General features: G+C 45.1%; 2 protein-coding genes and 1 long non-coding RNA gene across 10 annotated transcripts; 1 reads left to right on the plus strand and 2 right to left on the minus strand.

Annotated features, from left to right (window-relative positions):
- Positions 1-1,502: 1,502 nt before the first annotated feature.
- Positions 1,503-71,196, minus strand: LOC147111775 (four and a half LIM domains protein 2). 8 transcript variants are annotated; one of them, XM_085998985.1, is made up of 8 exons: positions 71,077-71,196; positions 69,444-69,602; positions 69,095-69,283; positions 49,647-49,828; positions 31,683-31,857; positions 21,886-22,055; positions 13,046-13,232; positions 1,503-2,310 (listed from the first exon to the last, which is right to left on the minus strand). In XM_085998985.1, the coding sequence occupies exons 4-8, from the start codon at positions 49,800-49,802 to the stop codon at positions 2,159-2,161; spliced, it is 840 nt and encodes a 279-aa protein (XP_085855111.1). In that variant the 5' UTR covers positions 49,803-49,828; positions 69,095-69,283; positions 69,444-69,602; positions 71,077-71,196; the 3' UTR covers positions 1,503-2,158. The 8 variants fall into 8 exon arrangements, with proteins under 8 accessions (XP_085855111.1, XP_085855109.1, XP_085855107.1 ...); XM_085998983.1 differs by having other exon boundaries at positions 69,185-69,287; XM_085998981.1 differs by having other exon boundaries at positions 69,095-69,287.
- Positions 49,824-52,371, plus strand: LOC147111776 (uncharacterized). Its single transcript, XR_015079745.1, has 2 exons — positions 49,824-50,089; positions 52,018-52,371. It is a non-coding gene; the product is annotated as an uncharacterized LOC147111776 (long non-coding RNA).
- Positions 71,197-127,782: 56,586 nt separating the features above from the next.
- Positions 127,783-133,178, minus strand: dph3 (diphthamide biosynthesis 3). The gene is made up of 3 exons (XM_085998990.1): positions 132,821-133,178; positions 131,431-131,505; positions 127,783-129,092 (listed from the first exon to the last, which is right to left on the minus strand). Exons 1-3 carry the CDS (start codon positions 132,926-132,928, stop codon positions 129,024-129,026), a joined length of 252 nt encoding a protein of 83 aa, XP_085855116.1. The 5' UTR covers positions 132,929-133,178; the 3' UTR covers positions 127,783-129,023.
- Positions 133,179-144,179: the final 11,001 nt, after the last annotated feature.

Consider the following 144,179-nt stretch of genomic DNA (forward strand, 5'->3'; position numbering starts at 1 on the left):
GGGTGATTGGGCAGATGCATGGCAGATGCAGTATAATGTGGATAAATGTGAGGTTATCCACTTTGGTGGCAAAAACAGGAAGGCAGATTATTATCTGAATGGTAATAGATTGGGAGAAGGGGAAGTGCAATGAGACCTGGGTGTCCTTGTGCACCAGTCGCTGAAGGTAAGCATGCAGGTGCAGCAGGCGGTTAAGAAGGCAAATGGTATGTTGGCCTTCATAGCGAGAGGATTCGAGTACAGGAGCAAGGATGTCTTGCTGCAGTTGTACAGGGCCCTGGTGAGACCACACCTTGAGTATTGTGTGCAGTTTTGGTCGCCTTATCTGAGGAAGGATGTTCTTGCCATGGAGGGAGTGCAGCGAAGATTCACCAGACTGATACCTGGGATGGCAGGAATGACGTATGAGGAGAGATTGGGTCGATTGGGCTTATATTCGCTGGAGTTTAGAAGAATGGAGAGGGGATCTCATTGACACTTATAAAATTCTAACAGGACTAGACAGACTAGATGCAGGAAGGAAGTTCCCGATGGTTGGGGGTGGGAGGGGAGTCCAGAACCAGGGGTCATAGTCTAAAGATAAGCCATTTAGGACAGAGATGAGGAGGAATTTCTTCACCCAGAGAGTGGTGAACATGTGGAATTCTCTACCACAGAAGGCAGTTGAGGCCAATTCATTAAATATATTCAAGAAGGAGTTAGATATATTTCTTAAGGCTAAAGGGATCAAGGGATATGGGGAAAAAGCAGGGACAGGGTACTGAATTTGGATGATAAGCATGATCTCATTAAATGGTGGAGCAGGCTCGAGGGACTCCTGCTCCTATCTTCTATGTTTCTATGTATGTGCGCATGCACATTGCCCACCATATTGGAAGCTTTTCCGCCTGTTTTACGTGCCAACTAATTGCTAGACCTTGGTTCCTTTTAATTTAATAGGCACACGTGCTATCATGGAAGTCAGTCTCCCTCTTCCCGTGCTATCACTCCCTACTCTTCAAAGGGCATTTTTCAACATATTAATCAAAAAGAGGAAGGGTCTCAAGGAATCTTATTGGAGTTCTGAACAGAAGAAAGGTGAATCCAGATAAAGGTAATAATTTATCTGAAGTAGCTGCTGCACTGAGGGGAATTGGTTGCAACTGGGTCTTTCTAAAAATACCTTGAATAGTACACAGAACATAATACACAGCACTGCTCCAAAGGGGATAATATTCTACAAGAACTAAATTAAACCGTCCACTACACAAAAGGTTCCATATTTAAAGTCATTTTAAACAAATTTGGGACATTTAAGAATAATGGGGAAGTCAATAGTGACCTTTTTATAAAAAAGAATTAACATTTCATCCATTATGTGCCATAGTGTAATTGTTGTGTATTATTCTTTAATTATTGTACAACTGAATCAATGGCATGAGAAACCTAGAGTCAGGTGTCTGGGTTCAGATGCTGCGGTTATCGATACTTCCATCACAAATTCAGGCTATTGGAGAAGTACAGATGCATATTTCTTCACTTTATTGATGCACTTAATACATTGAAATACTTAGTGGCTGAGAAAAATATTGAAATGCACAGAGACGCCTTCAATCAATATCCACTATTCACCTATATATTCATGCAGTATAATAAAAATGTTACTTTCAAATATGTTTTTACTAGATGTGAATGCATACAGCAGGCCAAAGTCAGCTTCGTATCAGATTCTGCACATGGACCTTTGTTACCTCTGCCGGGCTGCTCAATTGCTAAACTTTTAAATCTGTACCACATTACTTCTATAGTTAAAAAAAAAAACCTCCAATATTCTTCCACCAACAATAAAGTTCATGCTTTATTGAAATAATGTAGACCACTAGGTTTTGGTATTTGAATGTGATCATATTATAGGTATATTTAGTTTGGTTGTTCACGTTGGTGCATGCTTACTAGATTAAAATACTAAATTTTCACTTGAAAACATCCCAGTGCATTCATGCAAACCCTCTGTGAATTCGCGAACATTTTGTAAACTGTTTTTTACCAAATTGTCTAAATTATCAAGCTCAGTCACAATTGTGGACAATTCACGCAACAGTAGGTGATAGCCAAGTTGGTTTGCTTTAAAACAGCTGCAGTCAAAGTTGTGATAAAATCTGTTGCTGACCGATTTGCTTCACAGATCCTTTCCACACTCAGGGCAAAGGATGTCATCTCGCTCTGTGAGGAAACCATGTCCTACCAGTGAGAGAGAGCATTTTTTGCAGTTGAAGCAATCATTATGCCACTGACGTTCCTCAAATGAGATGTACTTGGTTCCTCCAAGACCTGAAAAAAATTCATTGCAAAAGGAAGGTAAACTGATAGGTTAGGTTTAGCTATATTATATAGAGGGTGATATTATATGGAACAGATTGCCCAAGGAAGCAGTGGAGGGAGATGGTACTAGGAAACTGCATAGATATTTGACAAAAATGCAATTTAGGGCCATTCTGTTCTGCTTTTATCAGAAAGTTCATACCTTTAGCCCCAATTCCATGACCCTCCCAGGTTACTTGTTCAGGCTAAACCATACAATGCACAACCTCCATATGCTGCTCAACTTTGAACTGAGCTTCAATCCAAAATTTCCTCCATTACCCAACCATCTATTTCCATTTTCACCATATCACCTGCCTCACCCCCATCATCACTGAATCTCCCATCCACACCTTTGTCATCTCCAGGCTTAACGGTTCCAATGCCCTCCTAACCAGCCTGCACAAACTTCGGAGCGGCTGCAGGGCATTCTGGAGGGGCAGGGTGAACAGCCAGTTGTCGTGGTGCATATAGGTACCAACGATATTGGTAAAAAACGGGATAAGGTCCTAAAAGCTGAATATAGGGAGTTAGGAGGTAAATTAAAAAATAGGATCTCAAAGGTAGTAATCTCAGGATTGCTACCAGTGCCATGTCCTAGTCAGAGTAGAAATAGAAGGATATTTCAGATGAATACGTGGCTAGAGGAATAGTGCAAGGGGGAAGGATTCAAATTTCTGGGACATTGGAACTGGTTCTGGGGGAGGTGGGACCAGTACAAACTGGACAGTTTACACCTGGACAGGACCGGGACTGATGTCCTAGGGGGAGTGTTTGCTAGTACTGTTGGGGAGGGTTTAAACTAAAATGGCAGGGGGTTGGGAACCTGTGCAGGGAGATAGAGGAAAGGGAAGCAAGGATAGAAGCAAAAGACAGGAAGGAGAAAAGCAAAAGTGGCAGTCAGAGAAATCAAGGGTGTAAATCAAACATGGCCACCATAATTAATAATTCTAAAAGGTCTAAGAGTGTTAAAAAAAACAAGCTTGAAGGCTTTGTGTCTTAATGCGAGGAGCATTTGTAATAAGGTGGATGAATTGGCTGCACAAATAGATGTAAACGGATATTATTTAATTGGGATTATGGAGACATGGCTCCAGGGTGACCAAGGCTGGGAATTCAACATCCAGGGGTATTCAATATTCAGGAAAGACAGGTAAAAAGGAAAAGGAGGTGGGGTAGCATTGATGGTTAAAGAGGAGATTATAACATCATAGTAAGAAAGGATATTAGCTTTGATAATGTGGAATCTGTATGGGTAGAGCTGAGAACTACCAAGGGGCAGAAAACGTTAGTGGGAGTTGTATACAGACCCCCAAACAGTAATGCTGAGGTTGGGGATGGCATTAAACAGGAAATTAGAGATGCATGCAATAAGGGCACAGCAGTTATCATTGGTGACTTTAATCTACATATAGATTGGGCTAACCAAATTAGTAACAATACTGTGGAGGAGGAATTCCTAGAGTGTATACAGGATGGTTTCCTGGACCAATATGTCGAGGAACCAACTAGAGATCAGGCCATCTTAGACTGGGTATTATGTAATGAGTAAGGATTAATTAGCAATCTTGTACGAGGCCCCTTGGGGCAGAGCGATCATAATATGATAGAATTCTTCATAAAGATGGAGACTGAAGTAGTTGACTCAGAAACTAGGGTCCTCAATTTAAATAAAGGAAACTATGATGGTATGAGGCGCGAGTTGGCTAGGATGGATTGGGGAATGTTACTTAAAGGGTTGACGGTGGATTGGCAATGGCAAACATTTAAAGATGACATGGATGAACTACAGAATTTGTTCATCCCTGTTTGGCATAAAAATAAAACAAAAAAGGTGACTCAACCGTGGCTAACAAGGGAAATTAGGGATAGCATAAGATCCAAGGAGAGGACATATAAATTGGCCAGAAAAAGCAGCAAACCTGAGGATTGGGAGCAGTTTAGGATTCAGCAAAGGAGGACAAAGGGATTAATTAAGAGGGGGAAAATAGAGTATGAGAGTAAGCTTTCAGGGAAACTGACTAAAAGCTTCTATAGATATGTGAAGAGAAAAAGATTGGTGAAGTCAAGAGTAGGTCCATTGCAGTCAGAATCAGGGGAATTTATAATGGGGAACAAAGAAATGGCAGGCCAATTAAATGCATGCTTTGGTTCTGTCATCACAAAGGAGGACACAAATAACCTCCCAGAGATGTCGGGAACATAGGGTCTAATGAGAGGGGGGAACTGAATGAAATCAGTATTTGTAGGGAAATGGTGTTAGGGAAATTGATGGGATTGAAGGCCGATAAATCCCCAGGGCCTGATAATCTACATCCTAGGGTACTTAAGGAAGTGGCCCGAGAAATAGTAGATGCATTGCTGGTAATCTTTCAAAATTCTATAGACTCTGGAACAGTACCCATGGATTGGACGGTAGCTAATATAACCCCACTATTTAAAAAAGGTGGTAGAGAGAAAATGGGGAATTATAGACCGGTAAGCCTGACATCGGTAATGGGGAAGATGCTAGAGTCCATTATAAAAGATGTAATAGCAGAGCACTTGGAAAACAGTGACAGGATCGGAGAAAGTCAACGTGGATTTACAAAAGGTAAATCATGCTTGACTAACCTACTGGAATTTTTTGAGGATGTAACTAGTAGAATAGATAAGGGAGAACCAGTGGATGTGATGTATTTGGACTTTCAGAAGGCTTTCGATAAGGTCCCGTGACGTAAGAAAACTACTAGGCACTTGGCCTAAGTATTAAACAAGGCTTTAATCAACTGTTTTTCAACATGGATATCTAGTTGTGTCCTTCACTAGTTCCTGTTCAAGAATGTCCTGAGCAAGCTGGGCCCATGCCCGAGTATTTATACTCTCCCTGGACAGCGCCACCAGCAGGCCGCCCAGTATCATTTCATAAGTCATTTCCACATGAATGACAAGATTCATGTCATTCTTCCCGCCTGAAAGATTGGAAGTCCGGCGGCTTCCTTCTACCGAATTAATCGGTCTAAGAATAGACGCAGTCATTTGGATCTCCGTTGGAGGCCAGAAGGCACGTCTCCTCGGACCATGTTTTGGTCCCTGTGTCGCTTGGTTCGTACCGGCGGGCTGGCAGAGTCCGTGTCGCCTTGATCGACCTGAGGGGGATTGGGGAGATCGTGGCTCCGGGTGCGGGCCCCCACAGGTGCAGAGCTGGCTTCACCCTGCTCGGTAGTCGGTGACTGACCGGCGTCCTGTCTTCGGGTGGCCATCTTGTGGGGAGCGCTCTGTTCCCCGGGTTGATCCAGCGGAATAGCTGGCAGATCCCTTGACGTCCCGGGTAGGGCATCATCCTCAGAGGAGCGCAGGGTATCGGCGTCATTAATGCGGATCCCACTATCGATTGGGTCCATCGGACCGGTTGGGCAGGGAGCCAGATCCCGAAGTGACACTGTGGATTCCCGGCCATCAGGGTACCGCATGTATGCGTACGTGGGATTGACATCTGTCAGTTCCACTTCGTCGATGAGGGGATCACTCTTAGAGGATCGGACAAATCTTTGGAGCAGCACGGGGCCAGGAGCTGCCAACCATGATGGTAGGGACGTCCCATGATTGGAGCGACGCTGGAACTTGAAGAATCGTTCGTGAGGAGTAGCGTTGGTGGGTGTAGAAAGAAGAGACCTGGTGGAATGCAACGCGTCAGGGAGCATAGTTTCCCACTGCTGGTCTGATAGGTTGTGTGACCTCAGTGCAAGACGAACAGCGTTCCAAACGATGGCGTTGTATCTCTCAACCTGTCCGTTTCCAATAGGATGATACGGTGTCGTTTTACTTGTGGCGATTCCCCATTGGGAAATATAACTTTTGGGTTCGCTTGACATGAAGGAGGGACCCCGATCAGAGTGGATGAAATTGGCCATACCGCAAAGGTCAAAGACCTGATCGAGCATTTGATCACTGTGGAAGTAAGCATATTGGGACAGGGGAAAGCAAAGGGAAAGCGTGAATATTCATCCAGCATAGTAAGCAAGTAGGTGTTTCGCGTTGAGGAAGGCAATGGCCCTTTAAAGTCAATGCTGAGTCGCTGTGTAGCGTGTATGAGCGAGCCAACCGACGGACGGAAGAATTGTGGTTTTAATTCTGCACAAATTCTACACATGGATCATGTTCTTTTCACATCTTCCGTAGAAAATGGGAGATTTTTAGATTGCACAAAGTGTAACATACGGGTACCGCCAGGATGGCACAAGTCAGTATGAAGATCCATAAGAGTCAAAGTTGACATGGAAGAGCAGAATGCACACGTGAGGGTATCCGGGGCCACATTCTCTTTGCCGGGTCAATAATGTATGGTGTAGCCAAAGGCGGCTAATTCCATCCTCCAGAGCTGTATTTTGTTATTCTTGACCTTTATGCTGGATAACCAGAAACGCACTAAGGTCACAGAGCGCTGATCAGTTATGAGCATGAAATAGCGATGAGCGAGAAAATGACTCCATTTACGTACTGCTTCGATGATAGCCGTAGCCTCCTTCTCGACAGGAGGATAATGGAGCTCGCTACCCTGCAAAGTTCTGGACAGAAATGCAACAGGTCGACCGCCTTGATTCAAGGTAGCCGTGATCGCCACGTCCGATGCATCGCACTCGACCACGAAAGGGAGACTTTCATCGATGGAATGAAGCTTTTTCTAGTTGTTGCTTGAGGAGGTCGAAAGCTGAAATAGCCATCGCGTCCAACGGAAATGACTTTGCGTGAAGCAGGGGCTGGATCTTGTCGGAAAAGTGGGATATCCACGTCGCATAATAGGCAAACATGCCGAGGGCCCGACGAAGAGAGCCGAGATTCGTAGGAGGAGGGAGCTCCTGAAGTGGATGAAGTCGCTCCGGATCCAGTTTGATGACATCATTGCCCACCCAATAGCCAAGGATGTTGACTGATGGTACTGATTTCACAGATTTGGACTCATTTAAGGTTAAGTTGTGACGACAGAGAACGTCAAGAAATTTCTGGAGGTTGGCATCATGCTCCTTCTGGTCATGACCAGGAATGGTGATATTATCCAGATATGGAAAAGTGTCCGTTAAGTTCTCCTGTTTGACTAGGCTGTCCATTGCCCGTTGAAAGATGGCCACCCCATTGGTTACCCCAAATGGAAGGCGACAAAACTGATAAAACTGACCATTGGCCTCAAAGGCCGTATACTTTTTGTCAGAGTACTTTAACGGTACTTGATGGTATGCGCTCTTTAAGTCAAACGTTCAAAATACCCTGTAGTTGGCAAGGTTATTGACCATGTCATCGATGCGTGGTAGTGGGTAGACATCCAGGTCAGTATATTGGTTAATAATTTGCGAGTAATCGATGCAAAGACGTTACTTGTGTTGCTTCAGAGGATTTTTAACAACGATGACTTGAGCCCGCCAGGAAGATGAACATGGCTCAATGATACCGTCAGCTAGAAGGTGAGAGATTTCTTCCTCGATAAAGGATAGATCATCTTGGCTGAAACGTCATGATTTAGTGACTATGGGCTTACATCGGGGGGGAAAGATTGGCAAACAAGGAGGGCTCGTCGAGCGAAGCCGCCGAAAGCGCACAAAATGGTACTTTGGAAATAGTAAGCTCCGGCTTTGGCCCTCCAAACTCAAATGTGAGTCTTTTGTGTTGTTTCTGGAAATCCTGTCCCAGGAGCACATCACTGCATAGGTTTTTGAGCACCCCGAGCCGGGTGGAAAAATAAGTGCGGCCATTGAGAATAAGGTCAACAAGACAAAAGCCGGAAGAGTTGGTGATCAGTTTCATCAGAGCCATTACAGTTTCCCTGTCCGAGGGGTAAATACGCAGTTGTAACTGACTGACAGCCCGCTCACTGATGAAGCTGTCAGAGCTACATGAGTCGATTAATGCGCTCAAAATGTGTCCATTTACTGAAACCCTCGTGGCTGCATGGGACAGGCTTTGGGGAAAAACAGCTGGAACACTAGTAGTGGCTCTTGGGGGAGGAGCAGTTTTATAGATAGCAGCTGTAACACTAGTAGTGGCTCTTGGGGGGGGGAGGAGCAGTTTTATAGATAGCAGCTGCAACACTAGTAGAGGCTCTTGACCGGCATACTTTAGAAAAGTGACCTTTCTTACTGCAATGATTGCAGGTTGCATTACGAGCAGGACCAAATTTCCTATAATGGAATGCACCTCCACAGAAGAAACACTTCTTTTTAGATTGCGAAGATGCCGCTAGGGTAGGATCGTCATCAGTGAGGGCTTCCGCCTGAGGCTTACCGGGTGAGTCACTAAAAGTGGTAGCAGCAGTCCGTGCATATGGTAAAAAGTAGGCATCTGACTTTTTTTGAGCAAAGTCCAGAGAATATGCCTGGTTATAAGCAGCTTGTAACCCGAGAGTTTTATTCTCCAACAGACGCTGGCGTATGAGGGGAGAAGCAATAACATTAATAAAAGAGTCACAAATTAATTCCTCCCGGTACTGCTCAGCTGAGACAGCTTTAAGGTTACAATCTTTGCTGAGCCTGCGAAGCTCTTGAAGGAATTCATCAAGTGATACCCTGGGTTGTTGTTGAGTTGTGGCCAGTAGGTGCCGAGCAAAAATTTTGTTTGGGGCCTTAACATATAGTTGCTGTAGTGTTTGGATAGTGGAGTCATAGTCTACACAGTCTTCGATAAAGTCAAACACATGAGGGGATACATAATTGGCAAGCATTTTAACTTATTAGGAACATTCTCACCACACTCCTCGAGGAAGTTGCTGAAAGTATGATGGCTGTGTTTCCATACCTTAGCAGCTGTAAGTGAATTCAGGTCCAGGTCGAGACGGGCAGGTCTGAGTAGTTTCTCCATGATGGATTGATTACTACGTCCGAGTTCCCTTCTACAGTTTGAATCGTAGCTGTCTGTTCCCAAATCACTCAGAGCGTGGAGCGGGTTGCAGTTGATTAAATTGACGTAAGAAAACTACTAGGCACTTGGTCTGAGTATTAAACAAGGCTTTAATCAACTGTTTTTCAACATGGAAATCTAGTTGTGTCCTTCACTAGTTCCTATTAAAGAATGTCCTGAGCAAGCTGGGCCTATGCCCGAGTATTTATACTCTCCCTGGACAGTGCCACCAGCAGGCCGCCCAGTATCATTTCATAAGTTATTTCCACATGAATGACAAGATTCATGTCATCCCACATAAGAGATTAGCGTGCAAAGTTAAAGCACATGGGATTGGGGGTAAGGTACTGACTTGGATAGAGAACTGATTGGCAGACAGGAAGTAAAGAGTTGGAATAAACGGGTCTTTTTCCGAGTGGCAGGCAGTGACTAGCAGGGATCAGTGCTAGGACCCCAGTTATTCACAATATATATTAATGATCTAGACGAGGGAACTAGATGTAATATCTCCAAGTTTGCAGATGACACAAAGCTGGGTGGGCGTGTGTGCTGTGAGGAGGATGCAGAGAAACTCCAGTATGATTTGGACAGGTTGGGTGATTGGGCAGATGCATGGCAGATGCAGTATAATGTGGGTAAATGTGAGGTTATCTACTTTGGTGGCAAAAACAGGAAGGCAGATTATTATCTGAATGGTAATAGATTGAGAAAAGGGGAAATGCAACGAGACCTGGGTGTCCTTGTGCACCAGTCACTGAAGGCAAGCATGCAGGTGCAGCAGGTGGTTAAGAAGGCAAATAGTATGTTGGCCTTCATAGCGAGAGGATTTGAGTACAGGAGCAAGGATGTCTTGCTGCAGTTGTACAGGGCCTTGGTGAGACCACACGTTGAGTATTGTGTGCAGTTTTGGTCGCCTTATCTGAGGAAGGATGTTCTTGCCATGGAGGGAGTGCAGCGAAGATTTACCAGACTGATACCTGGGATGACAGGAATGACGTATGAAGAGAGATTGGGTCGATTGGGCTTGTATTCGCTAGAGTTTAGAAGAATGAGAGGGGACCTCATTGAAACTTATAAAATTCTAACAGGACTAGACAGACTAGATGCAGGAAACCCCCCCCCCCCCCAACCCCCCGTCTCTGCACCTGCTTAATATCTGTTACATTTCCAGCTTTTTCCAGTTCTGATGAAGGGTCCCAGACCTGAAACGTTAACCCTGTTTCTCTCTCCATGGATGCTGCCTGGCCTGCTGAGTATTTCCAGCATTTTCTGTTGTTATTTCAGATTTCCAGCATCCGCAGTATTTTGCTATTATAGATGCAGGAAGGATGTTCCCGATGGCGGGGGAGTCCAGAACCAGGGGTCACAGTCTAAGGATAAGGGGTAAGCCATTTAGGGCAGAAATGAGGAGGAATTTCTTCACCCAGAGAGTGGTGAACCTGTGGAATTCTCTACCACAGAAGGCAGTTGAGGCCAATTCATTAAATATATTCAAGAAGGAGTTGGATATATTTCTTAAGGCGAAAGGGATCAAGGGATATGGGGAGAAGGCAGGGACAGGGTGACATGAATCTTGTCATTCATGTGGAAATGACTTATGTAATAATACTGAGCGGCCTGCTGGTGGCGCTGTCCAGGGAGAGTATAAATACTCGGGCATGGGCCCAGCTTGCTCAGGACATTCTTTAACAGGAACTAGTGAAGGACACAACTAGATTTCCATGTTGAAAAACAGTTGATTAAAGCCTTGTTTAATACTTAGACCAAGTGCCTAGTAGTTTTCTTACGTCACAGGTTACTGAATTTGGATGATCAGCCATGATCTCATTAAATGGCAGAACAGGCTCGAGGGGCTGAATAGCCTACTCCTGCTCCTATCTTCTATGTTTCTATATTTCAACTCACCCACAATGTTGCCCACATCCAATTCTGTACTAAATCCTGCTCATCCATCACCCCACTAGTTCACTGGTCACCTTCCATGACTGTTGAGCATCACATGGAGTTTCTGGTTTGCTTTTTCCCAATTCGACCCCTTTCATTTCGTTTTGTTATTTTAATTTTTTGAAAAATTACAGGACAGATAAAGGAGATGCAGTGGCTGCAGTTTATATGGATTTTCAAAAAGCATTGAATAAGGTATCATGTAAAAGACTTATGGCAAAGATAATGGAATGGAAATTGCGGTGAGTGGTCTTCTACAAATCTCGGGCTGTTTATATATATAAATATATGATCTGGGCTTAGGAATCAAGAGAACAATATTGAAATAAGCTGCTGACATCAAATTGGGGAGAGGGGGTAGGAAATTTGAATGACTGCAAGAGGACATTGTGGGAATATAGACAGATAGGTGGCAGATGCTATTCAAATACAGAAAAATATCAAGTAATATATTTTGGAAGTAAGAGCATGGAAATAAAATACACCTTAAATGGTAGGATTGTAAATGGGTTAGAGGAGTATCCCCTGCAGTTCCTCTATCTATGCTCTCATTTTTTCAAAGAATTCTATAAGCAAAATTGATTGGGCCTCTAATTTTAGAAACTCCAATTTGCCAAGACAAGAAAGGACTGAGGCCCTTGGTTTAAAACATCATAGAGAAAAAAGTTATATATATTAACAATCGGTGACATTGGGAGTAATTCTAACCCACAACAAAGAAGGGATGGTTTGGATCGGGTGGGATGTTAAAATGTAAAATATTTAAAAGCTGAACCCAAACCACCTCGAACCTGCCTACCTCTGGTTTTAATGGAGGCGGGACGGGGTGGGGGGGCAACCAACCCACTCCCAGGAGGCACGTCACTCATTTAAATATTTTAATGAGGCTGCGTGTCTCAGATTTTATGTCTTTTCCAGCTTTAACGTTGGCTGGCTGGGTTTCCTGGGCCTTGGGAAACCAGGCAGCCAAAGGGAGGCGAGGACTGCTGCATGGAAGAAGTAAATGCTTTTCCAGCACTGTTTGTGGGCCAAGAACAGCAGGAGTGGTTCCCCCCGGCCCCCCAAGCAAACCTGTTTCCCACTCCACACGATTGGACCCCCAGCCCGCAATCACTGCCCCACCCCTGCGATCACCGCCCCCCCACCCGCAATCACTGGAACCTTCTCATTCAGCACAATCAGTTGATAATCACGTCTTTTCAACAATAAAGTGCTTTAGTTGGAATGGTGGCAGTGGCACTACAATCAGCCTCAACACATTTGGGTGAAGGAGTCAGAGTCCCTACTTCTGATTTATGTCCATTCACCTCTGCTGCAAGTGCATGTGTGGATGCCTGATGGCAACAAGTGCTCAGATGTGATGCTTTCACAGTCAAACAGCCTGCTGATTCTCATCAACAAAGCTCACATGAATTATGATACTTGGTTAGCTGTGAGAGGATAACCTTCACTAACGGTATCTTACCTCAGCAAGGAATGGCACACTTTCAAAAAGAGAAAATTAAACACAAAAAAGGAGAAAGTGCAGCATGCAAACTAAACAATGGGGGTAATTTACACTTTCATCACCTGAGCAGTAACCTAACAAAGCAGATCGCAAACGCATTGTAGAACCACTTTGATATTTATCCCATTGCTTTCAATGGGATGAAAATTGGGCAAGGGGGGGGGGGGGCGGGGGAGGGGAGTTCTACGACAAGCAGACGATCTACTCCGTTGAATTACTGCCCAGGTAGTGAAGGTGACAATTACTCCTCGTGCATTACAGGATTCAGATTAGTCTAAATATTTTTCTGTACCAGATGTCAAATGAACATGTCTTAGTGGGTGACCAGCACAAAGATGTTGCTGATAATTTCCTCCTTTCACAATCACGTCATACTGAAGAACTTACCAGTAATTGCATTGGAACAACCGGCACATTTTTTGGCATAGAGGCTACTGAAGCAATCCAGGCAGTAGGCAAATTCATCCCGTGAGGTGAAACGTTGTCCAGTCAGTGGCTTTTTACAACCTGTACAGAGAAAACACTCTTTGTGCCAGGGTTGATCATGGTAAGTGACTCCTCCAGTAGTAATTGCCTGGTTAGGAAGATAAAATATAGGCAACTATTAGTTACTTTATCTTCAACAGGTAATCATTGATAACACTGTAGCAGATCTTTAGTTAAAATATTGAACATACAATGGAGAGAGGAGAAATCAGATATTTATTTTGTTGCATAAGTGAGAATTTGTTCATTACATACATAGGATATACGACACAGAAACAGGCCATTCGGCCCAATCAGTCCATGCCGGCATTTATGCTCCACTCGTGCCTCCTCCTGTCTTTCCTCATCTAAATCTGTCAACATAACCCTCTATTCCCTTCTCCCTCATGTGCTTATCTAGCCTCCCCTTAAATGCATCTATACTATTCGCTTCAACCACTCCCTGTGGCAGCGAGTTCCTCATTCTCACCACTCTCTGGGTAAAGAAGTTTCTTCTGAATTCCCTATTTGATTTCTTGGTGACTATCTTATATTGATGGCCTCTAGTTTTGCTCTTCCCCAGTGGAAGTGGAAACATTCTCTCTGTATTTACTCTATCAAAACCTTTCAGAAATTTAAAGACCTCTATTAGGTCACCCCTGAGCCTTCTCTTTTCAAAAGAAAAAAGACCCAGCCTGTTCATCCTTTCCTGATAGGTATAATTGCATTTCTGGTATCATCCTTGTAAACCTTTTTTGTACCCTCTCCAGTGCCTCTATATCCTTTTTAAAATATGGCGACCAGAACTGTATGCAGTACTCCAAGTGTGGTCTAACCAAGGTTCGATACAAGTTTAGCATAACTTCTCTACTGTTCAATTCTATCCCTCTAGAAATAAACCCTAGTGCTTGGTTTGCTATTTTTATGACATTATTAACCTGCGTCGCTACTTTTAGTGATTTGTGTATTTGTACTCCAAGATCCCTTTGCTATTCTACCCCACTTAGATTCTTATTTTCCAAGTAATATGTGACCTCCTTATTTTTCTTACCAAAATATAATACCCCATATTTACCTGTGTTGAAATTCATTTGCCAATTAAATGTCCATTCTGCAAGTTTATCAATATCATCTTGTAATTTGTTGCAGTCCTCCTGTAACACCGTTATGGTAAACTTGACTGAATCTCCATTTGACTGAATTGAAAAGTGACCAAATTTCACCATCATGTTTCGCGAGGACAAAGTCTGGTTGCTGTGAGAACTTCGCAAAATAAACTGTTTGACTTGTAAGCTGTAAAAGCTGCCAATTGTCTTTCAACAGATAATCATAAACAGATATGGAAAACAAGCATATTGGAGTTCTGTGGGAACAGACTATTGACTGTGAAATCAGTGCAATAACAGAAACATCTTCAGACTATGGAATGTACCGAGCCTTGAAGGCCCACAGTTGCCTAACGGACTAGTGATAAGAGGGGCTGGGAAACAACTGCCGACCATTATGCCATATAGTTAGGGACACGTATGCAGTGGGAGGGTTGCCAAATTTGGGAGTATAAAAGGTACTGTTTCAAAACATTCAGCATGGCAGTTGGGGCTATAGTTGATGGTGACCTGGTCAGTTGCCAGTTAAAGTTAGTCACACGTCTAATCATTGTTCAATTGACCTCTCATCTGGTGAATAGTAACGTATGTGGTTTTGCTTATAATCACCTGAGCTTAAAGTAAATGATTTTCGATGCTGGCTTGTGATAAGTACATGAATTGAGTACAGTTTGTATTCTGGTAAGTACTTGTAACCTCTTGTTGATTTATAAGTAAAAGAAGTTTCACAGATTCATTGGGTTTTGTGTTGTCTGTTCCATGAGTCTGAACTTTATAAACTGTCAGACAATCAGAACGTCTTACACTCCTCAGTATTGACTATCCCCCCTAATTTGATGTCATCTGCAAATTTAGAAATTGTATTTTTGATTCCATAGTCTAAATTGTTAATATAAATTGTGAACAACTTTAGTCCCAGCACTGATCCTTGTGGGCTCTCACTTTCCACCTTCTGCCACTCTGAATAGCTATCCTTTGCTGTCTTAAAGCCAGCTAGCTATCCATTCTGCTAATTGTCCCCTGACTACACATTCTCTGACCTTATTCATTAGACTATTATGTGGTACCTTATTGAAGGCCTTTTGGAAATCTAGATAAATTACACCTGCAGCATTACCCTTGTCGGCTCCCTCTGTTACCTCTTCAAAGAATTCAATGAGGTTGGTCAAGTAAGACTTTCCCTTTTGAAATCCATGCTGACTATTCATTATTATATTTTTCATTTCTAGATGTTTTTTCTATTATTTTTGCTTTAGTAGCGATTCCATTATTTTTCCTACCACTGATGTTAAGCTATTGTTCCCTGGACATGTTCTACCTCCCTTCTTAAATATAAGTATTATGTTAGCTATTCATCAGTCCTCTGGCGCTACACCTTTTTCTAATGAATTATTAAATATGTGTAGAAATGCCTCTGCTATCTCTTCCCTAGATTATTTTAAAATGCGCAGGTGTAATTCGTTCGGACCAGGGGTTTTATCCTCTTTTGAGTTTGATTAGTTTATTTAATATATCCCCTCTTTTTATTTTAAATGCGGTCATATCATTTCCAATCTCATCTTCCGATGTCATGCCCATCTGATCTGTTTCCCTGGTAAATACTGAATCAAAGAAATGATTTAATATTTCTGCCATTTCGCTATCACTGCCTGTGATTTTATCCTGTCCAACCCTTAATGGCCCTATTCCCATCCCAACTTTCCATTTTTTATCTATATGCCTGTAGAAAATTTTACTATTTTGTTTTATGTTCCTTGATAATTTAATTTCATAGTTGCTCTTTGCCTTCCTAATTGTTTTTTGACTTCTCTCCTAATCTCTTTGTATTCTCCTTTGTCATGCTCTCCCCTGCTGTCTATGTATTTAGTGTCTCTTTCCTTACCCTTACGCCGTTACTTATCCATGGTGTCTCATTAGTGTTTAGCTTGTTCTTGTTTTTTAGCAGAATATATTTTTCTTGGACTCTGTTAAACACCGTTTTAAATGTTTCCCATTGCTGTTCTACATCATTTTTTGCCAATATTGTTATCCATTTTATTTTCCCAAGTTCTATTCTCAGCCCCTCAAAATCGGCTTTTCTTCAATCTATTACCCTGGTCTTCGTCATTCGTATGTCCTTCTCAATTATTATCTTAAAGCATTTTATATTATGGTCACTATTGCCTACATGTTCCCCTACTTTTACTACGCTTATCTGCTCTGGTTCACTTCCTATTACTTGATCCAGTAGCGAATCCACCCTAGTTGGGCTTCTTATATATTGGGTTAGAAAGGAGTCCTGTACACATTGTAGGAGCTCCATTCCCTTATCCCCTTTACCTACCTCTTCTGGCCAATTAATTTTGGGATAGTTGAAATCCCCCATGATTATTATTCTATGTTTTTTTTAACTCATTTCCCTAATTTGTTTGCACATTTCTTCCACTACCTTCCTTCCACTATTAGGTGGTCTGTAATAAGTACAGCTACCCTACCTCTCCTTTTTTCCTCTCTATCTTTTCTAAATATGTTGTACCCTGCAATGTTTAATTCGCAGTCCTGATTTTTCTGTAGCCATGTCTCAGTAATCCCTATTATATCCAGTTCCCCTGTTTTATTATAGACACTATGTGCATTGCTTTACAGAGAGTTTAACATATTTTTAATAGCAGTTCCTCTCACTTTATTTTTAACCATCTTTTTACACTCCTGTTCTATAACTCTATTTATTCCCTGGTCATCTATATCCTCCCTTAATTTAGTCTTACCTATGCTCTCCTTTCCTGTTTAATTTATATTTAGGCTGGTTTCATTTCTTATAGATCCCTTGTTATGAATGCTTTGTGCATTCAGATAAAGAGCCTTTAATTTAAACTTTTTACCATTATTCCCTGATGCACTATTACCGTTAAGCTCACTGTCCATTCCTGTCACATTCTGCTTATCTTTATCCAAATTGCTACATTGCTCCATTGCCTTGACTTTTCTCTTTAGATTCTAAATTTCCCCTCACCTGACCACCTCATTTTAGTTTAAAGCCCTATATAGAACCCTAGTTATTTGTTTCACCAGGCCACTGATCCGAGCCTGGTTTAAGTGGAGCCCGTCCCAACAAAACAGCACCCTCTTTCCCCAGTACTGGTGCCAGTGCCCCATGAATCGAAACCCCTTCCTCCTACACTACTCTTTAAGCCACGCATTTAACTCTCTGATCTGCTTGTCCCTATGCCAATTTGCACGTGGTTCAGGTAACAATCCAAATATTATTACTGTTGAGGTTCTGCATTTTAATTTGGACCCTAGCTCCTCAAACTCTCTCAGCAGAACCTCATGTAACAGAGGAAAAGAAAACTGAAATGAATTTAAAATTTACCTTTGTTTGTGGAAACAGTAATGACAGACTTTTACGATGTCATAACAACACTGGTAAAATTATTCAACATGCTATTTCACTGCAATGAAATAGTAAAAATGTGATACAATGACTTTAAATATTAGCAAATTCTCTCATAGCGTTACAACTACGGCTCAAGTTTTCATAGAAGAAAAAGAGTAGGAGATTCAACTCTACTGCATCATTGTTGGCTATGGCAGCTCTATTGCTTTAATCCCAATTACAAACTCTTTCTCCATATCCCTCAATACCTGTAAGTATCTATCACTCTTTTCATCACCATCACCTACATCGATGGCCTTCTGGGACAATGAGGTAACTTTCACTTTGGGCACGGTCAGAAAACAGCCATCTGCCGATTGGTTATGGAAAGGAAAATCAGGTGGAGTATAGAACAGGTGGCCAATCTGAAACTGCCAGTATTCTGCCCTTCCGAAAGTGAAAATTAGCCCCAGTGAATGTTACAAATGTGAGAAGAATTTTTTTCTGGATTTACTTAATCAACTAACTTCAAAAATCTAAGATTGCATCCATTTGTTTTGGATTCACCAGTCATTCCCTATCTACCAATATCAATTCCCTTCATTATTTTTAACGTATCACTCAGTTCACTCCTTAATCTCCTCATCATTTAGGAGTATAACTCACATTTTCATAGTCTATGGTCAGGGCTTCATCCTATAATTTACCTCCTGTAAATCATTAAGAGCAGAATATCCTTCTTAAAGTGGGGTACCAAAAACTGAACACAACTTCCTTGCATCTCTTGTGATGACATCTAGCATAGTGTACTTTAAAAAAAAAAAAGATTGTACACCTCTGAGCTGGCTTTGAATGGTTTGTGTAGCAAACTCTAATACCCTTACACTTCCTCTCTTAGATTGTATTTCTTTCTGATATTCTTACCTCACACTTTTCTGCATTAAACTGCATCTACCATTGTTTCACCCATTCACTTAATCCACCATTGCCATTTTCTGTTTTCTTCACAATTCACCATACATCTTAACTTAGGATCATCTGTCATTTTATACACCCTCCACTATTCACAAATCTAGGTAATCTATTCCCAACCAGCTTCATAGCCATGCCACAAGGTCAATTCCGTGCACCTCAATTTTAGTTAGGAAAACCTTGTGCAGAATATTATCAAATGCTTTCTAAAATTCTGCATATTTGATATCCAAGACCCTCCTCTAAACACCCTTCAGTGACAATCAAAGTACTTAAAGGTTAGTTAGACATGGCTGACCTTTTACAAAATCATCCTGATTCTCCCTAATCAATTTATACTTTTCCGAATCACCAAGGCTTCTTCAACAGCACCTCCCAAACCGATGACCTCTACCACCTAGACGGACAAGGGCAGCAGGCACATGGGAACACCATCACCAAGTCACACACCATCCTGACTTGGAAATATATCGCCATTCCTTCATAGTCGCTGGTCAAAATCATGGAACTCCCTCCCTAACCGCACTGTGGGAGTACCTTCACCATAGGGACTACAGCGGTTCAAGAAGGCAGCTCACCACCACCTTCTCAAGGGCAGTTAGGGATGGGCAATAATGCTGGCCTTGTCAGCGATGCCCACATCCCATGAACGAATGAAAAAAAGTGCTCTGATAATGGAGTATTCTTGTTACTGACCTTAAGCTCACTAGATTAATTACTCGGTTTGTTCCTTTTCAGAAGAAGTGTCCCTTCAACATTCTAAAGGCCACATAAATGCTATCAGTAACTGTCTACCTAAATTTGCTGGTTAACACTGACCTTGCGGACTAACCAATTGGTCAGCATTGGTCAAGTGGCAACATCCAACCCTGTGATAAAGACATTGGTAAGCATTGGCCGGATGGTTACACTTCATTAATAAATTTAACATTTTAAGATCAGCATAAGAGAATATTAAAATCCAACATTTAATAATAACAATGCCGTTAAGACAGTCAAAGGTTGCACTCTTGCTCAGGATGGGGATATCAAATCACACTAAGGTGATGATCATTTTTTCTGCTGATTAGGCTCTGGTGGATCCATATTTCGAAAGTTTCTCTTTACAAGCACTCTCTTTTTATGCTCGGAGCCAATCTTGCTTTATGCCTTTTCAGTTTATGCTATTCTGTACTGTGCACTCAGACAAAGCTGATTCACTTCCTTCACCTCTACATATGTTGCCCTCATGCTCTTTTAGCTGATTTCATATTTCCCTCTCTAGTTTTATAGGAACATAAGAACAGGAATAAGCCATTTAGCCCCTTAAGCCTGTGCCTCCATTCAATGAGATCATGGCTGATCTATGACCTAACTCCATATACCTACCTTTGCCCCGTATCCCTTAATGCCTTTGGTTAACAAAAATAACCTTCCCTCCTTGCTGAATGTGTTAACTGACGCTGGGCTATGATCTCTTGGGTGGCAAGTGCCAGCCAGTCCCTTGCCCAAGTAGCCATCTTCATATGTCAGCCTAGACAGTGAATGTTGGCAGACTATTTGAAGGTCCCAACCTCAATTTGCTGAGTTAGCTGATCACGACTGGGTTGATAGTAGGGTTGCTACAATTAGCTTTAGTGCCCTTGGCTAGAGAGAGGAAATCAGCCAGGGTTCCTGCTCTTACTCTGGAAAGTTCATATACGTGTACATTGGGTGAGGAGGGGATTGGTCTTGACCTGCATTGCTCCATATAATGGAATAACCTGGCACATTCACTGTCTAGACTCACACATGAAGGCTGCCAGAGGTCAGTGTTGGGAGCATTGCTTTTCTCAATATATGTCAAAGATCTGGACTTGGGTATAGGGGGCACAATACCAACATTTTCAGATGACCAAAAATAGGGAGCATGGTTAACTGTGAAGAGAAATTGTGGCTCACCTAAGATTGAATTTCAGTCAACCAGTCATGGCAGCACAGAGGCAATGGAGGGGTCGAGAGAGGTGGTGGAGAGGTAGAGCTGGGTGTCATCAACATAAATGTGGAAGCTGATGCCCATGTCTGCAGATGATGTCGCAAAGGGGCAGCATGTAAATAAGGAAGAAGAGGGGCCCAAGGATAGACTCCAGGGGTAACAGTGTAGGGGTGGGAAGAGAAGTCATTGCTGGAAATCATCTCGCTACAATTGGATATGTATGATTGGAACAAGGCAAGGACAGTCCCACTGAACTTGACAATGGAGGAGCGCCATTGGAGGAGGATGGTGTGGTCGATCATGCCAGAGGCTGCAAAGAGGTTGCGGCGGACAAGGAGGGATAATGCACAACAGTCACAGAGAGAATGCTGTTCATGACTTTGGTTAGGGCCGTTTCAGTGCTGTGGGAGGAACGGAAATTTAATTGCAGAAATTCTAATAGGGAGTTATGGGAAAGATGGCCACAAATTTGAGAGGTGACAACATGTTTAAGGACTTTGGAGAGCAAAGGAAGATTGGAGTTGGGGTGCTAGTTTTCAAGGGCAAAGGGGTCAAGGGTGGATTTTTGAGAAGGTGTGTGAAGGTGGATTTGAAAGAGGGGGACAGTACCTGAGAAGTAGGAACCATTTATAACTTACAGCTAGCATGGGGGCCAGGAAGCTAAGTTGGGTGGCCAACAGTTTAGTGGGAATGGGGTCAAGGAAACAGGAACTGGGCCACATGGACAAGATGAGCTCAGAGAGGGCATGGGGGAGATGGGAAAGAAACTAAGAATGATGTGGTTCTTGGCTAGGGTAAGGGGGAACTGAGGGAGGAAGCAGTAGTGGTAGCGGAATAGATAGTCCCTAGCTTGGTGGCAAAGAAGTCCATGGGCTTGTTGGAGGTGAGGGTGGATAAGACAGTAGAGAGGGTTTTAAGAAGATGGTTGGTATCTATTGCATTGTTGTTGTTTTTCCTTCCAAGTTGTTCATTCTAATTTCCTATCTTTGAGTGCCAGCAGTTATCTGCTGCCTTGGCTAAGTAACAATTCTTCACTAGTAAAACCGAATAGTGAATGCCCGTGGGCTCTTCAACAATCGGTTTCATGAATTCCAAACTCAATTTTATCTTCTCTCAACATTTACATGCAGATTACGAGTAAGGATTTCTAACCAACAATCAGAAATGGGAAATCCTGGAAGATTTTTGTCTTCCCTAGGTTCAGCGGTGCTGAAGTCAATTCTGGTGTCCCCAGTCCCACTCCACAGTATTTAACTAACTTAACACAATGAAACCCTGAACTGTCCTGCTTTGAATGGCCCAGTGCCTCATCACACAATTGGTTTAGAGCCATTGGAAGAATGACCTCCCGCAGAGCTTGTCATAAGTGGCTCACCTTCTTGCATTGCACACAGTGCATGGCAAATTGCTTTTCATAACAAGGCACACAGTAGTTCTCATTGTCCTTGGGGATGAAACTCTTTGTGCCCATTGGCTGTTGGCAGCGGTGACAGATGAAACAAGTCTCATGCCAGCTGTTGCCCTTGTACTCCATCTTGCGAGTGCCTACATTTTAGTAAGAGATGCAAAGGAAAGTTAAAATCCAGATGCTACCTCTTCTATTCCTACCAAATCATTAAAAAAAAGTAAAGAATATGCAATAGTTCCTCCTGTAGCAGCCCGGTGGAGCGTGTTATACAAGGCATTATTATTCGATCTTGTCAGCTGAAGCTGAAACGAGCTAATGACCTGCAACACAATACAATTAAAACATGTCTACTAAATTACATTTTCTCAGAATATAAGTGTCAGCTAAAGACATTAAACCATGAAAAAATAATTCTCCTCCTGCCATCTGTTTGCAAGATATCAAAGTTTACCGAGCAAAGATCAACTTTAACAACACTTGTTTTGTGCAGTCATGTTGCTGACCTCAGCTCATTGTTCCTGGTTCACTGACAGTCACAAAGCCAGAACACTGGGGAAAGCACTGTCTATCAGTGCATTTCTCAAATTAGTCTCTGTTGCACACATCTTCTTCCAAAAAAGTGACATTTGGTGCACAGCTTTTCTCAGCAGTGGCTTTCTTCAGCTGTTACCTGCACATGTGTGTGTGTTTGTATATGTGTGGCTGGGGGAGGGGGGATGAGGTTACTTGTGGAATGGCAACTTTGAGTTTATGGCATTGAGCATTCCTGTAAAGCACAGATTATTATTTTTTTTTTTAATGAGAAATCTCAGTCCCAGTGATCTCTCCATTACAGCAATGAGACTAAAATCTTCAACCTCCTCTGTGATCATTCATCACAGCATAACAATCATTTTTGACAGCTAACAGTCAGGCCAAATGGTCATCACCTTTGTAGAATAGTTGGATATAGCATGCAGGATGCAATGGTTGCGGCAGATGGTCATCACCTATCTGAGGTGGTTGAAGATGCATTTAACAATCATATTAAACAGTTAAAATGAAATGTGTGCTATGTAAATGACACTTTACTGTCGCAGCCCATTTGATGCCAGTTGAAAGGATGATCACCATATATTAAGTTTAATAGTAGCTCCGAGTATTCAGCTTAGCAATATTCAGTTTAGCAATAATGGCACAATATTATTATTCTTCTTAGGCAGTCCCTCGGAACCGAGGATGACTTGCTTCCACATTAAAAATGTTGCCATATATGTGTCTTGACAAAGGCAGAATTAGTCAACACTGATACAGTGAATTACATCAGACAACAGTAAAGACTGATAAGCTAGAGAATGAATGAAAACATTTTCTACCAGTGTCTGAAGAAGAAAGAACTTTCATTTATATAGTGCTTTTCACAACATCACAAAACCAATGATGACTTTTTGACGTGCAGTCAATGTTGTGACGCAGCAATGATATAATCTGTTTTTGGTGGTGTTGGTTGAGAGATAAACATTGGTCAGGGCACCAGGAGAATTGCCCCGCTCCTCTTTGAATAGCGCCGTGAGATCTTTCACATCCACTTGAGAGGGCAGACAGGGCAGCAGTTTAACATCTCATCCCAAGGTGGCAGTACCTCTGACAGTGCAGCACTCCCTTAGTACTGTCAGCCTAGATTATGTGTTTGGGTCTGTGGAAGTAGGTGCTTGAACCCATGATCTTCTGATTTGGAGGCAAGAGTACTATCACTGAGCCAAGGGTGACACTTGAAACAGTGAGTCATCTTGATGGTACAGTGGCTACAGTTTTGTGAGTAGAACATTAACCAATTACCCATATAGTACATAGGAACGTGTAATATAAAGCTTAGTAATAATTACATCCTGAGGATATTGCTATAGACTTTAAGTTACTTCTGCTACCCTGCTGACACTGGTGCAGACAATACTGAAAACTATTTTTTCATGACAGTCCTTCAGCCAAATATGTGTGTGGTGTTTTTAGCGCAACAGTTTACAGAGAAAGAAAACCCCATTGATTTCTGTTGTCATTCTTCAATATCGGGAGCTTCTTGGTCTCTTTTGTGGCCTTTGAGGTTTGTGCAAATCAGTATGGAGTCACAAGGAAACCACTGTATACAGAACTGTCAGTTTTTTTCTTATATAGGGCAGCCCACCTAGCAACACAGCTTCTAACTCTTAAATTCATTGGTCCCATAAATTGGGATCAAGCTCATTGCTGGCCTCCAGCGCTGACCCTGCCAAAGTGTGTGGGGTCAGTTGGAGGGCAGCTAAATTGCATGGGGCAGGTGGGCGGGTGCAAGTGCCACTATGGGCGCATCTTCAGTGCCCACCTGCTTTATGTAGCTGAAAAATCCAATGCCTATCAGCATGGACCATCCCCCATCCCCACTGGAGGCTCGTACACCTTATCTCACTCGGCATACCAGCCTCCAGCACTGTGTCGGGTCCCAACTGAACCAGACAAGTGATGACTCCTGGAGTACGGAGTTCCTGATGTCATTTGCCTAGTAAAGAGTGAGAGGAAGTTCCACCTCTTATGAGGCATGTCAGCATGGAAATGGCAGAACCCCACCACAACTCTGTCCCTGTTAGTTGTGGCGAGCTACAGTGAGAGATTAGCGGAAAGCCCACAGATATTTGGGGTCATTATATGTTTAGATAACTGTAGTTGCATCATTAACCACACCAGGGGACTTGAATCCACAACCACAGAGATTTACATATAGCAGAGATTGAAGCACTTACTGAATTTTACTCATATCATGGAGCAGCTCAGGAACTCATATTACAATAAGAAATCTGTTGTGTATGTACCTTTAAGAGAATAACTGGTCTCAGACTGCAGTACCGGCAGTGACCACCCCTGTATAAAAGGCGCTAGTGAGCCTCTGTTGTTTTCAGTTTCACTATTGACTTCCATCAGTAAAGACATGTTTTGTTCAACTCCTGCTGTCCGTGTCTCAATCATTCACGGACGTAATACTGGTGACGAGCAGATACGAACCTACCTACAGTCTGCACCACCTCCTGGGATCCATTCCTACAGCGAAGTGAGCAGAGGTCGAGGCCAGAAAGAAAAGAAAGTAAGAGGCAGTAGAAACGGGCGTCGACCGTGGGCATCCGCCCCTGTGTTTGCGGAGTTGAAGATTGCTGGAGAAGCTGTCGGAAGCGGGGCCTGGTTCCTGTCGACGGTGCTTCAGCTAATCGGGCTGGTGGCAGGTAGTGCACTGATCCTTCCTGGGCTGCGGCGGTCGCGAACTCGAGCGGGTGGTTTGCAACGGGGCCGAGCAGCGTTGTCGGGAAGAAGAGAGAGAGAGGGTGGAGCACACAGGGCGCGGCCGGTGCTACGAAGCCGGGCTGCGTATAGACCCGTGAAGAGGGAGGCAAGAGTCCCACAGGGTTGTTCCACGACGGGAAAATAATAAAAAGAAGAAATATTAAACGCGCAAGAAACCGCGAGGAGCTGCAGGTTGCAATGAGAACCACGGAAAGCAGCGCTAACAACAGCGGGGAAGGCGGCAAAGCGCGGGAGGCGCCATCTTAATCAGCGGGGAAGAAGGCAAAGCGCGGGAGGCGCCATTTTAGATTTGCAAGATGCCGAAGACTGGCTGTATCACTGCTTTTGATAATACAATAAAGGACTGGACCACGTATGTGGAAAGAGTCGAGGTATATTTCGAGGCAAACGAAATAGCGGAGGGGAAAAAGGCATCGATATTGCTAAACTTAATGGGCGCTAGAACGTATGGCCTATTGCGGGACCTGATTACTCCAGCCAAACCGAAGGCGAAGAGTTTTAACGAAATTGTTGCTGTCCTACAGGAACACCTAAACCCTGCACCGCTGTTGATAGCAGAAAGATTTAAATTCCACAGGAGAACTCAGCATAAAGTTAAGAGCAATGCTGAGTACCTTACGGAACTACGCAAGCTATCAAAGCACTGCCAGTTCGGAGCAGGACTGGCAGATACTCTACGGGACAAATTTGTCTGTGGACTCCTGAGTGAAGGAACACAGAAGAAGTTACTCTCAGAGAAAGAGCTGACGCTAGATAAGGCTTTCAGCGTGGCAGTATCGTATGAAGCAGCAGCCAGGGGAGCTGCAAAAATTCAACAAAAACCACAGGAATATGGCACCCACGAAATGACACGGGGATTTGCAAAATGTTACCGCTGCGGCAGAACTAACCATGACCAGAAGGACTGCTGGTCCAAAGACAAAATATGCAGGCAATGCGGGAAGATGGGACACATTGCACGAGTTTGCAGGTCTGGGAAGAAGACCAGCGACAACAAAAAGGCTACTAAGGAACCGTACAAGAAAGTACAAAAGATGACGGACAGTAGTTCCGAAGACCAGATGAGCGATAGTGAATCCGGGAACAGGAGACTAAGCTGTCTCAAACTTCACAATGTAATCGCAAAAGAGGATCACCGAACCATTTGGGTCACCCTCACGATAGCAGGGTCCCAAGTTAAAAATGGAATTGGATACAGGATCAGCGCTAACCGTCATGAATCAACGAGACTACGAGCGGCTATTTTCACACATACCCTTGAGAGAGACATCCATCGTCTTGACGACGTATACGGGGCAAAAAGTATACCCCAGAGGAAAAATAAGGGTGCCTGTCGAATACAACGGCAAGAAAATACGGAAATTGTATCTCTACATACTGCCAAATGGTGGACCACCGTTATTGGGACGGGAATGGATCAGGAAGATAAACTTAGATTGGCACTCCATTCATGCAATGACGGTGGACGGTAAAAAAGATGAAGACGTCACTACTGGACGATTGTCAACAATCTTAGCTAACGCCAAAGAGGTATTTCAACAAGAACTGGGCACGCTTAAAGGCGTAACCGCCTCGATAAAAATAGAAAAGAATGCAGTTCCCAAGTTTTTCAAAGCAAGACCATATGCAATTCGCCCAGCCGTCGAGGCAGAGCTGGAGAATCTGGAGAAGGCAGGCGTGTTGTCTAAGGTCGACTGGAGCGAGTGGGCGACACCCATCGTTCCTGTCATGAAGAAAATGTTAAGCAATAAGTCCGGGGAGCCAAGGAAGATTCGCATCTGTGGGGATTTCAAGGTGACGGTGAACCCAGTCCTTCACACAGTACAATATCCTCTTCCAAGGATAGAAGACATCTTCGCCTCACTGTCTGGAGGGAAGCGTTTTACAAAAATTGACCTAGCACAAGCATATTTGCAGATGGAGGTTGAAGAGTCCTCTAGGAAGTACCTCACGATAAACACTCACAAAGGTCTTTACCAGTATCATCGATTGGTATTCGGAGTAGCATCGGCTCCGGCGATATGGCAAAGAGCGATGGAACAAGTCCTGCAAGGGATTCCGGGGACTCAGTGTTACTTGGACGACATCCTTGTGACAGGTGAAGATGACAGTGAACACCTTAACAACCTAGAACAGGTGCTCACTAGACTACGGGAACATGGGCTGCGAGCCAACCGCCCCAAGTGCGAATTTTTTAAGAAACAGATATCATATTGTGGCCACGTGATTGATGAAGAGGGGTTACATAAGTCCCCTGACAAAATTGAAGCGGTTGTTAAGGCCCCAGCGCCTGAAAATGTGTCGCAACTGAGGTCATTCCTCGGATTGGTGAATTACTACCATAAGTTTTTGCCGAATTTGTCGACAATTCTGCACCCACTGAACGCCCTGCTACGAACGGGGGTAGCATGGAAATGGAGCGATGATTGTAAGCGGGCCTTTCAGAAGAGTAAGGACTTAATCGCTTCAAGGGAAGTATTGGCTCACTACAACCCAGCACTGCCGATCAGACTGGCGTGTGATGCGTCTCCCTACTGCATTGGGGCGGTACTGTCACATAAATTCCTTGATGGTTTAGAGAGGCCGATAGCTTTTGCGTCACGCTCGTTAACTTCTGCCGAGCGTAACTACGCCCAGATTGACAGAGAGGCCCTCAGCCTAGTGTGGGGGGTGAAGAAGTTCAATCACTACCTGCACGGTCAAAAATTTACTCTACTAACCGATCATCAACCTCTTGTCTCCATTTTCAACCCTCAGAAGGGCGTACCGATAATGACAGCACAACGGCTGCAGAGGTGGTCCTTTTTCCTAGGGGTACACCAATATGACATCGAGTACAAAGGAACTAAACAGCATGGAAATGCTGATGGATTGTCACGCCTACCGTTGCCGACGGTGGAAGAAGAAGACCTTGCAGTGGATCCAATGGAGTTATTCCACTCGACCACAGTCGAATGTCTCCCTGTGACGAATGTAAACATAGAAAAGGAAACACGGAATGACCCGACACTATCACGGGTCTATGATTTAACGGTGAAGGGATGGCCAGCACATGGCGAACCACTGCTGCCAGCATTCTCGCCGAGAAGAGAACAGCTGTCAGTGTGCAGAGGAACCTTGATGTGTGGATCCAGAGTAGTAATTCCACCTAAGTTGACGGGTAGAGTGCTCAATGAGCTTCATGAGGGTCATCTGGGTGGGGTAAAAATGAAGAACTTAGCCAGAGCATTTGTGTGGTGGCCGGGAATCGATAGAGAAATCGAAGAGGTGACCAAGAGCTGTGCAGGATGCCAGAAGGTCCAAAACGCCCCACCACAAGCTCCTCTGCATCCATGGGAGTGGCCCTCATCTCCATGGCAAAGGGTGCACATTGATTTTGCTGGTCCCTTCATGGACTCGATGTTTTTAATTGCGGTGGATGCACATTCAAAGTGGCCAGAGGTAATAAAAATGTCCTCAACCACCACGGAAAAAACTATCACAGTTTTACGAACCATATTCGCCAGGAATGGGCTGCCTGAACAGATTTGCTCTGACAATGGACCACAGTTTGTGTCTGAAGAGTTCCGGAGGTTCTTAAAGAACAATGGTGTTAAGCATTACACATCTGCCCCATATCATCCAGCCACTAATGGATTGGCCGAGAGGTTTGTCCAAACATTCAAGAAGGCTATCAAGGCAATGTGTAATGAAGATATACCCCTACAACACAAGGTGGACAACTTCTTGTTTGCCTACCGGAATGCGACACATGCGGTTACCAACCAAACTCCAGCCATGATGTTCTTCAATCGAAGACTACGATGCCGCTTGGATTTGGTTAAGCCAAACGTCCGAAGAGATGTGGAGAACAGGCAGTTTCAGAATATGAATGAAAGGCCGACCAGGAGTTTTAAGATAGGTCAACCAGTTTTGGCCCGGGACTACCGCACTGAGAAATGGCAGCCAGGAATGATTTGTACACGACAAAGACCTCTCATGTATACCGTGGACATTGGGGAGAGCATTGTAAGATGCCATGCTGACCAGATTCTAGAGTCACTGGAAAACATCAACTCCACACCACGATCTGATACACCTGGTAATGAAATCGACGTTCCAATTGCAGCTACCGCAGAACCGGTAATATTGGAAGATGAACCAAACAATGACATTGATCCCGACTCAACATTACCAGAAGAACCTGATACCCCAAAGAGGCGTTATCCAGACAGAATCAGGAAGCCTCCTCAAAGACTGAACTTATAATTGCTTAAACTTAACCAATGTATCTAGCAACCGTAATTGTGATTGTAATTAGTTATCATTTAGTTGTTAAATGAATGTTATGTACTGTTTATCTAAAAGGGGAGGAATTGTTGTGTATGTACCTTTAAGAGAATAACTGGTCTCCGACTGCAGTACTGGCAGTGACCACCCCTGTATAAAAGGCGCTAGTGAGCCTCTGTTGTTTTCAGTTTCACTATTGACTTCCATCAGTAAAGACTTGTTTTGTTCAACTCCTGCTGTCCGTGTCTCAATCATTCACGGACGTAATAAAATCAGCCAAATTCACCCACTTGAGTTTCTTTGAAAAAACATATTCACCAAAGCAAAAGCAAATGCATCATATTTTCTTAGGTAATTGGAAGAAGGATAGCAAGCTACAGATAATTAGAAGATAAATTTTAACAATGTTCAATTTGCTGCCACTTCCACAATGCTTCAAAAATAATATAGATAATCATAATTTAGCATTACACTTTTAACTCCATTGTCCTCAGACTGAGAATACCAGTTTCTAGTTAAGTGACTTTTATTTATGTCTCTTTTAGGTACAATAGTGTTAGATGCCTCGGCATGTTGTGCTAATGTTAGTTGAAGGCTCTAATTGGTGTTAATAGGGTTGGAAGTGAGGTTAAATTTTGGTTCTAAGTTTGAATGAAATCACAAAATCTCAGCCTATTCCCTCTCCCTTTACTTGGAAACAGTTGTTACTTACATAATTCTTAACAATCTTCAATAGCAGCCATATTTCATGGTTGCCATCGATGGCCCAGCATGGTAATTGTTAGACTCTGAACCAACCAACTGTCAAACTTAAACAAAAACAGAAAATGCTAGAAACGCTCAGCAGGTCAGTCAGCATCAGTGGAGAGAACAAATCAGTTAACGTTTTAGGTGTGGACCCTTCATCAGAACTGATCCACGGATGCTGACTGATCATCTAAATGTTTCTGTTTTCGTTTCAAATTTCCAAAGGCTGATTTTCACTTTCAGTGATGGTGGAAAATGTGCAGTAGCAGATCGGCCGACTGTTAAACAACCCACCCAATTTTCCTTTCCATTGAAGTCAGTATTACCCATGGCCAATCCTGTTTTCCGTCACAACTGAAAGTTAAAATCAGCCATCCAGTATCAGCCAACTGTCACCCTCGCCTCCACCAATAAGATGGGCTTGTCCAGTTCTTGGCCTTACCACTAGGTGGCGCACCCTATGGCAAGGGAATGTCTCAAGGAGAAGGGAAAAAACTATCAGGATCTGTTCTGTCGAGCTCTGTAGAAACCACGAGCAGCACTGGTGGTGGCCCAGGCATTAGTCTACAGCTCAGACCTTCCCAACTGAAGGTAGGACTGTGGTGTGATGCAGCAATGAGGAAAGCAAAGTGAAAGAACATTTTTACTGTACCTACTGGAATGAAGAATCAATCTTCTAACAGAAAATGGGCCAAAAATTGCAGTCAGAGGAGTACCTCCAGAGTACGCCTCCGACCCGCGAAAGTATTACACACCTACCTGCTGACGGCGAGGCTGCGAAAACTTGCGGTCTGAGGCTGCGAGGCGGAGGGCAGCGTAATGGCCCACAGATCCCAGGGACGCAGGTGGTGCGGAAGCATACCTGGGACCACATGGGTCTGGTCCTCCAAACACAAAGCAGAATTCGATTTGAGTAATTTCTGAAGGAAATCCCATAATGAGATGTAATGGAATCCCGAAATCAGATCTAATTACAATTTACAGAATTGAAATTAAATTCGTAAGTAGCTTCATTCCACCAATCTCACCAAAAATGTAATTTTTTGATAATTTTAGACATCATCAAAACTCTAATCCAGAAACTCATTTGATTCAGTGTATGTGTGTAATTTACAATATGAAAATGTTTTAATCACGCCTGCTTGCATCAACCGTAACATTTCTGTGTACAATTGCTGGCCAGTCGGTGGAACTCTGTGCCAGTAATTGGTTTTTCGTGGCCCGCGCAGATGGCCTGTCAACGCGTACATTGACGGACCGCAAGTTCTGGATTTCACGCATGCGCAAGTGCATGTGGAAATCCCGAACTTGCGGTGGATTTCAAAGGAGGTATGACGGTGTACTCTGAGAGTACGCTGCCATACCAACCCCAAAATCCGGACCATCGAATCAGATTGACTCTTTATGATTCAAGGGTTAATATATGTAAATTTTGTTCTAACCTGGAATTATTGTCTTCTTGCAGTCCTGACACTTGGAGGAGTACTCATTTGAATAACAGTCTGTACAGAGCAATTGGTCGTCCTTGGCAGCGAAAGGCTTATCCACCAGTGATTGTTTGCACTGGAAGCAATGGAAGCAGGCTTCATGCCAGTGGCGGTCCTTATAGGACAAGTCCTGTCAGAATCAAAAGTTACAATAAAAATGCAAAGCTGAAGCATCTCAAATTGCAGATTAAATATCACCCAGTTTATATTCGAGTTGATGTTCCTTGCTGCTTCCATTGGGGTAGGAGAGTACTTGATGTGTTCTGTAGATAACACAGATGTTTCTGGTTTACATTTTTGTTTGACGATTAAAAGCATGAGCTGTACAAAAATGATCTTGCACATATGCACAGGAAGTGCTGCACTAATAACTTAAAAATGTAGAAGTACAATAACTCCAGTGGAGACTTATCTCTGTGGAAAATGTGAGCAGAAGCTACCAACTTCATTATAAAGCACGATCAATCTACTGAAAAGTTAGGCTAGAAAGTAATTTTTTTTTAAGGCTGGTCCCTTTTATTGCAATTGTTTGCAGTTACAGCACAGGCTTAGTACATGTAGTTCAGTCTACATAATACAGAGATGGAGTGATAGGTAGTGAGCATTAAAAGTGGATGGCCCAGGAGACTGCTCTGTTGAATTTGCTCAGTGGGATGCACTGCCAAGTTACAGTTGTATGAACATACAAAAAAAAGGACATGAAAAGACCAGCTGGTCCATCAAGCCTGTCCTATGTGGTGCAACCTGGACACACCATTAAACCCAGCTCACCACCTTTCCCTCCACCATACCAAGTAATCTCCTGAGAGAGGCAGAAAAGCAGAGAAATAAAACCTTTGGCCAATAACTCTGAAGTTCTTCTGTGACCCCCCAGAAGCAATCAAGCAAACTCCAACAGACCACGGTGACGGGTCCCACTATCCCCATTAAACCACCTACTTTCTATAACTCAAGTGTCTTCCACTCACAGGAACTCGTCCAGCTCCATTTTGCGCTCTTGCAGCAAATCACTCACTGCTTGCACTGGTAACTTAATCCACAGGTCGCTGACTCTCTGTGAAAAGAACTTCCTGGCATCTAACCTAACTCTATGGCTTACAGATAGTATATTGCACAAACAGAGCCAAATGTGACATTTTTGTCTCAAAGTTATTGGCACAAAAGGGAAACATGCATTGTTACCCTGATGGCTTAAATAAATACTGTGAATAAAATCAAACAAAATCAATGGAAACTAATACTGGCATCATCTGCCAAATGTGAAATATAATTTGTGCTATTGCTTGTCTGGGTGAAAATGTACCTTTCATGTCTTGGTGTGTTTCCTGGAAACATATAAATTAATGTTAAAAAAATAGGTTTAAAAACATAGCTGAATTTTTTTCCTTTCCACAAGTTTTATAGTAAGTGACATTTGGCTATTTTCCTACTAATTAAAAATTGGTGACAGTTTTTGATATTCAAATCACTATGCTTGGAAAACTATTCAGGGAATACTCCAGAAATGGCAGATACTTTGATAAAGATATTGTTCAGTGCAAACTCAGCAAGTGTAAAATAAACATGTTGAGAAGAAGTAACCCCAAAGGTTTTGTGGGAAAATACACCACATGGTGTGGCACTGAACTATACTGATCCCTCGTTTTTAACCAGTCCTGACCAGAGCGACTGAGTGAGTGGTAAAATTAGCTTCAACCTTCCTAAACTCGGGAGGGAAAAGTCAGCAAGTGTTTATTTACTATCCAATGACTGTCCTGCTAAAGATGAGAATGAGTGATCATCAGTTGAGTACAGGGCTGGCCTGGACTGTGATGTATTCTGTGGTAAACCAGACTGCCCGAACTCACTATTCCAACTCATATAGGACGGGAATGGTAGCATAGTGGTTATGTTACTGGACTAGTAATCCCGAGGCCTGAACATGAGTTCAAATCTCAACACACCAGCTGGGGAATTTAAATTCAATGAATTAAATAAATCTGGAATAAAAAGCTTGTATCAGTAATGGTGACCATGAACCTATTGGATTGTTGTAAAAACCCATCTGGTTCACTAATGTCCTTTAGGGAAGGAAATCTGCTGTCCTTACCTGGTCTGGCCTATATGTGACTCCAGACCCACAGCAATGTGGTTGACGCTTAACTGCCCTCTGAAATGGTCTAACAAGTCACTCAATTATAACAAACCTCTGCAGAAAATAAAAACGGATGGACCACCTGGCAGCGACCTCAGCACTAACTCCTGACACGACAATGGCCCACTCAGCCAAGTCGACCTTGCAAAGGCGTCCCCACTAACATCTGGAGATGTGTGTAAAAATTGGGAGAGCTGTCCCACAGACTAGTCAAGCAACAGCCTGACATAGTCATACTCACAGAATCATACCTTTCAGCCAATGTACAAGACTTCACCATCCTGAGTATTTTTTTTTATTCGTTCCTGGGATTCGGGCGTCACTGGCAAGGCCAGCATTTATTGCCCATTCCTAGATGCCCTTGAGAAGGTGGTGGTGACCTGCCTTCTTGAACCACTGCAGTCTGTGTGGTGAAGGTACTCCCACAGTGCTGTTAGGTAGGGAGTTCCGGGATTTTGACCCAGCGACGATAAAGGATCAGCGGTATACTTCTAAGTCAGGATGGTGTGTGACTTGGAGGGGAACTTGGAGGTGGTGGTGTTCCCATGCGCTTGCTGCCCTTATCCTTCTAGGCGGTAGAGGCTGTGGGTTTGGGAGGTGCTGCCGAAGAAGCCTTGGTGAGTTGTTGCAGTGCATCTTGTAGATGGTACACACTGTAGCCACGGTACATTGGTGGTGGAGGGAGTGAATGTTTAAGGTGGTGGATGGGGTGCCAATCAAGCGGACTGCTTTATCCTGGATGGTGTTGAGCTTCTTGAGTATTAGCTGTCACTTATCAGCCCAAGCCTGAATGTCGTCCAGGTCTTGCTGCATGCGGGCATGGACTACTTCATTATCTGAGGAGTTGCGAATGGAACTGAATACTGTGCAATCATCAGCGAATATCCTCACTTCTGACCTTATGATGGAGGAAGGTCATTGATGAAGCAGCTGAAGATGGTTGGGCCTAGGACACTGCCCTGAGGAACTCCTGCGGCGATGTCCTGGGGCTGAGATGATTGACCTCCAACAGCCACATCCAGTTCCTAGGTATGACTCCAACCAGTGGAGAGTTTTCTCCCTGATTCCCATTGACTTAAATTTTACTAGGGCTCCTTGAGGCCACACTTGGTCAAATGCTGCCTTGATGTCAAGGGCAGTCACTCTCACCTCTGGAATTCAGCTCCTTTGTCCATGTTTGGACCAAGGCTGTAATGAGGCCTGGAGCTGAGTGTTTCTGGGCGAACCCAAACTGAGCTTCGGTGAGCAGGTAATTGGTGAGTAAGTGCCGCTTGATAGCACTGTCAATGACACCTATCATCACTTTGCTGATGATTGAGAGTAGACTGATGCAGTGGCTGGATTGGATTTGTCTTGCTTTTTATGGACAGGACATACCTGGGCAGTTTTCCACATTGTCAGGTAGATGCCAGTGTTGTAGCTGTACTGGAACAGCTTGGCTAGAGCTGTGGTTAGTTCTGGAGCACAAGTCTTCAGCACGATAGCCGGAATGTGGTTGGGGCCCATAGCCTTTGCTGTATCCAGTGCATTCAGCTGTTTCTTGATATCACGTGGAGTGAATCAAATTGGCTGAAGATTGGCTTCTGCGGTGGTGGGGACATCAGGAAGAGGCCGATATGAATCATCCACTCGGCACTTCTGACTGAAGATGGTTGTAAACGCTTCAGCCTTGTCTTTTGCACTCGTGTGCTGGGCTCCGCCATCATTGAGGATGGGGATATTCATGGAGCCTCCTCCTCCTGTTAGTTGTTTAATTGTCCAGCACCATTCACGACTGGATGTGGCAGGGCTGCAGAGCTTTGATCTGTTCAGTTGATTGTGGGATGGCTTAGCTTTGTCAATAGCATGCTGCTTTTGCTGTTAAGCATGCATGTAGTCTTGTGTTGCAGCTTCTCCAGGTTGGCACCTCATTTCTAGGTATGCCTGGAGCTGCTCCTGGCATGCTCTTCTGCACTCCTCATTGAACCAGGGTTGGTCCCCTGGCTTGATGGTAATGGTAGAGTGAGGGATATGCTGGGCCAGGAGGTTACAGATTGTGGTGGAATACAATTCTGCTGCTGCTGATGCCCGCAGTGCCTTTTGGATGCCCAGTTTTGAGCTGCTAGATCTGTTCTGAATCTATCCTATTTGGCACGGTGGTAGTGCCACACAACACGATGGAGGGTGTCCTCAGTGTGAAGACGGGACTTCCTCTCCACAAGGACTGTGTGGTGGTTACTGCTACCAATACTGTCATGAACAGAAGCATCTGCGACAGGTAGATTGGTGAGGACGAGGTCAAGTAGGTTTTTACCTCATGTTGGTTCTCTCACCACCTGCCACAGGCCCAGTCTGGCAGCTATGTCCTTCAGCACTCAGTCAGCTCGGTCAGCAGTGGTGCTACTGAGCCACTCTTGGTGATGGACATTGAAGTCTCCCACCCAGAATACATTCTGTGCCCTTGCTACTCTCAGTGCTTCTTCCAAGTGGTGTTCAACAAGGAAGAGTAATGATTCATCAGCTGAAGGAGGTTGGTAGGTGGTAATCAGCAGGAGGTATTCTTGCCCATGCTTGACCTGAAGCCATGAGACTTCATAGAGTCCAGAGTCAATGTTGAGGACTCACAGGGCCACTCCCTCCCGACTGTAAAACACTGTACTGCCACCTCTGGTGGGTCTGTCCTGGAGGTGGGAAAGGCACAGTATTCAGTTCCATTTGCAACTCCCAGATAATGAAGCAGTCCATGTTGTTATGTTCATTAATAACTAGTCGTTTTTATTAAGAACAGCTAGCTTTTGCTAGACACTTTATTGAGCACATGTGGACTAGGTACAGTATCTGTAGAGGCCTCCATCTTGACTGCTGCCTTGTGGGTAGCCTAGTGCATCCTGGGTAGCCCACTCTTATATACATACAGCACTACCTAGTGTACCATTCCAGAATGACAGGTTACTGATCATTACACATGTCCACATGCATCAAGACCTGGACGACATTCATGCTTGGGCTGATAAGTGGCAAATAACATTCGCGCCATACAAGTGCCAGGCAATGATTATCTCCAAGAGAGAATCTAACCATCGCCCCTTGACATTCAATGGCATTACCGGCTGAATCCCCCACCATCAACATCCTGGGGGTCACCACTAACCAGAAACTTAACTGGACCAGCCACATAAATACTGTGGCCACAAGAGCAGGTCAGAGGCTGGGTATTCTGTGGCAAGTGTCTCACCTCCCGACTCCCCAAAGCCTTTCTACCATCTACAAGGCACAAGTCAGGAGTGTGATGGAATACTCTCCACTTGCCTGGATGAGTGCAGCTCCAACAACACTCAAGAAGCTCGACACCATCCAGGACAAAGCAGCCCACTTGATTGGCACCCCATCCACCACCTTAAATATTCACTCCCTTTACCACCGGCATACCGTGGCTGCAGTGTGTACCATCTACAAGATGCACTGCAGCAACTCGCCAAGGCTTCTTCGACAGCAGCTCCCAAATCCACGACCTTTAATTTAATTCTTTTTTAAAAATTCATTGATGGGATGTGGGCGTCACTGGCTAGGCCTGCATTTAGTGCCCATCCCTAATTGCCCTTGAGAAGATGGTGGTGAGCCACCTTCTTGAACCGCTGCAGTCCATATGGTGTAGGTACACCCACAATGCTGTTAGGAAGGGAGTTCCAGGATTTTGGCCCAGCGACAGTGAAGGAACGGCGATACAGGTCCAAGTCAGGATGGTGTGTGGCTTGGAGGGGAACTTGTAGGTGGTGATGTTCCCATGCATCTGCTGCCCTTGTCCTTCTAAGTGGTAGAGGTCGCGGGTTTGGAAGGTGCTGTTGAAGGAGCTTTGGCGAGTTGCTGCAGTTCATCTTGTAGATGGTACATACTGCAGCCACAGTGCGCCGGTCTTGGAGGGAGTGAATGTTGAAGGTGGTGGATGGGGTGCCAATCAAGCGGGCTGCTTTATCCTGAATGGTGTCAAGCTTCTTGAGTGTTGTTGGAGCTGCACTCATCCAGGCAAATGGAGAGTATTCCATCACACTCCTGACTTGTGCCTTGTAGATGGTGGAAAGGCTTTGGGGAGTCAGGAGGTGAGACACTCGCCGTAGAATTCCCAGCCTCTGGCCTGCTCTTGTAGACACAGTATTTATATGGCTGATCCAGTTCAGTTTCTGATCAATGGTAACCCCCAGGATGTTGATAGTGGGGGATTCAGCGATGGTAATGCCATTGAATGTCAAGGGGAGATGGTTAGAGTCTCGCTTGTTGGAGATGGTCATTGCCTGGCACTTGTGTGGTGTGAATGTTACTTGCCACTTGTCAGCGCAAGTCTGAATGTTGCCCAGGTCTTGCTGCATATGGACACGGACTGCGTCAGTATCTGACGAGTCTCGAATGATGCTGAACAGTGTGCAATCATCAGCGAACATCCCCGCTTCTGACCTTATGATGGAGGGAAGGTCATTGATGAAACAGTTGAAGATGGTTGGGCCTAGGACACTGCCCTGACGAACTCCTGCAGTGATGTCATGTGATTGAGATGAATGACCTCCAACAACCACAGCAACTTCCTTTGTGCTAGGTATGATTCCAACCAATGGAGAGTTTTCCCCTTGATTCCCATTGACTTCAGTTTTGCTAGGGCTCCTTGATGCCACACTCGATCAAATGCTGCCTTGATGTCAAGGGCAGTCACTCTCACCTCACCTCTTGAGTTCAGCTCTTTTGTCCATGTTTGGACCAAGGCTGTAATGAGGTCAGGAGCTGAGTGGCCCTGGCAGAACCCAAACTGGGCGTCAGTTAGCAGGTTATTGCTGAGTAAGTGCCGCTTGATAGCACTGTCGACGACACCTTCCATCACTTTGCTGATGATTGAGAGTAGACTGATGGGACGGTAATTGGCCGGGTCGGATTTGTCCTGCTTTTTGTAGACAGGACATACTTGGGCAATTTTCCACATTGCCGGGTAGATGCCAGTGTTGTAGCTGTACTGGAACAGCTTGGCTAGGGGCGCAGCTAGTTCTGGAGCACAAGTCTTCAGTACTATTGCCGGAATGTTGTCAGGGCCCATAGCCTTTGCAGTATCCAGTGTCTTCAGCCGTTTCTTGACATCACGTGGAGTGAATTGAATGGGCTGAAGACTGGCATCTGTGATGCTGGGGACCTCAGGAGGAGGCCGAGATGGATCATCCACTCGGCACTTCTGGCTGAAGATAGTTGCAAATGCTTCAGCCTTGTCTTTTGCACTCACGTGCTGGGCTCCACCATCATTGAGGATGGGGATATTTTTGGAGCCTCCTCCTCCTGTTAACTGTTTAATTGTCCACCACCACTCACAACTGGATGTGGCAGGACTGCAGAGCTTTGATTTGATCCGATGGTTGTGAGATCGCTTAGCTCTGTCTATCGCATGTTGCTTCCGTTGTTTGGCATGCAAGTAGTCCTGTGTTGTAGCCACACCAAGTTGACACCTCATTTTTCGGTATCCCTGGTGCTGTTCCCGGCATGCTCTCCTGCACTCTTCGTTAAACCAGGGTTGATCTCCCAGCTTGATGGTAATAGTAGAGTGAGAGATATGCCGGGCCATGAGGTTACAGATTGTGGTTGAATACAATTCTGCTGCTGCTGATGGCCCACAGCGCCTCATGGATGCCCAGTTTTGAGTTGCCAGATCTGTTCGAAATCTGCCCCATTTAGTCAAAATCCTGGAACTCCCTCCCTTACAGCATTGTAGGAGTACCTTCACCACATGGACTGCAGCGGTTCAAGAAGGCGGCTTACCACCACCTTTATCACCTAGAAGGACAAGGACAGCAGGCGCATGGGAACACCACCACCCCCAAGTTCCCCTCCAAGTTATGCACCATCCTGACTTATATCGCTGATCCTTCATCGTCGCTGGGTCAAAATCCTGGAACTCCCTCTCTTACAGCATTGTAGGAGTACCTTCACCACACGGACTGCAGCGGTTCAAGAAGGCGGCTCACCACCACCTTCTCAAGAGCAATTAGGGATGGGCAATAAATGCTGGCCTGCCAGTGATGCCCACATCCCAGGAACGGATTTTTTTTTAAATGATGGACGACTACTTGGGCAAAATACCAGATTGCAGCCGTCACATGATGAAATGTGAGTTGTCATTTTAAAAATGACGTAGCAAAGAGAGAAAACCAGAGGGGAAAATTCGAAGAGAAAATGAAAATTGTACAAAAGACATTGTGCTACTGCATAAATTGTGTCAATATGGCTCTAACTGATTACCCATTTTAATTTTTTTAATTTAATAACTTACTGTATTATAGGAAACAGAAAGTGGAGGTGAGTAAGTTAGAAACAGTTACCAAATCTCGGTTTAGATAAAATTAGAAAAATATCCAAACTCCAAATCAGGAACTGCTTTATTGTGTAGACTTAACTAACTAATGAAAATATATAAAAACAACCACATTTCCACAATATAACGTCCCAAGGCAAAGTACCCAGGTGAATTTCTTGGGCCAAACATATCGATAATTGCACACCAATAGCTCAGTAGGCAATGTACTGACCGCATGGTGTGGTACTGAGCTCTACAAACTAGGAAAGTCCCAGGTTCAACCTTTGATCTGAGCTGAGTTAACTGTACTCATCTGGAACAATGATGGGGTTGCAGTGTCCCTAGACTAGGAAAAGGAGAACAAAAAGCAGAATGTTCCTGTTTTTCATTGTTATCTAGTGAGCATTTGTTGAAAGGTGTTTGTGTGTGTGCATCTGTGTGCATGCGTGTGTGCACCCATGAATGTATGTATGCGTATGTTTTTGTGTGTGCGTGCATGCATATGTGTGTGTGTGTGCGCGAATATGTGGCCATCATTGGGCTTGGTGACACTCACTCACTAAAGAGTAGCTGCTGAGGCAAGGCACTGGAGGGTTGTGGCGGGCTATGGAATTACACCCAATCAGAAATAACCACTTTCAGAAGAACAGGAGAGTAATTTAGGAAAAAAGATGAGAAAGATAAATTTTTCTGGTTAATATATAGTCGAAAGTTTATACAAAACATGGCCATCCTGTGATATGACAAATATCTCTAGAGATTCGTTCAGCCTCACATTGTCAAATCAACATCTGGCCATGATATACCCTCCATGTGTCCTCGTTGCAGTTTTATTTAGAAGTGGGTAGTGCTATTATTCAGCATTACTTCTTTCCAAACTCTAAAGGAACCAATTGGTCTGTATTCAGGGAAACAAACATATACAGGAACCTGCTGATAAATGTGTCACTCCTGCAGTCACTCTGATAAAGATTTAAAATTTCTCTAAAGTCTGTCACATGCCTCCTGTGGCTTGTCTCAGCCAGCCAAGATGCATTGTTTATGACAATATGTCAAAGAGTTATATTTGCTGAAAAGTTTATGATAAATGATGGACTGATGCCAAAATAATCCTAACAACACATGTTGCAATTGCCTTTTATTTCATCATCTCAAGTCTAAGGCCACATTTTGCAACCAATCTTAAAGGATGACATGAATATGCCTCAGCATGGTTAACTCTTGAAGCAGCACCATTAAAGAAGTATCCTATCTGAGTTAAGTCAATTAATACTATGAATTAAAATGATCTATATCAGCATTTAACATGGAAAATAACAAGTACAACCACCATGCAATAAAATGAATATATTATGAAAACTGCAAAGGATGCTTAGCACTCAGCAAGCTAGAGTGCTGTCTTTGCTTAGCCACAAATATTTGCTGCACTTTTGAGCTCCAAATCAATCAGAAAAGATTTTTTAAACCTAATAAATGATTCTTTTCAGTGGAAGAAACAAAAATTAGAGAAGATAAAATGTTGTTTTATAATAGCATCTGATTCTTAAATCACTAAAAAATGTTAATTGTTAAGTATTATATATTTGTAGTAATAAGAAAATGGACCCCATGGCTGGTGGACAGCTTTCTTCCACATTCCCAGGTTTTAAATTCTTTGGAAGGCAATTCATTTAAATACTATTCAGTAGTTAAAAGTATTTTTTACCAATACAAGAATCAAAGAAAATGCAGTACTTCAACTATCAATAGAAAAATAATTTCCTTTCGCTAGTTAGGAGACACAAACCAGCCTGTCTGACATTTGCACTCAGGATTCCTCTAGCAAGTGAATCTTGCAAGCACACATCCTGGGGCGCTTCATGTTAGGTATGTCATTATGCACATTGCATACATGCATTATCACACAACATGCATACGACAGTGCAACATGCATAGGGCATCATGCAACATGCATAGGTCATCACACAATGTGCATATGTCCTCACGCAACACGCATAGGTCATCACGCAATGTGCATAGGTCATCACGAAACGGGCATACGTCATCACGCAACGTGAACCAGAAGCAAGGAAGATTCTAGTTTTTGAAAGTGAAAAATAGGAAAAAATTGATTTTTACATATTTATTAACCCAGGAAAATCCAGGAATTTATCAGTGGAAATTGGTTATTTAAAAAAACCCAATTTAAATGGTGCTATTCATGTGTGAGCCGAGACAGTGTCTGTTCTACCATGGAGGACATCACAGTGAAGCCAGTGCCCACAGCAGGAATCTTCCTCCTTGGCCCACAAAACTCTGGCCTGCTGCTGGCCTGTGCGAGGCCTCCTTCCCCCACCTCCCCCCGCCCCCCCCCCCCCGACCACCCACGCCATCAAGTTTTTGGAGAGAATTCTGAGGCCCAGGCTCCGGAAAGCTTTATCACTAAGTGAGGAAATTGAAATATCCACACTGTCGTCCAGAATTAGAAGAGGGGAAGGTGTGAGCAAGATGCAGGGCCAGGCTGCAGAGGTAAGGGAGGAGCAAGGCCATAATGGAATTTTATAGACAAAAATGAGGATTTTGAAATCAATGGCTTGGGCCATGGGCAGGACATGGAGGTTGGCAGGACAAGGATAACAGGTAAGCTGTTCTGACGGAAGGTCCTTGACCTGAAACGTTAACTCTGTTTCTCTCTCCACAGATGCTGCCTGGCCTGCTGAGTATTTCCTGCATTTTCTGTTTTTATTACAGGTAAGTGGGACTTAGTGCAGGATAGGATTCAGGAGGCCAGGTTCTGGTTGAACTCAAGCTTGTGTAGGATGGAGCTTGGGAGGCTGGCAAGGAGCGCACTGCAGAAATCTACTTGGAGGCGAAAAAGTCATGGAAGGGGAGAAAATTGCAAGCAAATAAACAATGTCAGTGATCTGAGACCTCGCATGTGGTTCATCAACACACCAGTCACTGAGTAATAATAAGCAAGCTTATATCTATGGCTTCCCAAGCACATTGAGTTCCTGTGATGAAATATTCCATTCATCACTGCCTGTGACTGTGGTCGGTTTCAGTGTCATTTCCCTTCCCCCAGTCCTCATTGTATTGTTAATTGGAATGTGCTGTGTGCGTAGGGCTCCGCCCATACCTGGCCCCTTTTGTAAGCTAGCTCAGTCTGGCCTCAGTCTCCAGAAGGAAGATACCTCTCTCTCTTACGTGTTACTTTCTAAGTTAATAAAAGCCTTGTTTTGTTTCGCTAACATCGAGTCTCGGAATTATTGAGGCACATCAATTTTATTAACTTATTTTTCAACACTATGGATCAACTCCTGAAACCCGAACGTTTGGATTTGGATCAACATGCTCCGGACGCATCAGCACGCTTCGGACACTGGTTTTAGTGTATGGAATTCTTCCTGGACAATTCCGCAGCCGTCAAAGACGCTACGGACGCTGCGAGGATGAGACTCGGAATTCTGCGGAATTGGGTAAGCCACCGGGTTTACCCCCTCATCCAAGACGCCGATACGTACCTGGCCGCCTGCGACATCTTAAAGGCGCATTACCAGCAGCCTACGAATGAGGTGTATGCTAGGCATCTGCTCGCTACTCGCGCACAGCGACCTGGGGAATCGGTGGAGGAGTTCCTAAGCACCCTGAAAATGCTTGGCAAAGACTGCAAGTGCCGAGATGTAAAAGCCGCAGTGTACACTGACGAGCTTGTTCGCGATGCCTTTATCACAGGCCTCAGCTCCACTTACATCCGACAAAGACTGCTGGAAAAAACGGGGTTGGACCTGAAACAGGCTGCGGACACCGCGCGATCCCTGGATGTGGCCCAGAGAAACTCGGACGCCTACTCTTCAGCCCGCGCCGTCCACGCCACCACGTGTGCACCGAGGGCGCCGCCATCTTGGAAGGCATCTTCCCCGCCCGGCAGCCCGACACCGGCGGGGCCCCGCTCTACCCCCAGAAGCCCTACGACAGCCGCGATGCGTCAGGGACCCAACTGCTACTTCTGCGGGCAGCCAAAACACACCAGAAACCTGTGCCCGGCGAAAGGCACCACCTGCTTTAAGTGCGGTAAGAAGGGGCACTTCGGGAAGGTGTGCAGAGGGAACCCCGCCGGAAAACCAACCGCCGGAAAACCCGCCACCGCCGCGTGTGCGCCGTGGGAGCGGCCATCTTGGACGCCATCTTGCCTGACCTCATGGGGTCCGCCAACTTATGAGCAGACAGCGTGGACGCCATCTTGTATCGATCAGGGCCCTACAGTGGCATCGGTCACAGTGGACCAGACCAGGCCGCACCCGCTATCCAAATCAATGGTGGACATCGAGGTAAACGGGTGCCGGGTTAAATGTTTAATTGACAGTGGAAGCACGGAGAGTTTTATCCACCCTGAACTGGCACAGCAACTCTCCCTAAAGGTGGTCCCTGTTCAGGGTACCATCTCTATGGCTGATAAAACCCAGACATCGACCATTCTGGGTTACTGCACGGTACAATTGGGCGTTAACGGAACTGTATACGATAATTTTAAAGTATTAATCATGAAGAACCTATGTGCGAGCGTGATCTTGGGCCTGGATTTCCAGTGCAACCACCAAAGCATCACGCTCAAGTACGGTGGATCCCAGCCGCCCCTCACAGTGTGCGGTCTGGCTACCCTGAAGGTAAAGCCGCCTTCGCTATTCGCGAACCTTACCCCTAACTGCCAGCCAATAGCGACCAAAAGCAGGAGGTACAGCTGGGAGGACAGGCGGTTTATCGCGACTGAGGTAGACAGGCTCCTGAAAGAGCGCATTATTGAACGCAGCAACAGCCCGTGGCGCGCCCAAGTGGTAGTGGTAAGGGGTAGCGAGAAGAAACGGATGGTGATCGACTATAGCCAAATGATCAACAGGTACACCCAACTAGACGCCTACCCGCTACCCCGCATATCAGAAATGGTGAACCAAATCGCCCAATACCAGGTGTTCTCCACCATCGACCTCAAGTCAGCGTACCACCAGCTCCCTATCAGACCAGAGGACCGCCCGTACACTGCCTTCGAGGCGAACGGACGCCTCTACCAATTCCTCAGAGTCCCCTTTGGGGTGACGAATGGGGTCTCGGTTTTTCAGAGGGAGATGGACCGCATGGTCGATGACCACCACTTGCAGGCAACCTTCCCCTACCTCGACAACGTCACCATCTGCGGCCACAATCAGCAGGATCACGACTTGAACCTCGAGAGGTTCCTGGAAACCGCACAAAAACTCAACCTCACCTACAACGAGGACAAGTGCGTTTTCAACACCACGCGCCTCTGCATACTAGGCAGCGTGGTGGAGAATGGGGAAATTGGACCAGACCCCGACCGATTGCGCCCCCTACGGGAGCTGCCCCTGCCCAACACTCCCAAAGCCCTGAAAAGGTGCCTGGGGTTATTTTCTTATTATTCCCAATGGGTCCCCAACTACTCCGACAAAGCCCGCCCCCTCTTGAAAGCATCCTCTTTCCCGCTCTCTGCTGAGGCCCACGCCGCCTTCAAAAGCATTAAGCAGGATATTGAGCGGGCCACGCTACAGGCAGTGGACGAGAACACTCCATTTCAAGTGGAAAGTGATGCGTCTGACTTCGCCTTGGCGGCCACCCTCAACCAGGCGGGGCGGCCCGTAGCTTTCTTCTCGAGGACCCTCCAAGGGCCCGAGATCAGACACTCCTCTGTGGAAAAGGAGGCCCAAGCCATCGTGGAGGCAGTGCGCCACTGGCGCCACTACCTAGCCGGCAAACGCTTCACCCTACTTACCGACCAGCGGTCGGTAGCGTTTATGTTCAATAATAAACAGAGGGGGAAGATTAAAAATGATAAGATTCTTAGGTGGCGGATCGAGCTCTCCACCTTCGAGTACGACATCATTTACCGGCCAGGGGCCCTTAACGAATCCCCTGACGCCCTCTCACGAGGGATGTGTGCCAGCGCCACCGGGGATCGGCTACAGACCCTCCACAACGACCTATGCCACCCAGGGGTCACGCGGCTGTTCCACTTCATAAAGTCACGTAACTTACCCTACTCGATTGAGGAAGTTCGGTCTCTGACCAGGAACTGCCGCACTTGCGCTGAGTGCAAGCCTCGGTTCTACCGCCCAGATAGAGCCCACTTAATCAAAGCTACACGGCCCTTTGAGCGGCTCAGCTTAGATTTCAAGGGCCCCCTCCCGTCCGTCGACCGCAATGTTTACTTCCTGAACATTGTGGACGAATACTCCCGGTTCCCATTCGCCTTCCCCTGCCCAGACATGACCAGCGCCACGGTCATTAAATGCCTCAACAGCCTGTTCTGCCTGTTCGGTATGCCGAGCTACATCCATACGGATAGGGGGGCGTCCTTCATGAGTGAAGAGCTACGCCAGTACATGCTGTCCAAGGGGATCGCCACGAGCCGTACCACCAGCTACAACCCCCGGGGTAACGGCCAAGTGGAGCGAGAGAACGGGACAGTATGGAAAGCAGTCACTCTAGCTCTAAGGACCAAGGGCCTCCCTATCTCCCGCTGGCAGGAAGTCCTCTCGGATGTGCTCCATTCGATACGGTCGCTATTGTGTACGGCCACTAATGCCACGCCTCATGAACGAATGTTTGTCTTTCCCCGGAAATCCACCTCAGGCATATCCATGCCGTCATGGCTCTCCACCCCAGGTCCGGTACTCGTGCGAAGGCATGTGAGGGGCCACAAGACGGACCCTCTCGTGGAGCCAGTACACCTACTCCACGCCAACCCCCAATACGCATATGTCCGGCACGCCGACGGAAGGGAGGACACCGTGTCCATAAAAGACGTCGCCCCAGCCGGCATCGACAACAACCACGGCAATAGCAGCAACAACGATCACAGCAACTCTTACCCACCCACTACTCTTTCATCACCCCCAGGAAGAACATCGACCAACGGCACCCCCACCAACTACCCCTTCAACAACCCTGGCGGCACCCCCGGCAGAGACCCAGGAGACTACCGGGGACACCCAGCCGACACCCGCGGCACCACAACAGCCACGTCGGTCGCAGAGGACTATCAAACCCCCGAACAGACTAAATCTATAGAAGGGGTGAATGTGATGAAATATTCCATTCATCACTGCCTGTGACTGTGGTCGGTTTCAGTGTCATTTCCCTTCCCCCAGTCCTCATTGTATTGTTAATTGGAATGTGCTGGAATGTGCTGTGTGCGTAGGGCTCCGCCCATACCTGGCCCCTTTTGTAAGCTAGCTCAGTCTGGCCTCAGTCTCCAGAAGGAAGATACCTCTCTCTCTTACGTGTTACTTTCTAAGTTAATAAAAGCCTTGTTTTGTTTCGCTAACATCGAGTCTCGGAATTATTGAGGCACATCAGTTCCCTAACTTCATCAGGCCTGTCATTGAAATTGCTGAGCAGGTTTGGTTTTTCTTCACAGAAAGAGAATGTCAGTGAATGAGTCATTTGGGTCTAATTTTGTGTACATCCTGGGGGTCGTTTTTAACTTCACCGCCTGGGTGGTAAACTGATGGAACAGAGTGTATGCCCTTTGTAGAACCTGCCCAGTCTTCATTCCATTGACTGGAGCAAAATATCAGGCAGGTTCTGCAATGGGCAAGTGATCTGCTCCACCAGGTTACCACCCAGGCAGTGACATTGAACCCCCTCCCCCCCCATACTCCCATATCTGGTTTGCAAACAATGTTGACAAGTAGGCCTGGGGATTGCTTAGTGCCCCCTCCCATCAGCCTGTTAACGGTGCAGGGTCCAAGGAGCGAAGGACATGTAAAGAACATGGCATGGGAAGACCCAATTGAGGAAAGGAGAAAAAAAACTTGAAAAGAACAATACAGCACCCACAGTGGCTCAATGAGTAGCTGAAACATACAGACCCGAAAGTTTCAGGTTTCATCCCCAGTCTGTTTTGAGTTAACTGATCTAAGTTGATACACTTGTTGAGGGATTAGAATTGGCCAAAGTGCTGCTAGGTTCAGGATAAGATATCCAGCCAGTGTGCCTGCTACTGATTGATATTCAGTGAGCCCTGCTGGAAGTGCACTTGTGAGTATTGAATGGTGATACAATTGATGTTGATGTGTTTGACAAGGACTGCCGACACTCACTGTTAATGCTCACATACGTGAGTCTTAACAGTCAGTGTCTGGCCCCCACGGAGTTGTACCCCAATAAGGAGTCAATACTTTCATGGGGTGCGGGGGAGAGAAAGTTGGCTGAGAAAATTGGTGAGATAAAAAGAGCAACTGTTACCTGACAATGGAAGCTCGCAACTTAAATACAGTTGAAATTGTGATGTGCGCCGTGCAGAAATGAATGTACTGCAGATACGAACAACATAGCTTCGAGTGTTGGAATACTAATGCACAGTGTCACAAACTAGATTGATTGTTGGTTCAATCCCCACTCCAGTAATTTTCCAAATGTGCTAAGCTGGGGGGAATGGAATGGAGACTGTGGCAGCCTCCTGTGGCATGAAGGGAAAGCCAGAAAAGAGAGTTAGACCAGGGTGGTGCACAGCACCTCCTGACATAGGAACATAACAATTGCTAAATGACAAAAGACCAAGGTCCATATAGATCACCTTCTACCATCCTGGTAGTTGCATGGTACAACAATAATAGAGTTGTTGATGATTCATTGCAATCAATCTCTGTCAATTAGCCCACAACAGACCCAGACATGATGTGAGGAAAACCCCAGTAGTGACGAGCTTTGGAAACCAAAGGTCCAAAGTTACCTGTTCCTCCCAAGTATGCTACACTTACCACATGTCATGTCTCAAATTACTCATATACAGTACTGACAGCTACTATTAAGTGTTCAGTAGCAGTGGTCTCTGGAGCAGCTCATGCATCTGTACTGTCAGCAGCAGCACAAGAAAGCCAAATGAGTCTGAAGACAGTGGCTAATTTAAAAAGAAAGAACATTACAAAAGAAAGTTTGAAAAAGCTGCAAGATACAGCCTACTCTTGATCATTTGAACTAGTGGTTTGCTCTAAAAATCGGAATTATCCAATAATTTGAATTAAGCAGCGTAAACAACAGAGCAAAGTGAGAATTTAGTATGCAAAAGATTTGAATGGACAGATAGCTTGAATTAAGCAACTTCAAATTAAGAGGAATATACTGTAGTTGTGAAGATGTACACCAGTGCTTCACAAGTTAGGTATCTGACTTCCACAGGTAAGAAATTCCAGTCTCGCCTGCAATATGTCTTGTCGATTTCTCCCCCCCCCCGGCAGAGGGGACATTAGTAAAATAGACAGTAATTCCTGTTGTTCTTAATTAAATTTAAAAAGGCTGGCATTGAGTACACCATAGTAATTAAAAAGCTAACTCGCACTGAATTAATATTATTAGCATTTTCTGTATGACACTGTTCATTAACCCAACCCAGTGTACAGAACTAGACAGTACTGTTAAAACAGCAGACCACAATATTTGCATTGTGTGGCAGTTACACTTCAGTGAATGAAGATGACAGATCATATACCTTATTGTCGCACGCAATTGGTTTCTTGCATTCCTCACAGGTATTAGAATAAAGGCTTTCATAGCACTTCACACAATAGGGGTTCTCCTCTCTAAGGATGTATTTCTTCCCAAAGAGGGACTCCTTGCAGTAGTGGCAGTCAAAGCGTTCTGTCATTGTGCTTTTTAGAAAGCTCCAAGCACCTAAAATTCAAAACAAGAGCAGGAAATTGAAACAGTCCTGATTATCTCAATGCATTTCAGCACATCTACATTTGACTCAGTTCAGTCATAACAAGAATAAAAGCATTTACAGATCAGCAGCACTCAGTGTGACATCAGAAATGTAAATTGTGACAGATTGTCGCAGTCACTCACTGTTCCGATGGTCAGACACAAACTAAGGTGTTAGATCACCAGCCCCTAGAATTCATACAGTTTGAACTGCTGCATGCCTAGTATCTGGTGAGTGTTGTGTTGAAGCAATTGAGTGGCTGGCTGCCTAATAAAATCCCTGTGTCATTTTACCATATAAGGGTATAAAAGCTAGGAAATCATTCTCTCTCAGAGCCTAGCTACAGCTGGCAGCTGACCCTCCTTCTCCATAGGTTTACTGTTTTTCCACATTGCCTTCTCTCTAATATTTCCTAATGAGTAAGTCCCCAGGCTCATTTTAACTAGCACAGAAACAGAGTATGCCTCCACAAGGGGCTTGTAAACAAATCCCTAGATAATTTATTAAAATAGACGAAGATATCATAAACCGTTTTGACTTAAATGAATTTCATGTTCAGTGTGTACAAATAAGTCATCTTGTTCTGTATGTAGTCATTCAACCTTATACATCACTATAATGTTGTAGCACTGGGATTAAATTAAAATGCAGGACTTTGAGAAATTCTTTTTTTTACTTTCTGTGTGGATAGATAATTAAATAAATCAATATACATCTACATGTAGGGTTATTGTTATTACCCTTTTCCAGAGTTAATCCTACTGTCTAATTATTGTAGTCCACTAAAGCACTCGCAATATTACATGAGGTGCAAGACCCTGCTACTTAATCTAATTCCTAGATTGTTCGATCTTTACATTGGGATCAATCTGTATTTGTACTGTTAGATTTGTTGTTCGGATTGAATGGGGAATGTGAGAGCATGAGTATCTAACAAAAAATGACTCTGATACAGTGTGTGCGTACAAATATTCATTTATTATCCCATAAGGGCTTGAGTCCAGTTCAAAATGACTTTAATTATAACCACTAAAGGAGCAGATTCACAGGACTGTGTCCCAAATGAGGTAACCATTCATCCCTCCTACATTTGCAGTATTGTATGAACTAACCCAATCTGTAGTAGCCTTAACTTTGTGCCACTAATGGTATTCATAAAGGATGAGTTGCTTCTGGTAATGATCTGGATGGCAATGCAGGGTTTTCCTTTCAACTAGTGATAATAACCTTATTAACATTTTGGGACCCCATAGAGGAATCTACCATTATCGGTTCTTCAGCTGCTGTACCAAGCTTGCTTAAGGAGAATATTAATTCATAATTTGAGGCCTTCTACATTCAGGTACCTGCTAGATCAAGCAGGGTTAATATATTAAGCGCCTTCAACTCAATTACTGGATAGAGCTTTCCTTCCAGTCCAACTTTTGGTACCTTCAGGCTCTTTGAGTGGGCGGAAGTTCTCACTGGAACCTCTGCCACCAAGGATGTCTATTCCCATTTGTTACACCAGTGGCCAGGTCATATCTAACATGTTTTTTTGATATATACGTACCAGTATTGAGGCCCAATTAATACCGGTAAGATCATCTTCAATCCTCTAGGCTAACTTGCTGTTCCAGACACCATCTCTGTTGAATGGTCATCAGTGTGTTGCTAAAAACGAGTTGGTGGCCTGGTGCCGAGGCCCACCTGGTGTCTCTTCATAATGACCTTAGGAAGGGAACCAGCAACCCAAAACTGACAAAAGATCAGTACAAAAACAGTCACGGGTTGGATTGTGTACTGTTTGAATTCTATGAAAGGGTTTGTTTCTTGGTCGAAAATTGCTTGCGTTATTAGTCTGCTGTGCTTTTGTGTTTCTTTATATTTTCTTCTGGTTTTATTTTGTAGGGTTTTTTTCTTTTATGGTGGAGGTTTTATACTTTTGTTTTTGCACTTGGGCTTAGGCAGGTCTTGTTTCCTCTGATAACTGTACCCTTCCTCCCCCACAATCATAAAATTAGCTATCAGTTGGTGGCACAATATTGCACAAGTCTCTTGTCAGTCCTAATAACAGAAGTAAATACATTGCACAACAGCCACAAGCTGTTATCAGAGCAGGAAATGATGACAATGCATTGCAAAGCTGTAAGATGTATTTTCTTATTTTAATTTTCAGAGCTCAGAATAATAATTACAGCCTGTTAGAAGACAACTGTAGCGCTCTGGACAGCTTATATGCCTTGCGGTGGCAGTGTCTATTGGAAGTATTGCAGAACTGCAGATTGTGAAACATTGACAGCTGACTGACTTTCTGGTGGAATATTTGAATATGCAATGAAATTGCAAACGAGCATGCATAACTGATAAACGGTATCATAAACTCCAATGACTTTCCAATAATGATGGAGTTGATATTATACATGGTTCCAGATCTAAAAACTATGGGAGAATTTTCCAGTGGTTAACCAGTGCAGGGATCTCTGAAATTATCATTGTCAATCATCCACAATTAAAGGCACAGTGGTAGGAATTATTGCATAAAGTGCCACCATAGAAAGAGGAGTAGTCCATTCAGCCCCTCAAGCCTGTTCTGCTATTCAGTTAGATCATGGCCAATCTGTACCTCAATTCCATTTACCCACCTTTGATCCATACCCCTTGATACCCTTACATAACAAAAATCTATTGATCTTGGTCTAGGAAATTTAAATTGATCTATCATCCACAACCTTTTGGGGGAGAGAGTTCCAGATTCCCACTACCCTTTGTGTGAAAAAGTGCTTCCTGATTTCACTCCTAAATGGACTGCTATAATTTTAAGAATATGACCCCTCGTTCTGGATTCCATCACCAGAGGAAATTATTTCTCTGTATCTGCCTGATCAAATCCCTTTATCATTTTAAACACCACAGTTTGATCACCCCTCAAACTTCTAAACTCAAAAGAATACAAGTCACTTTACACAACCTGTCCTCATAATGTATCCTTTAAGCTCCCGGCATCATTCTGGTGAATCTGTGCTGTATTCCCCTCAAGGTCAATATAGCCTTCCTGAGGTGTCGTGCCCAAAACTGAACGCAGTGCTTCAGATAGGGTCTGACCATAGCTCTGTACAACTGAAGCATAACTTTGTACTTCAGCCTCTTTGAGTTAAAGGCCAACATTCCATTAGTCTTTTGATTACGTTTTGTATTGTGCACTAGCTTTTAGTGATTTGTGTACTTGGACAACAAAATCTCTTTGTTCCTCCACAGTGCCTAGTCTCTCACCGTTAAGAAAATATTTCACTTTGTCTTTCTCGGCTCCAAAGTGGATGACCTCAAATTTCCCCAAATTGAAATCCATCTGCCACAGTTTTGCCCAATCACTTAACCTGTCTATGTTCCTTTCTAACTTCCTGCTCCTATTTGCATAACTTACTGTGCCTGCTAACTTGGATATACAGCTCTCTTTTCCTTTATCTATTGATATATAGTGAAACGCTGAGGCCCCAGTACAAATCCCTCAAAACACCACTTGTCACATCCTTCCAATCAGAATGCATTCCCTTTATTCCTACTCTCTGTCTCCTATCTCCCACCCAATTACTGACCCAAGTCACAAAGTTACCTTCAATTCCATGCACTTTTATTTTGCTAATAATCTCTTGTGCGGAACCTTGTTAAATGTCTTCTGGAAGCCCATATAGAAAACATTCATATCATACACAAGCAGTACAGTGATGATTTTCACACACATTACCTCAGTGCATCATGTACTTCTAAGCAAACAAACATGTTTTCCTAAAACATGGTGCCCCTTTAAACCTAAAGGTGACCTTAAAATTGGATGTATTTTTAATGTAAAATACTTACCCCTTTTAGTTAGTTAAAAATAAATCTAATTATGCAGTGCCTTTTACATCCTCAGAATGTCCCAAAGTACTTTACAACCAATGGGTTACATCTGAAATACAATCACTGTTATAATATAGACCATAATATTGTTATTATGCAGCCAAGTCCCGCTGACAGTAGATGACTCTAATCTGTCTTTGGTGATGTTGGTATCAGGGGAACTTATTGTGATTCTTCAAAAAGTGTCATGGGATCATTTATGTGTTCTTTAACAGGCAGGCATGGCCTTGATTTAATGGCTAATCGGAAAGGCAACACCTCCAAACATGCAGCATTCCCTCAGTACTGCACTAAAGTGTCAGCCGAAGTCATGTGTGTTATGTTCATTAATAACTAGTTGTTTTTATTAAGAACAGCTAGCTTTTGCTAGATACTTTATTGAGCACATGTGGACTAGGTACAGTATCTGTAGAGGCCTCCATCTTGACTGCTGCCTTGTGGGTAGCCTAGTGCATCATGGGTAGCCCACTCTTATATACTTACAGCACCACCTAGTGTACCATTCCAGAATGACAGGTTACTGATCATTACATCCCCCTTTCTTTGAGGTTAAACAAAATCAGTATCAATCAATATCAATCAATAACAACATAAACATCTTTAACAGTCAATACATTTTCAATGTAGTTTTCTTTGTACTCAAAGATTAAGTCTATCAGGCTTTTTTACTTCACGTGTGGATCTTCTCAGCACAGGTAAGTCTGATGTGTTTTCATGAGAGCCTGTATGTGTATTTGTGTTAGATTGTTCTGGTGGTGAGTGACAAGATTCAGCTGCGGCATTGTCATCGATTTGCTCTTCGATAGTCTCGTGTTTTTAGGAGGGAACGGTGGTTCCTCCTGAGAATCTGTCCTTCCTCAGTTCTAACAGTGTATGACCTTGGTCCTACTTCCTCAAGAACTATAGCTTTCCTGTTCCATGCATCTGGATCCTCAATCCTGACAACATCATCCCTTGCCAATGGTTTCAGAGTTTTGGATGACTTGTCATAGTATGATTTCTGTTTCAGCTTTAACAGTTGAAGTCTCTGTCTCAGTTCCTTACTCTGCTTTTCTTTTGCACAGCAGGGTAGCGTGGTACGCAACTTGCGACCCATTAGGAGTTCAGCAGGTGAAGAACCAGAGTCTAAAGGTGAGGCTCGGTAGCTCAGCAGGGCGAGATAAGGATCAGACTTGCTTTCTGTCGCTTTCTTCAGTAGCTGCTTGAGAACTTGAACACCTTTCTCTGCCTTACCATGCGACTGAGCATACAAAGGACTGGATGTGATGTGTTGAAAGTCATAATGTGCTGCAAACTTGCCACTCCTTACAGTTGAAGCACGGACTATTGTCGCTAACGGCAATCCTGGGAATTCCATGTCTGGCGAAGATGGATTTCACATGCATTATGACACTGCTTGCTGTGGTGCTTGAGAGCAACGCCATCTCAGGATAGTTAGAATAGTAGTCAATCACTATTAGATAGTCTTTACCATTTAAATGAAAAAGGTCCATACCAACCTTTTGCCATGGTGCTGTTGGTATGTCAGCTACTATCATTGGTTCCTTTGCTTGTTTGTTTTGGTGTTTCTGACATGTCTCACATTTGCCTATCATGTTCTCAATGTCCTTATTTATGCCAGGCCAATAAACAGTGTCTCTTGCTCTCCTTTTGCATTTTTCAATTCCGAGGTGTCCCTCATGAATCCTTTTGAGCATGTCTTGATGTAGAGCCTGTGGAATGACTATTCTGTTCTGTTTTAGTAATAGTCCACTTGCGACACTCAATTCTGACCTTATGTGAAAATATTTTGGACAGGAACCTTTTGGCCAACCATGATGAATGTTCTCTATTACTGTTTGTAATACTGTATCTTTTACTGTTTCTTCTGCTATTTGCTTTGATTTTGTGTCTGACACGGGCAGCGCAGCAGTGACCATACTCACATGAACATCCACGTCTTATTCAGTAGAGCTCATGACTCATTGTGGGTGCTTGGGGTAGTGCATCTGCTAACACTATGTGTTTTGGACCAATGGACTATTTTATGTGCAGATAGCACCCTCTGGTGGTGGTTATGTGTTAGCAGTGTGTTTGTATGAAACAGAGGTCATTTGACCTTTGTTCCTTTCATCCTGTGAGAGGTCATTTGACCTTTGTTCCTTTCATCCTGTGAGAGGTCATTTGACCTTTGTACCTTTCTTCCTGTGAGAGGTCATTTGACCTTCGTACCTTTCTTCCTGTGAGAGGTCATTTGACCTTCGTACCTTTCTTCCTGTGTAACCCAGGAAGTAGAATCCCAGGAAGTAGAATTCCAGGAAGAACCTGGCAGTAATGGAGGATTCCATAAGGGTTTCACAATCCAATGTAATCTGATTTCATATGTTAGGCCAAGCGCAATATCTGTGAGTATCTTTGTTTGTTAGCATAATAGCAACGTTGTCAGAGTAGTATTTTGATAACACTATGTTTATAAAAGGTTAATATTTGATAGTTACAGAAGTGAGTCCAAAGGTTAGTTAGTTATACAATTAGTCTATTCTACTGTTGTAAATATGTTTGGCCTAGAAATTCAGTTGGGCGCGCCAGCCGTTAGCGCCTTAGGAGGAGTAGATCTCGAGCGCTAGGCGCTTAGCCCCCGGGCGCAGCGCGATCTGTGCCTCGCCCCAACTTCAGTAGACATTTAGCGCCGGCGCAAAGTCTTAGCGCGCGCCCTGCTGCGCGCGCAGATCATGACGTCATTTCGTCGTGCAACGCCCTTTGTGCGCCCGGAACCGGAACTTCACTCGCGCCGCCCCATTGTGCGCCGGGCGGCCCTAACAACTGTGAAGTGGAATGGTACACAGCCGAGGCGGGCCGCGGGGAGCGCAAATTAAAGGGCACTTACCCTGCACTATAAAGGCCAGCCATTTTGCAGCATTCACTCTTGTGCAACGGTTTTTTGGAGAGAGACCAAGGAGGAGAGCTTACTGCTTTGGCCCAACACTAGGACAGGTATTTTTGGCTCAGGCCAGAGCTTAGCAATTATCTTTGCCTTCATTGAGATCTCAGTGTTTGCCAGCATATAATGGGGGCTGCATTGGGTGCCAACGCTGAGTTTCAGCCTTATGCCGAAAGGGCTTACAGACGCCGTGAGAGAGTGGCAGCCCTGGCTAGACGCAGGGGGGCAACAGGCGTCGCCAAGTGAGACCTTACCCACCCAGGGTATACCGCCAGCAGTCCTCCTATCTGACCATGTCTGCCGCGCAGTGTGTTAGGAGGCTGCGATTCAGAAGGGAGGTGGTTGCAGACATCTGCCAGCTGCTGCACAGAGATCTGCGTCCACAGCTGATGCGCAGGACGTCTCTGTCGGTGGCAGTGAAGGTGACGGTGGCTCTCAACTTCTATGCCACCGGCTCCTTCCAATCCGCTGCTGGGGACATCGCTAACATCTCCCAGTTCGCCGTGCATTGCTGCATCCGCCAGGTGACCAATGCCCTTTTCAGAAGGAGACGTCAATTCATCTCCTTCCCCATGACCCTGGAGAAGCAGCAGCAGCGTGCAGTGGGATTCGCAAGAATAGCGGGCTTCCCCATGGTGCAGGGTGCCATTGACTGCACGTATGTGGCTTTGCGGGCACCTCTGGAGCATGCCGAGGATTACCGCAACCGGAAGGGCTACCATTCCCTCAACGTACAGCTGGTGTGTGACCACAGGCAGCGCATCCTAGCTGTCAATGCCCGCTTTCCAGGCAGCAGCCACGATGCCTTTATCCTGCGACAGACAACTGTGGCTGACATGTTCCAGGCACAGCCTCAGCCAAGAGGATGGCTTATCGGGGACAAAGGCTATCCTTTGTGTACCTGGCTCATGACCCCGCTCTGCGCGCCCAGGACCCCTGCTGAAGAGGCATACAACGAGAGCCATCAGGCGACTAGGAACATCATAGAACAAACAATCGGCGTCCTCAAGCAACGGTTCCGCTGTCTGGATCGCTCCGGGGGAGCCCTCCAGTATTCGCAGGAGCGAGTCTCCCAATTCGTCGTCGTTTGCTGCATGCTGCACAACCTGGCTATCCGCAGGACTCAGGCACTGCCACCTCACGTTGGACCACCACCTCAGGAGGAGGAGGAGGAGGAGGACGAGGAGTACCAGCCCAGGAGGGAGGCAGAAGGTCCAAAGGCCGCCCGTCGGCGGCTTATTGACCATCACTTCTAGGCCCCCTGTCGGGGAATGGCTTGTGCCAATGAAAGAACATGATTGCAGCCGCTCCGCAAGCCGTCAGCCGGTTAAGGCAACAAACACTTCAAAGATCAAACATGGACAATGTGAATAAATAAAATGGTTTATTGTACAAACTCAGGGCCCTTCCCACATGAAAACCAAAAACAGACGAAACCCCCAAAAAACACTCACACACATGACTCACTCCCACAACCTGGGGAGCATTAACAAAAGATGTAAACAAAAATGGCCTTCATCCTCGGCCTTCACAAAACACACATTCCAGAAAACACAACATTTGGACACACCCTCTACTTAGTGGCCCGCGAGGGCGATGCCTTCTGCAAACTTTGGCGGCCCCTGCATGCCCTGCGGCTCCTCCTCAAAGTGAGGCCATTGGCTGCTGCAAGGCTGGGGGCAGGCTCCTGAGGGGCACATGTCGTGATGGCAGATGCCCTTGGGGGTCGGCGTAGACGAGGTCTGGCCGTCGAGGGGCCGGCTGGTGAATGCTGCAGCTGTGGCTGGCCAGCATCAGTCGCTGCAGCAGCTCCTGGCAGCTCCACTGGGGGAGTGGCAGTGGCGGCTGGAGGAATGGGGGCAAGCTGGTGGATGGCAGGCGCTCGCTGGTCGCCTGAGACACTGGCACTCAGCCGGGCCAGCACTGCAGCATGCGCACCAATCTGCCGAGGGACAGACCGCTGTGCTGCTGCAGCGCGCCGGGTGCCCTGGCAATGCCTGGCTGACACAGCGAGTGTGGCAGCAGTGAGTGCCCGTGTTGACCTGTTCAGTGACCGCATCAGAGCACCCAGTGACTGCACGGCACCACTGATCACCTGGCCACTCGCTGCCTGAGCTGCCCCGAATTCTGCCCGACTCGTGGCCTGTGAGGCCCCGAACTCGGTCACACTCCGAGACAGGGACTCGATGGCCTCAGGCAACCATGCCACTACCCCCATGAGCTCCGTGTGCCAGCGCTCCGAGTCCGCGGACAAGTCCTCGAGGCGGCGCATCTCCTCGGCGTTGGCTGTCTCCGGACTGGAGGCTGGACTCTCCCTCTGGGGAGAAGGCCGCCGAGCTGGCCAACCCTTCCTGTGTTGCTGGACGCCGCTGGGCCCAGCAATTGGACTCCCCTCTGACCCTTCCCCCCTCTGGGGAGAAGGCCGCTGAGCTTCCACCCCCCTCCCGCGTTTCTGCAGGCCGCTGGTCCCAGGAGCTACCCTCCCCTCCGACACTTCCCCCACGCTCCCCTCCAGGGAAGACGTGTCCCCTACATTGGCATGGGTTGCCGCAGCTGAGGGTTCCCCTGATGGGCCGCCTTCCTCTTGCTCCTCCTCCTCCTCCTCTTCTGAGGGGCTGTCACTGGCAACTTCAGGGACCTCCTCCTCACCATCTGAAAGCAGGAAGGCACAAGAGTAGCTTTAGAGTGAGGAGAGGGCGTCAGCGAGGGATGCATGAGTGGTGGCATTCAGCGCATTGGTCGGACAGTGGCAAAGGATGTAGATCTGATGCGCAAGTGGGACGAGAGAGGTCCAAAAGGTGATGTCCTTACCATTGGTGCCCAGAACAGGGTCGGCATCTCCAGATGCAACGGGGCCAATCACCCGGGCACCCATGATGCGCTCCACGCGATGTTGCAGCTCAGTGAGTGGCTGGATCTGGGGTCCGCCTCCCCCGGTCGCAGTCCGGCTCCTCTTATTATTGGCCAGCTTGGCCTGCAAGAGAAAGGACGGCCTCTAAGTACAGTGTGTAGCCCTGATCTTGTGTGCACTGCCTCCCATGGTCGAATAGCCTGGCCAGTGTGTAGCCCTGATCTTGTGTGCACTGCCTCCCATGGTCGAATAGCCTGGCCAGTGTGTTAAGTGCAGAATGTGCAATTGATGTTCATGAGTGTCCCATAGCTGCTGCATGAGGGCTGGCCATTAGGGCTTTCAGGTCCCTTTGCCCATAATGTGAGGTGCACATGCAAGGATGAGGAGGACATTGGAAAGGGTACTCACCCTGACAATCCTGGCGAGGTCATTTAGCTTTTTGCAGCATTGGACACCGCTCCTGGGGACCTCGCTGTTGGATGACACCTTGGTGGCGACATGCCTCCAGGCTCTCCGGTAGACGCGGGCCGGCGGCTTCCTGCCATTGTCCGGAAACAAAATATGGCGTCTCTTCTCCACAGCACCAACCAGCACCCTCAGATCAAGCTCTGAGAAGCGCTGCGCTCGTTCACGGGCCTTCTCCATGGTTTCAGGCGCTATTTGGGTCCAGCAGCAGTGTTCAGGCCTAGCTGCAGGGCTCCACTATCCAGGGCGTGGCAGCAGACCAAGTCGACCCTTCCCCCTTAAGAGCTGTCCGGCGCCAGGGTGTCTGCTGTCAATCAAGAAATGGCCGCACCTGCGCTGCGCCCGGCCTCGGCGCTCTCGCTCAGCACCTCCGGCTTAGCGCCTAAAGAGAGGCGTGCATCGCCAGTTTTAGCGCTCGAGCAAACTCGGAGAAGTGGCCTCGAATTTGCGCCGGGCGCAAACTTTAGCGGCCGCCCGACTTTACCGCCCCAAAAGTGGCTATAATGAATTTCTAGGCCGTTTATATCTTATGTAATATCGAATGTATAGTACTCAGTTTATGTACAATATGGCTAGCTGTGAAGAGCGGAGCAGGAGGAACCCAGTGTAAGCCTTAACCTCGTAGAGCACATCTACCTCACATCAACATGTCAGAAGATAATAACGAAAATGCTTTGCAGCGAGGAGAAGACCTTAAACAGGCAGACAAAACTGTAGAAGGTGACAATCGGTCTATAAGCTCCGGTTATGTCAGATTGCAAGCTGGTTCACGGTCATCAGGTGGTCCTAGAATAAGCGTAACTATCGCCAGAGCACGGGCTAAGCTAGTGGCAGCTCAAGCCAGAGCTGCGCATGTGAACAGTGAAATAGAGATAAAAGTAAGATAGGCCCGTCGCCAAGCTGAACAGGCCCGATCCCAAGCCGAACAGGCCCGTCTCCAAGCTGAATCACAAGCCGAACAGGCCCGACTCCAAGCCAAACAGGCCCGATTCCAAGCCGAACAGGCCCGTCACCAAGTTGAACGCCAGGCTGAACAGGCCCGTCACCAAGTTGAACGCCAGGCTGAACAGGCCCGTCACCAAGTTGAACGCCAGGCTGAACAGGCCCACCTCCAAGCCACATTAGACGCTCTGCAACAACAAAAAGAGATAGATGCTGCATTAGCTGAGACACAAGTATTCGAGGCAATTTTGGAGGGAGCTGATCCCGAGACAGCTTACAAACCTTTAATTCCCGTTTCGTGGCAGAGTCCACGACAGCGCACCATAGATTACGTGAGCAACCATGCCGACAAACAGTTTACAGGAGAAAGGGATGAAGGCCCGCACATCTCTACAGACGCAAGCACTTCATATAACATGCCACAAGTTGCCAATCAAGGTCAAAGCAGACGGCGTGCCTCAAGCCGCAGAGTCTCCCCCAGCAGAACGGAAGACACGGTGCAGAGGAATAGGACGCCGAATAGAGAAAGTCAGAGGCAAATCCCCTCTCGGTTCCTTGAGACCCCCAACAGAGCCCCTAGCCAAGGCAACCCTGGCCCAGGTCCCAGCACCTACGACCTCGCCAAATACCTTGCACGCACCCAGCTGCTGACTTCGGGGTTAATTAAGTTTGATGACAGGCCGGAGAATTTTCGGGCTTGGAAGTCCTGCTTCCACTATGCCATATCGGGCTTAGACCTGTCGGCAGGAGAAGAGCTCGGCCTCCTTATCAAATGGCTCGGCCCAGAGTCCGCCGGACAGGCCTGCAGGATAAAAGCAGCCAATGTGGGACAGCTGCCAGAGGGGTTGAAGAAGGCTTGGGCGAGGCTGGAAGAAAGCTACGGCTCGCCCGAAGCCATTGAAAGGGCTCTCTTTGACAGGTTGGAGAACTTTCCGAGGTTGACGAGTAAGGAACCCCAGAAGCTCCGCGACCTTGGAGATCTGCTGTCGGAACTCGAAGCCGCAAAGCGGGACGGCTACCTACCCGGCCTATCGTACTTAGACACTTCCAGAGGGGTAAGTCCCATCATTGAGAAGCTTCCATTTAACCTGCAGGAGAAGTGGATAACGTTTGGATCAAAGTTCAAGCTAAAGCACAACGTGGCGTTCCCACCATTCTATGCGTTCGTTAAATTCATCCGTAAAGAAGCCAAAGCCAGGAACGACCCCAGCTTCAACTTCTTCTCCTCCCACCCAGCGCTTGCCAGAAGAGACAAGTTCGACAGACATGGAAGGACACCAATATCTGTCCACAAAATGCAAGTGTCCTCAACTGAGAACACAACGATTCAGAAGAAACCTGAGGATATGAGCAAACAATGCCCTATCCACAACAAGCCCCATCCTTTAAAGAAGTGCAGAGGCTTCAGGGAGATGTCCCTGGAAGATCGGAAACAATATCTTAAAGAGAACTCTATATGTTTCAAGTGCTGCTCTTCCACGAGCCATCTCGCCAACAACTGCAAGATAGATGTAAAATGTACTGAATGTGAAAGTGATCAGCACGTTTCAGCACTACACCCAGGCCCAGCTCCTTGGAAGTCAGAGACGCCTCCTCCCACTTCAGAGCACGGCGGGGAGAGAGAGGGAGCTGCTGGTCCGGAGATTACATCCAGGTGCACCGAGGTGTGTGGAGAAGGAGTGAGCGCAAGAGCATGCTCCAAGATATGCCTCGTTAATGTGTACCCTGCAGGATGTCGTCAGGAATCTGAAAAGGGGTATGCCTATAATCGTCTTAACTCACTCCGTCGCACACTAGAGAAGAAGCCAGAGATGAAAGCACACTTCCTAGAATTTGTCAAGAAAATGCTTGTCAATGATCATGCAGAGATAGCTCCTCCACTCCAGGAAGGCCAAGAGTGTTGGTACCTCCCTTCCTTCGGAGTCTATCACCCCAAAAAGCCGGAACAGATCCACGTGGTGTTTGACTCCAGTGCACCATATCAGGGAGTCTCTCTCAACGACGTACTCCTCACAGGGCCCGATCTTAACAACAGCCTCTTGGGAGTGCTCATGAGATTCAGGAAAGAGCCCGTCGCCATCACTGCCGATATCCAGCACATGTTTCATTGCTTTGTGGTGAGAGAAGACCACAGAGACTTCCTCCGCTTCCTGTGGTATCACAACAACGACCCCAATAGAGACATTGTGGACTACAGAATGCGTGTCCATGTCTTTGGGAATAGCCCATCCCCTGCTGTCGCCATATACGGACTAAGGAGGGCTGCCAAGGAAGATGACGACTTTGGTAGTGATGTGAGAGGGTTCATCGAACGAGAGTTCTATGTCGACGATGCACTGAAGTCATTCCCGACCGAAGCAGAGGCCATCAGTACCCTCGGACGAGCCCAGGAACTACTTGCACTATCCAACCTCAGGCTGCATAAGATAGCCTCTAACAGACCAGCAGTGATGGAGGCATTCCCCCCTGAAGATCGTGCTAAGGACGTCAAAGATCTAGACCTCTTCATTGATGACCTCCCCCTACAGCGTAGCCTAGGGGTGTCATGGAACATAGCAACAGACACGTTCACGTTCCAAGTCTTAGACGTCAAGAAAACCTTCACACGTAGAGGAGTGCTCTCTACAGCCAACAGCCTATACGACCCTCTCGGCTTCTTAGCCCCTGTCACCATACAAGGCAGGCTGCTCCTCAGGGAACTCTCCACGCGCTGAAGAGTGGGATTCACCTCTCCCTGAAGAGATGGAAGCAGAGTGGGACAGATGGAGAGACTCACTCCAAGACTTACATGAGATCCGAATACCTCGCTGCTATTCATCTTTCTCTCCCTTAAATGCCCAATTCAAAGAGCTTTGCGTCTTTGCAGACGCATCCGCTAAGGTCATTGCAAGCGTGGCTTATCTGAAGGTCACCACTCAAGAAGGATGAAGCAAAATCGGCTTCGTCTTTGATAGAGGCAAGTTGGTGCCCCAGCCAGACCTCACCATACCCAGATTGGAACTGTGCGTAGCAGAACGCAACCTACCCCCTCACAGAAGTCTACGGAAGCTGCATCCTATCATCGACACCGATGGACCGTCTCTGAGGTGGTTCTTCTTTTGTCGCCAGAGGACTCCAGTGACAAGTAGAGTTTGGACTATGTGGAGTCATTAACGACCCCAGACGGGGAGTGTTTTGGACTGATGGACTATTTTATGTGCAGATAGCACCCCCTGGTGGTGGTTATGTGTTAGCAGTGTGTTTGTATGAAACAGAGGTCATTTGACCTTTGTTCTTTCTTCCTGTGTGAGGTCATTTGACCTTTGTTCCTTTCTTCCTGTGAGAGGTCATTTGACCTTCGTACCTTTCTTCCTGTGTAACCCAGGAAGTAGAATCCCAGGAAGTAGAATTCCAGGAAGAACCTGGCAGTAATGGAGGATTCCATAAGGGTTTCACAATCCAATGTAATCTGATTTCATATGTTTGGCCAAGCGCAATATCTGTGAGTATCTTTGTTTGTTAGCATAATAGCAACGTTGTCAGAGTAGTATTTTGATAACACTATGTTTATAAAAGGTTAATATTTGATAGTTACAGAAGTGAGTCCAAAGGTTAGTTAGTTATACAATTAGTCTATTCTGCTGTTGTAAATATGTTTATATCTTATGTAATATCGAATGTATAGTACTCAGTTTATGTACAAAACATACTTTATCTTTGTTTACAGTTTCACAAATTTGTTCAAGTAAAGGCTTCAAACAGCAAACGGCTTCACGAAGAATTATTTTGAATAAGTGTTTAACTTGCTGGATAACTAGATAGGAGCACGTCTAGCACGGCCAGTACACTATGTATTTGCCTGGTGTGTAGATCAGTTGAAAGTCATATCTTTGCAGCTTCATCATGAGTCGTTGAATCCTTGGAGACATCTCATTCAGGTTCTTTTTTATGATGGCAACCAGTGGGCTGTGGTCTGTCTCAACTGTGAAGGTGGGAAGTCCATATATGTAGCCATGAAACTTTTCTAGTCCAACTACCAAGCCTAGACATTCTTTTTCAATCTGGGCGTATCGACACTCAGTATCAGTCATAGACCTGGAGGCATAGGCAACAGGCTTCCAATCTTCACCCTCTGCTTGTAGCAAGACCGCACCTAGGCCATCTTTTGATGCATCCGTTGACACTTTGATTCTTTTTGTTGGGTCAAAGAAGGTGAGTACAGGTGTGGTTGTCAGCACTGTTTTGAGGTTTATCCACTCTTGTTCATGTCTTTCTATCCATACGAACTCATTTGTTTTACGTAGCAGGTCTCGCAGACAGGCTGTCTTGGCTGACAAGTTAGGAATAAACTTTCCAATGAAGTTTATCATCCCCATGATGCGTAGCACTCCTTTTTTGTCAGTGGGTCAGGGCATTTTGAGTATGGTGTTTACTTTTTCCATATCTGGCTCTATTCCTTTACCAGATAGATTATCTCCTAGGAAAGTGACTTCCTGGATGCCAAACTGACACTTGGCTTTGTTGAGCTTCAGTCCATTCTGGCGTATGCTCTGTAGCACTTTAGTCAGTCTCTCATTGTGTTCTTTCAGTGTGGAGCCCCAGATGATGATATCATCAACATTGACCCGAACTCCTTCCAGACCTTCAATTATGTGTTCCATCGCTCTATGAAAGATTTCAGATGCAGATATTATCCCGAAAGGCATTCTGAGGAAACAATACCTGCCAAATGGTGTGTTGAAGGTACAGTATTTGGTGCTCTCTTCATCCAGTTTTAGTTGCCAAAATCCTTGTGAGGCATCGAGCTTTGTAAAGTATCTGGCACCTGACATTTCACTGGTGATTTCTTCTCGTTTGGGAATCTGGTAGTGTTCACGTTTTATGTTTGTATTTAAGTCCTTTGGATCCATGCATATTCTTAGATCATTGTTCTTTTTCTTTACACATACCATGGAGTTAACCCAGTCTGTTGGCTCTTCGACTTTCCTGATGACTCCTAGTGTGGTCATTCTGTCCAGTTCATTCTTGAGCTGGTCACGCAGGGGTGCTGGAACTCTTCGTGGAGCATGTACCACTGGCTGAGCATCCTCCTTTAGCTGGATCTTGTAAGTGAATGGTAGAACTCCAAATCCTTTGAACACATCCTGGAAATTATTCACTACAGAATCCACCGAGTCATCTGGTCAGCTTATGGCACAGTTTATACGGTAGACTCTCTTGACCAGTTCTAAGTCCTCACAAGCTTTGTCACCCAGCAGTGAATCAAGTCCTTCAACCACAACAGAAAACATGAGATGATGCACTTTGTCTTTGACTGTCACTTTAAGTCTGCATACACCTAAGCTATCTATTTTCTGTCCATTATAGTCCTTCAGTAGTACTGACTTTTTCTGTATTTTGGGCTTTTCTTTCATGTTGTTAATGTCACTCATACTGATTAAGTTTGCTTTTGCCCCAGTGTCTAGTTTCAATGTAACTAATGCTCCATTTACCTGCAGTGGGATCATCCATTTGTCCTCTTTTACTGCATTAACTTTATGTTCAGCATTGTTAATTCCTGAGGGCTGCACATTTTCTGTATCCTTTTTGATATTGTCACATGACACCATTCCTACAAAACATGTCTCATTTAAATCAGTGTCCTCAATTACATTAACTCGTTGCCCTTTCTTAGTTTTTACTTTTGAAAAGCATTGTTTGGCAAAGTGATTCTTTCCATGACATTTTGTGCACATTTTTCCAAACGCTGGACATTGTTTTAACTGGTGTTTGTAACCACAGCGTTTACAATTAAAAATTCCTTCCTCCGATTGCTTTTCACTTCTGTTCTGCCCATGTTTCTTCCCCATGTAGGACACAGCACCGACAGCAGCACTTACTGCAATTGCATCATCATTGATTTCACTGAAAGTCTTGGCATGCTTTTGAGCTAGCTTGCTAGCTTGGCATATTTTCACAGCAATTTCCAATGTTAATTCGGTTTCTCTCAACAGACATTCCCTGACTTTTTTTTATCATGAATACCAAACACAATCTGGTCACGAATCATGGATGCATTCAGCTCAGAGAAATTACATATCTGTGCTTTCAGTTTCAGATCAGTCAAAAAGCTATCAAAAGTCTCATTTTGCTGCTATGTCCGAGAACGGAAGATGTACCTCTCATAGGTTTCATTCTTTTTGGGAGAACAATGTGTATCAAACTTCTTTAGCACATCGTCTAATTTTTCTCTGTTCTCCTCTGGATTAAATACAAATGTATTAAATACCTCTATCGCCTGTGGGCCTGCAACCATGAGCAGCAACGCTATTTTCCTTGCATCTGGCTTCATACCGTACCCGATGGCAGCAATATAGAGTTCGAATTGTTGTTTAAAAGTCTGCCAATTGTAGTCAACATTTCCTGTGAGTTTCAAACGCTCTGGTGGCTTCAAATTCTCCATGTCGCGTTGCACAATATTCAGCAGATCTTACCAATCCTGGTACCATGTTATGTTCATTAATAACTAGTCGTTTTTATTAAGAACAGCTAGCTTTTGCTAGACACTTTATTGAGCACATGTGGACTAGGTACAGTATCTGTAGAGGCCTCCATCTTGACTGCTGCCTTGTGGGTAGCCTAGTGCATCGTGGGTAGCCCACTCTTATATACATACAGCACCACCTAGTGTACCATTCCAGAATGACAGGTTACTGATCATTACAATGTGCTCAAGTCCATGTGGGGCTTATAACCACAACTTTCTGACTTGGGCAAAAGTACTGCCAAATGAGCCAAGCTGATAATTAAAAAGAAGCACTCAATCATTCTTCTACCAGTTAGGAGAAATGTTGTGGGCTCTTTAAATTACAGCCCTGTTGCCACCTAAATGAGGCAATCTGGTTGTTTCTGAAGGACCAGAGAACCACTTTAAGACTTGGCAACGCCATCAGCAAATATAAACGCTGCCACCCAATGGATTACAGCACCCAGCACTCCACTGTATCACAGAATCATTTTTACTTCCAGCTCCTGAGACATGCCATATTGACTTTATAAAACAGAAAAGAATTACGCTACGGTAGGAAAGTTAATTACTTCTCTACTTTAGGTGCCAATCCAGAGTTATCAGCAAGCAATAAATGCACAACTGGTCAGGTACAACTATTATAAAAATAGTGCTTTTTAAAACAAATACTTCCTTAAGCCTGTCTGCAGCAATAACAAAAGTTAAACAAAGCAGAAGGAAAGTTGACTGACAGTACAACAGTAGCTAAAAATAAAAATCCATCAACAGACTTCATTGGTTAAATCGATTAACTTCATAAATTCATTATGACTAAGCACACCAAGGTGGACATTTTGCTTGGGTACTGTGCAAGGGAAAGTTCCATCAATAACCGGTGAGGGAGAACACACTGACAGGAACTAAGGATCCTTGTGCACTCTTTAAAAAAAAAAAGGCTGGTATCCAGCAACATGAAATATAGTTATGAAACAAAATGTTTAGCATTCTAGCAATGAGTGTAGCAGCACTCCTGTTGCTAGATGCCATTCAGAAGTGTTGTGTGTTGCTGGAACTCTATAGTTCCAAATTAATTGTGGCATCAGAGAATTACAATTTGATATAGAGAAGCTTTTAAACTGAGCTGAAGTACTCACCTTTCTATTTCATGTCCTAATTAGTGCTTTTCATAGTGAAATCTCTTTGTTACACAGAAAAATATCCTGGAGAGGCAGAAAGTCATTTTATAATGACTTCATTAAACCTTTCATTAAAACAAAAGGGCGAATTGCAACCCATACATCCCTCAGTGAAATGAGGTAATTCCCTAGGAGCTGCAGCATTCCACACTGATATCATTGGCGTCTCTGCAATGAGACGAATGCTGTGAAATGTATTGGTACGTACTGAGACAGGGTGCAATCTAATTCTGGTTTGAACTTTCCATTTCCCCAAAGGACTTCTTGTTTCACATCTAAAAGGACAGCTTGCCAGTAATAACCCAACAGGTGACAATGCTGTGTATTGAGTGTGCCCACTGCCTCCTGGTGGTCTAAAGAGGCATGTCATGACAAAAGGATGACTAATAGTATTATGGAAATGACCCACATGGACCTAGTTCAATTAATCTCATTCATTTATATTTGAATGTATTAAATGCCTTCAGTAAAGTATTTTGTTGCATCTATTTACTTTTTGTACTTCCCCCATTTTACCCTATATTTTCTTCTGAATCGTGATGTTTGTCAGCAATTTTGCTTCTTCTAGGTCGATGGATAGGATTTCCTAGGGTGCTCTGTGATCACCTCGTTCACATCCGTGATCTGATGTGTGTCAGCCTTATCTCTTCTCAAACCTCTGGAACTGATTTAAGACAATCGAAATATTCCTTTTTAAAGTTGCTTCTACCTTCAAAATGGAAAGTTAAAAAAAATAGAGCAAAGAGTATGAGAAAGACAGATCGGAAAAATGATAACATTCTGCAAAAAAATTAAAATGTTTATAATGTTTCCTTTTTGATTAACTTTTAAAGCATTTAATTTTGTATTTTAGATTTAACATTACCTTGGCTTAGTTGGGAGCACTCCTTGAGTCAGAAGATTGTGAGTTAGAATCATGCACCAGGACACTCCAGTGTTGTACTGAGGGAACCCTGCAGTGTTGGAGAGATATTAACCCAAGTTCCACCTGTCTGTTGAGGTAGATAGTAAAGATCCTACAGTGCTAGTCAAAGAAGAGAAGGAAGTTTACTTGGAGTCCTGGCCAACATTCTTCTCTCAACCAACACAACAAAATGCAGATTAACTGATCGTGCATCTTATTGAGGTATCTGCGATGCGTCTGAATCAGGATGGCTGTTGCATTTGCCTACATTCCAACAGTCTTTACACTCCAAAAAATTACGTGTGCAGTATGCTTTGAGACATTTGAACAACATGATAAGGCACTATGTAATTCTTTTTATTTTTCAATAAAAGATCTCGGATTAGCTCTACAGCTTGTAATATTAGTGTTTATTTCCATGTCACAATACATGAGACTTACAAAACTTACATATCCAGGGAGACAGTCATCTCCCTGCACCTGCTGGCAGTTTAAAGGTTAATTCAGTTATTTCATACTATAGGGTCCAGTAATGTCTCTTAATCAATAGATCCTGCTTAAACAAATAGATTCAAAAAGAAAAAAGCCACAAAAAGTCAGAACTAAAGAAAATGATGTAAATGTTAATGAGAAATCTTTGTCGCCTTTGATTTTGAAAAGAGACATGCAGGTTTTAAACTGAAGCACATTACCAGACATTATTAAACTGTAGTAGGAAGTAACTGAATAAAACATTAGACTGCCAGCAACTGCAGGGAAGAGACTGTTTCCCTGGTTTTGTAAGTTTACATCCCATGCATTGTGACACAGAACAAACACTAATATTACAGCAGAAGAGCTAATCAAATGTCTTTTATTGAAATAAAAAATAAAGTACTCATAGAGTCTTATCATGTTGTTGAAAAGTTCCAAAGGATTTTACACATTGAAGGTTTTTGGAATGCAGTTACTATTGTTATGTAAGCAATTGTAAGAGCCAGTCGGCAATAGCAACATCACACAAACAACAATGAGATAAATTTATCAATTAATCTGATAATATGTGACATCGTACCTCTACAAAAGAAATGAAAATGGTTGCCTTGAAGAGGTAAGATTAATAATCATTGGCATTTAGTTACTGAAACATTGGAAATATTCCATTCATTTCTCAAAATCTACTAGTAATTCATGATGTGAAGCACCCAGATCTGAAAATGTTGCACAATGATCACTGAGTCTGATGGCTACTTTTTACCAAGGACCAACTCACCTAATAATAAGGGACGTGTTGTGTAGGGTGAAAAAGTTATAGGACTCATTTTCCTGGATAAAAATGAGTTTTGCCCCAACTGGAATAATTATGAGGAGAAATCAGCTGCAGATCTATTTTCAGTGCCGAGTCTCTAAACTATCCTGTAACCATTTAATAAATCTTTTGATTTATTAACCTATTAATTAAATGACCCCAGGGAGCAGTAGCAGCAGTTTGCTGATACTTAATTAATCTGTGCACCTAAAGCTATCTATTTAAAAGGACAATGGAAGGAAAAACAAAGAATGGATAACATAATTACGGTAGAAAAAGTATAGTTGGAGAGACACCAGTCCTTACCTCAAAGTTGATTGCAACTACCTTCACTTCCAAGCAAATGAATGATAGAACAAGACAAGGGAGAGACCTACTGCTTTATTTGACTGTCGAAGCTTCATATTTGGTAGATGATACCAGCAATTAGGCAGATAGGCATTCTTTTGCCAAACAGTCTATAAATACTTTATCTCTAAAGCAACTGCTGCCCACTAGAGATGAGAACCACTATTGCTCTGCACAACTTCCTACCTTTTAAGGTATTAGAGATTTAAATAACACATGGCCTGCAATGGAAAGTCTGCACTAGTAGAAAATGTAACCACTTATCCTGTTAGCTCAAGGACATGTTAAAGCTGGGAATAAACTATGGCCATAGTCAATTATAACTTGTCTTACTTCTGTAGCTTTATTGTTAGATAAGCAACTGAATATTTTACAAAAGGAATTCAGTACCTGGGATTTAGATTCATAGATGCAGAATAGTTCCAGATTATGTAATACTACTAATGGGCTCCGCTAGTTACCTTTAGGTTGATTGTTCTTATCTGTAATCAGTGAACCAGTGCAATCATGGCCATGGTCAGATTTAGCAGTTGTTCTCACAGTAAGATCACTATAATAAAATATAAATAACTTTCAGCAGAAAAGTTAGCAAGAAACAATCACAGAAACTGCAATAGAAGAAAATGTAGTTTAGGCTTACATTTTAATACAGGCCTGAAAGGTCACAGTCTTAAACCTACCAACCCATTTCCAGCTGGATGTTATCTCAAACACTACCTTAAACTTTTACTGGTGAAGAACTAATTAGTTATGGTATGATAAAGAATACGGAAGGATGTAAGTTGCTCTTCAGCGCTGGAACTATTCAAAGCATGCTAAAATGTATCTTAAAATGTACTTTTCATCCATTGTTCACTCTCGGTAAGGTAAGAATCTAAAAGGGATCTATCATTTTTAGGCACCCAAGGTGCATATATAGATACTTAAGCGCAATAGAATACCTTTTAAAAAGCAGCACAATCACTGGATTCATATGTAATATCAGACAGCAATAGGACTGCTGTTCTATCTGCATACACTACATCACTTATTTTGCTTCACGTAGATTTATCTTTGGTGTTTGATACTCAGAAGTTCATCTCTTTATATACTTGGCTCATTCAACCAATTATGTGGTGTCAGTACTGCACTCAGTAAACTATCTGACTTATAGATTCATATAAACTTAACACTTTACAAACTGAATGCCCCTTGTAGCTTTTAAAACATGTGATTAATATATACACAATATACTATTTCTCTGTAACAGTTGAAACAAAAGTCTGTATCACTGTAGTTTGAATCATGGGTGGCTACCATCTGGGAACTTACTTCTCAATGTCACTATCAGTTTTTGGAAAACAATGAGTATTTCTTTGTATGTTATACAGAATAGCACATATAGAAGTGTGACTCCAGCCAGTGGGATATCTGGCAGTTGTTTATTCAACCATGAAGGGCATTATAGATGATCCCAATCCTTGGCCCCAGCCAATGTCCACAGACATTTTGCAACAGGGGGGATAGTGAACAGGAATTTAATCTTGGCTTATTTTATTTCTCTTTTAGCCCAGGAGTGCTGAGGAAAATGATAGTACTCCTACCACCCCTTTGGTTGAAGATTGACAGCAGTCCACTGACACCTTCACCCCAATGCCCTCCATGGTTGAGTACACAGCTGACTCACTTTCTAGGTTCACACATGAAGAATGGCCTCCTGGACAAGCTATCTGAGGATGCCCAGCAACCAGCAAGAGTCAAAAGAAAGAAAGACTTGCATTTATTTAGCGCAGTCTGAGTTACTGTTCAGGTGATCAACTGTATCAGTAGTGAATGCAGAGAAAGTTGATGTTTATTAGGGGAGTATCACATCAAATATTTCACACCTTCATAGTAAAATGTGTTGTTCTAAGTTTGTTTTACAATAATCCTAACTGCATTCCCAAGTTGTTGTGACCAAGAACACTATGTGAAAGACATGATGCTCACAAAGAGAAGATCATATCGAGGACAGAACTTAAAAATATGGAGCCCCTCTTTTAACAGTGGACAGATTTTTTTTTAATTTGTGACTTGTGCAACACTTTTAGGAGCTCGTGGATTAATTTGGCCATTTAGATTATTATGGGTTAGTGGCTGGTTACCCCAAAAAATCAAGAAATATTTTCAACCCAATGGGGAGCCTTGAGGCAGGACAGCAAATATGGAATTAGATTAAATAAGAAAGCTTTTAAAAAATATATCATTTTTCTTTTATTTTTTTCATTCCAGAAAAAAATATAGAATCTTTATTTCACACACATATTCATTTCATAATATATTTCAGGTTTCTGAGTTGTGAAAAATATCTGCAACATATTTTAGTCTTATGTTCCAGTTTGGATATTTAAGAGATTTGGACTGGCTGCTACAGAACTAAAGGCTTCCCATTGGGTTGAGAATATTTCTTGTTTGTTTTGGATAACCAGCCACTAACCCATAATCATCTAAATGGCCAAATTAATTACATAATGAGCTCCTAAAAGTGTTGCATGAGTCACAAATTTAAAAATTCTGACCACTATTAAAACGGGTTCCATATTTTTAGGTTCTGTCTTCAATATACTCACAGCTTTCACATAGTGTTATTGGCCACAGCTTGGGAATGCTGATTACTGTAAAACAAATTTAGAACAACACATTCTAGTGTGAAAGTGTGAAATATTTGCAGTGATAGTCCTCCAATAAACATCAACTTTATCTGCATGAACTACTGATATCATTTATCGCATGAACAGTAACTCAATCTGCGGTAGTTTACTATCCTATGTTGATAGTTGGACGCTGCACCACCAATTCCCTTTGCAGTGTAAATGCCAATCCTTTGAATGGTGCGTAGGGTTTCAGCCCCACTGGATGTTCAACAAATACTGGAAGTGATGACAGATAAATTTCATATGTAATTGCTCAGCTTGTATCAGGCAGAATGGCATGAGTGTACTTTAAATTTTCTTTCATTTTGCAGTGGTAACATTATTTTATAAAATACTTCCTTCAAAAAAAAACAGGCTGCATCTTGCTGGAGTGCGCCATTAGTTAAACTTTTTTCTGCACCTTTCAGCTTGAAAAAATTTTGCACTGTAACTTGCTGGAAGTGCAATCTGATAACAATGTGGCGAGGGCAATGGGGAATCTGGGACCTTAGTGTAAAACAGGACCAACAAATGTATCTCCTTAACCAATGAGAATTAAGGATTGAGAAAGAAACAGAGGAACAATGGAGAAGGAAATAGGGTAAATAAGAGTCAAATCAGGTATAGAAAGAAAAATAAAGAGAGGGAAAGAAAGATTGAATTAAGAGAGAGAGAAAAAAAGACAGAAAGGAAACGTGAGGAAAAAAATGAATTCATATTAAATTTTAAAAATCTCTAAGAACAATTTACTACCTGCAGGAATGAGACTCCACATTTTCAATTGTTCCCTTTCTGGGCCTGAGGGTTTGAGAGGCATTGCAGGAACATAAACCTTGTCATTAAAAGGATACTTATGCTGTTAAGTACCAGCTGTAACTTTCTGTGATGAGTTGCATTGGTAATTAATGCATAAATGGAGCAATTTCTTGAGCTGCCATTTTCGCGATGAGGCACAAATCATCTAGCAACAGGGTATCTCTTCCTCACCTCAAATTGCTGCACAATTTACACAATAACAATGGCAAAAGCATGAATGAGGGTTTTAGCAGTCTGAGACAGGGGGTGGAGACGAGTGATGTTAAAGAACTGGAAGTAGGAGGTCTTTGTGATGGAGATGATATACAGTCAGAATCTAAACTCAGAGTCAGAGAGGATGCCAAGGTTGCGAACAGTCTGGTTGTGCCTGAAACAGTGGCTAGGGAGGGTGATGGGATTGGTGGAAAGGGAACAGAGTTTGTGGTGGGGAGGCCGAAGACAATGGCTTCAGTCTTTCCAATATTTACAAGAAGTTGTATTGATGTGAGGTTAAACAGAATGCAGAAACAAGATCTTGCATTAAAAGCTAGATAAATATTCAGCATAGAGTTTATAATTGTCATTTGGGTGTGTATCATCTTATTTATGTCTAAATAACATTTCATCATTTATTTTCTGATGCTAGGAGCATCCAACTTGCTTGCTACAGAGTAGGAGGAAAGTCAGAGAGAAAATCTCCCAAACACACATCCTGGTAGTCAGATCAAAATCCGCATTAGCAGAATTTAGGGAACAGGTCTCCTGCCACACTTTGGTGGAGACCTCAAAAGATATTGTTGAAATGTTTCTTTGTGTCCATAAAGGTGAGGGATGTTAATGCTTGGAATGGAATAGTCATATTTTAGGCATCCAGTTTACGGTTGCAAACTCTGTTTTGATGTGTTCCTGGAGATTTCATCACTAGACCTCCCATCTTCAACTGGCCCACCCAGTCAAAGGGCCATTTTTCCCTCCAATATTTTTATAACTAATAAATTAAAGTGTTAAAAGGAAATGAAAAAGATAATTTTTTTAATGGGGCTATGACTTTTCTCCTGGGTTGTCGCAGCAGTGTCCAGGAGATTAATCTTTAATTCCTGGAGACTCCAGGATAATCCTGGAGTGTTGATAACAATGTTCCCTTTAAGCTGTGTGGCTGCGCAGTGCTCTGCAGCTCCTGCGCAGCCGGCTCACCAGCTTTTAAATAAGACAGACCACGCACGCGCGGTATTTTGAATGGGTCGAGGAGCCCATTAAAGGGGCTGCACACCCAAAAAAAAAATTAAAACGGGAACATTGGTTGGCAACCATACAATCAGTGTTAGCATCACGAGCAGCCAACTGTAGAATAAAGCTCCCCTTACTCTGCCCTAATAGCGGACATGAATTTAAAATTGCTGATCCTGTCTAATTGGCTCTTGGCTTCAGTGTAACAAGTGAGATGTTGAATAATGAAACACTGAGTGAAACTCTTGACTTTCTTGGGAGAGTTACCATAGGAATCGCCTAATTTAAACCCTTCATTAGCCATATTCATTAACTTAGTTCACAACAGGACATACCTGGAAACAGCTGAGCTCATGGATTTTGAAACTTAGACTAAAAAGGAATTTAGGATTTCGAGCTTACAAACCAGCACAACAGTTCATGTTACTGCTTACGTTCAATCTAAAACTTATCAGGTTAATGGCATTGCTGTATGTAGACGTGGTGTTACAATGCAATTCCGTCTGCAATATTAAACCAGACATATTTATGGCTTGGTGCTGTAGTGTAGCTTTAGTGCTTAACCGTAAATGGGCCTCTCTCCATTTGTCCTTTAGGTATTTGATGAGAAATTCCCTACCCCTAATGTGGGAGGCCAAGAATCATGTGGCAGCTATATGTTTTCCCTTTGGATACCAGAGACCTTCAAAACAATCAAACACAGTAGCAAATTTACTCCAAAGGAGCCGTGTCTTGGTCCTAAGTATTATACTATCACATCTGATATACCTCTTACCCTAAGTGTAGTTATCAGCTCTCAGTACTGTGCAGTTTATGTCAATAGGATATTCATTGGCATTTATTTTAGAAATAAACTACTTTCCAGTAGATCCCAACAGTGAGTTAAAGATCCATTGTTACCTTCACTGAAGAATGAACAATATTGCAATTCACTGTTTCTCCTTCAATTGTCTATTGATGACATTATTTCTTTGTGTGGCTGCATTAAAGGCAATCATTTGATTACTACTGGTGAAGCTTGAATGTTTTCTGCATACATTAATTTATTACCCTTTATTAAATATTCACAATATAACTCCATAAGCGACTTAAGAATTTAACTTTCTGGTATAAATATAGTTCAATTACTAACAACACTGAAGGTTACATTACTGCTACTATTATCCTAAATCTTAGTGATTACTTGGGCTACTTCATTCTATAAACTGACTTACCAGCCTTAATAACAGTGATTCCTAAATCAGATTTGGTTTGCATACTCGGTTTGATCACAAGTGACTGAACGCCATTGAACTCTCAGGCAGAAACAGCTGCTAACATTGCTACTTCAGAAAGAAATGAATCTACTTTTCAGTGCAAATCGAACAATTTTCACATTAATCAGATCCCAAAACCAAGATAAGCATTTTCTTTCTTATCAAGCCTGATGGCACTGACTGAGTTTGGATTTCTGTCTCAAATTAGGGCTTGTCTTTTGTTGACATAGGGCCAGATTTCATGTTTTGGGTGCTAGCAGGTGGTAGCACTGAAGAACCAAAATATTGTATCTTAGGGCAGGAGAAGTGATTCTACCACTCTGTTGAATTCACATTCTTAGCTGTACTACTCATGAGAGGTGGCAGAAAGCCCTTGCTCACAGTGACAGGGAAAATCAGAGGAAGAATTATATAAGGATCATTGTTGCAGAGTGGCTTTGGTGAAAGTGAGCTCCCCAGTTTGCTATAAAGTTAATTCCCTGTACACATGCATTGACATCAGTTTTCCTGATATTCTTTTATGCTCCCTGATAACATCAGAGGAGGACAGATACTATCACCTTTGCATCACTAACTTTAAACCACATGTTTTTATATTAATTCTTTAGCTCCTCACATCCTACGTCCATGTTATAATTTCTTCCCACATATAATACTACTCCTGCTTCAATCCTGGCCCCTTTATTAGCTGATCACACTTGTTTCTATATTCCTTACTGTAGCCTAGAAAAAAATGACTTTCACAATCAACCAGGTACATATCTTACTATTCAGCCTGCCATTATAATGGCACATCTAGCTTTTCCATTACCTGTACAATTTTACCCTAGATATCAACATTGTATTTACCTTCTCCTACTTAATTTGGTTATCCTTCTCTGTACCGTCTCTATTTACCTCATCCACATCCACACCAGGAATCTATTACTATAAAAATTCCTTCTGGGAATGTGCTTGTGGCCTCAAGTAACCTCTACTGCTTCTGTAGAGTTTCCAGTCATTTTCTTTCTGATTCTAATTTTTACACCATTGTTTATATTTTTCCAGTGATGTGCATTTAGAACATACACGTTCTGTGACTTTTACACAAATTTGATCCCCTCTCATTTACAAAAGTATGAATGTATATTTTCCTCTTCCACTTCACTGAGAGTCTTTCTATTCTCAGTATTACTATATTGTCCAGCACATAGACGACACTCGACATTTCAGCCCTCCAACAAGAAAACAATTCCTATTAACTCTCATGTTGATCACATCCCCAACTTAAACTCATCCATATTATGCTTCAGTGACATGCCTTGGGATTTAAAAAAAAATTAAAGGCAATGGAAACAAAAATTTGGAGAGATGTATAATGGGCGTTTGAAATGATATCGTCCATTTTGCACTACAGGTAGACTATCCTTTATCCGAACTTCCGAAAACCGAAACCCTCTAAAAACCGAAAGTTTTTTCGTTCAGCGTAAGTCGTGCGCACGACATGACCAGAGTGGCGCACGACTTACGCTGAGCAGGGCAGAGGGTCACTGAGTTCCCTCCTGGGTAGGAGATTGCAGGCTGAGCCGGGCAGTGTGAAGGAGGTATACCGGGAGAGTGAACCCAACAATACAGTGGCCCGTCCGATAGCTGCAGCGGCCTGTCCGATATTCTTTTCTCCCCCCGCGACCCCCACCCTTTCAGATAAGGGATAGTGTATCCTTTATCCGCACTTCTGAAAACCGAAATCCTCTGAAAACCGAAAGTTTTTTCGTTCAGCGTAAGTCGTGCGCACGATCCCGACCCCCGCCGACCCCCACCCCCGACCCCCCGCCGACCCCCCCGCTGACGCCGACCCCCACCCCCGACCCCCCCGCCGACCCCGACCCCCGCCGACCCCCCCGCCGACCCCGTCCCCCGCCCCCGACCCCCCGCCGACCCCCACCCCGACAAATTTCCCAGTCTTATAAAATACCTTCTGAAATCCGAAATTTTCCGAAAACCGAAACACGGCTGGTCCCGAGGTTTTCGGATAAAGGATAGTCTACCTGTATTACCCAAAGTCAAAATTACGCTTATTGAATGGGAAATAGTCCTTAAGACGTTTAGCCCTTCACTTTGTCAAAGAGGATGTGTTGAAGACACAGATTTACATTCTGGTCTTTATATTAGAGCTGATAATACACGGTCCTTCCAGCCTACTTTTGCCATAACTCCAGCAGGAGTCTGGTGGAAGGGTTGCAAATTAGGTTAGGACCTGGATATGCCAGATCCTAGTCTCCCCTGGCAGTTTCCACAGGTCCACTGGCCGCGCCAAACATGTCCGACAGCGTGGGAAGGGGGCGCGGCTGAGAAGGAAACTCCCAGGCTGGGAACTCCTGAGTCCCCTAACTGGTGGGACATTGGTGTCCTAAGAAAAAGCAGGTATGTCAGCCTGCCAACTGGCAGAAGTAGGACCCACCTTGGGAGTCCAGCCCTGGGTCGTGGAGATCCTAAAAAATTTGGCAGTATTTTTCAGTGGGCCAATGGGCTATGTAAAGGATGTTTCCAGCAAACCCCCCCCCCCTCCTGTTCTGTTGCTGTTTGCGGCCTCCTGGGGCAGGCATATACCTGAAGTGCACCCTAGTGGCATGGACACCTATCGGCTTTATTGAAGTGAGGTGACTTCCTTCTGACCCCGCCAACATTGGTGGGGTCAGTGCCAGAGGTCATGGGCAGGTATATCTCAACAGGTATATCCACGATGCTTGGGCCATGGACTTTCAACCCATTGTTTTTATTGTCTTGTTTATATGATAAGGTAAATGACCAGCTGTCTGGGTTGTTTTTATAATATGCTCCTCAAACTTACCATATCAACTGCTGATTTGTTATAAACTGCAGTGACATTATTGGCTACAAATTTGTCCATAGATTACTGTTATCTCATGAGTAGTCACAGTGTCCATGGAATATATGTAACATTTGGAGGAATTTCTAGTTGTACATAATAATTGGCAAATGAATTTCATTATAGATAAGTGTGAGTTGGTGCATTTTGGTCAGAAGAATAAGGAAGTCACATACTCCTTGGAGAATAAGAGTTTAAATGGGGTTGAGGAGCAAAGGGATCTAAGGGTACAGATATACAAACCACTAAAAGTAGGTTAAAAAGAGCATTAAAACAAACCAAGCACAAGCACTGGGGTTCATTTCTCGAGGGATAGAATTGAAAAGCAGAGAAGTTATGTTAAACTTGTATAGAACCTTGGTTAGACCACACTTGGAGCACTGTGAACAGTTCTGATCTCCATATTATAAAAAGGATATAGAGGCACTGGAGAAGGTACAAAAAAGATTTACAAGGATGATACCAAAACTGAAAGGCTATACCTATCAGGAAAGATTGAACAGGCTGGGGCTTTTTTCTCTAGAAAAGAGAAGGCTGAGGGATGATCTAATAGAGGTATTTAAGATTATGAAAGGGTTTGATATGACTTACCCAATATCTTGGTAAATGTAGTGAGCCCAAGGGTCAAACAGAGAACCCTTGTCAGTGTATTTTGGTGGTTATATCACATGGCATCACATAGTTTCCTCTTCTTTGGAAAGATGGAAGATATGTCTTGGCAAGTAACATTTGTTATCTGGAATGTGCTGTTGATGTCATTGTAATGTTTATTCCTCTTTTGGTGCCCCAAGGAACTGCTAGCTGCAGGCCCAGTGGGTGTTGGCCCTATAACCTCATGGCACACAGCAGCACATCGGTAGAAAATGCCAGCAAAGGAATATCCTCTCAAGCGATTCAGATTTAAATTTGGGGCAAGGAGTACCAGATGAAGCATTTAGTATGGGTGAGGGGGATCAAGTGCAGTTGGTAGCAGAAGATCAGGTAGGATCTGGCCAGGGATCCAGCTCAATCTACCCTCAGCTTTAGCTCTTGGATTGGTACCATCCAGGGCTAGTATATAAAGGAATGCACTGCCCTTCAAGTTGTTTTGGCTCGTGTGGAAGGAGTCCACTAGCTATATCTGTGCAGTGGTGTTTGACTACATTACAGAACTGCAGTCAACTCTGTAGAATGTGACACTTCCTGGGCCATCTGGAGTGGAGTCCCTTAACACCGTTCATAAGCATAGCTGTAAATTCTATCAGGAATGCCCAGCTGTCCCACTCAAATGATTCATGCAGAGCCAGAAAGAGGGCAGACCCAGACCGCAGTGTCAGACATGGTATCAGCAGTTGCAGAGACATCTTATGATGCAGTTAAAAAGCCACCTCCATCCTTGGAATCACTTTGTGACATCCATTAGGGTATAGTAGTGTAGTGGGTGTGTTACTGGACATGTTACTGGGCTAGGAATCCCGAGGCTGGACTAATAACCCAGTAAAATATGAGTTCAAATCCCACCGTTGCAGTTTGAGAATTTGAATTCAGCTCTAAAAAACTGATACCAGTAAAAGTGACCATAATGCTGTTGGATTGTTGTAAAAATCCAACTGGTTCACCACTGCAGGTAAATGGAGTTGTGACATGGTGACTTTTATTTTGAGAGCATAATTGTGCAGCATACAGCACGCCACTATCGTATTGGATACCTTATAAGGGCTGTACAACAGGACACCACCAGATGTGCTCAAGCAGTGGGGTTCTTGTTCCAACATGCCTATGATATGCTCGAATTGTATTCCCAGGCGGGCTTGCAGCTCACTAAATTTTCTTTCACAGATCTTTGAGTGACATCATCAAGGGAATATCCCTGCTCTTCTAGCTAGTCTTGATATTCTGTTGAATAACAATGCCATGGTCAACTGCTGTAGGATAAATGCATCATTGCAGTCTCCAAGCTATTTGGTCTTCACCTGCAAAGTGCGGTGCTGATGGACATATACAACCTATAAGTTAATTGAATGGAACCTCTTCCAATCCATAAATGCTAGAGGATTGTTGACAGGGTCCTGTATGGCCAAATGGGTCGTCAGTGAGGCTCTGCACTCCTGAGAACATGACCACCCTGAGAAAGTGCAGAGCCCTTTCCTGTTGCTGGTGGCTTTCGTTCAGAAAAGTGATGAAGTCATTAGTCATGGCAAACAAGGCACCGGTGACCTGATATCTGCAGTGGTCCACTGCTGACTGGCTGATCTGACAGGCCACCCAAGGCACCTTGAGATATCTGTATAGAAATTAAAGGCAGTGATGGATTTCGCTGCCATGCGCAGGGTTGTCCCTTTCATAGACGACGTTTGCAGGTCAGACTGTAGGAGATGGCAAAGTTCCAAGACTGCCTCCCTGGTGAAGTATAAGCAGTAAAGGCAGATTTCCTCAGACGAGTAATTGTGGTGGGGTCTATAGATCTACCTCCTTGGGTAAGAGCAGGGTGAGTCAGACTGCCTTCAATGTAGGTAGACCTGTCTCTGTGAAAACCAATGGATCTCTTCTTCATTCTCTATCCTCCTAAGGGTATGAGGAATTTCCGGAAGAATGCCTATCCTACCAGTGTAAGGTGTTTAAATTGAGACTTAAACTCCCTTCAACGGTAGGCAATGAAAAAAGAAAGTAAAATGAAACAAAAGTAAACAAAACAAAAATACCAAATTTAAACTTGCTCACTCAGAAAACCGCTAACGTTAATTACTTACAAAAACCTATTTTCCAATGGAATCTCTGTTATAAAAGCTCTCCTATGTGGGTATGCTTGGTTTTCCCTGTAACAAGATCAAATGACAAATGCTGCTAACTACCCCTTCAAAGCAGCTAATGGAACATGTCGATTTTAAAACATGGGTGGGAGCAGTGAATTGCATTCTCACGCTCCCCTGCTATAACTTTGGCAGAAGAACTGTGCAAGTCCCAGAAAATTGACATAAACGCTCTTTACGCCATTTTAATGGCTTTTCCACGACACTTCCATTGAAGTTACGGTGGGCGAGTGGGAGAACCCCTGTGTAATTCATCCCCGATCTATAAATTGCTTAATTGGAAAACAGGAGATAGTCAAATGGCTCAAGTGAGTAAAATGGTTCTGAAATCTCTGTAGTAGTACGCCTGTCACAGAGGAGGAAAACACCTTAGGGACTTTCCTTGTGAAATTTGACTGACAACCTATAGCAAGGCCTGATGGGAGCAACAGAAGGATCATTTCAAATACAATTTCAAACTTAACCTTTTGTTTCCTGGGCCACTGGACTCTGCAAAATAGAACCACTGGCAATAATAAATTTCAGAAGAAGGAAGAAAGAAAGAAGCATGTATATCGCAGTAGAGAATCTAGATAATGTAGGATTCACAAAATTCCGGGACCCCCTACTCAATGGACATGTGTCTGGAATTTAAAAAGGGACTGTGTTGGACCTTTTGGAGGAGAAATGTGGACAGAAATATCTCACTATTAGGTGCCTTTGGACTAAACTAGGGCCTATTGGATTGAGTTTGGACATTTTAAATTGTGTGCTGGGCCTGCACAGGGAAATGGGATCCTTATAGGGCTGCTAACCCACCTGGGAGGCAGGCCCTCAGGGAGACATTAGCAGTCTAACAAAAGCCCACTTACCAGGGACCCAGATACATACATATTTTAATAGTTCTTAAAACAGCTATACAGAAAAACCCTGGCATCAGCAAAACACACAAAAGACAGTATCAAGACCTGATTACATTCTAACAGCATCATTCAAAAGCCCCATCAACACCTTTGGGAATCTTGTATCATGCTAATGCTCAATCAGCCCACCAAAATTCTCACAAAGGGATCACATCAGAGTTGATCAGCCTGCCAAAATCGCACAAAAAGGAATCATCTAAAATCAATTGTGCACCCGAGTTTTGGCGCAAAAGTTTAAGCAGCCTCTCAGGTATAACTGGGGGCTTGCTAGTAGCTAAAGACCTCAACAGACGGGCTGAAGAGAGAGAGTGCCGGTGGGCAGCAGCAGCAGCACACCGGAGCAGAAGAAACGTACCCGAGAACACGCTGGAAAAGCACTTGGACTCTGGGCTCTTTGACTCTGGCTTTGAAACATCTAACTTGCCACATGAGGTTACAGCAACGCAACAAGAAAACCTAACAAGAAGCCTGGGAGTCACTGAAAGACCAACCATCATCCAGCGCTGACTCTAGGAAAAACTTGTTTACCATCAAAACGTCGACCAGTGCTAATTGAGGAGAGAGAAAGCAGTGTGCAACTGGTCTAAACTGTGGAGAAATCCTTTGGTGAGCATAGTCCCTGTAATATCAGAGCCTAACTTAGTTAGTGTAGTGGTGGGAGGTGGTTTTATTCTGTTTTGGTTTTTTTTTTCCTCTCACTGCATAACCTGTACCCGTTGCATATACGTTTTTGTTTAGTTAATTCATGTGATGTGTGATTTCTAAATAAAATATTTGTTCTTGCACCAAACAGTTGTCTGCCTACATCTATGACATCCCCTAAATAATTCCAAGCCCCAGAACCAGGGAGTGGGTCGATCGAACCATCAAGGTCAATTTAAAAGGCCGACAAACCCACCACCCACTACAATAAGACTATTTTAATTATACCATACACCTTCAGTTACAGTATGCAAAACAAGATTATCAGGGACCATGTTCATCCAGCAGCTATAGACCACATCTGGGGCTAGAAATCCAGCTGTGCAGCACATGTTTTTCAGGCACTAAATGGCGTCCGACACCTCTAATGTGGCGGGCAGGAAGTGCAGGTTCATTATGAGCTGGAAGTTGCGCTCGCCATATTGGTAAAGGCCAAAAAAATCAGCGTCCTGTGCCCATGTCTGAAACCGATGTTAGCTCCTTTGCATCTGCAAATAAGGGGCCTACTGCCTGTTTGAGGCAAACACTGCAAAACTGGTTTCCCCTGAGGCAGCCGGCACTGGTTGCATTCAGGAAAACCAGGCCCCAACAAACAGCAATGAAATAATGACCAGGTAATCTGTTTTAGGTGTTGGTTGAGGGGTAAATATTGGCCAGGACACTGGGGAGAACTCCCCTTTTCTTCTTCAAATAGTGCCGCGAGATTTTTTGCGTCCATCAGAAAGGACAGACGGGGCCTCGGTTTAACATCTGATCTGAAAGACGACACCTCCGACAGTGCAGCACTCCCTCAGTACTGCACTGAAGTGTCAGCCTGGGTTATGTGCTCAAGTCTCTGGAGTGGGACTATGAACCCACAACCATCTGATCCAGAGGTGAGTGCGCTGCGACTGAGCCAAGGCTGACACATTCCTCCCGATCCCACGTTCAAAGAATGTAGGCCACTACCACGCACTCCCTCCCCTCGCCTCTCTCCAATCACCAGCGCTCCCTTCCAATCCCATCGGCACTGTTCCCAACAGAGTCGCACCTCCCACCCTGCCCTTCCCCATACCCTTTTCCTCATTTACCTGAGGACTGCTGTGAAGCCAGCCGTGAATCAATCTTCAATCATGCTTCGCCGGTGAGCTGCCTGCTACTCTCCAGCTTGTTGGAAATGAGGCTGAAGGCCCAATATCGGGGGCTCCTTGGGCTTCACCATTTAGGTGCAGGGATCGTTCATTGCGTTCCCAAAAATAGGCGCGTAAAATATTGCTAAGCCATGATATTAATATATGTAAGTTATTTATCATGTTAGACACTTTAGATTTTGCATGTTCTTAAAATTGTATTGGTAGTTAACTTGTTTGCTATGTGTGGGTAATTAAGCTTATATTACTGGTGACTGCAGTCGGTAATCAACATTTAACATACACTCAATACAGGCTTCTATTGGGAAGGACCCTGAATTACATGTGTGTCAATCAAAAGAGTAGTTGATTCTGAATTTCAGATGTGTTTCACGCTTAGGTGTTTGTAAATGTTCTAATTTTCAAAATCAAATTTGCGGACAGTCAGCCAGAGCGATCTCTGAACAAAATGCTCCAACCAAGCACATAGCCCTGATACAATCTATTGAGGTCAGCCCTTATTCAGGGACAAAACTTTATTCTGGTTTAGGACACATGCGCTCTGTTGACTGGCTCAGGATGCAGGACAATTATTCAGGAATGCTTGAACATATGCGTTTTATTTTAAGTATCATATTTTTACAAAATAACATTTTAAGAATAGAAATAGTGATGGGAAGCAAAAAGCTGCACAGTATCTAATGGATTGATATAGTTAAGATAAATCTTACAATCTATTTTGCACAACTGAGTGTTGTGTTAATCAACTATGATAAAAGCTGCATGTGATCCCCTCAGGGGAGGTTGGCAATGCAGTGTGATTATAATAGGGCAGAACAGCCAAGCTGTTACCATAGCAACAAGGTTCACAAGACCGCAGTGGAATGTGAGTCTGCCTTAATCTTCACAGCAGTGATATTCTTGAACAATTTTAGCGTTGTGATCTTCAGCTGAAATCTTCTGCATGGCACACACAGCTTTGAAACATTTTATAAAAGAAAACATTACTGCAAAGGATTCAATCAATGCATTCTCAGCAACTTGCAATTCTGTAATCAACCAATTTATTAATAAAACAGAAATTTCTGACTTGCAAACCAAAATTTGCTGTCATTGCCATTTTGTAAATATTCAAGGTTAGAAGTCACTGTTAGCAATGTTATCACACGAACACTTAAAGCACTGTCATCAAATTCCGCTCTCCACTCTTAATGGGGGGGTTACCTCCTTAACACCCTCAACTGTAATTTCCAGGCTTTAGTGTACACAATTGAAACTTTCAAAACATTATGAATAGGTTATTTGATTTTGTGTGATTTTGGCATAAATATTAACTTTTCAAGATGATTTTCTTTTATTAGTCTAAGATCAAACTCTATAGTTTGACAATGGTCCACTAACGTCTTTTAGGAAAGGAAACCTGCCTTCCTCACCTCAGTCTGGCCTATATCTAACTCCAGTCCCACACTAGTGTGGTTGTATTAACTGCCCTCTAAAGTCACCCAGCACAGGGGTTCACACCATTTTGTTTCTGAGGCCCCCCTCCCATGTTATAAAAATTCCACAGACCCCCGTAACACAACACAACTATTTTTTAAGAGTGACTCCTGTCACATAGTAAAAACCAGCAGCAAATTTGCACAGAAAATCAGATGGATCACCATACACGATGTGCACCTATGCTCCAGGCTCACTGTCAACTGTCACTAATGGACCTGGGGAGTAGTGGGGGCGAGGGACTCCGCTCCTCCAACATCAGCGGCGGTGGCGGCGGCACATCGGCCCAACCTCGCATCGGTGCACTGAATTAAACTTTTTTTTGGAGGGGCGTAAAAAACAAAATATAGGCCTAGACATTGGAGGTGTTAGTGCTCGCCGTTAAGGCCCGTTTTTTGAAAAAAATGGCGGCCGCCATTTTCGGCAGGTCGGCAGCCCTGCCGTTGCCTGCGCTCATGGAAAGTATTTTAATCCGGAGGAGCGTGACGTCAATCAGTGTGCAATGCCAAATTGACGCCCGCTCATCCATTTTGGAGCTCGCCGTTCCTCTTAGCACCCGCTCCAAAGCGCACCCATGTGTGCTGCTGTTGACAGCCCGGAGAGATGGGAAAAAGCGGCGGTGAGCTAGAACCCGTACAGTAAACAGCTGCTGGGGTAACTGTTAATTATAGAGAGCTATTGGAGAGACAACTGCTTCCACTGAGATACATCAAATCTCCCCCTGGTCAGTCAAACAGCACAGGAGGTAAATACTTTTAAAATAAACTGCACTGTACTATCTCAGGAAAAAATCAAAGCTGCTTTTCCTTAAATTTTATACATTGGGGTTTACTAGTTTCGGAACTGATAAAATGATATGCAAAGTTTGGACATCTGCTTTAAAAAGGCTTGACAGCATATTTCTCACCAAAAATCTGCTGTTGTTAAAAGTGTAATCTTCTGCACCATTTACACCAGTAAAAATTTCATTCCATTGATGTCTCATGCAACGGTTTAAGGGCATCTGTGCCACAGTCTTCATGTGGTGTTTGCAGGAGTCCCTTCAGATCTGAGCCTGTGCTTCAAGAAGCATGCACCAGGGTGTGAATCCCCTCTGCGATCTGCAGGCTAGTGCCCTGTCACTGCTAGCTGCAAGACATTACATCCCCATTCCCCCTCCAGCACCATGGTGCAGCACAAACCTCCACACAGGAACCATCTGGGTGAAAGATCTGTGGAGCTATGGCAGCCAGCGAAGGTGGGTGTATCAGGCAGTCTGGCACCCATTAGTGGACCCCACACAAGTCCCAGAGAAATGTCCGTGCAAGTAAGAGGGGAGCTATGGACAAACAAATACCTCGTGATGTGCCACAACGCACAATGTTCTAACCCTACAAGGGCCATCAGCGGACTCAAGAGTAAAACCTAGGAGCCGTCACCAAATGCTCCGACATGGCACACTGCCTGAGAACACCACACCGGGCCTTCCAATGCAATCTTCGGCCTCCTGCTGAGGTTAGCGCCAGAACGAGCATGTTGCACCATAGATTCTCCGCTCCGCTGATGTAAATTAGCAGGAAGCACCAAAATACCGGTGCTGCCTGCGCTCTTTCTGCAGGCGGCCATTAGCTTTGGCCGATGCTGTTACCGGCAGGTTTCCGGCCTACTTGAATTTCTAAGCACCTCTATATTTCGATGTCCCATTCTTAGTAATAAACAGGCATTGGTGGTGATCAGTCTTGTTCTTTTTTTTGTTGACACTGCTCGCAGAATGGGATTTTTAAGAAGATTTTATTCTTGAAAGAAGCTGATTTAGTAGACCCTTTAAAATCTTCTCGCGGACCCCTAGGGGACCGTAGACCCTCGGTTGAGAATCCCTGGCCTAGCAAACCACTCAGTTGTATCAAACTGCTACAGTATTGTGGGAGCACCACATAGACTTTTCAAATTTCGCTTATAGGATCTGGGCGTTGCTGGCAAGGCCAGCATTTATTGCCCATCCCTAGTTGCCCTTGAGAAGGTGGTGGTGAGCCGCCTTCTTGAACAGCTGCAGTCCGTGTGGTGAAGGTACTCCCATAATGCTGTTAGGGAGGGAGTTTCAGGATTTTGACCCAGTGACGATGAAGGATCAGCAATATACTTCTAAGTCAGGCTGGTGTGTGACTTGGAGGGGAACTTGGAGGTGGTGGTGTTCCCATGCGCCTGCTGCCCTTGTTCTTCTAGGTGGAAGAGATCGCGGGTTTGGGAGGTGCTGCCGAAGAAGCCTTGGCGAGTTGCTGCAGTGCATCTTGTAGATGGTACACACTGCAGCCACGGTACGCCGGCAGTGGAGGGAGTGAATGTTTAAGGTGGTGGATGGGGTGCCAATCAAGCGGGCTGCTTTGTCCTGGATGGTGTTGAGCTTCTTGAGTGTTGTTGCAGCTGCACTCATCCAGGCAAGTGGAGAGTATTCCATCACACTCCTTACTTGTGCCTTGTAGATGGTGGAAAGGCTTTGGGGAGTCAGGAGATGAGACTCGCCGCAGAATACCTAGCCTCTGGCCTGCTCTTGTTGCCACAGTATTTATGTGGCTGGTCCAGTTAAGTTTCTGGTCAATGGTAACCCCCAGGATGTTGATGGTAGGGGATTCGGCAATGGAAATGCCATTGAATGTCAAGGGGAGGTGGTTAGATTTTCGCTTGTTGGAGATAGTCATTGTCTGGCACTTCTGTGGCACAAATGTTACCTGCCACTTATCAGCCCAAGCCTGAACATCGTCCAGGTCTTGTTGCATGCGGGCATGGACTGCTTCATTATCTGAGGAGTTGTGAATGGCGATGAACACTGTGCAGTCATCAGCGAACATCCCCATTTCTTACCTAATGTTGGAGGGAAGATCATTGATGAAGCAGCTGAAGATGGTTGGGACTAGGACACTGCCCTGAGGAATCCCTGCAGTGATGTCCTGGGGCTGTGATGATTGACCTTCAATCACCACAACCATCTTCCTTTGTGCCAGGTATGACTCCAGCCAGTGGAGCGTTTTCTCCCTGATTCCCATTGACTTCAGTTTTACTAGAGCTCCTTGATGTCAAAGGCAGTCACTCTCACCTCACCTCTGGAATTCAGCTCCTTCGTTCATGTTTGGACCAAGGCTGTAATGAGGTCAGGAGCCGAGTGGTCTTGGCGGAACCCAAACTGGGCATCAGTGAGCAGGTTATTGGTGAGTAAGTGCCGCTTGATAGCACTGTCGATGACACCTTCCATCACTTTGCTGATGATTGAGACTGCAGTGGTTCAAGCACACGGCCCACCACCAGCTTCTCAGTGAAACTAGGGATGGGCAATAAATGCAAGCTTTGCCAGCGACACTCACATCCTGAAACATTTTTTTTTTAATGGTGAATCCTTCAAGTACAGTAGTTACACTTCACCAAAATAAGTAGTACCAGAAGAGAGGAGATGATGAATGCATTAGAGCTGCAATTGTAGATCCAGATTTGTTCTGTGATTCCCTCTCATTGTAAGTGCCATCAGCAACCAGGAAACTCAGCACACGGAAGTCAATGAGGGAGTGAAAATTGGAGTACAAGTCACCTTGGGCCATTCTAGTGCACCAGTTGGTGCAGAGTAGCACTGAAAATACCTGCCAGCAAGTCACCTGATCTCCATCTCAGCCAGGGAATAGTACACGTTATATGGATATGTAGAGAGATGGAAAAATCTTTTGGGAATGTACAAAGAAAATAAATAATGTAACAAAGTGAGAACTTTAATCTGAGTTTAATCTGAGATTATCATGTTGTATGAAATGGCCAGTGGTCGTATGCACTTTGAATTGCTGATAAGAACAAACAAAGGCACCAAACAATCATTCCTTACAAATATGATCAACAGCATTTTAAATTTTGAAAGCATTCACTACTCAAGAGTTAACAAACGGCATGGAATTAAATGTAGAAATTCCTTGCAAGCTCTCCAATGGCTCAGTAATTTCATCCAGTGAGCAGTTGCGCCATAGCGAACAGGAAAGTTCCAAGTTTGATCACTGGTCTGTGCTGAATTAGCAGACCTGCACTAAGGGGCATGTGTGGTAAACCACTGTTATACCTGCCTGTGTGGGTGTTTGTATTCCACTGTGTACATGTCTGTACATGCCTCGGCTGACTCCTCCCACGAGTCCAGGTATAAAGGTGACTGCTCCAAAGTCCCTCTGTATTCTGGACTGGTCGACCACTCGAGGCACACCTTCATTCTCTTGTTAATAAAAGCCTGTTAGTTACTCGCTTAACCTCAGTCTTTTGGGTAATTAATAGCGCATCAATTTTATTAACAAGATTTTTTATAATGGAGAAAATCCTCACACCAGCATGCCTGGACTTAGACCATCTGGAGGCGGATGCATCCACCAAGTTTGCTCACTGGCTTAGGTGCTTTGAAAGATTCCTGATCGCCTCCGCTGCAACGGTCAAATCGGATGAGGACAAACTGGATGTCCTGACCTCCAAAGTGAACCACCGAGCGTACTCGGTCATCCAGGACGCGACCTCATACACAGCTGCTCTCAAGCTCCTCAAGGACCAGTACACGCGCCCAGTGAACGAGGTGTACGCCAGGCACCTCCTGGGGAGTCGTAAACAACAACCTGGGGAATCGACCGAGGAATACCTTCAGGCACTGTCTGTGCTTGGCCGGGCCTGTGGTTGTAAGGATGTAAAGGCCGCCGTGTACACAGAGGAACTTATCCAGGACGCTTTTGTAGCAGGCCACAGGTCCAATTACACCCGACAGCGACTGTTGGAGCAGAGTGACCTCGACCTCAACAAGGCCTCTGAACTCGCACTATCATTGGACGCAGCCTACCAGGGCATGGATGCCTACTCCTCTGCACCGTGGACGCCGCGGGGAACGACAGCCTGGGACACGGTAGGACCATCTCATAGCGCCGTGCCACCCCAGCCACATCCCAGCAACGGCCCAACTACCGCAGCAGTGTCCCAAGGCCAGAAATGCTACTTCTGTGGCCAGGCCAAACACCCCAGAGCGCGCTGCCTGGCGAAAAATGCGATCTGCTCGGGCTGCGGGAAGAAGGGACACTACGCCAGCGTCTGCAGGGCCAAAGCCACCCCGAACCCCAGCAGCGCCGCGTGTGGGCCGTGCAGGCCACCATCTTGGGCCTCCCCAGCCATGTGCGAACCACCGGAACAGCAGCCATTTTGGACGCCTCCAGCCACATGGGGATCATGGACGCCGCCATCTTGGACGCCAGCCGGGACGCAGCAGGCCCCCAACACCGCCTCATCTGATACCCGCAGCGACACACTGACCCCTACGTTGGCCTCCGTTACGCTGGACCAAGCGAGACCACACCAACTGGCCCGGTCCACAATGGACATTAAGGTAAATGGTCACGAAACAACCTGCCTTTTTGACTCTGGGAGCACGGAGAGCTTCATCCACCCCGACACGGTGCGGCGTTGCTCTCTCCCAGTCCTGCCTGTGCACCAGCGGATTTCTATGGCCTCCGAGTCCCAGTCGGCGGACATTGGCGGCTACTGCGTGGTGACACTCTTAGTAGACGGGACTGTGTACGATAATTTTAAACTTCTGGTCCTGCCCCACCTCTGCGCTGCCGTTCTACTGGGGTTAGATTTTCAGTGCCACCTTAAAAGTGTTACGATGGCGTACGGTGGACCCCTCCCCCCACTCACAGTCCGCAGCCAGCAGCTTCCAAATTGCCCGCCGTGCACCAGGTGCAACCTCTCCACGCTCAGAGTCACCCCCCCCCACTGTTTGCTAACCTCACCCCCGACTGTAAGCCCATCGCCACAAAGAGCAGGCGATACAGTGCCGGGGACAGGGTTTTCATTAAAACCGAAGTGGAGCGGCTCCTGAAGGAGGGGATTATTGAGGGCAGCACCAGCCCCTGGCGAGCCCAGGTTGTGGTCGTTAAGACCGGCGAGAAGCAGCGCCTGGTCATCGACTACAGCCAGACAATAAATCGCTACACCCTGCTGGACGCTTACCCACTCCCCCGCATAGCTGATATGGTCAACCAGATCGCGCAGTACTGCGTCTTCTCGACCATTGACCTGAAATCAGCGTACCACCAGCTGCCTATCCGCCCTGAGGACCGCCAGTATACTGCCTTTGAGGCAAACGGCCGCCTCTATCACTTCCTTAGGGTTCCCTTTGGCGTCACCAACGGGGTCTCCATCTTCCAAAGGGAGATGGACCGGATGGTCGATCAAAATGCGTTGCAGGCCACTTTCCCATATCTGGACAATGTGACCATCTGCGGCCATGACTTGCAGGACCATGACGCAAACCTCGAAAAATTCCTCTGCACCGCCCAACTCCTGAACCTGACGTATAACAAGGAGAAGTGCATATTCCGCACAACCCGCCTCGCCATCCTTGGCTGTGTTGTGGAACACGGGGTCATCGGTCCCGACCCCGACTGGATGCGTCCCCTTATGGAACTCCCACTGCCCCACTGCCTCAAGGCCCTGAAGAGGTGCCTAGGGTTTTTCTCCTATTACGCCCAGTGGGTCCCCTACTATGCGGACAAGGCCCGTCCGCTGATCAAGTCCACCTCTTTTCCCTTGACGGCAGAGGCCCGCTTAGCCTTCCACCGTATCAAGGAAGACATTGCCAAAGCCACCATGCACGCAGTGGACGAATCCATCCCCTTCCAGGTGGAAAGTGATGCGTCCGACTTTGCCCTGGCCGCTACCCTTAAGCAGGCGGGGAGACCCGTGGCCTTCTTTTCACGAACCCTCCAGGGCCCGGAGACCAGACACTCCGCTGTTGAGAAGGAGGCCCAGGCTATTGTGGAGGCTGTGCGTCATTGGAGGCACTACCTGGCCGGAAAACGATTTACCCTGCTCACTGACCAGCGTTCAGTTGCTTTTATGTTTAACAACAAGCAGAGGGGCAAAATCAAAAACGACAAGATCTTGAGGTGGAGATTCGAACTTTCCACCTACAATTACGAGATCTTGTACCGGCCCGGGAAGCTCAATGAACCCCCGGATGCTCTATCGCGTGGCACCTGCGCCAGCGCGCAGATCGATAGACTGCGGGCCCTCCACAATGACCTCTGCCACCCGAGGGCCATCAGGTTCTTCCACTTCATCAAGGCCCGCAACCTGCCTTACTCCATTGAGGAGGTCAGGACCATGACCAGGAACTGCCAAGTCTGCGCTGAGTGCAAACCGCACTTTTATAGACCAGACAGGGCTCACCTGATAAAAGCCACTCGCCCCTTCGAGCGCCTGAGCGTTGATTTTAAAGGGCCTCTCCCCTCCTCCGACCGCAATGTGTACTTCCTCAACATTATTGATGAGTACTCCCGTTTCCCGTTCGCCATCCCCTGCCCGGACATGACCAGTGCCACGGTCATTAAATGTCTGAACGACCTCTTCACCCTGTTCGGTTTCCCCAGCTTTTTTCCATAGCGACCGGGGCTCATCGTTTATGAGCGACGAACTCCGCCAGTACCTGCTCGCTAGGGGTATTGCCACAAGTAGGACCACCAGTTACAACCCCCGGGGGAACGGACAGGTGGAAAGAGAGAATGCGACAGTTTGGAAGGCCGCCCTGCTAGCCTTAAAGTCTAGTGGCCTTCCGACCTCCCGCTGGCAGGATGTGCTACCCGATGCGCTCCACTCTATTCGGTCACTGCTCTGCACTGCCACTAACGCCACCCCTCATGAGAAAATGTTTGTCTTCCCAAGGAAGTCCACATCGGGGACATCGCTACCGCCATGGCTGACGTCCCCAGGGCCGGTCCTACTGAGAAGACATGTGAGGACCCATAAAACGGAGCCCCTGGTCGAGAGGGTCGACCTCCTCCACACCAACCCCCAGTATGCTTACATTGCGTACCCGGACGGGCGGGAGGACACAGTCTCCATACGAGACCTCGCACCCTCGGGGGCCCCAGTAACCCACTACCCACTACCACCCCCCACCACGATCCAATATCCAACCCCAGCAGATGGCACGCCTGGGCCCCGCGACCCGCTCGACACCCACGAGGACTACACACCAGTGCCCCAGCCTACGCGGGACTCGACGCCGGAAGCTTCACTACCCCTGCCGTCGCCACGTCGATCACAGCGGCGGACAAGACCTCCGGAGAGACTCCAATACACAAACTTTTAATACACTTCACCCCGCCGGACTCATTTTTAAACAAGGGGTGAATGTGGTAAACCACTGTTATACCTGCCTGTGTGGGTGTTTGTATTCCACTGTGTACATGTCTGTACATAATTGTTGATAAGAACAAACAAAGGCACCAAACAATCATTCCTTACAAATATGATCAACAGCATTTTAAATTTTGAAAGCATTCACTACTCAAGAGTTAACAAACGGCATGGAATTAAATGTAGAAATTCCTTGCAGGCTCTCCAATGGCTCAGTAATTTCATCCAGTGAGCAGTTGCGCCATAGCGAACAGGAAAGTTCCAAGTTTGATCACTGGTCTGTGCTGAATTAGCAGACCTGCACTAAGGGGCATGTGAATTGACCTTATTGCCCTGGGCTATGGAGTGGGATATTGGGCAAGGTTTTTAAAAAAATCATTCAATACAGCTGTGGATAACATAACTTTTGTCAGCTTCCAGAGGTATGCAATATACTCACTGAAGACTTGATGGAATCTATGGGCAGATGGGATGACAGAGCAGTTGCTAGTCATAGAGAATTACAGGCTATCTGTCTAGTTCAGCATATCAAAAACATTTCTCATCTCTATTTATTTATTAAATGTACCAATAATCCCTGACTACAGAGTTTAATAGCTTTCCATATAAAGCTTGAGGTAAGAGGAGTGTTTATGTTGCTAAAAATGATGTCGCTTTGTATGATGCAATCCTGAAGGCACAATATACATATTTAAAATGACACTGTGATATCTGAATTCCAGAAACTTCAGGAGCAGTATGTGGAAAGCTTTAGGATAACATTAGACAGTGATAATAGGTTAAGAATAGACCAGCTAGAAATCAAAGTTTATTTCCAACTTATAGTTTGGAACCAAGCCACCTGTTATTGCGTGCAACACAGATCATTGGGTATATGGTAATTTAACAGTACATGTGAATGATTCCTGAGATAATTACTCGAGTGGTAAAGGGCTTTTTATTCTGAGGGTACATAATCCTCCTTTTTTAGGGACATATATTCACCCTCCCCATTCCACAGTATTTTTCACTGCCACTCTTAGCTAGCTAATTGGAGGTACTCTTGAGTGGCAAATGAATCACATGCCCTCTGAGTTTTATTTCCCCTGGCAATAAGACACCTGGTAGTAGATTTTACCTTTCACCGTTGGGCGGTAAGCTGGCGGCAGTGGACCGGCCGCTTGGTGTACACCCTGCCAGCTTTTCCTTTCCATGACTTCATGTTAAAAAAGAGAAGTAGAAAGATCTGGTGCAGACTCGATGGGCCGAGCGTTCTCCTTCTGTGCTGTACTATTCTATGATTCGATGAAAAGGACATGGTTTAGCCATGTATGTGAGGGACAATTGGGAGGTAAGTGAAGTGACAGGAAGAACAGCTTTGGATAGAAATTTTGAAAATCCAAGTTAACACCAGGGGATTGATACAGACACCAGGTCATCAAAGGAGAGGACAGTTATCTGTTCTATGAAGAGATAAGAAGGGTGTACGAGAACAGGAATGCTATTTTTAAAAAAGATTTCAATTAATCCATTATAAATTGAGAAAACCCAATTGGGCTGGAGTCATAATTGGCAAGTATAATTTATGACTGCATCATGATTCAGTACATAAGAGAAGCCATGGGAGGCATTGCTCATCTTGACCTGGCATTAATAAATGGGCCAGACCGTCTACAAGAAATGGAAGTTGGAGCATCCATGGCATACAGTGACCACAGAATGACCATGTGTTCTGGAACACAATTACACCAAAGAACAAAAGCCTTAACTTTAGCTTTAAATTCAAAGAGATGAGAGAATATTTAAAACAAATATAACTGGAAGAGGAGGGTTAATCAGTAGAAGATAAATGGAACATCTGTAAATGCATAATTCTGGGCATGAAGAACAAGTGCACACCTAAAATCAGCAAAGTCAGACTAAACATGTGTGATCCTAAACGGATTAACAAGCAAATTAAAAGTGAAATAAAGAGGAAAAATTACCTCTATAAATCCAGCAAGGAAAAATTAGGATAGGTAGACTCAATGCTCAACCTGTCCAACCAATATAGAGCAGCAATCAACAGTCAATAGAATGTTGAACTGCATAGCCAAAACAGTAGAATATAAGTAGCAAAAGGTGGTAGGAAAGCATGAAGAAAGGAGGATGCTATGGCCGCTCTGTTTGGGAGGCAGTAGGAGTGAGTAGCAACTGGTAGGGACATCAGTATTTAGGGCGAGTATCACAATTCAGGATACTTTGGCCATAGCTTCACGGAAAACACCTGGGTACGAGTGATGTTAAGATGTTTTCTTTTAGCAGAGTTGTAAATTGGTAGGCAGATGAATGGTAATTCCAATGTGAGATGGGAAGTTGTTTCACTGAGACCCACACAATGGGCATTTGTATGGCAGGTGTGGTTATTGAGAGTGACTCTCTACACCTCCAATGTTGAAAACATGTTTTGAACTCTGTGGGGGCTGTAAAAAAAACTTCTAAAAAGCAGAACACAGACATCAAGACCTGGATTGTCCTCCAATATTCCACCCAAATCAGGTGGGATAGTAGCAGGCAAGGAAGGGAAAATTGGGCTGCCACTTTGACGTTCCACCAGTGCCACTGCTGGCTGCCCCTTCCCCACCTGTTGTATGCAATTACAGGGTTCCAGCCCATTTCCCTCCTATCTGCCTCTGTTGCTGCCGCTCCCTGGAACCCCCAGGTGAATCTCTGGTAGTAGATGCTTAGGTAGCAGCAGGAAGGCTTTGAACTGTGAGAATGGAGGTCTTGTTTCGGCCTTTTCTCCCTCCAATTCGGCCCTGCATTTGTATACCTCAACCTTAGCCTTTATGTGCCCTCTGATGTCTTCGGGTGCTGCAGTCCTGAAACTTTCACAACCTCAGGACGTCCCTAAGCGCTTTACAGCCAATTAAGTACTTTTGAAGTGTAGTCACTGTTGTACTGTAGGAAACTCAGCAGCCAATTTGCGCACAGCAAGCTCCCACAAACAGCAATGTGATAATGACCAGAAAATCTGATTTAGTGGTGTTGGTTGAGGGATAAATATTTGCCAGGACACCTGGAGACCTCCCCTGGTCTTCTTCAAAATAGTGCCATGGGACCTTTTATGTCCACCTGAGAGGGCAGACAGGGCCTCAGTTTAACGTCTCATCCAAATAACGACACCCTCAGTACTGCACTGAATTATCAAATAGATTTTGTTCTCTAGTCTCTAGAGTGGGACTTGAACCCACAACCTCTGACTCAGAGGCGAGAGAGCTACTACTGAGTCACAGCTGACAAAACACATAGGTAATACCTCACTGCTGAAAAAACATCTATAACTCAAAATTATCTTGCACCACCTAATAAATGCAAGCTTCTTCTTAGGCAGTCCCTCAGAACCGAGGATGACTTGCTTCCACATTAAAAATGAGTTCTCAGGTGACTGATGAGTCCAATGCGGACCTACAGTCTCTGTCACAGGTGGGGCAGACGGTGGTTGAAGGGGCGGGTGGGTGGGGTGCTTGGGTTGACGTGTGCTGCTTGCGCTTGGCTTCCGCTTACTTCCGGCAAAGAGGCTCGAGGTGTTCGGCGCCTTCCCGGATGCTTCTCCTCCACTTTGTGCGGTCTTGGGCCAGGGATTCCCAGGTGTCGGTGGGGATGTTGCACTTTTTCAAGGAGGCTTCGAGGGTGTCCTTGAAGTGTTTCCTCTGCCCACCTGGGGCTCTCTTGCCGTGTCAGTGCTCCGAGTAGAGCGCTTATTTTGGGAGTCTCATGTCGGGCATGCGGACGACGTGACCCGTCCATCGGAGCTGATCGAGCGTGGTCAAAGCTTCGATGCTGGGGATGTTGGCCTGAGCGAGAACACTGACATTGGTGTGCCTATCCTGCCAATGGATTTGCAGGATCTTGCGGAGGCAGCGTTGCTGGTACCTCTCCAGTGCTTTGAGGTGCCTGCTGTACATGGTCCATGTCTCTGAGGCATACAGCATGGTGGGTATTACTACTGCTCTGTAGACCATGAGCTTAGTGCCGGGTTTGAGGTCCTGGTCTTCAAACAACCTCTTCCTCAGGTGACCGAAGGCTGCACTGGCACACTGAAGGCGGTGTTGGACTTCGTCATCGACATCTGCCTTTGTTAACAGTAGGCTCCCAAGGTATGGAAATTGGTTCATGTTGTCCAAGGCCTTGTTGTGGATTTTGATGACCAGGGGGCAGTACTGTGTGGCGGGGGCAGGTTGGTAGAGGACCTTTGTCTTACGGATGTTTAGCCCATGCTCTCGTACACTTCAATGAAGGTGTTGACGATGGTTTGGAGTTCGACCTCCGAGTGAACGCCGACACAAGTGTCATCTACATACTGTAATTCGACGACAGAGGATGGGACGACCTTGGATCTGGACTGGAGGTGACGGAGGTTGAACAGTTTCCCGTTTGTTCTGTAAACTAGCTCCACTCCAGTGGGGAGCTAACTGAGGGTGAGATGGAGCATTGCAGCAAGGAAGATCAAGAAGAGCGTTGGTGCGATGACACAGCCTTGCTTGACCCCGGTCCGTGCATGAATTGGGTCTGTGGTGGAACCTTTGGTCAGGATCACGGCTTGCATGTTGTCGTGAAGCAGGTGGAGGATGGTGACAAACTTTTGAGGGCAGCCGAATTTGAGGAGGACACTCCATAATCCCTCACAGTTGACAGTGTCGAAGGCCTTTGTGAGATCAAAGAAGGCCATGTGCTGTTCCCTGCATTTCTCTTGTAATTGACGCGCGGTGAAGATCATGTCCATTATGCCCTTTAGTGGGCGAAATCAGAATTGCGACTCTGGGAGGAGCTCTTCAGCCACTAGGAGAAGGCGATTGAGGAGGATTCTTGTGATGACTTTCCCTGTGGCAGACAGCAGGGAAACTCCTCTATAATTACCGCAATCAGACTTGTCACCTTTCTTGAAGATGGTCACAATTACGGCGTCTGTCGAAATGCTTAGGACATGGCCCTGTCATAACCAACACCTTGTTCCGTCAGAGAGACAAGTACAAGGCTTCATGGCAACACCCTCGCTCCAAGCACTGGCATCTGCTTGACTACATCATCGTCCGAGCGAGGGACCGCAAGGACGTCCACATCACCCGCGCCATGACAGGAGCTGACGACTGCTTGACGAACCATCACTTAATCCGCTCTGTCATCTCCGTCAACGTAGCCCCAAAACAGCGGCAGCAACAGAAACAATGCTGCAGGAAAATCAATGCTGGAGCACTCAAAGACCCCGCTAAGAAAGCCTTATTCAGCCTGCTCCTCACAAACAACCTGACAACTCCCAGTGATGCAGAGACACAGAGTATCCGCAGCGCCTGGTCTGCACTCAAGGCCTCCATAATCAGCACCTGTGAAGAGACGCTCAGTCACTCGACCAGGAAACACCAAGACTGGTTCGACGAGAACGACCAGGAGATCCAGGAGCTAATAAGCCGCAAGCGCAAGGCATTCCTGATCTGGAAACAGCAACAGAACTCGAGAGCAAGAAAGCAGCTCTACAGACGCCTGAAGGCCAAGGTCCAACAGAAAACTTGCGACCTAAAGAACAGATGGTGGGTGGAGAAAGTGTAGGAGATCCAGCAGCTAGCTGACAACCATGATATGTGTGGATTCTTTAGCACAGTCAAGACCACCTACGGCCCAAACACCCAAGGTCCTATCCCACTGCGGGCCAAGAATGGAGAGGTACTCATCAAGGACAGAGAGGCAGTCAGTGCCCGCTGGAAGGAGCACTTCGAAGACCTCCTTAACCGAGACTCTGCCTTCGATACGCGTGTCCTCAACTCCATCCCGCAGCATGCTACCCGCCATCACCTCAGCACAACCCCAGCCCGGCATGAGGTTGAAAAGGCCACCCGGCAACTGAAGAACAACAAGGCCTCAGGAGCAGATGGAAACCCCGCCGAGGCACTAAAGCATGGCGGAGAAGCACTACTGGCACGAATTCATGAACTCATTTCTTTTATCTGGAAGGAGGAGAGCATGCCAGGGGATCTCAGAGATGCCGTAATAAATGCAAGCAGTTTAAAGGTAATGATGTACCAAAGTTCAAAACCAGTGATATACAACATGATGAAGGGTCCTTGACCCGAAACGTTGACTCTGTTTCTCGCTTCTCGATGCTGCCTGACCTGCTGAGTGTTTCCTGCATTTTCTGTTATTTCATGATTTAGTAAAATACCTCTCCTGCCACCTTGTGGTATTTTGATATACTACATGAGAGAATGAACTATAAATGGTGACTTGGTGGGTAGAAGTCAACAATAATTTTGTTGGATGTATGTAGTAGGTGAGATTTTTTTAACTAGTGAGATTAATCCCAAAAGGCAACCAAGGACATAAAATCAGTTCATTTCATTTTCATGTCTTCTAAGCCGCGGAGCTTGAATTGATCCATTTTCCATCATACAAGTCTTAAAAAAAGGGAAGAACTTGCACTTATATAACGCCATTCATGACCTCAGGATGTCCCAAAATGCTTTACAGTCAATGAAGTGCTTTTGAAGTGTAGTCACTGTTGTAATGTAGGAAACTTGGCAGCCAGTTTGCGCATAGCCTGGTCCCACAAACAGCAATGTGATAATAATCAGATAATGGCTCAGAAATTCGGGTCGGGGGCTTCCCGCGGGTGCAAGCCCCCGACCTGCACTTACCTTGCGCGCCGGCCGTTGTGCTGTGGGCCCGCGTGGGATTCGATCCTGGGCCTCCTCCAACTGCCGGCGTGCAGTGCTTGCGTATCCCAGGGGCGCAGTTAGTTCGATGCATACCCCTGGGATCACGTGGGCCATGGAGAGCCAATCGGAGCAGAGAATGCCCATTCATAAAATTGACAGGAAGAGCTGTCAAACCTATAAATACTATAAGCCCCAAAACATCACTAAAATTTCAAATAAATTTTAAAAAAACATCACATTTTTAAAATAACTATAAATTACATGAAATAACTATTTTCAACAATAATTTAAATGTTTGAAAAAATTAATAAAAATTTTCTAACAGGGCTAAAAATAAACTTACCTTTCTTTAAAGTATTTAAAAATAATAAACCTGTGGAAAAAATGTTTTAATTTTAATTAATTCACCACTTACCTTGTTAAAAGCAGGCCTTGTGCCTGCTTTTTAAAAGTGTAACTGCTGGAGACTTACCCTCCCGGAGAAACCTGCAAAAAAAAAACAAGTTCAATGCGCACGCGCTGCCTCTCCAGCGCACGCGTTCGACTTCTGAACCCCTTCTTTCAGGGGAACGGAAGTGCCGGTTTCCTGTGCATGCGCAGTGCATGCATGAAACCGGCACTTTTGTTGGGCCTACGCGTGAGTACCCCGTGCGTACTCACCCGTGGAGACCCGAATTTCTGGGCCATTCTGTTTAAGTGATGTTGGTTGAAGGATAAATATTGGCCAGGACATGAGGAGAACTCCCCTTAGATATAATTGCAAAATACTGCGGATGCTGGAAATCTGAAATAACAACAGAAAATGCTGGAAATACTCAGCAGGCCAGGCAGCATCCGTGGACAGAGAAACAGAGTTCAATTGGGCACTTTGCAGCCTGCCGGACTCAACATTGAGTTCAACAATTTCAGATAATTATCCCTGCCCCCATTTTTCATGCAGTATGATTTTTGCCATTCCCATTTGCAACATTTTATCTTTCCTGCCTCTTAGAAAAGTACAGGATGTTCTTTCTATTTCTTCCTCCCCTCCTAACCGCCACCCCCCCTGTCTCTGCACCTGCTTGTAGTGTATGTACCCGTCTACCTTTAAGAGAACTATTGTATGTAACCGTTCACCTTTAAGAGAACTATTTTAGGTGTGGCACTACTTTGTTTGGCTTCTGTATACTGTAATACTGACGGTGACCACACCAGTATATAAGTGTTGTGTCAGGATTTATTGGGCAGATTCGCCCTGACCTTCGAATAGTAAAGTCCTGTTTTAAGTTACTCTGGTAGTCTGTGTATTAATTAACTAAACAACCCACAGACTTTACAGTGGCGACGAGTCCGATCGTACCCTGCGGCAACAATATTCCGAAGCAGTTAACGAGCGTCGAGAAGAGGCAACCGCCCTCGTCATTCTGCTGGGAGAAAACTCGAGTCTGCAGAGCTGGAAAGGAGGAAGAATTCAGAGACAAAGACTTCCATCAGCAACAGGCACTGACTGTCCCTTCTGCCATGGTGAGGAGTGAGCCGATCAGCACGAGAAGCAAGGCGGCCACGGTGACTGTGAGTAAGGGAAAGTAAAAAGAATAACCGGAGGATAAGGGCGGTGCACTCGACCACGGTCGAGGGGGAAAGGAGCCGGACAGAAGTCGGGTCCAGAGGCGCTGAGACTGGGGCAGCGTGGAGCAAGGAAGCCGCGGTACAGACAGGCTGGGGGACGCAACGGCGTCGTGAGACAGCTAGACCGCGACCGGCGAAAAAGGCCGGGCAGCGACCGAAGCCACGAAGCGCTGCGACCGGGAACGTAGGCGCAGGAAGAGATAAACTCAGCCGCAGCCGGGGAGGGAAGCACCGGACTGCGAGAGGGCTGGGAGGCGCGATTGGGAGCTGAGCGAGCGGGAGAGGCAGAGCCGACCAAGGGAGACTGAGCGAGAGCCAGTCCAGCGGCTGAAACTGTTCTCCGTCAACGGGGTGTACCCAGCGCCGGTAGAGCCGAGCGAGCGGGAGAGAGACAGAGTCCGAGCAAGGGAGACTGAGCGAGAGCCAGTCCAGGGGCTGAAACTGTTCGCCGTCAACGGGGTGTACCCAGCGCCGGTAGAGCCGAGCGAGCGGGAGAGAGACAGAGCCCGAGCAAGGGGAACCGAGCGAGAGCCAGCCCAGCGGCTGAAACTGTTCGCCGTCAACGGGGTGTACCCAGCGCCGGTTGCCCTGCCGAGAAAAGGGAAAGCACTGAAGCTGACGCGCAGGCTGTGAACCTGAAAGCCAGCGGCCGTCGCCCGTGGGGAAAGTGTACCCCTCCCGCCAGGGGAAGAAACGCGGGAAGCCGCCATTAGGCGGAGAAGAAGACAGAAGCGGGGAACCGCCATTGAAGTGGGCGGGGAGAGAAGATAAGCGCGGGAAACCGCCATTTTCGCGGGAACCGCCATCTTGAAAAAAAAAGAAAATTTAAAGAAATAATCCGTGGTGTTATCAGGAAGAGAGGAAGATGCCTAAGCGTGGTAACATCAACGATTTTAATTCCGAGGTAGAAGACTGGGCCACGTATGTGGAACGCATTGAGATCTATGGTGAGGCCAATAAAATAGAAGAAGATGACAAAGCTATAACCTTGCTAAACTCGATGGGCGCGAAGACATACGGGCTCTTGAAGCATCTACTAGCACCAGCTAAACCGGTGGATCAGACTTTCGATGATATTGTGGCTGTTCTGAAGGATCACTTGAACCCCACACTGTTGATGTTGGCGGAACGATTCAAATTCTATGCGAGAACGCAACGGAAAGACGAAAGCAATGCAGAATACTTGGTCGAACTGCGTAGACTAGCGAAATACTGCCAGTTTGGAGGGAATCTGACAGAGGCATTGCGAGACAAGTTCGTGTGCGGATTGGCAAAGGAAGGAACGCAAAAGCGACTACTCGAAGAGAACGGCCTTACACTTGACAGGGCTGTCCTTATTGCAGCATCGCACGAAGCCGCAGTGAAGGGAACTGCGGAAATGCAGCTAAAGACAGCGGCACTCAGTGTGGATCAAATTACCTCGACAACAACAAAATGTTATCGTCGTGGGAAGACAACACACGACCAGAACCAATGCTGGTTTAAGAACCAGGAATGTAGGAAATGTGGCAAACTGGGTCACATAGCTAAGGTATGCCGGTCAGGGAAGAAGACCAACAACCACAGGACCAACAACCAAAGGAAGCCATCACAGGAAAAGTACAACAAGGTACACAAGGTGGCTGAGAAGAGTTCAGACGAACAGAATTCGGACTCAGACCCAAACGGCCAGGAGCTGGGTAGTCTGAGAATTCACAATGTGAGTAAGGAAGCTGACCTACAAACTATCTGGGTCATGCTAAAAATAGCTGGAGTCCAAGTGAAAATGGAGTTGGACACTGGATCAGCTCTATCAGTCATAAATCGAAGGGATTACCACCAGCTATTCTCACATATACCCTTAAGAGATACCAAGTTCATATTGCAGACATACACGGGGCATAAAGTATACCCCATGGGGAAGATAAGAGTCAAGGTGAGAGATAGGGGTAAAGAACACCCAAGAATGAACTTATACATACTACCTGAGGGAGGACCACCACTTCTAGGACGGGAGTGGATCAAGAAAATAGACATGGAATGGCACTATCTAAAAGCCATAACGAGTGAGGACTCGGTGCAGACAATCAGCTCAGATTCTGAATCGGATGACGATAAGACCAACCCAAATGTGAAAGACAAGGCTAAAATGGACTTGCCGACTAAGGTTGGAAAAACGAAGGCATGCAGAAAGGCTTATGCTCCAGAGAAGAACAAAGTTTCAGAACAGATCTCCACCGAACAACGACAACATAGTTTGACAGAGAATTCTGAGTCTGTTCAGTTTAAGGACATATCCATGACGGAAGAACACCGAGCTCGGACTCAACTTTATTTCAAATTACGACAACAATTAGAACAATTGAGTTACCGTCTCGTACAAGAGATGAAAACAATGAAAAAGTCAAGATGTCCAAGAACTCATAAAAATATTGAAGGAAACCCAAGACAAATATGAGGTGGCAATGACCGAGGTTCAACAACTTGAAGAACAGATTCAACTGGAAATTCTTTCAGTGAAAGAAAAGGCAACTGTAAGAAGCACAGAGACTGTAAGAATGGCCCCTGAACATGAGCTGAAGAGCATCAAGGCGCAACTTCTCTGAGCGTTTAAAGCCAAAGTACAAGAGGAAAAAAAGGTGAAAGCATTGGAGGAAAAGGTGGATGAAATGGAGAAGACTCTGATCCACAGAGTCCCCGTGGAAGAGTTAACGGTCAGCCAACTCCTTCATATGCTGAGAGACAAGACTCTGCAATGGGAACCATTTGAACACGAGCTTCAATCTTCAAAGGGAAGGGGTTCGGAGCTCTCAAAAGTTTGGGGAATAGTTGAGGTTGCAACACAGATTTTACGGGGCTGCCGAAAGTACGCTGAATCACGTCAATGTGAACTACAGAATGTTGAAACAGCTGCTCCAGGGGAAGGATTGAATAGCCCGATCAATCAATCCCCGATGGAAGGGGGAGTATTGGAATCACAAATGAGGTCATTAGTGAAGGATTGGCAGGAAACCCAGGAATAGCGGGATGAATATGAACGCATGAAGAAGTCTCTTCAGGAAAGATGTCTAGAGAGGGAACAACAGTCGGCTAACGTCCAGTTGGGTAAGGAAGAAGTAGCAGGCCCTCTCGCTAGACTAGCTCAGGACGACACCGAATATTACCATGACCTGTTGAGTGACACGGAATATTACGATGACTTGGTCTGCCCAGCTTGTGATGAAAACTCCCAAAGTGCAGAAATCAGGATGAAACACTTAAAGTCTAAGGAACATAGGGAGATGGTGGCGCTACAGCTGGCAGCGGATAAGGGAGCCCCGAGAGTCTCCAAGAAGCAGAAAAGAAAAAGACGAAGCAGAAGACGATAACCATCTAAATCATTATCACTTCTATCAGATCATGCACGTGGGCCCTACGAAGGGGGCCAAATCAGTTGGAAAGTAGGAAAAATTACCAAGGCAGTCCAGCTGTTTGTAAAAGTCAGCACTGCTGGTTCAGCAGGACGGAAGTTCAAGCTGTTAAGCCAAGGGAAAGACTATTGGATGAGTCACGCTAGAAATGTGAACCGGCTACACCACAGAGATGTTGTTCGGACCGAGTCAAGACCAGAGACTGAATCTGTGAACTGTTCCCGCAGAGACTGAATCTGTGAACTGTTTCCCGCAGAGACTATATCTGTGAATTGTTTTACATGAAGTTGATTATATGTTATGTTTAATGGGGAATAAGTATGTTGTAAGCTAAAAAGGGAGGATTGCAGTGTATGTACCCGTCTACCTTTAAGAGAACTATTGTATGTAACCGTTCACCTTTAAGAGAACTATTTTAGGTGTGGCACTACTTTGTTTGGCTTCTGTATACTGTAATACCGACGGTGACCACACCAGTATATAAGTGTTGTGTCAGGATTTATTGGGCAGATTCGCCCTGACCTTCGAATAGTAAAGTCCTGTTTTAAGTTACTCTGGTAGTCTGTGTATTAATTAACTAAACAACCCACAGACTTTACACTGCTTATTATCTGTTACATCTCCAGCTTTTTCCAGTTCTGATGAAGGGTCCCAGACCTGAAACGTTAACTCTGTTTCTCTCTCCACGGATGCTGCCTGGCCTGCTGAGTATTTCCAGCATTTTCTGTTGTTATTCCCCTTAGATATACACTAACTTAAGTTTTAGGAACAGGAGTAGGCCATTCAGTTCCTTGAGCCTGCTCCACTATTCAATTAGATCATGGTTGATCTGCACCTCAAATCTATTTACCTGCCTTTGCTCCATTTCGCTTGCTACCCCTACCTATCAAAAATCTATCTATTCCAGTTTTGAAAGTTCCTATTATCCTAGCGTCCACAGCCATTTTGGGGGAAGAGTTGCAGATTTCTACTACCCTTTGTGTGAAAAATGCTTCCTGATTTTGCTGCTGAATGGCCTGGCTCTAATTGTAAGATTATGTTCCCTTGTTCTGATTCCCCCACCAGAGGAAATAGTTTCTTCATATTTACCCTATCAAATCTTTTTAACATTTTAAACACTGCGATCAAATCACCCCTCAATCTTCTATATTCAAGAGAATACAAGTCAAGTTTATGCAATATGTCCTCAAACTTTGACCCTTTAAGCACTGGTACCATTCTGGTGAATCTGCGCTGCACCCCCTCCAAGCCTCCTTGAAAAAGTGCAACATCCCCACCAACACCTGGGAATCCCTGGCCCAAGACTGCACAAAGTGGAGGAGAAGCATCCGGGAAGGTGCCGAATACCTCGAGCTGGATTTTGATACTGGGGCGGGCTGGGGTCGTGTAATCCGCATTTCGTGTTAGCCACCCGATTCTAAAGTGTTTACGGGATGGTTTCCTGGACCAATATGTCGAGGAACCAACCAGAGATCAGGCCATTTTAGACTGGGTATTATGTAATGAGAAAGGATTAATTAGCAATCTTGTTCTACGAGGCCCCTTGGGTCGGAGCGATCATAATATGATCGAATTCTTCATTAAGATGGAGAATGAAGCAGTTGACTCACAGACTAGGGTCCTAAATTTAAATAAAGGAAACTACGATGGTCTGAGGTGCCAGTTGGGTAGGATTGATTGGGGAATGTCACTCAAAGGGTTGACGGTGGATAGGCAATGGCAAACATTCAAAGACCGAATGGATGAACTACAGAATTTGTTCATCCCAGTTTGGCATAAAAATAAAACAAAAAAGGTGACTCAACCGTGGCTAACAAGGGAAATTAGGGATAGCATGAGATCCAAGGAGAGGACATATAAATTGGCCAGAAAAAGCAATAATCCTGAGGATTGGGAGCAGTTTAGGATTCAACAAAGGAGGACAAAGGGATTAATTAAGAAGGGGAAAATAGAATATGAGAGTAAGCTAGCTGGGAACATAAAAACTGACTGTAAAAGCTTTTATAGATATGTGAAGAGAAAAAGATTGGTGAAGTCAAGCGTAGGTCCCTTGCAGTCAGAATCAGGGGAATTTATAATGGGGAACAAAGATATGGCTGACCAACTAATTACATATTTTGGTTCTGTCTTCACAAAGGAGGACACAAATAACCTCCCAGAGATGCCGGGGAATATAGGGTCTGATGAAAGGGTGGAACTGAAAGAAATCAATATTTGTAGGGAAATGGTGTTCGGAAAATTGATGGGACTGAAGGCCGATAAATCCCCAGGGCCTGATAATCTACATCCTAGGGTACTTAAGGAAGTGGCCCTAAAAATCACGGAAGACCTCTCCTGGTCCCTCAACACCTCCTCTCTGGTGAAGAAGGCCCAGCAGCGCCTATATTTCTTAAGGAGGCTGAAGGGATGTAATCTGTCACCCCTGATCCTCTCTAACTTTTACCGCTGCACTATAGAGAGCATCCTGACAAACTGTATCACAGTATGGTATGGCAGCTGTAGCTACGATGACCGGAAAGCCCTGCAGCGGGTAGTCAAAACTGCCCAACGCATTACCGGCACCCGGCTACCGACCATAGAGCACATATACCAGAAACGCTGTCTACGGAGGGCACGGTCGATCATCAAAGACCCTACCCACCCCAGCTACAGTCTGTTCACCCTCCTACCATCTGGGAGACGCTACAGATGCATTCGCACCCGTACGACCAGATTTAGGAACAGCTTCTTTCCCAGGGCTGTCATCCTACTGAACTCCACAAATAAACTCTAAAGCCTGCACATCTGCCAATGCACTTTATTATGGTCATATTTATGTTAATATACTACAAGCCAAATGTATGTTGAATGTTTAAATGTCTTAATCCAAATGTACACTCTCAGGAGCCGCAAGCCTATATTTCGTTGTACTGCACTTGTGCACTAACAATGACAATAAAAGTTGATTTGATTTGATTTGAAATAGTAGCTGCATTGCTGGTCATCTTCCAGAACGCGATAGACTCTGGAACGGTACCCATGGATTGGAGGGTGCTAATGTTACCCCACTATTCAAAAAATGTGGTAGAGAAAAAGTGGGGAATTATAGACCTGACATCGGTAGTGGGGAAAATGCTAGAGTCCATTATAAAAGATGTAATAGCAGAGCACTTGGAAAGCAGTGACAGGATCGGACAAAGTCAACATGGATTTACAAAAGGTAAATCGTGCTTGACTAATCTACTGGAATTTTTTGAGGATGTAACTGGTAAAATAGATAAGGGAGAACCAGTAGATGTGGTGTATTTGGACTTTCAGAAGGCTTTCGATAAGGTCCCGCATAAGAGATTAGCGTGCAAAATTAAGGCACATGGGATTGGGGGCAAGGTATTGACTTGGATAGGGAACTGGTTGGCGGACAGAAAGCAAAGAGTTGGAATAAACGGGTCGTTTTCCGAGTGGCAGGCAGTGACTAGTGGGGTACCGCAAGGATCGGTCCTATGACCCCAGCTATTCACAATATATATAAATGATCTAGACGAGGGAACTAGATGTAATATCTCCAAGTTTGCAGACGACAGAAAGCTGGGTGGGAGGGTGTGCTGTGAGGAGGATGTCGTGAAACTCCAGTACAATTTGGACAGGTTGGGTGATTGGGCAGAAACATGGCAAATGCACTATAATGTGGATAAATGTGAGGTTATCTACTTTGGTGGCAAAAACAGGAAGGCAGATTATTATTTGAATGGCAATAGATTGGGAGAAGGGGAAGTGCAAAGAGACCTGGGTGTTCTTGTGCACTAGTCACTGAAGGTAAGCATGCAGGTGCAGCAGGCGGTTAAGAAAGCAAATGGTATGTTGGCCTTCGTAGCAAGAGGGTTCGAGTACAGGAACAAGGATGTCTTGCTGCAGTTGTACAGGGCCTTGGTGAGACCGCACCTTGAGTATTGTGTGCAGTTTTGGTCGCCTTATCTGAGGAAGGACATTCTTGCCATGGAAGGAGTGCAGCGAAGATTCACCAGGCTGATAACTGGGATGGCAGGAATGACGTATGAGGAGAGATTGTGTCGATTGGGTTTATACTCACTGGAGTTTAGAAGATTGAGAGGGGATCTCATTGAAACGTATAAAATTCTGTCAGGCCTGGACAGACTAGATGCAGGAAGGATGTTTCCGATGGCTGAGGAGTCCAGCACCAGGGGTCATAGTCTAAGGATAAGGGGTAAGCCATTTAGGACTGAAATGAGGAGGAATTTCTTCACCCAGAGAGTGGTGAACCTGTGGAATTCTCTGCCGCAGAGGGCGGTGGAGGCCAGTTCATTAAATGTATTCAAGAAGGAGTTGGATATATTTCTTAAGGCTAAAGGGATCAAGGGATATGGGGAGAAGGCAGGGACAGGGTACTGAATTTGGATGATCAGCCATGATCTCATTGAATGGCGGAGCAGGCTCGAGGGGCTGAATGGCCTACTCCTGCTCCTATCTTTTATGTTTCTATGTTTCTAAATCGACGTGGGAGAATGATGCAATTTAACTTAATTGGCCAATTGAGTTCCAACGTGTGGGAACCCATGGCCAATTAGTTTTTCCAGTCTGAAAGTCGCCTCCGATGATGTCATCATTGCTGCTGCATTTAAGATCTGCAACAAGCCTTGCTTCTTCTGCAGACTGCCAACCTTATGGCCTTTGCTGTGAGAGGCACCTGCATGAAGAATGGCCAGCCAGAGACCAAGGTCTGCACCCCACTTCGATGACGTTGCCCTGCAGGCTTTAGTGGAGGGAGCAAGAGCCAATAAAGAGGTGCTCTTCCCTTCTTCAGGGAGGAAGAAGCCTCCCCAGCAAACCAAGGCTGTGTGTATCCAGGTGGCCCAGGAGGTCAACTCTTTGTCAGTAACCCGCAGAACCTGGCTTCAGTGCAGGAAGAGATTTCATGACCTTCTGCGAACTGGAAAAGTGAGTATGAATTTCCCATCACCCTCAATCTGATTCCCATTGCCTCGCCTCACCAGCACTCAGCTTTAGCAATCTCTTCCTCCACATCCCACTTGACACTGACATACATGCACCCATACCCATTCCCTCTCTCTCTATGGTCACACTCACCTAACTATTCGACTATGCAGCCCTCACACTCCCTATCACTGTGATGCTATGAAAACAACTGACAACACACAGGGAGGGCCCGTGGTCTTGCCACCTCACTCCATCTTTGTCTCCTTCTAAACATCTATGCTATGGATTCTCTACACTCACTCCTTCATTCTCACTCAACCTCCACTTGCCTCCCTCATTGCAGGAAAAGAGAGCTCACAACAAGAGAGAAAGAGCGAGGACAGGAGGAGGGCCACCCTCAGTAGCCCACCTCACCCCCTGGGAGGAGGCAGTCCTGGAGATCGTGGGAGTGGAGGATGATGCGCAAGTGGGGGACGGACAGACGGGTGCATCACAGCAAGCTAGTGACAGAATAGTTTTCCATCTCTCTCAATGACATTGCATGAGTCGCTGATAATGATTCTGAAGCTCTAACAGATGGACTTATGATCATCTGCAATATGCAATGTGCATGTAACCTTGGCATCACATCTCTGACTCCTTTACTCCCCCACAGGACCATTGCAAGCACCCATTCCCACTAGCCAGGAGGAAGAGCCTGAGCATCCAGACCCCTCAGTGGAAGCTGCAACCTCTGAGGGCACAGCGTCAGCAGAATTCAGCGCACCCAGCACCAGCGCAGACACTCACTCCTCGGTGGAACCATTGCGAGATAGAGTAGTGTTGTCACCTGGTGTATCACAGCTCACAAGTGAGCATCAGTAGACTGTGGAGACAGGGACAGCAGTGGAGAGTCCTAGTCAGAGGGCGCAGGAGTCTGCCAGCTTGGCTCAGCTGCATGTCGACCCGCTGCCTCTGGGTCCATCCATAAGATCAGCGGTGCTGGAACTCCAGGAACAGATGCAGGAGTCTCTGGCAGGTTTTGTCTCCAGGGCCGCTGCGAGTGTGGAGCGAACAAAGGAGTCCATTGCGCACATGAGCAGAGCCTTTGTGGAGTCATTGGCACATGAACGCATTACCATGGAAAGGATGGCAACCCATGGAGGTGATAAGTTGCCAGAGTGCAGAAAACATGGTGAGTGTTCTGAATAGAATGACATCTCTGGAGGAGCGATGGTCATCGATTGAGCAGAGAAACCAGGCCTTCATGGAAGTCCTTCTGAGTAGGACTGCCAGTGCAAATTCGGGTCCCCATGGCCCCCCTTATGTGCAGCAAAGTGCTCTCAAGCTACTTGGAAGTGCTGACCCATGAGAGGGAAGTTGGTGGCAGACATCAAGGAAGTGGGGGCTCCTCTCCAAGCATTCACACTTCCATGCCACTGTAGTGCCCTCAGTCAGAGCCCCACCAGAGTCCACACCCATCTGAGATCGGCGTCTCAACCCCTGCCCAGCCGCAGCAGACTGTTGACGAGCCCTCACAGGTTCGCAACCCCAGAGGACGCCCGCCAAAGGTGTCGAGACAGGAGCAGCAAGAAAGTGAGCAAGGGGCCGCCACATCTGCTGAAGCCACAGGGGAAGCACCATTTAGGAGCACGTGTAAAAGAAAGATACTGTACAAATAGTCACAAGGGTAGTCACTTGGGTGACATTTGATGTTTTATGTTAAAAAGCCATCAGACGATTAATGTAAATAAAAAATCTGATGGCTACTGCTGTAGTTGTGGCGTGTGTCATTTCGCGAATGGGACTTCCACATTGAGGGCTTAGGATTACTTGGTATATGCCTCAGTTGAGGAAGCGCTCAGTGAAGGTGGCAAGAGGGGTTTCCCAGGAGGTCACACTGGAGATGGGTGTCAGGCTCCAAACTTCCACAGCTGTGGTTATGCCTTCTAAAATTTACCCCAGACCTGATGTGAAGAGAAAAAGATTGGTGAAGTCAAGCATAGGTCCCTTACAGTCAGAATCAGGGGAATTTATAATGGGAAACAAAGAAATGGCAGACCAACTAAATTCATACTTTGGTTCTGTCTTCACAAAGGAGGACACAAATAACCTCCCAGAGATGCCGGGGAACATAGGGCCTGATGAAAGGGTGGAACTGAAAGAAATCAGTATTTGTAGGGAAATGGTGTTAGGAAAATTGATGGGACTAAAGGCCGATAAATCCCCAGGGCCTGATAATCTACATCCCAGGGTACTTAAGGAAGTGGCCCTGGAAATAGTAGATGCATTGCTGGTCATCTTCCAGAACTCGATAGACTCTGGAACAGTACCCATGGATTGGAGGGTAGCTAATGTTATCCCACTATTCAAAAAAGGTGGTCGAGAAAAAGCGGGGAATTATAGACCGGTAAGCCTGACATCGGTAGTGGGGAAAATGCTAGAATCTATTATAAAAGATGTAATAGCAGAGCACTTGGTAAGCAGTGACAGGATCGGACAAAGTCAACATGGATTTACAAAAGGTAAATCATGCTTGACTAATCTACTGGAATTTTTTGAGGATGTAACTGGTAAAATAGATAAGGGAGAACCAGTGGATGTGGTGTATTTGGACTTTCAGAAGGCTTTCGATAAGGTCCCACATAAGAGATTAGCGTGCAAAATTAAGGCACATGGGATTGGGGGCAAGGTATTGACTTGGATAGAGAACTGGTTGGTGGACAGAAAGCAAAGAGTTGGAATAAACGGGTCGTTTTCCGAGTGGCAGGCAGTGACTAGTGGGGTACCGCAAGGGTCGGTCCTAGGACCCCAGCTGTTCACAATATATATTAATGATCTGGACGAGGGAATTGGATGTAATATCTCCAAATTTGCAGATGACACAAAGCTGGGTGGGAGGGTAAGCTGTGAGGAGGATGTCGTGAAACTCCAGTACAATTTGGACAGATTGGGTGATTGGGCAGAAACATGGCAAATGCACTATAATGTGGATAAATGTGAGGTTATCCACTTTGGTGGCAAAAACAGGAAGGCAGATTATTATTTGAATGGCAATAGATTGGGAGAAGGGGAAGTGCAAAGAGACCTGGGTGTTCTTGTGCACCAGTCGCTGAAGGTAAGCATGCAGGTGTAGCAGGCGGTTAAGAAGGCAAATGTAGCAAGAGGGTTCGAGTACAGGAACAAGGATGTCTTGCTGCAGTTGTACAGGGCCTTGGTGAAACCGCACCTTGAGTACTGTGTGCAGTTTTGGTCGCCTTACCTGAGGAAGGACGTTCTTGCCATGGAAGGAGTGCAGCAAAGATTCACCAGGCTGATAACTGGGATGGCAGGAATGACGTATGAGGAGAGATTGTGTCGATTGGGCTTATACTCACTGAAGTTTAGAAGATTGAGAGGGGATCTCATCGAAACTTATAAAATTCTGTTAGGCCTGGACAGACTTGATACAGGAAGGATGTTTATGATGGCTGGGGAGTCCAGAACCAGGGGTCATAGTCTAAGGATAAGGGGTAAGCCATTTAGGACTGAAATGAGGAGGAATTTCTTCACCCAGAGAGTGGTGAACCTGTGGAATTCTCTGCCACAGTGGGGGGTGGAGGCCAGTTCATTAAATATATTCAAAAAAGAGTTGGATATATTTCTTAAGGCTAAAGGGATCAAGGGATATGGGGAGAAGGCAGGGACAGGGTACTGAATTTGGATGATCAGCCATGATCTCATTGAATGGCGGAGCAGGCTCGAAGGGCCGAATGGCCTACTCCTGCTCCTATCTTCTATGTTTCTATGAGACAACAAAGTCCTGCCAGCTGCAAATGATGACTGATCAAATATCCTATTTAATGGTGGAGCTGCAGCTAATAGTCAGCAATCCAATTGTGCTACCGCCAGGTTTCACCGTCGTGTTTCAGAACAAGCGTGCTTCACGTCGGAAAAGGGTTAAAATCACCAAGGCCTATCAAAATGGCATTATAGAGGCAATTTAGTGCTTGTTAAGGGCCTTAACGGCCCATCCCGCCTCTTGGAGGCGGGACGGAGACGGGACCAGTAGACACGATTTAATGAAAATTGCTTGGAGGCGGGATGGAGGCAGGGTTGAGCCCACCCGCCAGTTTTTGCAATTTTAACCCCCCCCCACACGCCTCCAATCCCGCCTCAACAGCCCGATGAAAATCGAGCCCCTCGAGTCTCTTCACTGGGAGCAAGTGGAAGCCAAGTGCAAACAGCGGAATAAGCACACGTCAAACCAAGCACTACACCCACTCGCCCCTTCAACCACTGTCTGCCCCATCTGTAACAGAGACTGTAGGTCCCGCATTGGACTCATCAGTCACCTGAGAACTCATTTTTAGTGTGGAAGCAAGTCATCCTCAGTTCTGAGGGACTGCCTAAGAAGAGAAGGATGGGGTACCGATCAAACGGGTTGCTTTGTCCTGGATGGTATCGAACTTCTTGAGTGTTGTTGGAGCTGCAGTCATCCAGGCAAGTGGAGAGTATTCCATCACATGCCTGACTTGCGCCTTGTAGATGGTAGAAAGGCTTTGGGGAGTCATGAGGTGAGACACTCGCCACAGATTACCCAGCCTCTGACCTGCTCTTGTAGCTCTTATGTGGCTGGTCCAGTTAAGTTTCTGGTCAATGGTGACCCTCTGGATGTTGATGGTGGGGGATTCAGTGATGTAATGCCATTGAATGTCATGGGGTGGTGGTTAGACTCTCTCTTGTTGGAGATAGTCATTGCCTGGTACTTGTGTGGCATGAATGTTACTTGCCCCTTATCAGCCCAAGCCTGAATGTCATCCAGATTTTGTTGCATGCGGGCATGGACTGCTTCATTATCTGAGGAGTCGTGAATGGAACTGAACACTGCAGTCATCAGCGAACATCCCCACTTCCGACCTTATGTTGGAGGGGAGGTCATTGATGAAGCAGCTGAGGATGGTTGGGCCGAGGACATTGCCCTGAGGAACTCCTGCAGCGATGTCCTTTGGCTGAGATGATTGACCTCCAACAACCACAACCATCTTCCTTTGTGCTAGGTATGACTCCAGCCAATGGAGAGTTTTCCCCCCGATTCCCAGTGACTTCAGTTTTACTAGGGCTCCTTGATGTCAAGGGCAGTCACTCTCACCTCACCCCTGGAATTGAGCTCTTTTGTCCATGTTTGGACCAAGGCTGTAATGAGGTCTGGAGCGGAGTGGTCCTGGCGGAACCCAAACTGAGCACTGGTGAGCAGGTTATTGGTGAGTAAGTACCGATTGATAGCACTGTCGAAAACACCTTCCATCACTTTGCTGATGATTGAGAGCGGGCAGATGAGGCAGTAATTGGCTGGGTTGGATTTGTCCTGCATTTTCTGCACTGGGCATACCTGGGCAGTCTTCCACATTGTCGGATAGATGCCAGTGTTACATAGAAACATAGAAGATAGGAGCAGGAGTAGGCCATTCGGCCCCTCGAGCCTGCTCCACCATTTAATGAGATCATGGCTGATCATCCAAATTCAGTACCCTGTCCCTGCTTTCTCCCCATATCCCTTGATCCCTTTAGCCTTAAGAAATATATCTAACTCCTTCTTGAATATATTTAATGAATTGGCCTCAACTGCCTTCTGTGGTAGAGAGTGCCACAGGTTCACCACTCTCTGGGTGAAGAAATTCCTCCTCATCTCTGTCCTAAATGGCTTACCCCTTATCTTTAGACTGTGACCCCTGGTTCTGGACTCCCCGCCATCAGGAACAGCCTTCCTGCATCTAGTCTGTCTAGTCCTGTTAGAATTTTATAAGTTTCAATGAGAGCCCCTCTCATTCTTCTAAACTCCAGCGAATATAATCCCAATCGACCCAATCTCTCCTCATACGTCATTCCTGCCATCCCAGGTATCAGTCTGGTGAATCTTCGCTGCACTCCCTCCATGGCAAGAACATCCTTCCTCAGATAAGCTGACCAAAACTGCACACAATACTCAAGGTGTGGTCTCACCAAGGCCCTGTACAACTGCAGCAAGACATCCTTGCTCCTGTACTCGAATCCTCTCGCTATGAAGACCAACATACCATTTGCCTTCTTAACCGCCTGCTGCACCTGCATGCTTACCTTCAGCGACTGGTGCACAAGAATACCCAGGTCTCGTTGCACTTCCCCTTCTCCCAATCTATTGCTGTTCAGATAATAATCTGCCTTCCTGTTTTTGCCACCAAAATGGTTAACCTCGCTTTTATCCACATTATACTGCACCTGCCATGCATCTGCCCAATCACCCAACCTGTCCAAATCATATGGAGTTTCTCGGCATCCTCCTCACAGCACACTCGGCCACCCATCTTTGTGTCGTCTGCAAACTTAGAGATATTACATCTAGTTCCCTCGTCTAGATCATTAATATATATTGTGAATAGCTGGGGTCCTAGCACCGATCCCTGCGGTACCCCACTAGTCACTGCCTGCCACTCGGAGAAAGACCCGTTTATTCCAACTCTTTGCTTCCTGTCTGCCAACCAGTTCTCTATCCAAGTCAGTACCTTGCCCCCAATCCCATGTGCTTTAACTTTACACGCTAGTCTCTTATGCGGGATCTTATCGAAAGCCTTCTTAAAGTCCAAGTACTCCACATCCACTGGTTCTCCCTTATCTAGTCTACCACTTAATCATCAAAAGTTCCAGTAGATTAGTCAAGCACGATTTACCTATTGTAAATCCATGTTGACTTTGTCCGATCCTGTCACTGTTTTCCAAGTGCTCTGCTATTACATCTTTTATAATGGACTCTAGCATTTTCCCCACTACCGATGTCAGGCAGACTGGTCTATAATTCCCCGTTTTCTCTCTACCACCTTTTTTGAACAGTGGAGTTACATTAGCTACCCTCCAATCCATGGGAACTGTTCCAGAGTCTATAGAATTTTGGAAGATGACCAGCAATGTATCTACTATTTCTAGGGCCACTTCCTTAAGTACCCTAGGATGTAGATTATCAGGCCCTGGGGATTAATTAGCCTTCAATCCCATCAATTTCCCTAACACCATTTCCGTACAAATACAGATTTCATTCAGTTCCTCCCTCTCATTAGAACCTATGTTCCCCGACATCTCTGGGAGGTTATTTGTGTCCTCCTTTGTGAAGACAGAACCAAAGTATGTATTTAATTAGTCTGCCATTTCTTTGTTCCCCATTATAAATTCCCCTGATTCTGACTGCAAAGGATCTACGCTTGACTTTACCAATCTTTTTCTCTTCACATATCTATAGAAGCTTTTACAGTCAGTTTTTATGTTCCCTGCAAGCTTACTCTCATACTCTATTTTCCCCCTCTTAATTAATGCCTTTGTCCTCCTTTGTTGAATCCTAAACTGCTCCCAATCCTCAGGTTTGCTGCTTTTTATGGCCAATTTATATGTCCTCTCCTTGGATCTTATGCTATCCCTAATTTCCCTTGTTAGCCACGGTTGAGTCACCTTTTTGTTTTATTTTTATGCCAAACAGGGATGAACAAATTCTGTAGTTCATCCATGCGATCTTTAAATGTTTGCCATTGCCTATCCACCGTCAACCCTTTAAGTAACGTTCCCCAATCCATCCTAGCCAACTCACAACTCATACCATCATAGTTTCCTTTATTTAAATTCAGGACCCTAGTCTCTGAGTCAAATACTTCACTCTCCATCTTAATGAAGAATTCTACCATATTATGATCGCTCTGCCCCAAGGGGCCTCACACAAGATTGCTAATTAATCCTTTCTCATTACATAATACCCAGTCTAAGATGACCTGATCTCTAGTTGGTTCCTCGACATATTGGTCCAGGAAACCATCCTGTATACACTCCAGAAATTCCTCCTCCACAGTATTGTTACTAATCTGGTTAGCCCAATCTATATGTAGATTAAAGTCACCCATGATAACTGCTGTGCCCTTATTGTACGAGTCTCTAATTTCCCATTTAATGTCATCCCCAACCTCAGCATTACTGTTTGGGGGTCTGTTTACAACTCCCACTAACGTTTTGTGCCCCTTGGTATTTCTCCGCTCTACCCATACAGATTCCACATCATCAGAGCTAATATCCTTCCTTACTATTGTGTTAATCTCCTCTTTAACCAGCAATGCTGCCCCACCTCCCTTTCCTTTTTGCCTGTCTTTCCTGAATATTGAATACCCCTGGATGTTGAATTCCCAGCCTTGGTCACCCTGGAGCCATGTCTCCATAATCCCAATTATATCATATCCGTTTACATCTATTTGCACAGCTAATTCATCCACCTTATTACGAATGCTCCTCGCATTAAGACACAAAGCCTTCAAGCTTGTTTTTTCTAACACTCTTAGACCTTTTAGAATTATTATTTACTGTGGCCATGTTTAATTTACACCCTTGATTTCTCTGCCTTCCACTTTTGCTTTTCTCCTTCCTGTCTTTTGCTTCTATCCTTGCTTCCCTTTCCTCTGTCTCCCTGCACAGGTTCCCAACCCCCTGCCATTTTAGTTTAAACCCTCCCCAACAGCACTAGCAAACACTACCCCTAGGACATCAGTCCCGTTCCTGCCCAGGTGCAAACCATCCAGTTTGTACTGGTCCCACCTCCCCCAGAACCGTTTCCAATGTCCCAGGAATTTGAATCCCTCCCCCTTGCACCATTCCTCTAGCCACATATTCATCTGAAATATCTTTCTATTGCTACTCTGACTAGCACGTGGCATTGGTAGCAATCCTGAGATTATTACCTTTGAGTTCCTATTTTTTAACTTGCCTCCTAACTCCCTATATTCAGCTTTTAGGACCTCATCCCAGTTTTTACCTATATTGTTGGTACCTATATGCACCACGACAACTGGCTGTTCACCCTCCCCCTCCAGAATGCCCTGCAGCCGCTCCGAGACATCCTTGACCCTTGCACCAGAGAGGCAACATACCATCCTGGACTCTCGTTTGCAGCCGTAGAAATGCCTATCCATTCCCCTTACAATAGAATCCCCTATCACTATAGCTCTCCCGCTCTTTTTCCTCCCGTCCTGTGCAGCAGAACCACCCACGGTGCCAGGAAGTTGGCTGCTGCTGCCTTCCCCCGATAAGCCATCTCCCTTGTTGTAGCTGTACTGGAACAGCTTGGCTAGAAGCATGGCTAGTTCTGGAGCACAAGTCTTCAGTACGATAGCTGGGATGTTGTCAGGGCCCATAGCCTTTGCTGTATCCAGTGCGCGCAGCCGTTTCTTGCTATCACGTGGAGTGAATTGAATTGGCTGAAGACTGGCTTTCATGATGGTGGGGACCTCAGGAAGAGGCCAAGATGGATCATCCACTCAGCACTTTTGGCTGGAAATGCTTGCAAACGCTTTGTCTTTCGCACTCGAATGCTGAGCTCCGCCATCATTGAGAATAGGAATATTCATGGCGCCTCCTCCTCCCGTTAGTTGTTTAATTGTCCACCTTTCACGAGTGGATGTGGCAGGACTGCAGAGCTTTGAGCTGATCCGTTGATTGTGGGATCGCTTAGCTTTGTCTATAGCATGCTGCTTTTGCTGTTTGGCATGCATGTTGTTCTGTGTTGCAGCTTCCCCAGGTTGGCACCTCATTTTTAGGTACGCCTGGTGCTGCTCCTGGCATGCTCTTCTGCACTCCTCATTGAACCAGTGTTGGTCCCCTGGCTTGGTGGTAATGGTAGAGTGAGGGATATGCCAGGCCATGAGGTTACAGATTGCGGTGGAATACAATTCTGCCGCTGCTAATGGCCCACAGAACCTCATGGATGCCCAGTTTTGAGCTGCTAGATCTGTTCTGAATCTATCCCATTTAACACGGTGGTAGTGCCACACAACACGATGCAGGATGACCTCAGCGTGAAGACAGGTCTTCACCTCCACAAGGACTGTGTTGTGGTCACTGCTACCACTGCTGTCATGGACAGATGCATATGCAACAGGTAGGTTGGTGAGAACAAGGTCAAGTAGGTTTTTCCCCCATTGTGTTGGTTCTCTCAATACTTGTCGCAGATCCAGACTGGCAGCTATCCCCTTCAGGACTCGGCTAGCTCGGTCAGTAGTGGTGCTACCGAGCCACTCTGGGTGGGGGACTTCAATGTCCATCACCAAGAGTACATTCTGTGCCCTTGCTACCTTCAGTGCTTCTTCCAAGTGGTGTTCAACATGGAAGAGTACTGATTCATCAGCTGAGGGAGCGCAGTAGATGGTAATCAGCAGGAGGTTTCCTTGCCCATGCTTGACCTGAAGCCATGAGACTTCATGGGGTCCGGAGTCAATGTTGAGGACTCCCAGGGCCACTCCCTCCCGACTGTATATCACTGTGTACAAATGCAAAGATACAAGGCAATGCGTTATTGCAGATTCAATACTCAAGCTGCATATCTAGACAGAAAATTGGGAAAGTGCACAATTTTTCTCCATGCAGCTAAAATGTGCAACAGATTTCAAACAAAACCCAAGATTGTCAATTATACTCCTCTGGCAACTTGACATGGAATGACAAAGAAAGTTACTAGCCCCATGAGCAGACTATATCAGAGACCAGAGTAAATACGTTTTTAATGATTCATGATTGGTGTTCCTTCAAAGGTCATTTTGAAATAGAAGACACAATGAAATCTTATTTGACTCTGTCTAGTCAAACACACTTGATGGATAGAATATGGATCCTATTGTCTAGAAACAAGCTTTCTAATACTTACAAGTGAACGAACATTCTTTATGACATGTTGCCAAAGTTCTCATATCACTGTCTCTTCCCATCATATGATGATATAGTAGAGGTTACAATACTAGCAGTAGCTCTTCTATCACCATTTTAGCATGAATTGAATAGCTTATCTTTAACATGAAATATCCTGCCCTTTTTTTGTGTTTCGCTTCTGACAAGATTCCATTTCTCTCCCTATTTTTTCTGCTAATTTTCCTTTATACTGCTAGTTTAATTCCTCTATACTGGTAGTCCTTCCTCACGCTGCATAGCGTAAGTGAAACTGTTCTGCAAGATTAATTGAGCAGTTTCACCTATGCTAAGGAGCATGGGTAATAGTCATTTTGACCTTTGGCCCTATTATTTAGAAGCTGATTTATATAAAGTCTGCCACCGAGCAGATTTCTCCAAATTTACACTCTAGGATTTTTTTTTTTTGTTGAGTACAGGAGTTTTGAAGAATAGGTGAAATCCTTAAACTAGAAATTTCTAACAATTCTTTTATCTTTATGTCTTCACATAAAATGAAGATTTTGAAAAATACCTGGAAGTGACTTTTCTATCAATTTCAATGTTGAGACAATGGAGAAGCAAATATAAAAAAAGCAATTACAATATTGGGATACGTAGCCAGAATAAAGGAATAAAAATCTACAGCAATTAATGTCGAGGCTGTATATTACACTTGTCAGACCACATTTGCAATACTTTATACAACTCTTGTTGCTACACTTCTATGTCAACATAGATACATTAGAGCAGTGTTGTCCAATAGAAATTGCTGACTGGCCATAGATGTGACAATGGCGACACCGTTTTAGTCACATGTTCTCATTTTAGTGTCACAATATGTCTGAAAAATGAATTTCACGTGTATATGTACTTAATAAATATCTACTACCCTTCAGTATCTAAGGAAGTAAAACATTCAATGATCAAAAACCACTTGCACATTTTGCTTTTGGTCTTATAATTTTACCAACAAATGCACAAAAAGGTTCAAATGCACGTGCATACACCATGCGAATAAGTACTGAGATCACATGCTCACTGACAGTGTCTATAGCTCATTTTTTTACTAATCAGAAATGCAATTAGCCCGCTCTGGATTCCCAATTAACCATCTGCGGCTAATATTTTGGATGACATTGCATTAGAGGGGGTGCAAAGAAAGAGTAACAAGAATCATCCCAAATTAGTAAATCATCTGTGGTGTTGTTCAGTCAGTTGATGACTAGAGTTTTTTTAATGCATGCAATGGGAGAGAAACTTCAAAAACACATGCCACAAAGCCAGTAAATAGCCAGTTTGCAGTTAGGCCCCACAAACAGTAGTGCAAAAAAATAGCTAGTTGTTTTTGGTGGAGTTTGTTGAGGGGTAAATGTTGACACAAAGGGTGGTAGGAGTTTGGAACTCCCTTCCGCAAACAGCAATTGATGCTAGATCAATTGTTAATTTTAAATCTGAGATTGATAGATCTTTGTTAACCAAAGGTATTAAGGGATAGGGGCCAAAGGTGAGTACGTTGAGTTAGGTCGCAGATCAGCCATGATCTCACTGGATGGTGGAACAGGCTCGAGGGGCTGAATGGCCTACTCCTGTTCCTATGTTCTAGACCACAAGGAAGACACCCCCACTCTTCAAATAGTGTCGCTGGACCTTTTGCGTCCATTGAAAGGGCAGACTCTCTAGCTTAATGTCTTATGTGAAAGACGGCACCTCCAACAGTGCATCAGCTCCCTCAGTACTGCACTTAAGTGCCAGCCTAGATTATGTGCTCAAGTCTCTGGAGTGGGGCTTGAATGCTACTACTGAATCAAAGTGGACACCTTGTACTATCAATTGGACATACTGAAAATTACATTTAAAACAGATCTTTTAAAAAAATCCTTCACTCCAAGGGTGATCAATGTTTGGAATAATCTAGCTGGCAACGTAGTGGAGTCACACATTAGAGGAGCTCAACATGCAGCTGGATTTGGGGCTGGTAAGATGCAGTACTCAATGCCAGTTCCTTGTCCTCTGCTTTTATGTTATGAAAATCAGCTATAATAGCCAGGAACCACAATGAAAGCATTTGATCATCAAAAGACTGGGCACGGATCCAGAGACAATGGGGAAAAAAATCAGTTAATCACTCCAGTGTGCAAGAGCACCCCCTTGCAGCTGTACAAGTTGAGTTACAGCAACCAAAATAGGTAATTGAATAGTTGCTAGTTAGCTGTTAACATCATGCATACAAATTTTCATGGGGTTTGCCAGTTATGTAAACCACATTGTGAATACTGTAAATCGGAAAAACTGAACACGAAAAAATGTTAACCTGCCTTTTTAGATGCTGATGAGCCTGTAGTGTTTTACAGATTTTATATTCTGTATTTACAATAAACCACATCATCAGGAATAAATGATCTGTACAACAACCTGGTTATTTTCAACGTGGCTTTAAAAAGGGAAAGTCCTGCCTGACCAACTCTGATTTCTTTAAGTGACAACCTAAGTCAACTGTGGTAAACCTGATGATAATTAGACTTCTAGAAAGGCAGAGATAACATTCCACACGAGGTTACTAATTAAGCACAAAGCTGTGGGGATTCAGGGCAAAACTTGAGCATGGGCAAAAAAACTGAAGGGTAGAAAACAACAGGTACTGGTCACAGGAGTTATGTCAAGGTGGTGGAGTGGGGAAGTACCGAGTGCGGTGCCCCAGGGCTGTGTTGGGACGCTGCTGTTTCTAATTTACATCAAATTACTTGGATTTTGAAACTCAATGCATATTATTTAAATTTGCAGATGATACCAAATTAGGAAAGGCAGTGGAATCAAAGGTCGCCCAGAAATTAAAGAACGAGCCAAGCAAGATGTGAGCGGAATAAACAATGGCAGATAAAATTTAATGCAGACATATAGTTGCACATAGAAAGAAAAATGGGCAACATGCATACTTCATGAATGGCGTTGAAAGCCAAGAATGAAGTTGAAAGAGACCTCAACATGTCCAGCCAATGCAAAAACGCAATCAACAAAGACAATAGAATGTTGAACTACATAGCCAAAACAGAATAATACAAGCCAGAGGAAATCGTGATCGGAATATAGGCCCATAAATTGACAATACTAAAGATCCAAGTGACTATCTCTAGCATCGTTAACTCTGTTCAGACCACATCTTGATTGCCGTGTGTAGTTCTGGTTGCTGAGAAACAGGGGAGACACTCAGCACTGGTGCTGGAGAAGAGCCACAAGGCTGCTCCCGACTGTCAGGAGCCTGAGTTATGAAGAAAGACTGGAGGCTTGGGCTTTTCAGCTTGGAAGGGAGCTGTCTGCAAAATGATCTTAGAGGTATACAAGATAATAAACAGTATGGAATGGTTCAGCAATGAGAGGAGGACAAATGGGGACACAGGTTCAAACTAGTACTTTAAAAGGTAATCCAAGTACTGATATCAGGAGGTTCTTCATGCAGAGAGCTATCAACACTTGGAATGGACTTCTGGGCAGGATGGTGAAAACAAAAATCCTAAATAAATTTAAGAAACAAGTACAGGAAACTCTTTGGTATCCTGCACCGACGGGACCGGTGTGATGCCGGTTGATCAAAAATTCCGGATGACGGAGCGGGTTATCTACTGAGGCTATTTTTAACAAAGAAAAATAAAAAAAATCAAGAAATGTGCAGTATACAGTAATTGGGCACTCACCTACAGAATGTTGTGTTAAATGGATGGTGGAAGATGCTTGATTAAGTACAGTACTGCCAGTTGAGGGTAATGCAATGCAATGACTACCAGCAGCGTGGGAGACACACAGTACCCCTGTAAAATGGCGGATCAGAAGAGACTACCAGCAGCGCGGGAGAGTCGGACTGCTGTTACAGGGTATTGAGGTGTTCTGACTTCCGACAGCGCCAAGAAGCCGAGTAGTGGCTGTTTGGAGAACTACCCCCACTGACTAACTCAGCCACCGCGGGAGACTCGGCAACATTGCCGGTTACTGAGGTGTTTTCAGAGTGAGAATTTTGCCGGTTAATAGAGAATTCCAGATATTTAGGTGCCGTTTAAACGAGTTTCCTGTACATGTAACAAGGGGAGAAATATTCTGAGTGGATGCATTAAGATGGGCTGTTAGACAACCTTGTTAACTGTTAAGATGGTTGAAGCTAGAGAGTGGAGCCAACCAGGATGTGCACAATACCTCGTTAACTGTTAGATGGCTTTAACTTCGTCAACTGTTATCAACTTATCATTGATTAGAGGGATGCCACACCTAATTCCAGGCAAACAAGGACACATAATCAGTGTAAGAGAATTGCTGGTTAAAACTAGACAGGGTGGACCCAGTGAGTTTCAGCTGATGCGAGAATATTCATGCATACAGAACTATAAGGAAAAGAATATAAGTGTAAGAGCATGAACAGAGCAAAACACAGTAGATGTTTGAACAAGACCTTCAATGCTGCCCTGCTGTCCAGGGCTTGGACTGGATAGTACCAACTTTGATCCTGTCAATTGTTTGAATACTGTGCATATGATTGATTCTGCTAGTGTTACAAAAACAAGTATTCATATAGCACCTTTAACACAGTAAAACGTCTCAAGGTGCTTCAGAGGAGCATTATAAAACAAAATTTGACACTGAGCCACATACAGGAAACTTTTTTTTATCCGGCACCGACGTGGTGCTGGTTCATCAAAAATTCCGGACAACCGAAAGCTATAGTAAAAGAAACCCTGTTGCTTAGCAACAGGCTCAGAACAATGGCCACAAGTTCCAAGCATCTCTGTAGCTTAGCAACAGCTGCAGCCACACCCTTGCACAGCAACAGATCGAGGAAGGCAAGTAATAAAACTTACCTGAATCTACTCCTGAATTTTGCCGGTTAACCGAGATTTCTGGTTATTTAGGTGCCGGTAAATCGAAAGTTTCCTGTAAGGAGAAATTAAGGCAGATGACCAAAAGCTTGGTCAAAGAGGTAGGTTTTAAGGAGCGTATTAAAAGGAGAAAAGAGAGATAGAGAGGTTTAGGGAGGGAATTCCAGAACTTAGGGCTTTGGCAGCTGAAGGCACGGCGTGAAGTGATTAAAATCAGGGATGCTCATGGGGCCAGAAGTAGAGGAGGGCAGATATCGCAAAGGGTTGTGGGGCTGAAGGAGATTACAGAGATAGGAAGGGGCGAGGCCATCGAGGAATTTGAAAACAAGGATGAGAATTTAAAAATCAAGGTGTTGCTTAACTGGGAGCCAATGTAGCCTTGTTATACCAAATTGTGATTGCCAAGCCAAATCATTGACAGGGTAACCTAGGGCCGAGCGTCCCCGGCACACGGGAAGGGCCAATGGTTTTCCTCATCTTTAAGTATATTTTATGACTGACTAGTGCCACCTTTCAGACATGAACAACGAACAAAAAACTTGCAGATACTGGTAAATAAAAGTGAAAATCTTTTAATAAAATATTGCATTAAAAACAAAATAAACACACCCAAAGTGACAAGTCTGCTTCAAAACTGATGTTGTCCATCCACCTTTTCACTTTGGATCAATAAAAGTTTTAAGAACCAAACCCATTTTCAACTATTGTAACAATCCCCAAATGTTGACCAACACAATGTCAACAACTAAATTTCACTTTTTAAAAATAATCAAAACTGAAATTAGAAGAATGTAGAGATAATGGCCAAGACCATTAAAACAATGTATTATTCAGTGTGATCTCCAGTAATACTCTCCATAGGACCAGTAACCTACTTTATATTGTGCAAAGGACCAATTGTACAAGAGTTTTTAAAATCCACTGCAACCACCACCAGGTCAGAGACCCACTAAAGACCAATACAGCAGCAGCAAGTAGTTCCAACAGCTGAGTCCGTCTCTAACCATGCTAGAGATAGTCAGTCACTTGGATCTTTAGTATGGTCAATTTATGGGCCTATTATACTTGTGAAAGGACATCTGCATATATCAAAAATATCACTGAATAATCACTAGCAATTAATCATTTCATACCAGGATTATACAATAAACTGAATTATCTTTCAATAGTCTGTATTTTGGTGTTCCAAAGCTATTTTAAAGCCAATCCCCTAAAAATAAATACAATATTGCACAATGCCTCGTCAACATTCTCAGGAGCAACAGTTTAAAAGCAGAGCTCTCCCCAAGCAAATCAAGTCAGAGGGCCAGTTACACCTTCCTGCTTAAAATAGGAAAGGGTTGGTAATATTCTAATTTCAAACTGCAAACTTAAAACTGTAGAAATCTTATTCAGCAAGAGGTTTCAATCCCAAGCAATGACGGCCAGAAACCAGAACAGCAAATCATTACATCCATTATCCCTTGATTTTCTTGGGGAGAATCCCAGTCCTAGTCTCATTACAGGCTAATATTTATCTTGTGCTTCACCCCAGTTCAAAGCCTTAAAACAGCTTCTAGGAATCATACAATAAATAATGGCTTGTTGATTTTATTCTACTACAAGTCTTGGTCTGTAATTTGCATATAAAACCGAATGAATCAGTAAGACTAGTCCAAATCTTGCATAAACTACAACTCCATCTCTTAATTGTGGTAACTGGATTTCATCTCCACGTACATCTTGATTCATGGTCCAATTATCACTCCTTCGTAGAAGACGCCTCACATATTCGCTAGAACTACGCAGTCTTGGCAATCAGCATTTCATTTTTTCCAGTTTATCCGTAGTCACCATTTCCACTATTTCTCCAGACATGAACTGATCCTGAAGCAAAATACATTAAGATTTCAGACAAGACATTTTAAATATGTAATTTTACTATGAACTTTTTGATGGTGTATTGGCAGGGATTTGCAAAATGAGCAAGACTTATTTGCAGTTTTCATGGAAAAATGAACGAATCATTGAAGTCAATCCACAAAGTACTAGCTAAAAACCCCTGAATACAATTAAATAAAAATCGAATTTGATTTAAAATCAGCCACTGTAAAACACTAGAAAAACTACATTGCCTCCTGGGCTCCATCGGATGAGAATCAGAAGCCAACAGATTATATTGATAGCTTAGAGATATACATCCCAGAAGCTCTCTCCTCCTTCCCCTGTTGCAACACAAATGGAGAACTGACTCCAAAGTTATTACGGACATTATTAAGTGCAAGTGGTGGGAAAAAACTCAGGCAAGTTCCTTCCCCAAGTCAATAGTGAGCAGATGCGGAGTCGGAGAATCCTCCCGACAGCTCCATATGGTCAAAATGCTGGGTGGGCTCCAACTTACTCCATCTGGTCTCGGGGCTGAATACTCCAATTTTTTTTTCACTACAGGTATGACTCTTGTCTTTGCCACTTTGCATACAATTCCGAGTTACTGAACTCAAAGTTGATCTGAGATGAGAATAGAAGCACTTGTTTGGGGGCTGGGAGGAGGGGGGGGGGCAAGAGAAGGGGAAGTCAGTCCCAAGTAAAGGGCTGACCCCCATGCATTTAAAACTGTCAAAGTGAGATCATGCATAGATGATGGGCACTGGATCTTAAAATTAACAAAGTCGTGAGAGAGTATGCAATCTGTATTTTGAATCTTTCCATCATTTCATGTGCACTAAATGTTCTGAGAGGATTTGTATACAATTGTCAGATCTTAACAAATCTTTCTAGCCACAAACTGTAACATACACAAATTGTTTTTGATGAGGGGGTGGGAAGGCTAAAGAAAAAATAAAGAGGAAAAAGCCGAGAAAGATACTGGTTTATTCCAACCTCTTGAGTTAAGAACCAGAGCTTATGGCTGAACAGGTTACCTGTGTCAATAAATAGATGACAGCTAATGGAGGCCAGGACACTGAACAAATTTAAGACACAGGTGCGGTGGCATTCTGGAAGAGTTAAATGGGCCAAAAGGACTTTCTTCATCATAACCTGTTTTGTAACATCTACCCGAGTACATTATCTGAGCTAAAACTGATGATCCCATAATTTGCTGTCGGAGTGAATCTAACAACATCTGCTGTTAGTTAGACTTGATTTCACAGATTTTTATATGGCAAATTCTGAAAGTGCGAGCTGATAACGTCGCAGCGTGGGAAGCGGAGCTTCGGGGACCTGAGTGAACAGACCAAGCAACTGTGTATTTCTTTAACCAATCAGATGGAAAAATTAGCAGTGCAAGGACTGAGAAGGAAGTGCAAGTTAGAATGGGTGAAATCAATGTCAAATCAGGCACTGAAAGATAAATAAAGAGAGGGAAAGAAAGGCTGGATTTAGAGAAAAAGAGATAAAGTAAAAGTTTAAAAAAAACTTTTAAATTTTACATTTAAAAAAAATCTCCCAACAATAAAAACTTGAAGGAATGAGATGCTACATTTGTAATAGTTAATTTTCAGTGCCGAGAGGTTGACTGGCAGTAATTAACATTTATCACGTTGTTAAAGGGGTATTTAGACTTGAAATGATGTGACTTAACTTTAGTTTGTATCTACCACGTAAGTACTGCAACTTCATGCCATTCAATGCATTTCAATGGTGAGCCCTTAGCTACGTCATTATTTTGACAGCAAATTATGAGCCAATGATGATCTTTCATATTGGCCATTAGTAATGCATGCTAGTTAATATTTTTTATACTAGCACACAATCATGAAGCTATTTATTAAATACAGCTTTTAATATTTTCAAAATCTGTTTGTAAACTATAAATCTATAGATGGTGGGCAAGAGCTACAGAGTACAGTAATGAATTCTTTCAGAGGAATATACGTGGATTCTATTCTTACTTGAAGCTTTCACACAAGTGTGTATACAGACATCTCAGGGCTGCAGTTATGGAGTAAACGTGATTTAATGGCCTAGCAGGTCCATAATTTCAGCCGAAACTGGGTAAGATTTGTTTCTGAATACAGCTTATATATTGCATCATCTATAAGGCTGGCATTGCAATGTTTTATATGGCTTATGAAAAAATCTATGATGAGGTTGTATGAGATCATAGTGCATCAAACAGTGCTGGGCTACTGAATCAGTAATTTTCCAATTGGAGAAATGCTCAAATATTAAATGAAAGGCAGGACATTGGTTTTGAGCATCATTCAAATAAATGACAACTTACTTTATCATAAATGACTTTGATTATCAAAGAACAACTTGGGCATGTTGCAACTTCTTCCCCATTTTCCAGATCTTCCTGTAAGATACCAAAACAAAGTTATTTTTTAGTTTTCCTTCAAATTTTTCTCCACCTCTCAAATGTGCTGATTCAGATCCTTCCTCAGTGACCATTGTTCATACAGGATTATGGACTTGGAAGGGAAGAGGAGAGTGTTGCAGACAAGTTTGATCTTGTCCTTGTCCACACGCACTTACTTTTAAATGTAAAGTGATCAAGATTGGGATTCCCAAATCATTTTTCTCCTTTCCTAGCCCAGAAGTACCGCCTCATCTGTTTCTACTTTGCACCATTTGTCCCAAACCGCTACAGCAATATGACCCGTATCACGAAGTCACACATCAACCTATCACCCACTCCTCTAGCATCTTCTGTCCCACCCCTCCTTTAAAATCCTTGTTGTGTACCACCTCCCACAGCCTCTCTCTGGTCTTGAACACTGACAAGGCTATCTCCAAACACTTCCTTGTATCCATCACCAACCACAACACCTTCCCCTGTGACTACTCTGGGAAAAGTGCTCCCCAAGTCACTTACAACAGCACTCTCAAACTCCCTAGCCTTTGACCCTCCATTCATCACAACTTCTTCAATGTACAACCCCATCTCCATTTCATTTACCATCTCTTGAAATTGTTTGTGCCACACAGACCTATGTCTTATCTCTCCCTTAACTTCCAACCATTGTCCAGGGCCACAGTTATAAACTACATATCCTTGCCACCAATTCTATCCCCCACCCTGGCCAATGTCTCAGGCTGAGCAAAACTGTTCACAACTTCTGACCACATATCCTGTCACAAAGACTGCCTACTTCCACATCAGTAACATTGTCCATCTCTGTCCCGCCTCAGTCCATCTGTTGCTGAAATCCTCTTCCATACTTTTGTCACCTTCAAACAAGACTACTCCAATGCTCTTCTGGTCAGCTTCCTATCCTTCAGCCTCTATAACCTTCAAGGTATCCAAAAAAAATCACTAAAATACCACAAAAAGTTTCTGCTGCAATTTATAATCCAATGACATCAGTCACAAGGAGACTCTTGTATAATATTAACAGCCCAGTAAATCATCTCTAGCAACAATGGTAAAGCGAGATCCTTTATTGGGTGATAACTATTATAATTACCCACTAACCAAAGTGTCTTATACTCCCATCAGTGGCGATCTCCCGTTAATTCACAATTAGTTGTCAGGCGGGGTTCCATATATCACGGTCAGTTAGATCGGTTATACTAGGCAGTGGGTCGGTTATATGAATGTAGTTATTAAAGTCAGCAGGCGGTAACGAGTCTCTAGTTGTGTCTGGTTGGGTTCGGCCAGCCGTTCGCACCTTGCTGATAATGAACTGGTCCCCACACGGACACGGGTAGAAATAACTCTCCGTCTCCTCGTCATACTCGAAGTCCTCGATCTCCACCTCGTCGTGAAAGACAGACATGGCTGCGGCTCACTGGCGGCCCGGCCCAAGGCCCCGGTCTCCTCGCCCAACTCCGGCCTCGGTGTCTGTCTGTCTCTCTCTTCTCCCAGTCTCCTCGCCCGAGGCCCCGACCTCTCTCTCGCTTCCCCCGGGTCTACTCGGGCCCTCCACTCGCCGCCACGCGTTCCCCGGACCGGTTCTCGCGCCTGAACCAATCACTTGAACCGACTGAACATTGACGCGCATGCGCATTCGGCAGACACTGAGTCGGTCAATAGGCAGCGGTCTGCGCATGTCTGAAACTTGATTCTCTCCCAACAACAACAACGTGAATTTATGTAGCGCCTTTAAGTCGTAAAACTGTCCCAAAGTGTCTCACAGGAGCGTTGTCAAACAAAATTTGACAGAGTCACAGAAGGAGCTATTCGGTCAGATGCATAAAAGCTTGGTTAAAGAGGTAGGTTTCTGTTGTGTATGTCCCTTTAAGGGAATAACTGGTCTCAGACTGCAGTACCGGCAGTGACCATCCCTGTATAAAAGGCCCTGGCAGGCTTCTGTAGTTTCAGTTTCCACATTTTCTCCATTCAGTAAAGACTTCTTAAACCAACTCCTGCATTCCGTGTCTCCATTAACACACGGATTTAATACTGGCGACGAGTAAGAAACGAACTTACCTGCAACTCGGCAGCACCTCAGACGACGTTATTGAAGGTCGAAGCCAGAAAAGAAAAAAAAAATAATCCAAAGAAACTCAAGAAACGGGCGTCGACCGTGGGCAACCGCCCTCCAAATCATCGGATTGAAAACTTGCAGGGGAGACTGTCAAGAGCCAGGCTTGGTTCCCCAGTCTGTGGTTTCCCAGCTAATCGGGCTGGTTGCAGGTAGTGCACTGATCCTTCCTGGGCTGCGGCGGGTTAGAGCTCGATCAGGTGGCTCTGCAACGGGGCCGGGCAGCGAGCCGGGAAGCAAAGAGAGAGAGAGAGGGTGAAGCACACAGGGCGCAGCCGATGCTTCGCAGCCGGGCAGCGTTCGGACCTAAGAAGAGGGAGGGAAGTGTCCCAGAGGGTCCGCTCCACGACGGGAACGGTTAAAAATAAAAATACCGCGGAGAGCGGCGTTGACAGCAGCGGCAGTGGCGGGAAAGCGCAGGAAGCGCCATCGTAACTCGGCGGGGAAGAAGGAAAAGCGCAGGAGGCGCCATTTTGATCCATCGGGGACGAAGGAAAAGCGCGGGAGACGCCATCTTAGGTTTTCAAGATGCCAAAGACTGGCGCTATCACTGTCTTCGATAATGCAATAGAAGACTGGACCACGTATCACAGAATCACAGAAACCCCACAGTGCAGATAGAGGCCATTTCGGCCCATCGAGCCTGCACCGACACATATCCCACCCAATTCCCCGCAACCCCTACACCAACACATATCCCACCCTATCCCCGTAACCCCACGTATTTAATCCCCCTAACACTAAGGGTCAATTTATCATAGCCAATCAACCTAACCCGCACATCTTTGGACTGTGGGAGGAAACCGGAGCACCCGGAGAAAACCCACGCAAACACGGGGAGAATGTGCAAACTCCACACAGACAGTCACCCGAGGCCGGATTCGAACCCAGGTCCCTGGCGCTGTGAGGCAACAGTGCTAACCACTATGCCACCTATGTGGAAAGAGTCGAGGTATATTGCGAGGCAAACGAAATAGCCGAGGAGAAAAAGGCATCGGTATTGCTAAATTTAATGGGCGCAAGAACGTACGGCCTATTCTGGGACCTGATTACTCCAGCCAAACTGAAGGCGAAGAGTTTTAACGAAATTGTTGCTATCCTACAGGAACACCTAAATGCTACACCGCTGCTGATAGCAGAAAGATTTAAATTCCACAGGAGAAATCAGCATAAAAATGAGAGCAATGCTGATTACCTTACGGAACTACGCAAGCTATCAAAGCACTGCCAGTTTGGAGCAGGACTGGCAGATACCTTACGGGACAAATTTGTCTGTGGACTCCTGAGTAAAGGAACCCAGAAGAGGTTACTCTCAGAGAAAGAGCTGACGCTAGATAAGGCTTTCAGCGTGGCAGTATCGTATGAAGCAGCAGCAAGGGGAGCTGTGGAAATACAACAAAAGCCACAGGAATACGGCACCCACGAAATGACACGGGGATTTGCAAAATGTTATCGCTGCGGCAGAACAAACCATGACCAGAAGGACTGCTGGTCCAAGGACAAAATATGCAGGCAATGTGGAAAAATGGGACACATTGCATGAGTTTGCAGGTCTGAGAAGAAGACCAACGACAATAAAAAGGCTACTAAGGAACAGTACAGGAAAGTACAAAAGATGACGGACAGTAGTTCTGAAGACCAGATGAGCGATAGTGAATCCGGGAACAAGAGACTAAGCTGTCTCAAACTTCACAACGTAATCGCAAAAGAGGATCACCGAACCATTTGGGTCACCCTCACGATAGCAGGGTCTCAAGTCAAAATGGAATTGGATACAGGATCAGCTCTAACCGTCATGAATCGACGAGACTACGAGCAGCTATTCTCACACATACCCTTGAGAGAGACATCCATTGTCTTGAGGACATATACGGGGCAAAAAGTATACCCCAGAGGAAAAATAAGGGTGCCTGTCGAATACAACGGCAAGAAAATACGGAAATTGTATCTCTACATTCTGCAAGATGGTGGACCACCGTTATTGGGACGTGAATGGATCAGAAAGATAAGTTTAGACTGGCACTCCATTCAGGCACTGACGGTGGCTGGTAAAAAGGATGACAACGTCACTCCTGGTCGATTGTCAACAATCTTAGCTGACGCCAAAGAGGTATTTCAACAAGAACTGGGAACTCTTAAAGGCGTAACCGCCTTGATAAAAATAGAGGAGAATGCAATTTCCAAGTTTTTCAAAGCAAGACTGATACCATATGCAATTCGCCCAGCCGTCGAGGCAGAGCTGGAGAATCTGGAGAATGCAGGCGTGTTATCTAAGGTAGACTGGAGCGAGTGGGCGACACCCATCATTCCTGTCATGAAGAAAACGTTAAACAATAAGTCTGAGGAGCCAGGAAGGTTCGCATCTGTGGGGACTTCAAGGTGACAGTGAACCCAGTCCTTCACACAGTACAATATCCTCTTCCAAGGATAGAAGATATCTTCGCCTCACTATCCGGAGGGAAGTGTTTTACAAAAATTGACCTAGCGCAAGCATATTTGCGGATGGAGGTTGAAGAATCCTCTAGGAAGTATCTCACGATAAACACTCACAAAGGTCTTTACCAGTATAATCGACTGGTATTCGGAGTAGCATCAGCTCCGGCGATATGGCAAAGAGCGATGGAACAAGTCCTGCAAGGGATTCCGAGGACTCTGTGTTACTTGGACGACATCCTAGGGACAGGTGAAGATGACAGTGAACATCTTGCCAACCTAGAGCAGGTGCTCACTAGACTACGTGAACATGGGCTACGAGCCAATCGCCCCAAGTGCGAGTTTTTTAAGAAACAGATATCGTATTGTGGCCACGTGATTGATGAAGAGGGGTTGCATAAGTCCCCTGACAAAATTGAAGCGGTAGTTAAGGCTCCAGCACCTGAAAATGTGTCACAACTGAGGTCATTCCTCGGATTGGTGAATTACTACCATAAGTTTTTGCCGAATTTGTCCACAATTCTGCATCCACTGAACGCCCTACTACGAACGGGAGTAGCATGGAAATGGAGCAATGAATGTAAGCGGGCCTTTCAGAAGAGTAAGGACCTAATCACTTCAAGAGAAGTATTGGCTCACTACAACCCATCACTACCGATAAGACTGGCGTGTGATGCGTCTCCCTACGGCATTGGGGCGGTACTGTCACATAAATTCCTTGATGGTTCTGAGAGGCCGATAGCTTTTGCGTCACGCTCGTTAACTTCAGCCGAGCGTAACTATGCCCAGATTGACAGAGAGGCCCTCAGCCTGGTGTGGGGGGTGAAGAAGTTCAATCACTACCTGCACGGACAGAAATTTACTCTACTAACTGATCATCAACCTCTCGTCTCCATTTTCAACCCTCAGAAGGGCGTACCGATAATGACGGCACAACGGCTACAGAGGTGGTCCCTTTTCCTAGGGGCACACCAATATGACATCGAGTACAAAGGAACTAAACAGCATGGGAATGCTGATGGATTGTCGCGCCTACCGTTGCCGACGGTGGAAGAAGAACTGGCAGTGGATCCAGTGGAGTTATTCCACTCGACTATTGTCGAATGTCTCCCTGTGATGAATGCAAACATACAAAAGGAAACACGAAATGACCCGACACTCTCCTGGGTCTATGATTTAACGGTGAAGGGATGGCCAGCACATGGCGAACCACTGCTGCCAGCATTCTCGCCGAGAAGAGAACAGCTGTCAGTGTGCAGAGGAACCTTGATGTGTGGATCCAGAGTAGTAATTCCACCCAAATTGAAGGATAGAGTGCTCAATGAGCTTCATGAGGGTCATCTGGGAGGGGTAAAAATGAAGAACTTAGCCAGAGCGTTTGTGTGGTGGCCGGGAATCGATAGAGAAATCGAAGAGATGACCAAGAGCTGTACAGGATGCCAGAAGGTCCAAAACGCCTCACCACAAGCCCCTCTACATCCATGGGAGTGGCCCTCATCTCCATGGCAAAGGGTGCACATTGATTTTGCTGGTCCCTTTATGGACTCGATGTTTTTTATTGCGGTGGATGCACATTCAAAGTGGCCAGAGGTAATAAAAATGTCCTCAACCACCACAGAAAAAACTATCACAGTCTTACGAACCATATTCGCCAGGAATGGGCTGCCTGAACAGATTTGCTCTGACAATGGACCACAGTTTGTGTCTGAAGAGTTCCGGAGGTTCTTAAAGAACAATGGTGTTAAGCATTACACATCCGCCCCATATCATCCAGCCACTAATGGATTGGCCGAGAGGTTTGTTCAAACATTCAAGAAGGCTATCAAGGCAATGTGTAATGAAGATATACCCCTACAACACAAGGTGGATAACTTCTTGTTTGCCTACCGGAATGCGACACATGCGGTTACCAACCAAACTCCAGCCATGATGTTCTTCAATCGAAGACTACGATGCCACTTGGATTTGGTTAAGCTAAACATCAGAAGAGATGTGGAGAACAGGCAGTTTCAGAATATGAATGAAGGGCCGACCAGGAGTTTTAAGATAGGTCAACCAGTTTTGGCCCGGGACTACCGCACAGAGAAATGGCAGCCAGGAACGATTTGTACATGGCAAGGACCTCTAATGTATACCGTGGACGTTGGAGAAAGCATTGTAAGACGCCATGCTGACCAGATTCGAGAGTTACTGGAAAACCTCAACTCCACACCACGATCTGATACACCTGGCGATGAAACCGAAGTACCAATTGCATCTACCACAGAATCGGTGATATTGGAAGCAGACGAACCAAACAACGACATTGATCCCGACTCAACCTTGCCAGAAGAACCTGATATTCCAAAGAGGCGTTATCCAGACAGAATCAGGAAGCCTCCTCAAAGACTGAACTTATAATTGCTTAACTTCAACTAATGTATCTAGCAACCGTAATTGTAATTGTAATTAGTTATTATTTAGTTGTTAAATGAATGTTATGTACTGTTTATCTAAAAGGGGAGGAATTGTTGTGTATGTCCCTTTAAGGGAATAACTGGTCTCAGACTGCAGTACCGGCAGTGACCATCCCTGTATAAAAGGCCCTGGCAGGCTTCTGTAGTTTCAGTTTCCAGATTGTCTCCATTCAGTAAAGACTTGTTAAACCAACTCCTGCATTCCGTGTCTCCATTAACACACGGATTTAATAGTTTCAAGGAGCATCTTAAAGGAGGTAGAGATAGGTAAAGAATTGTAGTAAGATTTCTTTACTCCTATACACCAATCCCTTTGTAATAAAGACTAACATACCACTTGCTTTCCTAATTACTTGCTGTACCTGCATGTCAACTTTCTGTGATTCGTGTACAAGGACACCCAGGTCCCTCTGAATACCATTTCCCAGTCTCTCACCATTTAAAAAATATTCTGCCTTTCTATTTTTTGTCGTGTCGGTACCTTTCTACCTAGACACAATTTAGGACTCAGAACTCAGAGATTCAAACATGAAGTGCTTTATTGGAAGGAAAGGAAGTTCTGGAAAGTTCTGAACAAAGAGAGCTAATCTTAACCGAGAGAATACCCAACCATTTATCTCCTGTGACAGCGCCACCACAGGTGGGAGGAGAACACACAATATAACACACAATACATAACATTTCCTCCCCTCTTAAATGGAAGGTCCACATTATTCCTCAATAGGTAAGTTACTTTCAATACACTCAACTAACCTAGGGTAGAGGTAGACTGCCTCAAACCCTGACTTTACCCTGGGGTTTATTCTGCCCCAGTCTTGTGGGTAAGTCACTAAGCCTACAGATCCAAGCGTCTTGGAGGCCGCCGCTCTCTGACAGGATACCGGTGGTCATCGCTGGCTTCCACAGCAGTAGGCGTTGACACAGGCCTGGATGGAGAAGGTTCCTGTGTCAGTTGAAAGTCAGGAGTTTGCACAGGTGGAACAGTCTCTTTGACTTCCTGTGTTGGAGAAGGGCACGGTGGCAAAGGATGCTGGTTTGCGGTATCATTCGGAAACAGTTCAGGCCAACCAGCCGTTGGGGCCTCTGTGGCTGTCTCTGCTCCTAGCAACAGTTGATCTGTGTGTCTTCTCCAGACGACGTCCTCAGCAGTCTCAACCGTGTAAGACACAGGGCCCGTCTGCGCGATCACCGTAGCAGGAACCCATTTCGGTCCAGTGTTGTAGTTTCGAGCTAGGACGTGCTCTCCCGGATGAAACCGTCTCTCCTTGGCTCTTTTCTCTCTCTTTTCAACTTGAGCTTGTTGTTGATGATGGACAACCTGCTCTGCCCTTGGAGGTTTGAGTAAGTCAAAACTTGTCCGCAACTGCCTCTTCATCATGAGCGAAGCGGGGGAAGTTTTGGTTGTGGCATGCGGCTCGTTCCTATAGGACAACAGGAAGCTGTTCAGACGTTGGTGGATTGAGCCCTGACCTTGCGATGCCTTCAAGGCGTGCTTCAAAGTTTGCACAAACCTTTCTGCCTGGCCGTTAGTAGAGGGATGATAGGGTGCAGACCTGATGTGTTGGACACCATTCACATGCAGGAAGGTTGCAAACTTCAGTGATACAAATTGTGGACCATTGTCACTTATGAGTTGTTCCGGTGAGCCATAACGGCTGAACATCTCACCAAGTTTCTCAATTGTTTTCTCTGCAGTGGTAGACCTCATCACAGCGACCTCCGGCCACTTGCTACGAGCGTCCACAACCACCATAAACATCTTCCCTTCGAAAGGACCGGCGAAGTCCACATGTACTCGCTGCCACACTTCTGCAGGCCAATCCCAGGGGTGTAGGGTTGCCAGCTGTGGAACATTCCGGACCCTTTGACATGGGGATCATGTTTTGGCTTTCTCCTCAATATTCCCATTGAGACCTGGCCACCAGAAGTAGCTTCTTGCCATTTCCTTCTTCCAAACCATCCCACTGTGGCCTGTATGAAGTTGTTGCAGTATAGGTTCCCTCAGGTGGCGGAATGATGACACGGCGTCCCCAAAGAAGACAACCTGCCTGGACGGAGAGCTCATTTCTTTTTGAAACGTAAGGTTTCAAACTAGGAGAATCTCCTATCGCTCTCCCTCGAATGGCATCGTCCATTACCTCAGACAGGACTGGATCATTGCGGGTGTACCTTCGCACCTGAACTGCAGTGACAGGTGCTCCCTCCACTTGTCTAAAGTAGAAGATGTCTATCTGACGAGGCTCTGGGGGAGTAACAGGCAAGGGTAGCCTCGAGTGACCATCTGCGTTGCCGTGCAAGTCTGATTTGCGATATTTGATGTCGTATGTGTGTCCTGACAACAGTAAAGCCCACCTTTGCATCCTGCTTGCAGCGAGAGACGGAATTCCAGTATGGGGCCCGAAGATTGAAGTCAATGGACGGTGGTCTGTCAGGAGTGTGAACCTTCTCCCAAACAGGTACTGATGAAATTTTCGAATTCCAAAAACGATTCCCAAGGCCTCGCGCTCGATCTGTGCATAGTTACTCTCGGCATTGTTCAAGGTGCGTGATGCGAAGGTGATAGGTTTCTCTTCACCCGAAGGCATGATGTGGGATATGACTGCTCCCACACCATATGGTGATGCATCACATGCTAGCTGCACGGGTAGCTTTGGGTCGAAGTGTGTCAGGACCTCCGAATTCAGCAATGCTTTCTTTGCTTGGGCGAAAGCTTCGTTGCACAGTTCAGTCCATTTCCATGTTTTGCCTTGACATGGCAACATTGCTGAAGCCATTACATCAGTTGCTAAGTCTGGAATAAACTTCCCATAGTAGTTAAGTAGCCCCAGAAATGAACGTAACTGGCTCACATTCTGGGGTGCTGGGGCCTCCACGATCGCCTTGACCTTTGACGGCGCCTTATGCAGGCCAGTAGCGTCAATCACATGCCCCAGGTACTCAACTGAAGACTGAAAGAATTCACATTTGTCTTTACGAACTCTGAGTCCGTACTCTTTCAGTCGTTGTAGTGTCGCATCCAAGTTCAGAAGATGATCCTCCTCATTTGTCCCAGTGACAAGGATGTCGTCCAGGTAGCACTGGACTCCTGGCAGTCCACTCAAAATCTGATCCATTGCCCTTTGGAATAGAGCAGGGGCCGAAGTAATTCCAAACGGAAGGCGGCAGTACCTGTATAGCCCCTTGTGTGTCACAATTGTCAGCAGCTCCTTTGATTTGTCATCGACATGCATTTGTAGATAAGCCTGGCATAAGTCTATTTTGCTGAACTTTTGCCCTCCGGCCAGGCCCGTAAAAAGATCATCAATGTGGGGAAGAGGGTACTGTTCCGCAGACAGCACCGGGTTAATAGTCACTTTAAAATCCCCGCAGATTCGAACAGATCCATCCTTTTTCAGGACAGGAACAATGGGTGTGGCCCATTTGCTCACGCTCACAGGCTCCAGGACTCCATTCTCGACTAAGGCCTCCAAGTTAGCCTCAACTTTTGGCCTAATTGCATAGGGTACAGGTCGGGCTTTGTGAAACTTCGGCTTGCTGTCAGGTTTAATGTCCAGTCTCACGCTGATCTTTTTCATGCTCCCAAGTTCCCCATTGAAGAGTTCTGCATGTTTGTTTAACACTGCAGTCAGACCTGACTCCCCTTTTGACATGCGGACTGCAGGCCAGTCCAGCGTGATTTTCTCTAGCCACGCATGTCCCAGTAGCGATGGGTAATTTCCCTTTACCACATATAGTGGCAGTTTTGCAGTCTGTCCGTTCAATTTAACTGTCACCTCAATGACGCCTCTCATGGCCACAGGTTCGCCGGTATACGTCTTTAGCACAATGTTTGTTGGCTGAAGGGTAAGATGCTTTAGCATTTTGTTGTAGACAGTGTCTGAAACAAGGGACACAGCCGCGCCTGTGTCCACCTCCATCCGCACTGATTGTCCCTCCACCAGTGGTGACACCCAGTAGCCATTTGAACCACCTGCAACCGTCAGTATATGCACCTCTTCCTCCTCAGAGGTGTCGCTCCCCTCTGTTTTGCTTGTTCCATCATACTGCACTGAATGAACACTCTTTTTCCTCTCTTGTCCAAATACAGATATTTTGCTTCCATGCTTCCCAGCTCTGTCTGTTCTTTTTTTACCTCTACAGGCGCGTTCAATGTGACCCTTTTTGCCACAATTTCGGTATTCCAGCTCCGTACACCAGCAGTCATTAGCGTGATGGCCCGTTTTCCCACAACGGTAACATGTGCCGTTCCGCGCACCTTTAGACTCAGATGACACCTTGTGAACTCTCCCTGTTGAACTCAACTGGTGAGCCTCCTTTTCCGCCATCTCCATGGAGACACTAACTTCAATGGCCTTTTCAAGAGTAAGGTTGTCCTCAGTAAGCAGGCGCTTCTGTGTGGCTGCATTTTGCAGACCACACACAAGTCTGTCTCTAATGGTGTCATTCAGCACCTCCTTGAACTGGCAGTGTTCCGACAACCTTTTTAAAGCAGCAATAAACATCGTCACTGATTCCCCCTCCTCTTGATTCCGTTTGTGAAATCTAAATCTCTCAGCAATAACCAGAGGTTTTGGTGAAAAATGTGCTCCAAGAATTTCCACTAGTTGCTTATATGTTTTAGTTCCTGGCTTATCTGGCTGCACGAGGCTGCGAAGTAAATTGAAAGTCTTCGGCCCGATTACACTCAAAAAGGTAGGCACGACCTTTTCATTTGCCACCGCATTCGCCAATACAAAATAGTCAAAACGTTCCGTACATGCGCTCCATTGCTCCACATTTTCATCAAAATCACTGATGTTTCCTAATATAGTAGCCATCTCACGTTTCAAATTAAATTTTCTGTTTACTCACTGCACCCGTAACGTACGCAGATTCATCCGCTCCTCGTTGCCACTTGTTTTGGTACCTTTCTACCTAGACACAATTTAGGACTCAGAACTCAGAGATTCAAACATGAAGTGCTTTATTGGAAGGAAAGGAAGTTCTGGAAAGTTCCGAACAAAGAGAGCTAAACTTAACCGAGAGAATACCCAACCATTTATCTCCTGTGACAGCGCCACCACAGGTGGGAGGAGAACACACAATAGAACACACAATACATAACATTTTTCCTACCAAAATACCAAATTCCTACATCCTTGCCCAATCACTTAACCTGTCTAAATCCCTTTGCAGGCTCATTGTGCCCTCCTCACTGGGGCCTTTAGGGACAAGTGACCATAATATGATTGAATTTTACATTAAGTTTGAGAGTGATGTAGTCCAATCTGAAACTAAGGTCTTCAATCTAAACAGAGGAAACTACAAGGGTATGAGGGACAAGTTGGCCATGGTAGATTGGGAGATTACACTAAAAGGTATGAAGGTGGACATACAATGGCTAACATTCAAGGAAATAATGCATAATTTGCAACAAACATATATTCCTCTAGGGCATAAAAACCCAAAAGGAAAAGTGATCCAACCATGGCTAACAAAAGAAATTAAAGCTAGTATTAAGTCAAAGGGGGAAGCTTATAAAGTTGCCAGAAAAAGCAGTCAGCCTGAGGATTGGGATCTTTTTAGAAATCAGCAAAGGGGGACCAAGAATTTGATAAAGAAAGGGAAAATGGAATATGAGCACAAACTAGCAAAAAATACATAAACGGATTGTA

The sequence above is a fragment of the Somniosus microcephalus genome, chromosome 10, assembly GCF_052327205.1.
Source record: "Somniosus microcephalus isolate GS21.2 chromosome 10, FLI_Smic_1.0, whole genome shotgun sequence".
Classification (NCBI taxonomy): domain Eukaryota; kingdom Metazoa; phylum Chordata; class Chondrichthyes; order Squaliformes; family Somniosidae; genus Somniosus; species Somniosus microcephalus.

Bases quoted from the DNA above. Each gene is read 5' to 3' on its own strand.
- LOC147111775 (XM_085998987.1), bottom strand. From the start codon at position 49,802: ATGACAGAACGCTTTGACTGCCACTACTGCAAGGAGTCCCTCTTTGGG. The intron at 22,056-31,682 runs GTTAGAACAAAA...ACTAAAATGTAG, and splicing joins CAAGAAGACAATAATTCCAG to GCACTCGCAAGATGGAGTAC. The intron at 13,233-21,885 runs GTGAGCCACTTA...CTTCCTAACCAG, and splicing joins ACTGTGTGCAATGCAAGAAG to GCAATTACTACTGGAGGAGT.
- dph3 (XM_085998990.1), bottom strand. From the start codon at position 132,928: ATGTCTGTCTTTCACGACGAGGTGGAGATCGAGGACTTCGAGTATGAC. The intron at 131,506-132,820 runs GTGCGAACGGCT...GGTATCTTACAG, and splicing joins ACCAGTTCATTATCAGCAAG to GAAGATCTGGAAAATGGGGA. The intron at 129,093-131,430 runs GTAAGTTGTCAT...ATTTTGCTTCAG, and splicing joins TCAAAGTCATTTATGATAAA to GATCAGTTCATGTCTGGAGA.